The 117,888-nt window shown below is 40.2% G+C and overlaps 6 protein-coding genes across 16 annotated transcripts; 5 read left to right on the forward strand and 1 right to left on the reverse strand.

Annotated features, from left to right (window-relative positions):
* The first annotated feature begins 1,164 nt into the window (after positions 1-1,164).
* adam23b (ADAM metallopeptidase domain 23b) lies at positions 1,165-24,198 on the forward strand. 5 transcript variants are annotated; one of them, XR_014907858.1, is made up of 27 exons: positions 1,165-1,371; positions 2,006-2,223; positions 2,668-2,744; positions 5,868-5,931; positions 6,637-6,719; positions 6,869-6,932; positions 8,054-8,126; positions 8,575-8,645; positions 8,822-8,887; positions 9,080-9,148; positions 10,938-11,104; positions 11,277-11,361; positions 11,456-11,543; positions 12,650-12,701; positions 13,500-13,599; positions 13,679-13,750; positions 13,843-13,929; positions 14,021-14,101; positions 14,218-14,268; positions 14,350-14,413; positions 14,504-14,609; positions 16,606-16,725; positions 16,982-17,150; positions 18,738-18,849; positions 20,134-20,224; positions 20,994-21,191; positions 22,349-24,198. XR_014907858.1 is itself a non-coding variant. In XM_085383883.1 (26 exons), exons 1-26 carry the CDS (start codon positions 1,296-1,298, stop codon positions 22,392-22,394), a joined length of 2,352 nt encoding a protein of 783 aa, XP_085240009.1. In that variant the 5' UTR covers positions 1,165-1,295; the 3' UTR covers positions 22,395-24,198. The 5 variants fall into 5 exon arrangements, 4 of the variants coding, with proteins under 4 accessions (XP_085240009.1, XP_085240008.1, XP_085240010.1 ...); XM_085383883.1 differs by lacking the exons at positions 20,134-20,224; positions 20,994-21,191 and adding an exon at positions 19,229-19,319; XM_085383882.1 differs by lacking the exon at positions 20,994-21,191.
* Positions 24,199-29,099: 4,901 nt separating this feature from the next.
* LOC146651104 (protein FAM237A-like) lies at positions 29,100-31,260 on the forward strand. Of its 2 annotated transcripts, none has more exons than XM_085383501.1 (2): positions 29,100-29,466; positions 30,877-31,260. In XM_085383501.1, the coding sequence occupies exons 1-2, from the start codon at positions 29,100-29,102 to the stop codon at positions 30,978-30,980; spliced, it is 471 nt and encodes a 156-aa protein (XP_085239627.1). In that variant the 3' UTR covers positions 30,981-31,260. The 2 variants fall into 2 exon arrangements, 1 of the variants encoding a protein (XP_085239627.1); XR_014907829.1 differs by lacking the exon at positions 29,100-29,466 and adding an exon at positions 29,722-29,832 and having other exon boundaries at positions 30,877-30,994.
* Positions 31,261-32,073: 813 nt separating this feature from the next.
* casp10 (caspase 10, apoptosis-related cysteine peptidase) lies at positions 32,074-37,743 on the forward strand. The gene is made up of 8 exons (XM_085383886.1): positions 32,074-32,474; positions 33,254-33,531; positions 33,647-33,752; positions 33,958-34,093; positions 35,885-35,979; positions 36,203-36,320; positions 36,398-36,896; positions 37,012-37,743. The coding sequence occupies exons 2-8, from the start codon at positions 33,257-33,259 to the stop codon at positions 37,187-37,189; spliced, it is 1,407 nt and encodes a 468-aa protein (XP_085240012.1). The 5' UTR covers positions 32,074-32,474; positions 33,254-33,256; the 3' UTR covers positions 37,190-37,743.
* Positions 37,744-41,064: 3,321 nt separating this feature from the next.
* On the forward strand, positions 41,065-61,399 carry prkra (protein kinase, interferon-inducible double stranded RNA dependent activator). The gene is made up of 8 exons (XM_085384780.1): positions 41,065-41,291; positions 43,612-43,787; positions 44,282-44,363; positions 45,932-46,010; positions 46,109-46,226; positions 46,309-46,403; positions 46,501-46,663; positions 60,913-61,399. The coding sequence occupies exons 1-8, from the start codon at positions 41,254-41,256 to the stop codon at positions 61,062-61,064; spliced, it is 903 nt and encodes a 300-aa protein (XP_085240906.1). The 5' UTR covers positions 41,065-41,253; the 3' UTR covers positions 61,065-61,399.
* Positions 61,400-64,583: 3,184 nt separating this feature from the next.
* osbpl6 (oxysterol binding protein-like 6) lies at positions 64,584-109,321 on the reverse strand. Of its 5 annotated transcripts, none has more exons than XM_085384080.1 (23): positions 109,018-109,321; positions 98,863-99,111; positions 86,251-86,373; positions 85,865-85,918; positions 84,793-84,906; positions 84,537-84,707; positions 82,642-82,783; positions 82,370-82,473; positions 81,842-81,934; positions 78,686-78,854; positions 77,908-78,038; positions 75,063-75,170; positions 74,527-74,658; positions 73,640-73,727; positions 72,018-72,271; positions 71,631-71,768; positions 70,109-70,172; positions 69,828-69,906; positions 69,176-69,320; positions 68,786-68,930; positions 68,556-68,682; positions 68,258-68,380; positions 64,584-66,253 (listed from the first exon to the last, which is right to left on the reverse strand). In XM_085384080.1, the coding sequence occupies exons 2-23, from the start codon at positions 99,010-99,012 to the stop codon at positions 66,142-66,144; spliced, it is 2,766 nt and encodes a 921-aa protein (XP_085240206.1). In that variant the 5' UTR covers positions 99,013-99,111; positions 109,018-109,321; the 3' UTR covers positions 64,584-66,141. The 5 variants fall into 5 exon arrangements, with proteins under 5 accessions (XP_085240206.1, XP_085240207.1, XP_085240205.1 ...); XM_085384081.1 differs by having other exon boundaries at positions 75,096-75,170; positions 82,642-82,786; XM_085384079.1 differs by having other exon boundaries at positions 82,642-82,786.
* A 6,204-nt stretch (positions 109,322-115,525) lies between these two features.
* On the forward strand, positions 115,526-117,046 carry LOC146651108 (cytochrome c-b). Of its 2 annotated transcripts, none has more exons than XM_085385310.1 (3): positions 115,526-115,659; positions 116,205-116,378; positions 116,479-117,046. In XM_085385310.1, the coding sequence occupies exons 2-3, from the start codon at positions 116,207-116,209 to the stop codon at positions 116,622-116,624; spliced, it is 318 nt and encodes a 105-aa protein (XP_085241436.1). In that variant the 5' UTR covers positions 115,526-115,659; positions 116,205-116,206; the 3' UTR covers positions 116,625-117,046. The 2 variants fall into 2 exon arrangements, with proteins under 2 accessions (XP_085241436.1, XP_085241437.1); XM_085385311.1 differs by having other exon boundaries at positions 115,532-115,673.
* The last annotated feature ends 842 nt before the right edge of the window (positions 117,047-117,888 follow it).

Raw genomic sequence — 117,888 nt, forward strand, 5'->3', positions numbered from 1 at the left:
ACAAACCATTTACTGTTTTATAACATCTTATATTACAGTCCCTGGTTAGTTAATTGTTACCCTAGTTATACACTAATTAGGATTAATAAAGTGTTAATTACATAAAAATTATTACACATGGGTTTATAGAGTGTTAAAGTATAACATACAAACAACTAAATTACACCTATATTGTCCACATTAAACATTTACTGAGATTCATTTGTTTCTTTTTTTAAAAATTAGACAAATTCAAGTGTGTCCTATTAATGAGGCTTTGTTCTTATTATATGTCTGCCCTCACAAAAACAAAGATACCAGATTAGGCAGTTAAAACATATCATCAGCTTAAAATGTTATGCAGTATTTCACTCATATGAGCGTAATAACTAATTAAGTACAACTATGGCTGCATACAGTAATTTTATGTCGAATGGGTGGATAAATTTGCTCTAGCCCTTGGGCGAAAATGTGCTTTTAGACCCCAGTTGTGAATGAGCACACACTATGGGGGGAGGGGGGGGGGGGCAGCTTTATTATGCACCACAGAGTCCCAAATTACTGGAATACTACCTGGCCCCGGGTTTTCTGCGCATCCGCACAGCTCAGGTAAAACATTCAGGAAAATGCACCATGTGAGTTATCATAAAAACTACCACTTTAAGGATGTTAGAACTAGGTTTTGACTCAAGGCACCTTTACACAACAGATAAAAGTTACATATTGAATAATACTGATAATTATTAAAGAGCAATTACAGCACACGGTCTGGTTTACGCTGCTGATAATACATGGAGCCGTTTCAGAAGATTATGGTGCTGCTGAATGGTCCCAGTACTTTCTCTCCCAGCAGACACAGTTTGACATTTTCTTTAATTAGAAAACCACAGAAACCAAACTTGAAAGTCGAACGATTATTCTATACTGGTATTGTTTACAGTGGCAAGTGCCTACATAATGTAACTACTATGTTATTATAGTATATTATATTATATTATATCAGTGGTAGTGTCCTTTCTCACTTGGTTGTGTCTGTGGTGAGAAAGGGCATTTGAGCTCATCAAGGAGGAGCAGCAACCTGCTGGTAGACTTCCAGTAGCTGCCTCCTGGCCACCGCCTTCTTTCAGCCCCCCACCCCTCCTCTCTCCGCTTCTTCCTCCTCCTCCTCTTCCGCTACTGCAGCAGTAAAACCCGGTGTCTCCTGCATCCATGAAGAGATCCCCCCTCCACGGCACCTCCCCCGCCACGATGGGCCGCGAGCAATTAACTGCGTTGATGTGTTGATATTGAGATATTTCAGTTATCAAATATGAATCATGCATTTGATATTTCTGGCCACTTTGCTCGTCAGCATCCTTTTGCCTTGGCTTCATCCATCACTAGCTTCACTCGGTAGGTACTGCCACAGCCTGCTGGCTTTTTTGTCACTTTAATGTGATCGCGTACGCTTACCACTCTGTGCTTTGTGCTGAAATATTGTTTGGTGATGTGCTTTGGATCTATAACAGCGTTCCTCGGAAGCCACCGGGAATTATTGTATTTAATACGCTGCGTCTTTAGCGTGATGCTGCATGAGGGCAGACTACAGCATCTCAGCATCTTTTGTTCAGCTAGTAAAAACACAATGATCACTGTTATGGATATTTACTACGCTTGAATTAAGTCTAACACACAGGCTCTGTGTTTGTTCAAGTGCGTGATATTATCCAGGCTGTTAAATGAGAACAGTATTTATCTGGTGCAGTTTTTACTTTGGCAATAACCGTATCAAAAGTGGTTTTTATTTAAATGAGGCAGTTTATGGTCTGTGTTCCAAATCAGTGTAATTGGTGGTGGCTATTAGTTTTTGAGTATACTGCTGCATGTAATCACTGCAGATGAACTGTGTCATAAAATTGGCATAAAGCTAAAGCCACTTGCCTCAGTGTAACAATTGTGTTTAATGAATTAAAGATGATACCTTTGTGCATATCTGTAGTTTTAAAAAACATATATATGTATCTGTGCTGTAAAAAATCCCTTGCAGAGGTTCAAGGAGTAGAGGACAAGGTTGAGAGGGACGCAGTGTCGGCTCTGCTGAAGCAACAGGCAACTGCAGCACCCACCACAGACAACACAACACACCATGCAGTAGAGCATGTGATCACCTACCCCTCTCGGTTGATCTACTACCTAAACGAGGACTCTGAGAGTACCTACCATGACCTGAACACCCATGCTAAGAACCAAGCTTCAGAGGGCCAGGTATGTGGAAGAGGGGTGGATGAAGATGATTAGTGCTTGCATAGCCTTGATTGTGCAAAAAGTTTGCAAGATGTGTGGTCAAAGGTTGTAGTACATAATAATGCGTTGTTTGGTCTGATCCCAGTATTTCATGTCAGTTTGCTGTAGAGAATCAGTCAAAGCTAAGATAATAGTCAAAATAGACCCACTTAGCATAGTTTACGTGTTTCTTTAGCAACTGGAGTGATGCCAAAGCAAGTGTGCTGAAAGAAGCACTTCTTCCCGTCAACCCACTGTACATTAACATCCGTCATTGATACAGCACATCTGTTCTTTGTGCATTGTGCTGTACACGAAGTTGAAGGCAGACCCTGGAGGATTTTGGCTCAGTGAGACGCTGCTATAATCTTATTTGTTTTGCAAGCTACCATTATCTGCAGTGACTACTCTTTTTCTCTTCTACAGGCAGTCCACCTAGCCCAAGTTAGTTTCCAGTTAGAGGCATTTGGCTCCAGATTTGTTCTAGATCTGTCTCTTAACAAGTAAGTTCTCCTAATCTAATTTAACCACAGCAATTTATTTCACTTAAATTGGTTAGTGTTATTGATTGTGGGCTTTTTTTTCTGTGAAACTCAGAGATGTGTAAGGATTTTGTTTATCTCCCTGTCCTTGTTTTTTCCCCAAAATCTCACCACCAGACTGACTGAGTACTAATCAAGCATGAGACAAAGACGCATCACAGCCCTTTATGGGAAATGACACCAGATGATAAGAACATGTAAAAGAGTATTTGTTCTCAAGGTCATCTCAACAAAAATGACTAAATAGATGAAAACAATAGAATTTCAGTATCTTGTATCATGCTGGCCTTGTGACCAGCATCCATATAGCCTATCATAGACACTCTTCACGCTATAATACGTGGTGCTGTATAGAATACAATTAAGATAACTCTTATTTCCTGTTTTAAATCCTTTACTAATTTAAATATAAATCTGCTTGTTGCAGATTTTGGTGTACCATAATAATAATAAATATAATGAAATTGTTGTCATCAGAAAGATACAAAATATAAAGACCAGTGTAGGACTCAAAGAGAACATGCATAAGTGCACTACACTTGTATTTCTATCATGACAGCACAGAGCAGACGTTCAGTGAACTGAAAGTCGACTCGGACTATGATACGAAGCGATGAACCACGTCGAGTAGCTGACTCTTGTTTGTAAATGATATGTATAATGTGTCAGAACAGAGCTTAATGCAGCATCAATTGAAGATAATGTAATCAGGGAAACTGTGGGTCAGCACGTTGGTTGCTAAGTGCTAAGAGCGACATCAGCTCAGCAGCCAGACTAGTTTTATATGAAGGATTTTGGATAACCAACATCTCTATATTTAATGAGGATTTAATAAGCTTGCATCAAAATGAGGATGGAGACGGCTGCTCTGTGTTCTGCATCTATTGATTCACTCCCTGTATAAAGAAGCCTGGCGTACATGTGAAAAATTCCTGTAGGACGTAGTTACTTTTATGTTTTCTTATCATGTGGTTGGATATTCAGCTTGTGCCTGTGGCTTGCTGAGATCACAGAGGATGTGCCATAAACTTAAGATCCTGTAAACACGCTTTGAAATTACTTTACACAGTTGTTACTTCAGCTATAATGAAGGAAATGTTGGAGCTTTGGCTTCATAGTGGTTTGCGTATCATGTGAGTGCCCACGTCAAGGCTGATAAAGACTTGTAGGCAGTGCAGCAGTATGGAGCAATTAGTATTTATTTTATTGCCCAAATGTACAAGTTCAGAAATCTTCTGCAGTCTGCGGTTTTGGAGATCACATATCGGCGCTGGGATATCTTCAGAGTGTCTGTCACTGCTATCTTCGTTTTAAGTTGAACATTTCCCGTGAGGTTTAGCTGAAATGAAAAATACATCGCTTCTTGTATCGCATGCATCATGTCAAATGACAGAAAAGCCTGTCACTCCGTTCAGGAATCACCACATAGTACAACAGGAAAATCTCAGCAGCAGTGAAGAGGCCTGCACGTGTGACCTTGATTCCCAGCTGTTTGCTTGTAGGTTCTCGACTAGATGCTTTTTTTGTGCAAGAATAGGGGTTTGAATTCTGCTTAGTGTTGTAGCTGCAGCAGCACTGATCTAAATATAGATAGGTCTGCACCCTGCTAGTGGGTGCTGCTTTATCTGCTCACCTCTTACCGTACCTGGAATTGTAAGCAACTAAAAAGATGATTTACAGAAACTAATACAAGTCTTACTTTTAAAGAATCTGGATGTTTTTGAAATGCGTTAGTTAAATCGTCAGTGGCCACAATGGCGACTTTGTCTGGGAGATTTTCTTCCTTTGCCGTCTTTCTGAATACTTAATAGCATCTCCATATATTAAGCATCAGAGCAGATTATTGCCTTGCATGAACAGCATGAGTGTGTCATGTGCTGCTACAGGATTTTAGAGTTACATTTGATCTGGCGCCAGACGTGAGAACCTCCTGCAGCTCTTTGGTCCCTTCTCTCTCCTTTACCTCTTTGTGCCTTTCATGTGCTGCTGCCTCTCCTGCTGCATTGTGGCGCTCCGTCTCCTGTGAACCAAGAGACCTTGGGGCAGAACTCCCTCCTCATGGTCTCCACGCGCAACCGTGGCGCATAGACATTTAAACAGACACACATCAAGATGCTCACGCTCCGGCGCTTTACCTTTCCACACTCAGTTTTGTTACCAGCCAGCCAGAGAGCCAACCACACACTTATGCACACACAGCCGTTCAAACACCGATACACTCTGGTGTGGCCCACTCTTCTCATCTGTCAAGCTATAAATAGCCCTTCACTCAGGAATCTCTCAGAGACTGCTCGCGCCTTGGCTCTCCTCTCGTAATGGTGCACTTCCTGTTCACATGCTCCAACGCATCACTCAAAAAAAATGGTCACACTGCTGGTGTCACAATACAGAGCCACTATTTCCATCCTTTTTTTTTCTTGCTGCAGCACAGCTATATGTTCAGAGAGGAGGGATGTTTCCGTTTTGCAAGGTTACTCAGAAAAAAAAAAAGCGCCATTGTGGCAGAAATTATCTCTTGAAGTCAGCTAGCAGACCGAGCGTGTGAGGGACGCTGACTCAGGGAGCTGCTGAGAGAACTGTTGTGTTCAAGGTGAGGTTGAGGCCTTAGGATAATTTATCGCATTAGGCTTTTCCGTTCAGTTTGATTTGGGCAAATCTGATGCAGAAGCAGGTAGCTTCATATGATATAATTTGCTTCTGTTCTGTTCTCAGGGTGCTTTTGAGAGATTTTTTATCAAATCCAGTTTTATTTTGTGCATCTTCTGCCGGGCTAGTTAGTCATCCCCAGGTTACCTGCATAGTAATTTTTCCTGAGGGCAGACAACATTTAACATCTCCACTGCACTTTTGAGATGCCAGGGGAGTGTTTGTGCAGCCAAATGCGGGCCCGGCGGTGATGACTGTTCGTGTTTAAACGCCAACCAAAGCACTGCTCTCTCACCACTAGTTTAAAACCACAATATGTGAGTCAGAGAAAGCAAAACGAGACAGACAGACTCCTGCATGTTTTTTTCACTGCATCACCTCCTTTTACTCCTCCTGGCAACTCCTCCTGTTACTAACTGCAGTCTCTGTTTTCTTCAGTGACTTGCTGTCTTCAGATTATGTTGAGATCCACTATGAAGGAGAGAAACCTGTTATATCAAAGGTAATGTTTAAGTAGACACATTTCTCAGTTATTTTGCTGTGGTGGGCCATGTGTATGCTGCTTTGACCTTGCACAGAAATAGATAGATAGATAGATAGATAGATAGATAGATAGATAGATAGATAGATAGATAGATAGATAGATAGATAGATAGATAGATAGATAGATAGATAGATAGATAGATGAGGATATAAGCTAGTGAGATGGAAATGAGAGCTGTTTTCTCCTGCTGCTGATTCAGGCAGAGAGCTGGGTTGGGCATGCTGTAGCTGAATCAGCAGGGTTTTGCTCCCCTGCAGCCTCCTGCTGGAGCTCTGGTCACATGATGAGGGAGAGAAAGCACTCTGCAGTATCAGTGCAGGATGGGATGGGTGAAGTGTGTGTGAGGGAGAGGAAAAGAGAGAGACAGAGGGAAACAGGGTCCTGCGCTCACCCGGGGTCTGAGGGCTGAGTCACAAACAGTGTCGGCACCCACCTTGCAGTGTATTAACTTCCCCTTTTAACAAGCATAGATTGAGCCCCCCTGCAGGAGTGAGCTGCAAATAAGCCAAAACTGACATCTGTGACACAAGCTGTTACCCTTTTAGGACTGCTGGAAAATTCAAACACACTGACAGCTTTACACAGCGCCACGACGGTGTACACACAACTCTGTGCATTATGCTAGCGCTGATGCTGCCTTAGTACTGTGTCTTCTTCTCTCAGGGCGGTGAGCACTGTTACTACCACGGCCAGGTGAGAGGGAACGATAACTCCCATGCAGCCTTATCTACCTGTAACGGTTTGCAGTAAGTGAACATCAGATTTTTTATTTTTTTTTGTGAAATCCTCGCCGCGCTCAGAATATCTCTGGATGTACTCATCTCTGCTGCTTAGCTCCTATTGACTCGGTATTGACTGGTGTGTCTCTCCCTTTTATTCTCCCTCTGCCTGGCAGTGGGATGTTTGACGATGGAGTCCATGTGTATCTAATTGAGCCCTTACAACAGAATCATTCAAGTGTAAGTTATTCCTTTAGCAGACACGCACACTGCGATCAAACAAACATCCTCGCCTTGGATGGAAACACATGTTTTATGCTGTTACTCCTTTTTGTTCTCAGGCAAGGATATCCTACCAGGATCATCCTGTTTTCAAAGGAAACGGCCATTTCCTACATGGGATTAACATGACCTTATGTTTTTTTTACATATGGCTATAGCAAAAGACAAATAATCTGCATTTTTATTGTATGTTAATCATCATAATTCCTATTTGTCAAGCCATAGTAGAAAGCTGGTTAAGGTTAGGGTGGTTTTCTAGTCCTGAATGACTATTCAGTGATGGCTCTGGCCCACACCAGTTCTTCCTGTTATGGTAAATGGCCTGTATTTGTATAGCGCTTTACTTAGTCCCTAAGGACCCTAAAGCGCTTCACACTACATTCAGTCATCCACCCATTCACACACACATTCACACACTAGTGATGGTAAGCTACATTGTAGCCACAGCTGCCCTGGGGCGCACTGACAGAGGCGAGGCTGCCGGACACTGGTGCCACCGGGCCCTCTGACCAATAGTCATAATTATATCATAGTTATAGAGAAAGAGGAACTTTAGGTGCTAATGGGAATCTGTGGCCAAAAAAATCACGAGTGCTGGGATGTTTAGCGATTGCCAGCACTTTCTTCTTGTTGTAATAATCTGTCGGACATGCTTTTGATTGCGCAGTATCTGTTTTCTAGCATTGACGGTCTACATGTTTGTGCACTGCTAGAAATGTTCCTTTTCCTGCTACTACAAGTGGATTTGACTGCATTGCTGGTGGGAAAAATAGTTTCCCCCCCTTTACATGCAAACATAAGTGCTCTTGTTCTTTATAAAACTGGAACACCTCGTGCTCTTGAAATCAGCAACTCAAGAGTACTCACTCTGATACATAACAGCAGCTAAACGTCAGAAAGGATGTGCAGCAGGCATTCAGCGCCAAACATTTTAATTTGTGTAATTATTTAGTCCTGCATTTACTTTTGTAAATCCTTGATAAATTATGTGTTTAAACTTATTTTTTTCATTTGCTCTACCTGCTTGTACAAGTCACCCTCCCTTTTTTTTCACCGATTTGTTTGCCTGACTCCTACAGGATACAGCTGCTAGGCCTCACAAACTAAGAAGAGCAGCCTCTTCTTTGTGGGATGATGATTCAGTGGAGCAGGGTAAGGTTTCGATGCTTGTCATTAACCTTTTCACATAACTGTCTTTATCAGTCCTTCCCCTCTGACCAGCACCACACCTCTTGTGACTTCCTAAACCTGACATTATCATCCCTGTCTTCAGACACAAAGCAAGGACAGGAAGGTCCAGATAGGCTGTCACCCCAGAAGAGACCTTTAAAACAAACTGGATTGGATTTTAGTGTTATAGTTGCCAAATGGACCAAATGTATATCACTTTCCTTGGATCACAAGCACTTGCCTCGCTGCCGTTTTGCCAAGTTCCCTGTCTTCACTCGTCTTTTTGCATTTCATAGGAAATTTTGAGACACGCTGTGGAAATTTCTGGGAAAATGTCACATGCATAACTGATTTCTTTCAAAACAAGGCTACAGGGATGTAAACACTTGAGTCTGTAGAGGTGTCACTCTTTCCTTGTGCTTATTTGCAGAGGAAGAGGAGGAGCAGCTCTTCTCCGAGCTGGATGAACTGTCCTGGCTGAGGCGCAGGAAAAAGCGAGCAGTAAGTCTCTGATCTCACCTCTCTCTGAAGTAATGCAATGACTTTAGTGCACTCACCCCGGCTGCGTTTCACAGTTTACAATAAAAACACCCACAGACGTTTACAAGGTTAGACCTGTGGTGATACTCCAAATTATACACTTGAAGCTGCCTGGTCATTGTTGTTTTGTTTTGCAGATGCCTCGCAGCGTATTTGAGGAGATGAAGTATTTAGAAGTCATGATTGTCAGTGACCACAGTATGGTGCGTAAAAATCTCTCCTTTTTTCCTCATTTGATGCTATGTGGCTGGTATTTTATCATGGACAAAAGGATACTCTTTAATATTCCAGACCTGGGCCGACTCCCTCCCAGAAGAGGGAGCAGCAAGCGCCACCGAACGTTACACACTGTAAATCACTGTGTGCTATTTTTCCCTCCCCCTTTCTGTTTGCAGTTTAAACGACACAGGAACAAGCAGCACACGAGGAACTTTGCCAAGTCAGTAGTTAATCTTGTGGATAGTGTGAGTAAGCTTTTTACTTATCCTTTGAGCAAACTGGAGTGTGTGCTTTTTTTGGAAACCTCTTTTAGAATATCATCTGTAGAAGACCTACTAGAAGTCCGGCAACGTCTCCTACTGTACTTAATAACAGTTGACTTTTAATGTTTTGCCATCAGCAGGTCTAACTTCACTCAGCTACTATTATCACCAAATCAGCACCAACATACTGACAGTCTAGCCCAGGGGTGTCGAACTCCAGGCCTCAAGGGCCGGTGTCCTGCAGGTTTTAGATCTCACCCTGGGTCAACACAACTGAATCACATGACTAGTTCATTACCAGGCCTCTGGAGAACTTCCAGACATGTTGAGGAGGTAATTTAGACATTTAAATCAGCTGTGTTGGATCAACGGCACATCTGAAACCTGCAGGGCACCGGCCCTCGAGGTCTGGAGTTCGACACCTGCGGTCTAGCACATGACTTCTCTGGCATCACAAGCTGGATAAGATTTGATTTTGTTCAGTGCTCACTATCTGCAAAATGTTTAACATTTCATTCACCCTCGTGTCTAATTTGCATTTGATGCTTAAACTACAATGGTAAACCTTGTCACAGGACCGTCACAGGACTAAAATGCACAACTCCAGGCAGACAAAATAATGCAAAGCAAACCTTTTATTTTGTTGACGTCGTAGATCAATAACTAAAACAAGGAAACCACAGAGAACCGGGGTAAACAGCAAGCACACATCCAGGGAAGACAAAGACTAATTGGAAGAAAGGCAGTATACAGTCACTAGACACTTTGTTAGGTACAGCTGTTCAATAGCTGCTCATTAGCCCAACCATTGAATTGGCCAATTACATGGCAGCAACTCAGTGTATGGAGGCATGTAGAGGTGTCAAGATGACCTGCGGAAACTTACATTGACTGTCAGAATGGGGAAACGGGTTATTTAAGTGACAGTGCTGCTAAAACTTTGGCACGTTTGGGATGCAATGGAAGAGTCACATCATTATTGTGCAGCTGACAAATCTGCAACAACTGAGGGAGGCTGTCACATCAATATGGACCAGATTTGCTGAGGAATGTTTCCAGCATCTAGTTGAATCTATGCCCGGAGAATTAAACATTTAAATGCAGTTTGTAGTGAGTGTATATAAACAACCTGAGGGCAAACTGGGAGCAGGAGAGAAATGAAACATGGGTGACGGTACAAGATAATCACAGGGGAGGAAGTAAAAGTCAAAGCAAGACACAAGAGACAACTGACAGAGTAAAACAGGAAATAACTCAAAAGATAAATACTAAACACAGACAAGAAACTCACTCTGGTTAGTCTTGAGCTACAATACCTCAAGACAGCAACTGGAATACAAGGAAGCATAAAAAAAGTACACATTTGACTAGAACAGGCTTCTGTTTTCATTTTATCTAAGCGTAAAAAACATATCTTCAGTAATACTGCAAAGGATCAAATCAGGAATCCAAAACTCATCATGCCACAGATAAGAATCAAAACTTCAAACACTAGAATAACAGAGAAAGCAAAACAGACACCCAAACTCAGATAGATAACTAAGAATTCAAAACTCCAAAAATAACGGGCAAACATCATGGCTAAACATCAGTGTTATCCTTGTCTGTCTGTGTTCTTTGTATGTGTGTAAACACTCCCCTGTATTCCTCCCCGCTCCCATTATTCTACATCCGTCCTCCGCTTCCTTTGCTGTCGCTCTCTGCCTCTATCTCACACGTTTTGTTGTGTTTTTTTTCCTTTACTGCTTCCATTCATTGCTTCCGACGGCAGATCTTCAAAGAGCAACTCCATACACGTGTGGTGCTTGTTGCTGTGGAGATTTGGACAGACAGGGATCACATCCCCATAAGTGTGAAGCCGCTGGAACTGCTGCGTGATTTCTCCAAGTACCGGCAGCAAAGCATCAAGCACCATGCCGATTCTGTGCAGCTACTCTCGTAAGTTCACCCTTCGGGGGCTGAACAGATCGTTTGGGGTGGTCTCTGGTTTTGCTCTGATGGAAGTACGCTTTGTTTGCCTGCCTGTAACTAAAGCAGCACTGCTGTGTTCTTACCTGCTTTGTGCTATTTATATCTTCCGTCTTATTCTTCATCTCCATCATTCTTGCAGAAACGCCACCTTCCACTACCGCAGAAGCAGCACTGCGTACTTTGGAGGCATGTGTTCTGTGAGCCGTGGAGTAGGCGTCAATGAGGTCAGATTTACTGTCACACATCCAGCATTGCTCTGTGGACGTATCGCAGTGTGATTATGCGGTGAATAATATGTTGTCACTGTTGTGCCAACAGTACGGCACCACCTCGTCCATGGTAGTGTCTCTTTCCCAGAGCCTGGCACAGAACCTGGGCATCCAGTGGGATCCGGCATCCAAGAGAAGTAAACATGAAACACTTTTTCTTAACACACAGCTGCTATAAGCACGATAGGCATGGCAGGCTAAAGTCACAAAGTTCATGGCACATAGTAAATAACAGTTTTTATGTAGCGGTCTCAAAAATGCACCTGTCAGTTATGATACATTTGGTGTTTTATTGAAGACCCTGTGATCCCTACACTGGTTTCAGATGCCTCTCTAACATTATCCAGCTTTGCTTGAATTAAGGTCAGGATGGGAACATTTTTCACTCTTAAAACAGACATACACACAAAACTGAAATGCTTTTGCTGCACGGCTAAAGTTGTTTGTAAAGTAGAGAAAATGTTTTGAAGGCAGGTGTTTAAATGCACTTTATTTAAGACTGCTAACTGGATGTAACCTCACATCTGGAAATTGGAGAAGTAGCAGAAATGTAGGTGTTTTTCTTTCTCGAAATTGTATTTTTAGTACTTTGAGCACCACAAATACTTCTGCTCTCAACTCTTTAGGTCTAAGAAGGAAGTGTTTTGTGTTAAGTGAACTTTCACATTTCACTATTCTGTTACTATTGGCATTTAACTGTTTAAATACAGGATACAATGCATTTTTTTGAAAGTCTTGACTGATATTTTAGATGTCATTCACAGGCCTCCTCTAAAACAAAAAGTCTCTTTGCAACCCTGTTGCCAGAAGTCACCGTCGGTGGACTAACTGTATTTGAGAAAAGTAGACCAGAAAATGTCCGTTTGAGAAAGAATTTATGCCATCAGATTTGAGATCGCCATGCTTAATGAGGCAGCTGCCAGGTTAGAAACTACAAGCTGGAAAAAATGCTAACCATCAGCAAAAGTCTATTTGTGGCCCCAAAGCTGCCAAGGAGAATGTCAGTGTAAAATAAAGTGAAAGGATTCTTCATTATTCAGCAGAAAGCTGGATATCAGGAGTTAAATCCACGGATTAAGACTGCTTTTCTTTGAAATTACAAAAAAAAAAAATAATTATGCTAACATGCTTACTTTGTCTACTCTAAGTCTTTATTTAAAATGAAAGTTGTGGATGCTATCTTTTCTTACTCTGTCCGTTCCTCTTTCTCTGGTGTTTCTACACTTTCTGCCCTGTTTTGCAGAGGAATGCGGCTGTACTAGCCAGTGGGCTGGCTGCATAATGGAGGATACTGGGTAAGATCCAACATACCCCCGAGAAACACGCATACACAGTCATTCATTCACATGGCGGAGCAATTACAAATGCTCGTTTGTGTGCACTCAGTAATGTAGTAATCAGTACTCGTTCAGCTTTTTTCCTTGTTGCTTGTTATTAACTAACTCTGAGCGACTGTTTAATACAGTTACACAGTTTTTAACCACCTAGTCAGTCAGTACACAAGTAAGAAAATGAATAAGTTGCACCTACTGTAATTTCGGCATGCTGTTTTGTGAATAATAAGCAACTCTTTTAGCTAAAGTAGGATTGGGTATATAAAAGGTAGCTGTAGTCACCAGGGTGTCCCCCATTGGTTAGTTATGTTCCTAGAGAGGATTTTGCCGTCACCATCTTGTTGTTTTGAAACTGGACAGGATGAGCAAAAGTGGCTCTGACTCAAAAACTGAGGGACAAAGCATGCTGTTACGATAGTGACTTGTCAGTGACCAGAAGCATACCCAGCTTTATCATTCTACACGCCTCTATTTGACACCACAATTTAAATCATGTTGTATTCAATTTAACTTGAAACTTGCAACTGAGAACATAAACACACTTCCATTGGTCAAAATTTCAGGTTATTATTTCAAGATTTTAAACTTAGTGATACGTTTTAGTCAGTAAGCTGAAATTTTGAGATATCTAATGAAAATTGACTTTTGGGAAATTTGCATGCATTCAGATTACTTGAAGTCAACATTTTAGGCATATTTTTTTGACTGTATCCTGTTTGGTTGGACAAACTTATAAATATCATTGTCTTCTCTCTGCAGAGTCCAACACCCACAAAAATTCTCCAAATGCAGCATCTCAGACTACAAGGAGTTCCTCCTGAAAGGTGGAGGTTCTTGTTTGTTCAACAGGCCAACCAAGGTTAGTCGCCCCTTCTCTCAACATGTCAAACTTTTACGCACACGTGCTCCTTTTACACCGTCTTGTCCTCTCCTGACAGCTGTTCGAGGCAGCAAATTGTGGGAATGGATTTGTAGAACTGGGAGAGGAGTGCGACTGCGGACTGAGAACAGTGAGGGTCTTTTTACTTCACCACGTCACGCACGCCCATTTGTCATCTTCTCTTTGTTCAGATGCTTGAAGCTCGTTTCCCTTTGTTTTCAGGACTGCCAAAAGGAATGCTGCAAGAAGTGCTCCCTCGCCAATGGGGCACACTGCAGCGATGGACCATGCTGCAATAAAACATGCTTGGTACAAGCTTGGTTCTTTCTTTTTAAAGCTCTGAAAAACTAGTAGTTGATTTCTGAAATCCAACGCTGTTTTATTCTCCTTTTCTTGCCAGTTCTACCCACGAGGTTACAGCTGCCGCTATGCTGTGAACGACTGTGACATCTCAGAGACCTGCTCTGGGGACTCGGGACAGGTTGAGCTTATGGTTTATTTAGCTTTAAATAGCTTTAATTAGTTCGGTTTTTTTGCACGTTGAACACAAATTTGGCTGTTAAAAAAGAAAGGTTGTTCTCTTTGTGATTTTTACAGTGCCCGCCAAACCTTCATAAACAAGATGGTTACATCTGCCAGGTAAACCAGGTAAGAAATGGGTATTTACAAAAATATAAATGCCAACGTGTGCTCAAAGTTTTCTGATTTTTTATTAATCTCTATCTAAAGGGTCGCTGTTACAGTGGAGAGTGTAAGACCAGAGAGAACCAGTGTAAATACATCTGGGGATCAAGTAAGGTTTAATGCTTCTCGGGTTAATTTGAGCACGGGTTCTGCACAAGGAGAGGCAGCGTGCAGCTCATCGCCCCTCTTTTTGTTTTAGAGGCTGGAGGCTCGGAGAAGTTCTGCTATGAGAAGCTGAACACGGAGGGGACAGAGAAGGGCAACTGTGGAAAAGATGGAGAAAAATGGATCCAGTGTAGCAAACAGTGAGCACAAAATAATAACACTGTCGCACATTCATTGAATAATAAAGTGCCTGAAAGCATATTTTGAACTTTTCTAAACTGATCGGCCAACATTTACACCCATTTTGTGCACCAAGCAGCCAGCTGTGCATAGGTGAGAAAGTTTTACTGTCAAGATCCTTTAGGATCCCCAAATTTTTGTTGTGGTATTCCAAAGATATATTGTACAAGTTAATCCTGTTATGTGGAATTTCAGCATCAGGTTTCTCAGTTGTTGTTGTTTTACAGCCATCCAACAGAGGGCGCCAAAGGACCCTGTTTAAAATGGATAATTGCCATCAAATGCCAGGAATGTATTTTTACCAATCAGATCAATTACTAAAAACAGATTCCAGGGAAACCACCTCAGCACACATGTCTTCAGTCTTCCTGGCTTTTCTCTTTAACTGGGATGTGGTGGTAAAAGTCAAGTCAGTTTACACTGCCCAGCCAAAAAAAGCTGAAGCCTGAAATATTTAACTGGACTGCCTTTAGCTTCGATGACAGCACGCATTTGCAGTGGCATCGTTTCAAAAAGCTCATGCAGTTTCACAATATGTATTCTCGTCCAGAGTGGCATTCATTTTTTAACAAGACTGATGTCGGCGGAATCAGAACGTCTTCTCCGGCACATTCCTAATAAGGCAGTATTCCCAATAACAGTTAAAGTCAGTTAAGTCTGGGTTGGCCAACCCACATGTGAAAATGATGTCTCATGCTCCTTGAACCATTTATTCATAGTCCGAGCGTGATAAATCGTAGCATTGCTATCTTGGAACATGAATGTGCTATCAGGGAAGAAAAACATCCACTATGGAAAAACCCGGTTATTCAGTATATTCAGGTAGTCAGCTGACCTTATTTTAGGCCACATGACACTGTAGAACCAACTGAAGCAGCCGGAGATTGTAAAATTGCCTCTGCAGGCTTGTACACTAGGCGCTCGGCATGATGGGTCCATCATTTCATCCACCTCTTTTTATGACCTCGTTCCTCCTTCCAGGTTTTACACAATGACATTTCTTTTTTTGTTTTAGTTTTTCTTTGCTGGAGATAACAGAAGGCTTAAAACTTTCCTTTTTGCGTATAGTTAAGGCTGGATCAGGTGATTCTGAACCATTCCTTGGGTATGCTGCAGTAATCTTAGACTGCTGGGAGAGTCCCATGTCCTTCACTCACTTTCTTTTTCAGTTTCCATGTGTTTATAGAAGGATATTGCATTTAATTATTAGTAATTCATTTTAAATTCTAGCTCTCCCATAGTGTGCCTTTTGTCCTAACTCCCTCTGCTCTCACTTTCCCCTCACACCCATGGCATGGATCCAAGTCGCCCACGCATTCTTGTGGGCCTACTTGTGGTTTCTACTGGAGGTTTCTTCCCGTTAAAAGGGATTTTTTCCTTCCAACTGTCACCAAGTGCTTGCTCATAGGGTGTTGTCTCATTGTTGGGGTTTCTCTGTAGTTCTGTGGGGTCTCTAACAATATAAAGGTGACAGTAGAACAGACCAATAACCTTCTGAAACAAACTAAAATCTTTTCCACAATCACGGGAAATGTTTTGTGATGTGGTTGTTTGTTCACTGCATCAGTTAGGGTTAATTAAATGACATGTTGCCAGCTGCATTAAGTAATCACTGCAGTAATTATCCAATGAAAGGCTTATACTTAATAGCTTAGTTAAATCCAGGTGGCGACTTCTTTTTGGCCAGGCAGTGTATTTGTAAAACATGTTTAAAGGTAAGCAGTGTGACTTTAAAATTGCACTTAATATTAAAGACCAAACATTGACTGTAACAGATCAAATGAAAGTTATCAGTACGAGGTTTCAGATCTTTACAGATGTCGCTTTGAACCAAACTAATAGAGCTTTTTGGTGCATTTTGGTAATTGGTGGTGCAGAGGTGAACATTACATTGTTAGACAGGTGGAAGAGTGTTATCTGTACACATTTTTGGTTGCTTATCTCTCTCTTTTACAGTGACGTGTTCTGTGGTTTCCTTTTGTGTACCAATGTCGGGCGTGTCCCTCGCATTGGAAGCATGAAAGGTGACAGTACCCCCACCTCCTTCAACCACCAAGGGAACGTCATACAGTGCACGTAAACACATTTACTTTAATATAATGCCTGGGGCCTGGGGGCTCTTTACCCATGTGGGAAATAAATAGAAAAACTCTGTAGTAAATTTGGGGGATTTTTTGTGTCGCAATGGGCCATTTTCTCATAAAACGCAAGCTGTTACTAGAAGTTTTTCTATTTCTTTCTAAAATGGGTGCCTACAGGCAGTGTTTCTTCTGTAGCTTTATTTTTTGGGAGACTTCAACACTCCTCACCTCTACTCCATCCTTCTCCTCAGGGGTGCCCACGTCCTTTTGGATGATGAAACTGATTTAGGCTACGTGGAGGATGGGACTCCCTGTGGGCCGTCAATGATGTGCCTTGACCGCAAGTGTCTGCCCATCCAGTCACTTAACATGAGCACCTGCCCCATTGGACCTAACGGACATGTGTGCTCGGGCCATGGGGTGAGTATTTGTACGCACTTACCTACACCTACTCTTTGCTCACTGGCAAATTGAGAGGGTGTTCACTCATTTTTAGAAGATTAGCAAGCATGGACTGCGTGTAGTATTTGTTTGTAAGGGCTGCAGAACGTTTCCAACACCTTTGATGAAAAGGGTGCTTACTGAGTCATGGATAAAGGCTGTTTATGCTCTAACTTAGAGTTTCTGTTCAGCAAACACCAGTATTTGCTCTTTGTTTATTAAATCTCACTCTGGAGGGATGAGGAGAAGTAAGGAGGCTCATTGCATTTCAAATGCCCAGGGTTGTTGATTTTCTTTTTCTCAGTAGAAAAAGTCAAACAAAAGCCTCAAGCTTAAGGGAAATATGCAACTGGCAATCCTTTATTCAGGTGTCAACACAAACTGGAAACTGGGGAAAACCTCTACCCTTTTATGGAAATGTCAAATACCTCTTATACCAGTAAGCCAAACTTGCTTTATTTAGATTTTTTTAAGAAGAAGTTGCAGAATATTTAAATAATATGTATTTAAATAAAAATAAATAAAATACTTCTCTTCATCCATCTATCCATTTTCTTAACAGCTTATGCAATTCAGGGTCATTCAGGGTTGTACTCGAGTCTATCCCAGCTGTCGTTTCAAACTCTAAATGTGCTTCCTTTCTGAGTGGCCCGGCATGTGCAGCATCATTTCTCAGCTGATGTGGTAGAAATTGCCACAATTAAAAATATGTAAATACATAATAATCAAAAATCGTAATCTTTTCTGCAGGAAATACAATGCTTTATATTTCCTGAATTAAATGCAACTCAAATTGTTTTTGAAAATATTATTTTGATGATAAAATAAACACACAGACACAAAACAATAATAATAGCTTGATTTGCTCTATACTGCATTGAGACGTGCATCTTCCCAGAAATGTAACTTCCTATGGTTACAATATGTGATTATGATTCCAATAATAGCATTTTGCTATTAATTACTAATGCAGTAGTTACTATTTTTCCAAATTCAAAATGTTCCATGTAGCCATTGTTCAGTATTTATTATCTTAGAGTCCAACATGATTGGATGAGTTTCACTTGAGACGATGAAGTAATGCAGACACACCAGTGCACAAGTATAAATGCAAAGCGTTAACTAACTGCAGCGTTAGGTTCTTCAGGGATTTAGTTCAGCACTATAAATGAAGCTTAAGATGTTTCTTAAAGAAGTTTTTTTCCCAAGCGAGTTCTCCTCAGGGGGCTATAGCTGCCTGGGAAATTACACGTCGGTTGATTGATTTTCTTCAAGAGTCCCAGTAAGCCAGTCAGCCGAAAACCAGCTTGCCTAAATTAAATACATTTTTTACACCATCCTGCACTTTTCTCGCTGTGATGCTTTTCTGTGATGCTCACACCAGCTTGGATTACTGGAGCTGAATAAAACATAGCTATTGTGTTTTTTTCTATCATACGTCAAAACCTATGCCAGATTTTTTTGTATAATGTTGGGGAAAAATGGAAGAGAAAAAGTTCCTTGAGGGGAATTTAAAAAAAACTCCATCTTTCATTCTGTTTACCTCTGTATGTCTGCTGTGCACAGGTATGCAACAATGAAGCCACATGCACCTGTGACACCACCTGGGCCGGGACAGACTGTAGCATGCCTGACCCGCCTAAAGAGCCCGATGTCACTCCAGAAGAAGAACCCAAGGGTCGGTTTCCAACCTTTCTACTCCCGCCATCCGCCATCCAAAAATGAATATATCCACCCTTTTTTAATTTAGCCCAGATTCACATTGATCGTATGTTTAATGTAAATGTTATTACAGTGTCGCTCTCAGATGCACTGCTAGATCTGAGTCAGTCGCACATTCCTGAGTTTCACAGGTCTACTGGGGAACATAAAGGCTTTGATTGTAGGAGAATGTAAAAGCAGTGTAAGATTTGTTTGCTCTGATTCTGAAGATGATGCTTTGACCACAGGGGGAGGGGCTTACGGGGCAGTGGTCACTTCATCCATGACTCTGAAGCAGAAGCCTGCTATTTGTTTTTGACAGGGTGGTAATAATGCTCCTTTTCCCCTCTGCACAGTGAGCGTGGCCACTAACAGGCTGATAGGGGCAGTAGCAGGGACCATTCTGGCCCTGGGGGTGATTTTTGGAGGCACAGGGTGGGGAATAGAGTAAGCATCTTTAACCCTTTCACAGCTCTTCCTCTCATAGTGGTGCCTCAGTGTGCGGGCGGTCTCGTGAGCCGGCCTGAGCCCGTGTGTGCGTCCCGGTGGCTTTGTGTTTTCTTGTGTGTTGGTGATGACCATATAATTGTCATGTGATTGGATGTTTTCAGTGTCGTGTGATTGATTGATGGATCTCCCCTCCCTCCCTCCCTCCTTCCTCTCCTTCTCCTGTCACTTCCTGTCGTTCCCCATTACTACAAGCCTCTTTCTTCATCCCCTCTCTTCCCTCCCTACTTCCTCTCCTTTCTCTTATTCTTAGTCGTTATGTGGTTGCTCCTGTGATCCTCTCCTTTCTGGGGCATGTGGGGCATTTAGATGAAAACAGTCCTGAGAAGTGTCCAGTTAGTGACCTGGCTTGTCAGTCAGTGGTAGGCTGTGTGGTGACTGGGACCCCTAAAAACATTTTGTACTGCTCACACTGCAGATCACACCTACATGTCACCTGTAAACCTTTACAGTGATGGATACCCAGGGTCTACACAACCTTAACAGACAAACCACTGATAATCGCTACCTCAACTGACACCAGATAAACTTAAATATTTCCAGGGCGTTTGCTTGATTACATTCTCTTTATAACACTAAAAGGGGGTTGAAAAGCATGCAAAAAAATGCATTCTCAAACTCAGTCATTTTATTGTAATAGTATACTTATGGTATGTTTTCTGTTCCATGTGAAATCATCATTGTATAGCTAAATGTTATTAATACAGTAAATGAGTATAGGAACTCATGTCTTTTTCCCCATAACCCTTTACAGGTCCTAGTGCCACCAATCTAATAATAGGCTCCATCGCCGGAGCCATCCTTGTGGCTGCCATAGTGCTGGGGGGGACTGGATGGGGCTTTAAGTAAGCAACACGCCGCATGCCTCTCCTGCTCTAACTCTAGCATCCCTGCTGCTTCTAGACACCAGGGTTTGAGCTCCTGCTACAGAATACAGCATCCCGGGGTGGACATGTTACACTTACTACACTTAGGCTCACACTGACGAGGAGACATGCAGAACACATATGGGTGTGGAAGGCGTTCAGGTGTTTGATACTGTATGAGTAAATTTGACTTTGGGAAACGCTGGGGGTGTCTGTGCATCTGTAGCAGAACCTCAAACTGATTAGACGGGCAGAGTTCAATGTTTGACATGCATTTCATAGTAAAGTACAGAGGGGACAGAATACTTTATAACAGCTAAGTGGTTAAAAAAGTTTGTTTGTACTTGTATTACAGAAATTACTCCCCTTTAAAATCTTAAACTAGACCATTCAGTGTCACTCTATGGCTAGGAAATCTACCCACCGCTGATTAGCCTGCTGTCTTGAGCAACAGGGGTGTTACGCATCCTAATCTAAACAGACCTAAGGACTAAATAATAAATATGGTCCTACAGCCACTAAAGCATGCCAGATAGCATCATGGTTGTCACTAAAACAGCAAAAAAAAACAAAAAAAGAGAAAGAAAATAGAATAAGAAACCAAACATTTCTGCATGTTGACTTGTTGATTTGGAGGAGGTCAGTTCATTGCACAAAGGCTGAGACAAACCCTGAGCAATTTGGTCCGAGGGTTGTCGTGCTCTCATCACTTCCATGATGTTTTTTTCTCACTCCGTCGCTCCTTGAGGCCGAGGTTTTAAATGGAGTTATGAGAACAACACACACAGACACAGAGAGAGAGAGAAGCCAGGACCTTTTTGTTGTCTGCAGCCTTTGTGCCATGGCTGGCCACACCCACCTGGATGGCTGAGCTCCGCCATAGAGCAGAGCAGGACTCTCGGACCCGCCCACACCAGCTGCCATTGCTGCCTGCTTCGCAGACCCGGTACAGACACGGCGCATTGCACTGCATGAACCACGCACAGCAATAGTGCCACCTTCAACTGGCCGACTATTGGAACAGGTGCATGACAGAGTGATAGAAGCCCCACAGCAAGCCACAGTACGGGGAGGTTATGCATCACTCCTGTTGTTGTACTCATTGTTGTCCCACTGTTGTGGTAGTAGTTACTGTTGCTGCTGCCGCCGCTGTGATCGTTATTTCTGTGCTCGTCTCCTCTTTCCTCCTCTCCGCTGTAGAGTACACGTTATGTTAGCTCTTTCCTCCCAGATGGTTGTTTTGAGTGGAACTAATGTGTTTCCCATCAATATCGGTAATGACACGTGTCTCCTACACTTCACCTTGTAAACTGATGTTGCACGAAGGAGCCGATCAGCACATCTGCAAGAAGGCAACAGAGTATATTTATATTCGTAACACCTTAAAAATTATGTAATATGGCTTAGACTTGATTGTTCTTTGATTTCAAAAATTAAACATATTTATTTATTTCAGATCTGGCCAGTACTACAAAAACTGTAAAGCAGATGTCATGTTTTCTCATCGCTGACACTGTAGACCTCAGGTTTGTGACTGTAAATACCTCTGACTGTCTCTTTGCAGTCAAGGCTGAGCGGGCCAACATGGACCAGCCTGTCCTCACTCCAGTGTCCTCGGCGTTTGATCCTGAAGCCCTCAAAAAGTGCACATTTGGAACATTTTCATCAGGCACACTTACACTGTGTCTAAAATCCCATACTATGTATCACTTAAACAGTAGGATTTAAGCCTTAGGATACATTCCAGTGCCTTTGCTGAAATTTTATTAACAGCAGAGTGAAAGCATGTATTTAAACACTCAAGTTCAAGAGTTATCAATGTTAGATTTCAGCTCACTGTCCCGCTTACCCAAAATAGTATGTACCTCGCATGCTATTGGATACATACTGAGAATGTGTTATACCAAACAATCCTCACGTACTACTACTACTACTACTACTAAAAAGTACGTAAGTATGGGATTTTGCTCACAGCCTTACATAATAAACTGCAACTAACAGCATTTCCTTAAGAGAGCGTGGTTGCTTGTCCAGGTTGCACTAGCTCCGTTGCATATATAATTATAGCAGATGCTGACTTCTTTTTCTTATCTCCTCATCAAGAAATGTGAAGAAACGGCGGTATGACCCCAATGCCACAGCCATTTAACCCAAGGAGAAGATGGCAATCACACAGGGACTGCTCCAAGGCTTCCTTAGTTGGCTACCTGACAGCTGGACTGCACTTACTGCTGCTGATTCTTTGGCATTACATTTACTTGAAAAAGACATAGTGGACATTTTAACAAATTTCCATCGTAGTGACATTATAAATGCAGCCTTTTTCAACTACACCTCACCCACGCCCATCCACCCTGATCTCCAGAGTGACAGAGCTCCTCTTTCCATCCTTTAGTGCCAGTGCACAGGCGTTCAGGCGGAATCCACACCACTCTCTCACCTGGCATGAATAAAATCGAAACAAAACCTGCTGCTTGCTGGCCCGCCCGACCCCCACCCAACCCGCCCGCGCCCGGCATGAAGAGCCCTCTCTGCGGGGCTCTGCATGGCTACCAAAGCTATGAATATACTGCAAAAATAAAAAAGAAGAAAAAAGAAAACACAGAAAGAGGAGAAAAAAAGCGCAGGAGAGAGCCTCATTAAAAACCAAACCCAGTGACAAGCCTGTTGAAGCTCCTGTTTAAGCAGAACTTCATGTGAGGACCTATAAGGGCAATGCAGGCCATGTAGTGATGTAGTGAATGCGCACACACACACATACACACATGCACACACCACTGTACATATTTAAGGAGTTCAGGGTTGGAATTGACAGCATATTTTCCAAGGACATCAAATGCTTTTGTTTTTTATCTTAACATCTTGTATAGCGGGTGTTTTTGGTAATGTTATTAAAATAAAAAACAAACAAACTGAGACTAGGATTTGGGCCAAAATGGTTAGAGAAGAAAATCTAAAGTCAGATTTGAGGACAGAGAGAGAAAGCTGTGGTGTCGAGGAGAAGCGCGTCATTTCCGGAGAGATTCAGACTGTGATCCGATTTAGCCCCCTGTTTTTGAAGTATCTTCAACACTGACTCAAAAGCCAAAGAACCAATCACCCGAACATGTGGATGTTGTTGCACACGGAGCACTTTCCCCTCTGTCTGCAGCCAGTGGTGCCTCTCATGCTGAGGGCATGAAGTCTGTCCATGCAGGCGCTCACGTGTCCGGCCAGGTCTCACTTAACAGTCCTCATCAACACCCACTATACTGGCTTAAGCCTTTTTGCTCTCATAAACTCTTAGTGGAAATCAAGTTCAGCTCTACAGGTAATGCTGCATGCAAATCACTATAGTGGGCTTATAATTCTATATGGGAGTCCCCAAAATCTGCAAGGAAAATATGCTACAAAAGATAGGTGCATGTCAACAATAAAAAACATTTAACTTTTATTTACTATGCAAAGAAAGATATTGCACAAAAGTATGGGTAATAGTGATATCGGTGTAGACATGGTTTTACAAAAGGAAAAAAAAAAAACAACCGCTGCTAATCAGCTAATCTTTTGTATTTGCCCACTCCTATGTCTCCTTTCATTTCGCTTCAGTGTACTCAAACTGTGGATGGACAAGTAAAGAAATCATCAAAATAACTGAATTAGTATTTCAGAGGATAAGAGAGAGAGCACCCTTTTACATTTGTGGAACTGAAAATCATTTTTGTGTGTTTTTCATCCAGACAGATATTTTTAATCACACACACTTATACACACACACACACACTCTGTATGGTGCCTGTACATATCGAGGCCTGAACAGTTTCCTTGTGCAGGGCTATCATTTCCAGTCCAGCTGATTGTCGGTGTATTCCAGGTGCTGCCATAGCACTGGCATCGTTGTAATCCTCCATGTTAATCATTGTCTGGTGTCCCTCTCTCACTGCATTATGTACAGTTGGACTGATTAATAAACTACGGACAAATTTTATCCAAGCGTTTGTCTTCTTTTCTTTTAAATCAGGGGTCCCCAATCCCAGTCCACGAGGGCCGGTGTGTCCCTGCAGGTTTTAGATGTGTCCTTGATCCATCACAGCTGATTTGAATGGATAAATTACCTTCTAAACATGTCTTGAAGTTCTCCAGAGGCCTACTAATGAACTAATCATGTGATTCGGGTGTGTTGACCCAGGGTGAGATCTAAAACCTGCAGGGACACCGGCCCTCGTGGACTGGGATTGGGGACCCCTGTTTTAAATCCTCAATGAACTGCTAGCAGCTCCTGATTGTGTGATTGGTGTTATTTAAGAGCAACTTTGAGGAGGTGGAACAAACCATTTGAAATGCGGGGGGGGACTATGGGGTCAATAACTAACACCAATGCAAAGAAACTCCATTCTGCCCCATGCTGTCACTGTCATGGCACTGGATCCGTGAACTAGTGTTCATGTGTTTTGGGATTTTTCTAACATTCCTTGATTTTGTGTCATTCATGGTTTTGGTTCTCGTATTGTGTGGACTTGTATTATATTTATAGATTCTAGGCTTTAGCTTTCTGTCACTGTGCTTTCGCTGTGTTGCACGTTTTTTCTTCGTCCTCGTCTCAGTATTTGTCTTGCTCCCTGTTTTATTTTGATAGTCCTGCATTAGTGCATTCAGTTTGTTTCCTCCCTATCTCGTTATGTCAAATTAGGTCCAGCTGTGTTTCCCTCCTGTTGCACATTCCCTCATTACAGCCTGCGTATGTTTGTGTTAGGGTCCCTTTGTTCATCATCGTCGTCAGGTCGTCTGTTTGTCATGCGTCAAGCTCAGGTAGACGTGAATCTGTTTTTTATTAATCTGGGAAGGACTTTGACAGGAAACTCAAGTGACAAAAGTGATTAATACAAAACAATGCAGACCTACTGTAACATGAGCCTGTCATCAACCATAAAGTGTATTTTTTTTCTTTCTCTCAAATCTCTTTATTTGGTTTTCCAGTGTTCTTTATCATAAAGGCAACTAAGATTCAAATATAAATGATTACATATATACAATAAGAATTAAAGTAAAAACAAAACAAAAACAACAACAACAACAACAAAAGAACGTTGGACAGAGGATGCTATTTATCGAACTACCAATGAGGCTCAGTGATCATTTATATCTGTACAGTATTGAAGAGATCTATAAAAGGTTGCCAGGTTGAATGGAATTCCTCCAACCTCCCCTTTAGTAGGAGTTTAATTCTTTCCAGCTGCAAGTGTCTCAATACATCTTGTGTTAACGCTGATGTGGTAGGAGGCACCTTTTGTTTCCAATTTAGTAGAATCAAACGGCGTGCCAGCAGCATCACAAAACGTATCACATTATTTTGGGTGGCTGATAGGTCTACAACAACCGGCTTCACTCCAAATAAAGCACAGATTGGGTCTGGCTTAAGTTTTTTTTAAAAAGAATTTTAGACAAGATATGAAAGACATTATTCCAATATGTTGCTATACAGGAACAATTCCAAAACATATGCGCCAGTGAAGCAGGTTGCTGTTTACATCTTTCGCAGGACGAGTTTACATTGGGGAACATTTTTGACAGTTTCAACTTTGATACATGGAGTCTATGTAGCACTTTAAACTGTAAGAGTCCATGACGAATGCAAACAGAGGAAGAGTGTACATTTTCCTGGGCTTTTGTCCATTGATTGTCTGGAATTCTCGTACCAAGGTCACACTGCCAGGCCTCTCTCAGATAGTCAAGTGTGATAATTCCATCCAGTTGTGACAATGCGTTGTGAATTTTTGTTATTAGTCCTTTCTTGAGTGGATCAAACTGAAATAAGTTATCTAAGGCAGAGTCTGGGGGCCGATCTGGAAAAGATGGAAAAAGCCTCCCTACAAAGCTTCCGATCTGTAAGTATTTGAAAAAGTCATTACTGTGCAAGTCAAATTTTTCTTGCAGTTGCCGGAATGTGGGAAAAACCTTGTTGATGAATAAATCCTTTACTGAGTGCAGTCCCTTGTGGTTCCATTAGAGAAATGAAATATTTGAAAGTGAGTGAACTAGAGTCTGAATCTTGGGATTTTTGTGCCTGGATCCATATTGCTGGGAGACCACACCGTCCCCTTGAGGGACCCCGGTGTGTATACCATAATGTCGAACATGTAGTCACTCAAATGTTCCCTGCCGGTTTGTAGAAGTATTCATGATTCACGTAATTTCTCATAATGATGATGATTTTCACTCCGCTGCATCTCTTCCTGTGTAGAAGTATCCTAACAATACATTTCTTGTATGAATATGAAAATGGTATTTGTTTAAAAGTTATAATTTAGCCTTTGCAGTAAAACTGTTGTAAAGTCTACTTCTTTACATCATGAAAAGGATGAATGAGTAAGAAACCCACCCAGGACATTTCGTGTTGGCTTCTCACTGTGAAAGTAATTGCATTTGAGATCAGGTATGCTTGTGACATTTCAGTAAAAGCATAGAAACGTAACTCGTTCACCACTCTTGATGACTGGTCTTCAAGTTTTTCACAGTTGGCAGAAGCTGCAAAGTTTCTGAGATCTGGTTGCTCATGTTTTCTTCTTAGTTTGAACTAAACTTGTGCAGTAAGCAAAATATATTAAATCTTTGAAGTGTGGTCAGTCTGCAGCAGGTGGACAGGAAGTAAACTGCAACTTCCCCTGAACATTCTTGTACTAAAATTGCTTGGTTTTTAAAAAACTAACATTAGACAGTTAACTCAAGTATTATGATGAGTTAGTAGCTTCTGTCTCCACATAACCAGCATCAGGGTGCAGAATCATTATAAATGTCCTTTCCGTTACAGTACATGCGCATTAAACATCAATAACCTCCCACTGAATTATAATATCTTGCCTTTTTAAATTGCATTTCAGCAGTTTCCTTTTGTAGTTCTTACACATTTTGTATATACAGCAACAGTCATCAGCCAAATAACCACATTACTATGTAACTATGCAATAAACGATAGCAAATATTTCTAAATTAAGCTCCCATGCTTCCCTGAATGTGATCAAGAGAATTGATAATTTCAGAATTGTTTAATATTAAACTGCCACTGTTCATCTGCAGAAATGATGCTTAGAAAAAAGGTGATTGATAATTGTGACAAGCGTTAGACTAACGCTGCACGCAAAGGAGGGAGGCACTAACGTCACTTAAGACCAACCTGATATTTACCAAACCCACATCAACGCTTAAGCTGGGCTGGCTACCAAGGCTTTAAGTGGTAAGTACAATATTTTATTTAACAATAATTTTTTTAGGTTTGGATTTTTAGGCAGAGCAAGACCTTTCTAGGCCTAGTGTTTGGATTTGGAGAGCTGATCTTTAAAACTGAATAGGGAAAAATATAATGGGAGCTAATAAGGCTTTAGTTTCAGTTATCGCATCTTAAATATTACAGAAAAAGGTTCTCGTAATGCCTCCATCACAAGCGGCATGAACGTGGCATTTAAAGTGTGGATTTTTTTTTTAATCATATGTATCACCTTAAGTTATACTTCACTAAAGCTATTCTGTACTTGTTTTTCTGGATAAATGATTATTGTTAAAAATATCTAAAACGGCTAATCTGTCTTTGTGTAATACTTTTAAAAAACTTTTTTTTTCTTTACTGAAGCCACAAACTAGATTGGATTTTCTTTAGTAACCTTTTTTCCACTCCGTATACATGCATATCACTCAACAGACAATTATTCTAAAGCTAATTGATTAATAAACATAAAGCTTTATTTAATTCCTTCTAAAAAATGTATGTAAATTTTTTTTTTTAAAGTCTTGTTTCTACACATTTATATTTTATTGCTTACTGTAGTTAGAATATTATGTAAAAATGTATGGGATCACTCAAACGAGGAGTTATTAACATTTTCAGTATTTTGTGTCATATCAAAGTATGAGTCGATTGAGGAAAAGTACTGGGGTACACAAAGTTAGTTGCACCAATGATACATTTTGAAAGAAAATCTCAACCAGATTTCTGCTTCTTGAGTATTAAAAGCACTTCTTAGTTAGGTCCTGTCAGTGCTGTTTTACAAAAATTAAAATTCATTCTCCAATAGTTTGGCAGCAAACGACTCCTCTGCCCATGAGTCTACCTAAATCTAAAGCTTCAGCACTACTGACTTTATTTTCTAGGAAACACACTGGTTTTCAGGCCGTGCTTTCTCTAAACAAAATTTCAGTATGACATGCAACAGCTGCAGGTGTTCGTCCTCACAGGTTCCAGCATGCTACTGAATAAAGGTGAGACTTCACTAGTGTGTCAACTGCACTGCTCTCTAAACTTCCTCTTCCCCTGCAGCTGAGCTAAAAGCAGACTGTCATCACAATTCGCTTAATTATTCATTCCTTTTATTTTAAAAGAGCCAGCTGCAGTTTTTCTTCTGATGCCAAAGATTTGAAAGCGACAAAGAATGCAAGCCATAGTGAAAACTTTAGCAAAGACTGGAAATGAACCAAGTTTAATATTAAGAAATGTCAATAAACATGACAAGCGTTCGTCTAACACTGCATAAAAAGGAGGGAAGCGTTGGCGTCAGTTAAGACCAAACATATTTATTAAACCCCCATCAACACTTATTGATAAAGCTGGGCTGAATACCAAGGCTTTAAGTACAATATTGTAATGGTTTCCAGTTTTTTCTTTTGTTTTTAATTTATTTAAAGATCCGAGGAGTGTAAAATGAATAATAAACCCAAAAAGTACGTTTTTATTTGCCAGAAAAACAAATGGTCAAAGTAAAGCTTGAACACTTGCAAATGTAGCATATTCAAATATGCTGTGCGAAAGTGTTTATGACTGCTCTTAATATTTTAAATATGCAAAACCTCCAATCTAATACAAAAGCTGCTCTGTGCTCTTTTGCAGATGGTCCTGGTGCTAAATAACATGGGCATAGCCACAGTGTTCATACTGACCTGTATGTGCGCCGTGCCACTGCAAGGTCAGAAGCCAGGTCAGGTGGACCCCCTGAAGGCCCATCGGGGCAATCCGCAATGCTGGGAGGCGTCCTCGGCTCTGCTGCTGGAGATGCGCTCTCCGAGGATTGCTGACACAGTGCCTGCCTTCTGGGACCTCATGGAGTCACTCAGGGCTTCAAACAACAGCAAACACACTGCACTGTTCTGGGACCTGGCCCAAGTCTTCTGGGACATCTATCTAAATTGCATTGTGTCCAGGAGTCATGGGCTGGGCCGTCGACACATAACTGCTGTCCAGTCCCTCATTACTGACAGTGAGTACTCAACCACACACTTCTCCTTGCAAAGACAAATAAGTAGGATCATTTAGTTTCTTTACAATAAAAGAAAAATTAATATTAAATTGTATTTATACTGGAGAATTGAAGATTAAAGTCCACGACTCACCTGCAGTTATCAAATGTAGTTTTTCATTCCTTAAAATGCTCCTCATGCATTTATAATTGATTAGGTGTGGCTGTACACCTTCATTCAGTAAATGTCGACGTATGAATTCTGTCAAACCTCTTCTCCCCTGCATCAGTGAGACTCGCTTACATGTTCTCTTAATAGATGATGGGGGAGACAACTGTGGTACAGACAACCAGAGCTTTGTTGTTGAGCAGGAGAAAACCACACAGGTAATCGGAAGCTTCACAGTGGGGATGCTGACTGTAATAACATCCACAGCGTCTGGAACCTGTTGGATAGCAGCTCTGCTGTGTTGAAGTCTGTTTCACTGTGACTCTTCCTTCACACAAGGTGTCTTTTTCTACTTAAAGTTGTCATACACCGACAGCACAGGGTGAAACTTAAAGGGAGAAATGAACATTAGATTTCTACCCTGGAAAGAGCTGAGTAAGTGTCCTCTCACAGAGAACAGGTCACTAACAATGAGGTGGTGGTGGTGCCAGCTGGGATGGCAAGAAACCTGGGAATCATCCTAGGGGGAAGTGTCTTGGGTAGGGTTGCCAACTCCCTGAAAAATAAATAAGGGACACCTCATGGCCAGGGCTGGGCAACCCGATTGTCTTCACCCTTCCCAGTGTGGGGAATTTTTTAGCTCTTGTTTTTGTGTGAAATTATTTTTTTAACCATTTGACAAAGTGCGTCCCTTTTTCAGCTCAATACTTTTGTTTCTAAATATGGAAAAATCCAGTTTTTCAAGGGACGGTTAGCAACCCTAGTCTTGGGACATAACAATCGTTGCTAATCCCGATTAATTTCTCCTTTATAAAAATCAACTGGATTTATCCTTTCCTAACCATCTGGGCATCTTTATACCTTGTTGCAGCTCCTGCATCTGACTGTAGCTGGGATTCAACCTTTGCAAAGCTTTACACACCCATTCCCTACTCGGTTCACTACAACGGCTCCCTGTGGCTGCCTGGTCTCTGCTTTCCTCTCTTTTTAGCTTTCTGGTCAGTCACAGGACCCCATTATCACTCTTCTCACTGCAGGCTTTTCTCTGTTGTTTCATTTTAGCTGTTTAGTGAAGCGTCAAATGTGGAGCCAAAGTGCCATAGTTACTGCATCTCTTGCACTGAAAGCTTTAAACCAATGCTTTTTGACTTAAATGTCTATTTTTTTTTAATGCAATTGACTTTTGATACAAGCATCTACTGCCCCATGAATTTTGTAACATGCTTAGCATTTTTTCTGTCTTTTTTTCCCCCTTCCTTCAGAATCCTTCAGATTCAACCGCTCAGGAGCAAAGTCCCACGCGTGGCTCCATGTGAGAGTGAGACGTAGAGGGCAAATCAAGACCCTGAAGACAGAGCCAAAATAAAACGCACAACTACTAGAAAAGATTAAGGATAATTCAAAGTAGATAGCTTTTTATAAACATTCTTTCCCAGAAGAAAAACTCGATTTTTCTTAAAGTGACTTTTACTTATAGGATCTGGTTTATGTAAACATGAATGGAGGTGAGACCTCATTACTTTTAGGACACTGAGCTTTGTTATCCAACACTTCAAAGCGAAAAAAATTTGGCAACATAAAATTTTACCCCACACCCTTTTAATGACTACAGCTTGTTTTTATCAATCTCAAATCATGCCGCTATGATTATGCAGTTTTAATTTTTAATTATTATTAAAATTATTATTTTGAATTAAGATTTGAATCTTGTCTGATGTACTGTTCATATCAAGAGTTGTGATTTTGTTATAATGTTTGGGCTGTCTTTTCATCAGAATAGTAGTGCCCGATTGTTCATTTTAGGCAGAAATGCTTTTTCACTGCTGTGAGCTGTAATTCCCTGAATGTCAAAATAAATCAGTCAGCAAATAAAACCTGGCTGTCAGACTCTAACTTCACAAGAAATGCGATTTGATCTACATTTAAGCAGAATTTCCTCCAAACTCAAACTGCTCACTAATTTGATCTGAGGTTTTTCTGCCAGGTGAAATGGAGGACATGTAGAATATAAGCAGCTGGAACATGGGAGTGAGAATGTTTCTGCCATTAGACAACTAGTTTGGGTTTGAAGAGAGCCACTGTTTTAGAGTTGTCTTAAGGACCAAGTAAACACAACACATCTGAATCATCGTATGTCTGAGTCTTATTATGTGTAATTGGATTACTGGAGGCCTAAATTGAGTATGCCTGTAAAGTGCTTTGGGTGAGCTTCTGTAACAAAAAATGGACTTCAAAACTACATTTTTCCAGAGAATTCATTAGGAAATGAACGATGAAAGCAACACAGATTTGTCTTTTATGGGTATAAAAGAAATCCTGTTAGCAGACACAAGGCAGAGTTTGATGTTTCAGTGATCATAATATTTTGAAAGTAAACAGGAGTGAGCACTTTTCTTTTATTAGTCTACAGACTTTATAGTTACTCAATCTAGATTTATTATTAACCTGCCTCGTCGGGGACTTGCCCAGACATGACTCCAGGCTTACGCAGAGGTGATTCCCGATCGAGGCCACGTGCGTCACACAGGTAGTTGTTGACATAATGGCAGGTTGGAGTACACATCCCACTGAGTGAAAACAGGTTGCTATATTTTCACCTTTACATTTAAGTGATCCGCACAGTAACTAGCTTGTCGATGCGGCAGACTCTCTTTCACTTTCGATTCCTGCTTACTCGCCTGGACTTACTTTAACTACTGAAAAGTTGCTCTACGAAGTCTGTGACGTTCTCGATGGCGAGTTAAACCATTTTTCAGCAGCCACCGACAACATGAAGTACGCTTGAAGTATGTGGACATAAACAACCAGTATCGTCGTCGTCGTCGTCCTTCAGACAAGCTGTCAACGCGTGTCCATACAGGTACCTCTGCACGAGATGGTGTTTGAGCACAGATGGCTACCATGGGTTACCTTTAAGTGTGCTGAAGTTATGCAATGTATTTTCCGGGACATAAGACTAACTGAAAAATGAGAATACAGTAAACTCTGCGTGTTACCATGTTATTCAATAAGGTTAAAACGACATGACATGATGGCATCACACAGTTGCTGCAGGTTTCTCAGCTTCACACCGATGATATGGATCTCCACTTCCACCACCTCTCAAAGGTGCTCTGTTGGATTAAGATGTCTGTGGAGGGCTTTTCAGTGCAACGAGTTCATTGTCATGTTCAGGAAACCACCTTGAGATGATTTGATGTTTGTGACATGGTGTAATATCCCGCTGGACGCAACCATCAGAGGATAGATATACTGGGGTCATAAAGGGGTGGCTGGACATGGTCAGCTGGAATTATGAGGCGCAGTTGGTAGTAAGGGGCAGCTTTCGTTGAGTTATAGATACATCAATTTTGTATTCTAGACATCAAATAAGATATTCTAGACATGCTATAATAATAATAATAATAATAATAACGGAGAAAACGTACAACATCAAGACAGCCCTATTTATTTGCCTTTTCGTAAGAGACGTAAAATCATCTAGAATGCAAAAAAGTATTATTGAAATGACTATTTTTGAGTCATTTCTCCAAGGAGCAATTTGCATGATGTGACCACTTTGCATAGTTAAACAACAGACCTAGGCTACATATTTAAATTTCTGGTTTCTGAAAGTCTTGTACTTTGTTTTAAATACAGGAAATGGAATTCCAAAATTTGTTGCTAAAGGTGGGTAAGGCACTGTCTAAAGATGAAGTGAAAGCCTTGGTCTTTCTTTGCACTGACCTCCTGGACCAAAAGCCAAACAAGGTGGAAACGGCCAGTGAGCTCTTCTCCTGCCTGATGAAACAAGACCATCTCTCACCTGAGAACCCACAGCTCCTGACCGAGCTTCTGGTCACTACTGAACATCATGCCCTGATCCGGGATCTCTGTCTCGCTCCACATACAACAACGAGCTTTATTTCTCCCTACAGGTATGCCGTTCATGTTTCGCTTCGTACTGTTTTGTTTTTCTGATTTAGGTTTACATTGAAAAATAAATTTTAATCTGTAAAGCTATTTCTATCAAATGTTTTTCTGTAATTCCAGGAAGCTTCTTTACAGCCTCTCTGAAGAAATTACTGATGGTGATCTGAGAGAAGTGAAGTTCTTGTTAAACACGATGATCCCACGTAGAAAACTGGGGGAACATATTGTAAGTGCGCCTTCAGAAATGTGGTAAATGTAGCCCATAATATTTCATTCTAGTCCTTCTTTATAACAATGTGTTATGTATGTGTACTTGTTACCCGTAGCATCGCCTGCCATACGTTGTCACATTTTCCTTTGAACAAACCTGCAGAACTTCCGCACATACACTTCATTTTTCCATCAGTGCAAAGACCTTGTGTCATTTTCAGACTACACTGGAAGTCTTCTTGGAGATGGAGCGCATGGACCACCTTAGCGAAAGTAATCTAAACACCCTGGAGACCATAGTGAGGGAGGTGTGTCCCATGCTGAATGCTAAGATCAACCAGTTTAAAAAACGGCGAGGTAAGCTATTCACAAAACGTCTCTTGCTGAATGTAATTTCAGTTTCATTTGATTTTATTTTTGAGTCTATTTGCCATTCTGGTTACTTTTTTTGTAAGTAAAGATGGAAAAGAAACAAAGTTCTATTCTTTTCTATTTTAATTATGCTGAGGTAATTAGATTACTTTTCTGTTGGGACAAAAACACAGGTCCTCTAATCTGTGGGATTCCACAAGGTTCAATTCTAGGTCCATTGTTATTCTACAACTCACAACAAGAGTTGCCTCACGGCGCTTTGTATTGTAAGGTAAACATCCTACATAATAAGGAAATGAACGTAAACGATCACATCACACAACCTCGTATGAGCAGCACATGGTGATGGCAGGAAGGAAAAAGTTATTTTTAACGTCTGAATTAAGAAACCTCCAGCAGAAGCTCAGAGAGGGGCGGCTGTCTGATGCCAACAGGGTGAGGGGAGGAAGATGGACCAAAACACTAACCCTGGAATAAATGATTAAATGCAGCTGTAATATTTTATTCTTCACTGTAACATCTTATTTCTCACAGTGTTCATTTGCAGACAGAGGCTTTCAGTTTGTGACACCAAGACTCTGGAGCAGTTTACCACTTCAGCTACGTTTCTCTCTGCGACTCTGAAGAGTCAAAACCTTCTGTTGAAATTTTCCTGTTTAGCCAGGCCTTCTGTTGACATTCTCTTTTTATTAATATTATTATCTTATTTCATTATTTTTGTTCTGTTCTGACAGGTTGCTTTTTCAGGTTGTTTGTTTTTTCCATTCTATTAACTGTTGTACAGTGCTTTATGACTTTATGCCTGTGAAAAGACATAAGTAAAGTTTATGTAACCATAGCCTTAAAGCAGGGCAGGCATGCACTTTGACCATTTGCTTTAAATAGAGGGTGCTGTGTCTTATCTTCACTTCACTTTACAGTCACATTCCATCTTATTAATGGTTCTGTTTTTTGTTTATGTTTTTACTAGAGCGAAGCTAGGACTCTGTTTGCTCTGATCCTTATCAGGGCAATTGTCGATCTTTAGTGGGGAGGGGCCCATTTGGAAAACCAGCTAACTGTAAAAGTCATATTTCCTTTTGCATTCCATTTAGATGCTTGGATAGCCATATCTGGTTCGAAGCGGGCTTCAAATTTGTCTTAAGCTTACAGTTTGAAACACTACTATTATGGGTTGTTTTTTTGTTTTTTTTAAGTCTATCAAAATTTACTTAGGTTATTTTTGTATCACTATTGCATACGAATACAAGCAAAGTCATTTAATACTCTAAATCAGTTTGTTAGAATCATTAGCTTCAGTCAGGAATTAGTCAAAGATTTGTTTTGAAATCATTTTTAATGATCTTTGAATTTGACTTTCCTGCATTCCTCTTATGGGGAGATAAAAAAAAAAAAAAAAGAGCGTCAGTCACATAAACAGTGTCTCTCTTCCACAGCATGTCTTTGGTATCTTCATCCCCTCACCCACAACTGGTTGCGGCAGATGGCCGCCCCTCCCTGAGCCTAAATCTGCTGGAGGTTTTTTCCTGTTAAAAGGGAGTTTTTCCTTCCCTGTCGCAAAACCTTTTACCTTAGAATATAAAGGGCCTTGAGGCAACTGTTGTTTTGACATAGCACTGTATAAATTAAACTGAATCGAATGGGTTAAGCACTGAGACGAGCAGTCGTGATTCAAACAATAGCTAAACTCTTGTTTAGCTTTTTGTGAAATAATACCAGACGTTTAAAACCTTGAAATATAATTGTTCCCCCCGCAATTATTGCCCTTCTTTGCAGTCACCTGTCCTGTTATGACAACTGATGCTATATCAACTCAAAAAAAGGAGTCCGTCACCATGCCGATATCGCCATCTACAAACACACAAGATGAGGTGTGTGTATTTTTTTTCTTATATATGTGACATGCTTAAATCGTAATCACTGGTTACGGCCCTGGCACTACATTTAATTTGAGCTGGAGCCCTCCAGGCGGATCATTCTTCCCTTTGTATACTTAGTTTTCATTCCAGAGTTTAACTTGTGGATCAAATAGAAGTTTACAAGTAATGCACTGAATCATGTCTTCCCTGTAATCTGTGTCATTTATCTCTGTAGGGCTTGGGAACATATCCCATGACATCTGAAAAGAGGGGCATCTGTTTAATTGTTAACAACGATAACTTCAGTAAGTCCAGCCAACTAAGGAAACGGGAAGGAACTGAAGTGGATCAAAGTAAGCAAATTTTGGCAGTCAATATACGCTTCATGTTTGTGGTCCTGCATCATCCTTAGATCGTCTGTTTCTTCCAGAATGTCTGCAGAGTGTGTTTCAGTGGCTCGGCTTTAAAGTGGAGAGCCACCATGACTGTGACACGAACCAGATGCTCTCTGTGTTCAAGGAGCTTGGCAAAAGAGACCACAGTCGGTTTGACTGCGTAGTGTGCTGTGTTCTGAGTCATGGTGTGGAAGGCAGCGTGTACGGTGTGGATGGATCCACTGTCAAGATCAGTGATTTGACGGACCTTTTCAATGGATTAAATTGCCCGTCTTTAGTGGGCAAGCCCAAGCTGTTTTTCATCCAGGCCTGCCAGGGAGACAACGAGCAGCAAGCTGTCTTCATTGAATCTGATAGCTCTGCATACAGCTTTCATTGGACTGATGCTATAAAGGCTAAACAGGGTATCCCAAATAGTGCAGATTTCCTGCTGGGAATGGCCACAGTTCCTTTTCATGTTTCCTTCAGAGAGAGAACCAATGGCACCTGGTTTATTCAGTCTTTGTGCCAAAACCTTGTTCAGATGGTGCCCAGGTTAGTGAACCAAAATATCAAATATAATAAAAAAAAAATTTTTTTTAAAATGAAGAAGAATGCTTTTTTACAAAAATGCTGTACATTAGCTCACCCTGTGTCTTATTTTTCCTAGGGAGTTTGATCTCATGTCAATCCTGACAAAAGTGAATGCAGATGTTAGCAAGAAGAGTGATCGGTATGGTCAAAGAAAGCAGATGCCTCAGCCAGCCTTCTCACTCAGGAAGAAGGTGGTGTTTCCGGTTCCCAACGTCCCTACTCCATCTATTCACAAAGCATCGTCAAATTCTTGATTTTTACGTTACTTCAGAGCTGTGGATGCAGATCAAGAATTAAATGCAACAATTTGTTGAAATGCAGAAGTTTTCTATCAAAATATTTTTAATGCAGTTTTGTGTAGAATATTTTGAATTTTAGTCCTCTGTGATCAGGATTAATGTTCTTAATAAATGTGGCTCTCAATAACCTCACCAGGTCTCCGTGGTAACATATACTACTTATGCTAACATGCTCTTGATCAGGATGTTTTTAAGAGTTAAATGTTAATTCTGCTGTTAGTGTTGGATTATAACAACATTCTCTAAGTGCCATAGAGCTTATCCATTGATGCTAATGAATGAAGCCTTGCAGTGGAGTCTGCAATTGGATGTCATGTCTGTTGGCAGCCAGTCTGCTGGCACAGCTCCATATGGAGCCGTGCCAGAATTGATTGAAATGTAACCAGAGTAATTAATATTGTTCATTCTTTAAAAAACAAGCAAACAAACTTTACCCCGTTTTGTTACTTTCTTAATTAACTGTTGTAAGTGAAAAGTGAATCAAGGAATACTGCATTACATCAAAATACAGAATCTACTAAAAAATACTTCTCAGTTTCTTTATAAAAATGTTTTGTCAACAAGCACTGTAATTCTAACGCACACCCATCCTTACAAGACAAAAACGCAGTGAAGGTTAAAGACTTGCCTTACACAAGAAACTTTGTAACGTCAGCCTCCTTAGTGATCCATCCACCTCGTGACAGTGAGTCACAGCTGCCTTTCCCGCAATCATTAACGCTTTAGATGTGTACTGTGTATATTTTGTAGTCAGTAATGTGTTAAGATTTAAAAGGAACCTTTTGACATTTAGCCTCGTTTGACTTTGTCTAATAATCGGGAGTCCAAATCTCTACAACAAAAATTGCAACAATTAAAAGTAAAATGTGACAAAGCTACGCCTACAGAATGTGTGACTCAGAGCGAAAGGCCTCACTCTGTTCCTGTACCTGCTCTGACAGGCTGCCTAAACGTTCGTCCTATCGCTGCAACACCTCAGCACGCAAGTATTTTCCACATACTGATAATCTGTTGAAACCATATTTCCATGTAACAACCAGTCACACTTGTCAATCAACCGCCTTCTCCTTTTACTGCATTGTTTGTTGCTTCTCCCTCCAAATGCTCGACTTCTTGCAGAAGTTTTTTGCTATGAAAAATATTACAGGTAACATTACCATGGCAACATAGAGCTCATAGACATTTACTAAATAAGAGTTCCTCTTTCGCAGTTTAGACAGACTTCACTCGCTTGTTTTGTCTCCAAATGGCTTCAACATATGACAGAGATTTATGTGTATTGCAACAATTTTCACTCACTAATGGAGTGATCAGCACACCAACTTTAACTCTGAGTCTTGTTTATCGAACCAGACTGCAGCGGGAGACACTGAACCATATACTGAAAGTGCCAAAAACATGAGAACATTCTTAGCATTCAGTAATTTCCTTTGTTGAGCTGAGCAGCTCACGTGCTGAAAGTAATAGTAGATGTTTAGGTCTGACAGGGATTGCCAGTGCAACTTCTACAGAGACGTGACCAGGGAACACACTGAGAAAGTTGCTATGTGAGTGCATGATTTTTATTTTTTTTAATTGTTTTTGGGGGGTAAAAGGATAAGTCAAAACTTTGGTGGCTGAATTACAACAAAATATAACAAAGTCTGCCCCTCCAAAAATTAATTTTCAGGGAACAGCAGAAAGGAGGAGCACAAAGACAAACAAGGCAAAACATAAACTATGACACAACCCGAAGAATGACTTTCGTACTAGTCATGGCTGTGGGGTTTTTTGTAGGTTTGATTTGACTTTCCTGTTGTTATTGACCATGTCTGAGCTGCAGAAACCCTGCACTTGAACCTCTGTCTCCACCTTCAGGTCGACTCCATACAAGTCCCTTGAACTGCTTCTCTGATTTGCTTGTGTCCGACTGACAGACACCCAGATCAGTCTCCCTGCCCTGCACTGCCTTTAGGATGTCAGGTGTGTATTATATGAGTTTATGGTAAAATTAAATGTAACTATGAATTTGCATAACTTTTCAGCCCACACTGGAGCTCTTTCTGGATGGACAGAGTGTTTGAATGACAGCAATTTAAGCAAGTTGTAGACTATAACTGAAATAGTGTGTCCCCTGCTCATTGAAATGGTCAGCCAGTTTAAAGTACTGCAGGGTAAAAGTTATAAAAGGACTTAAAATACAAAAGCAAATGGGTTTAATCTGGTTCCTAACTACTTACCAACCCCCTGACATTAAAAAAGCTGCCTGCTTTAGTAAGTCAGCAAGAAGTACATCTATAGAGGCAAGCTGGTGAGTTGAGGTCAGGATCGAATGAAATTCAACCATAGCTAACAGTGTGGCCTGACCAACTTTGGCTTCTACAGGCAATTTCATGTGTTTCAGTGGTGAATCAAAATGCGCCCTAATTTCCAAACCCTTGTCCCTCGTTGGTGTTTCACATCCACAATGCACAATGAAGATTTACAGCATTCAGTTATATAAAACCACAATACACTATGCATACAAAATTACATTAAATACATATATGAGAAAAATATGGTCTAAGAAATATACACCAATGAATATAATTTCCAAAATTATGAATAATTGTGGAATTAGCCTTTGTTCCGATTTTCCAAATGTGGCATTTTACTGTGTGCTTTATTTAATTTTAGAATTTGCAAGTTGTAAAAGGTAATAAAGTGAACCCAGCTAAACTGATCTAACAAATATCAGCCTAACATTATTAGGAAAACAGTAGACAGTCATATCAGTCTTACACAACCTTAAGCTTAAAGCTTTAAGCTCAGTTGTCTTAAAGCTTTGGGTGTTTGGTATGTTTCCTTACTTTGGGCTCTTTCATGAGATTTCTCTTGGTTTAAATATAATAACTCAATTTCTCTATGACCGTCCTTTTGTAGAACCACTTGATTGCTTTGCACAACCTGCTTTCAGTTGAGATTCACTTCAGACAAATTTCCCAACATTTTCCTTTAGAATTCGGAGGCGTAGCATGTAATTCATTGCTCTTTCAGTGATGGTGAGCTGTCCTGGCCCGTATGCAGAAAAACAGACCCAAACAATGACAGCATCACCACCATGTTTCACGAATGGGATGAGGTTGTCTGGAATGCATTTCCTTATCCACCCAAACCACTTGTTATTTACCCCAGTAAATGTAATTTAAGGATTCATCTACTAAACACTGCTCAAACAGCCTTCTGGAGTACCCACATGGAAAGCAGGATTGTTCTTTTGAACTGGCTTTTTTCATGCAGAACAATATCAACGAACAATAAAATAAACATCAAATGAAAAACTAAAACAAAAAAACAGCAACTGGGAAATTACAGTGCTACCATTGCAACTTCATTAGATTTAATTGCATCATACTCTTACTGTGGGGACAGACCATAACCACCTCTACTCTATAGCCAGGCTTTAACCAGCAGAAAATGTTATCATTTAGATTCTCAATCTATGATACCTAGTTTCCTGTTGTTTTGATTTATTTATTTATTGCTGTTTAAACAAGCCTTCCTGTTCTTTGTGTTCTTTTTGTCAATGCCAGCTATTATTATATTATTGTTATTATTATCATTATTATTATTATTATGTAGTAGTAGCAGTAGTAGAAATAGTAACTGTAAATTTAAAGATACAACGGTTTTTTTTGTTTTACAATTTAATCTAGATTTTTTTTTATTTAAAAAAAATGATTTAAAACATGTTTTGCGGGGACACTGTCCCGTCCAGTTGAATAGGTAGGACTCACCGGTAGGTGGCAGTAAACGCTTTAGCTCACACATTCTGACGTGCGTTTGACCCGCGTTGATCCGGATGTTGATATAATGTTAAACTGGCGATTGTTTCCCCGGCGAAAGTACAGTGAGGAGTTGCTAGCGTTGACAGGCCACTTAATGTCCATCACAGAATCATTGCTAGATGTCCAGAAAAATATCTCATCGTCGTGTTTAAAAGTTGTTTTGGCCGGAACAGAGTCTGTAATCAGACCTGTGAGGAACCGTGAGCTGCAAACATGTCTCAATCACCAGCAGTGAAAAGCGAGGATGCGAGGTCAGTGTTTTATTGATAGTAGTTATGTGATTCGAGGTAACGGTGCACAATCAACCAAACCGCTTGCATATCTAGTTTGTGTCAAATAATAATGTAGTTAAATTAAAGTGCATATTATGGTATATTAGCTAGAAGCTACAGCTGAAGTCGTGCCAAGTATTTGGTCTTAAGTTGTATTTACGTGTTGCTTCTTTCACTAATCTTTTAAATAAATGGCGTTAAATAATAAAAAAAATGTCTGCACTGATTCACCACAGCTATCCGCTCTGTATGAAAAGGAGACATCATCATCAGAGAGAAAGAGGTGGTAGCCAAATATCCTAGAGCTGTAATCAATGGGAATTCAGTCATAACAAAGATGGTGGTGGAGGTACAACTTCCAGGGTTAAAAACGTGGGGCGATGATGCTGATGGTAGAGATGATGAATGATACCTTTTGCCTTCAGTGCTCCCTCATTCAACAAGGTGGTGAATGAGATTGTTGCTCCATACTGACATGACAGCATCGCACAGTCAGTTGCTGCCGGTTTGTTGGCTGCACGCCCATGATGTGAATCTCCATAGGCCCAATACCCTCCTTACAGTCTACAAACAAAGAGACTGACACTCACAGTTTTAAATGTATATAGTCTGAAAAGCTGCTTTGGTAATTTATGTGGCACATTGGGGAAACCTCTGCTGTACATAGTGTGTGCAAGCAGAGAAAAAGAGAGCTTTTAATTTAATTTAATTCAATTTAATTTTAATTGTAATTTTTAGCAATGCGTGTCAGAATCATCATCATCTTCTTTTAGCTGCTCCCTTAAAGGGTCTCCACAGCTCATCTCCTGCCACCTGCCACAGCAACCATCTGTACGTCCTCTTTCACTACCTCTATGAGTCTTCTCCGATTGAGCTTGACTGATATAGGATGCCAATATTTGGTGATTTAAAAAAAGTCAACAACAATATACTGGACAACATAATTGGGTTTTTTTTCTTTCAGACTCAAGACATGAACAGATTTCTCTAACATTTGTTAAGTGTTGGTATTTATTTGTTATTTATTGTTCTTACTAGGATAATATGACAATTCACTTTTAATAGAAAGTTTTTTTGCTGCATCAAGTCATGGATTACTTGTTTTTGCTCTTCAAGATTGCTTGGTTCCACTGTTTGTTGTATTTGGGGTTTTTGTGTTGCCAACACAACAAAGTGAAGGTGAAAGCTGCAAAACTCTGTAACATCAACACTCATACTATAGTTGAAAGATGTTTCTACTGTCTGTTCTTTACTCTTTTATTTATTAATTAAAATTTTCATTTATTAGCTGTTTGTAAAAGCCAATAAATGGCTATTTTCTGATACACTGTATGCAAATAGCTAATACCGGCTGATATATCAGTCCGGCTCTAATATGGAAAATGAAGTGGCATGTCACAGGAATTACAATAGTGTAGTCTGAGACATAATAGATGCAATTAAAACTTTAATAGGCTCACTAGACTGCATTACTCAGAAAGGAACTGCTCCATTTAATTTACCATCCTCACTGTTAAATACTTTTCCTGTACATTTTCTGGGGTGGCTGTAGCTCAGGTGGCAGAGCGGATCAGCCACTAACCAGAAGGTCGGTGGTCGATCCCAGGCTGCATGCCAAATATCCTTGGACAAGATACTAACCTCATGTTGCTCTCTGATGCATCCATCGAAGTGTGAATGTGTATGTATGTTAGATACTTAGCACTTAAGCTTAGAAGTTCTTGTGTGAATGGGTGATTGGTTGAATGAATTAGCTGTATAAAGCGCTTTGAGTGCTTTTTGAGTGCTCGGACAGAGTAGAAAAGCGATACATAAGAACCAGTCATTTACAAACTAAGACAGTATAAAGGAGTTCCTGTTCTTGTCAGTCGATAATGTCTCAGATGATCTGTGTCGCTGCCATGGTTATGGAACAGTGAAGAAATTGCAAAAAGTTCTTTGATTAAACTGTTATTTCATTGATTAATCATTTAGTTCATTATTTAGAGAAATTTTCAAGGCAAACTGGTAGAAAGTTGACTTATTCTGGCCTCTAAAATTCTGTTCATTAACAATTTTGTATTGACAGCCTTTTGTTGTTTGTTTTAAGACAAAAATTAGATATAATTACATTTTTGGTACTAGGGCTGATAAAACTGGGAAAACATGGACGTTTTCACTTTTTCCTTTATTTTATAAGCAGTTTAAGTGCACAATCAGTCATCCTGTTGTCATTTGTTATTCTGTCATTCAAATTTAATGAGTCAGTTATTACAGTCATAGCTCATAATTTGTCTGTCCTTGTGTTGACTACGTGCAGCTTGGATACAAACGAATCACAGAAAAGCAACTCGGGGAAAACACCGATACAGATCCTGCATGAATATGGCACGAAAAGCGGAAACCTTCCTGTGTACGTGATGGAGAGGGCTGAAGGAGAGGCTCACCAGCCCAGCTTTGTCTTCAGCGTGACAGTCGGTGACGTAAGCGGCATAGGTAGGCTACGCTGTCACCCCTGCTGTGCTGATAGCTGGCTGTCACCGAATGAGGGCTTTTATTTGAATTGAAAATTGCACCGTGGTAATTCAGAGAGAGTGCCTCAGGCTGCAATATGTTCTTTGTCACTTTGTTGAATTTCTCTTCTGTTGCTGAAGCAAAGTGTTTAAATTTACCCTCTATATCCCTTGTTTTTTAACAAAGATATCACACTTCAGGCATAGAAAAGTGCAGGTCCAGAGAAAAAGGGTGAGAAGCAGTTGGAATGCTCTTCATGTTGAGGTGATGAGAAATGACTTAGTGTCTGTATTTAACATCTGTCACCAAGCCTATGCTTTAGGGGAAAAAGGCTTCAAAGTTGAAGTCTTTTTGTTCTTCCCACTAGCCTCTCACACTTTACATTTGATTAGGATACTGTGGCTTTCAGTTAGGTTTATTATTATTGCTGTTTTGATATTGTATAACACAGGCAACTGATTGGTCTTTTTTTTCAGGTCAAGGGCCGAGTAAAAAGGCTGCTAAACACCAGGCTGCAGAGGCTGCTCTAAAAGCTATGAACATAGATGCTGGAGTCATGTAAGTAGAGTGTAATCATTTAAATTACTGGTTGGAAATAAAAGTTGTACTCCTCAGAGGTTCGCAAATAATGAATATTTACCTCTTTGAATAGCAAGCGGACTTTGTGCTGCCAAATAAAGTTGGCAACAGCAAAGCTACGATAATTTATGTTCATTTTCTGGGTAAATCGTCAAGGCTATAATTAGATTAATGAGCAATGAAAAAAATGAATTGCATCCCAAATTAGTTTCAGTCAAAACCATGCCAGTGTTGTGGAACTTTAACAACTCAATCTGTCTGCATTTTGAATCATTTTGGACATTTTATAGACTTCACACTGGCTGTTATAGCATAAAACACAAATGTTTAAGAATATGACAGGAATCTTTTACTATTTTCATTTGTTTAAACACTGAAGTCAAAACAGTAATTGGAATTATAGAAATAATGCTGGTTATGTTGTTATAGTGACATCTGTCAAAGGATTGGTTATAGTGTTGTGGAAAAGCCATGACTATACACTCCTTGTGTATAGATTACTATCAAGGAGTCAGACTTTCCTGAATTCTTTAAGATGGTTTTAAGCAATAGTTCCTCAGTCTTTCTGAAGGTCATTCAGAGTTATTTGTTTTTTTAAACATTGGCTGCTCTTTCACTCAGTTCAGTCCTTGTATGTCATCATCACTTTCAGAAGATTCTTGTTTTTTAAGCCACCTAACACTGACCTATCAATCATTCAAGCAATAAAAAGCTACATAACTCAAAAAATAAACCATTTTTGTGGCTACACTTAACAGATAACATAGCAAAGGACCAATTTTGGATGATTCCAAAAAACCTATTAGCTAAAAACTTCGAGTATCTCAGATTGGTGTGCAGTGTGTCCTTATAAAATTTGAGGAAACTTAAGGTTGGAAAAAACAAACAAACATATGAACAATATTTGGTTTAAATTGTCATCACTATGTATAGAGAAGGCCACGACAGAGGCATGGTGAGTGTCTACAGCCATCAGAAAGATACAGTGGGGATTCTGTCATGGCTTGGAGCTGCATTTCAGCCAGTGGTGTTGGGGATCTTGTCAACTATCAGATTTTGATCCACCCAGCAGTACCATCTGAATGGGCATCGGTTTGGCAACCACTTTATTATTTTAGCAATTACAATAATACATCTGGCAGCAACACTCAAAGAAGAGCTCTGAGTATCTGTCAGAAATCTTTTACTATTCCTGAAGACTACTTATAGAAATGACAAGAAAGCTTGACAAGAGTTTAGGCTGTGCTGGAGAAAGATGCGTTAAAGGTGATCATACCAAATATTGACTGTCAAGCTTCTTAGAATGATGTGAACTCTGTTATTGCCTTGTACGTTTTGTATGTCAATGCCTGGTTGTACATTTGTTGTACCAATTTACTATTTTCCTAGAAAAATGAGGGTTAACTCAAGACTTTTAGCACAGCTCTGTATTTATGCTGCAGGAGGGAAGTCAGCCTGAGAAATCTTAGATTAAATCTTGTGCTTGTAACTTGTAGCGCCTACTAAATACTATGACACTCTTGTGATTTCTCTTTAATTCCAAGCAGGAATGTTCCTGGGACGTCTGACAGTAATGGTGTGGCAGCAGAGACAAACAATCATCCTAACTCTGTGGGGTTACTCCAGGTGTGCCAGCCATGGCTGTGTTTATGCAAGAACATTTCTTCCATATGTATGAAATGAACTGTGTTTCCCTCATGATCTTTTCTTATCGTTCACATTAGGAGTTAGCATTACAAAGAGGATGGCATCTTCCTGAATACACAGTTTTAACAGAGGCTGGTCCACCACATAAGAGAGAGTTCACGGTTATTTGTCGATTGGAGTCCTTGTCAGAGAAGGGTGCGATTATTTTTCACGTTCAAAGAAAAATTTCTAAGATTTTGCTCGTTTGTCCTAACTTTCTATCTTTTTTTCTCGACAGGTGTAGGAAATTCAAAAAAAGCTGCAAAAAAAGTGGCTGCAGAGAAAATTGTGGCAAAGCTTCAGAGTCTATCAGGCTGTTCTGAAATCACATGGGTATGTCGGATCTTTCTTGGCTCATTTGTGTGACGTCTACAGGCAACTTCAACATTTCAGGCAATTTCTTTTGTGTTGTGATGTTTTTACTTTTCAGGGTCCTAAACCAAGTGTGCGATTTGAAAACTTAAGGAACTCGATGGCAGAGAAGATATCTTTACTGAGGAGAAACCCGCTGAGCATTCCCAACACAGACTACATTCAGATGATGTTGGACCTTTCCAATGAACAAGGCTTTGAGGTCACATACTTTGATATTGGTAAGAAAACAAACTGCATTTGTATTTTTCTGTTAGCAATACTGGTGCCTTCCACTCAGATTATGTGGTTCCCAGCTTCCCTCACTCACATCAGATTCAAAGAAAAACTCCCGTCGCCCTAATCATAGAACGCATTTAACGTCTTGATTAAATACTCAACTTTCATCCCTTTTTAAAATAATAAAACTGGGTCATCTATGCAGTTGTGCTTTCCCAAATGAGGCCATGTACCGCTCCAGTGGTTAATACTGAGAAATCTTCAGAGTAGTGGGGCACTTGTGAGGGTGTTAGAAAAAACAACAAAAAAAACCCCAGATGTGAGGTTGACGAAAGACATTTTCCATACATTACGTTACACCTGGGATCGGATCGGATGCCTTTTGCCTTCACAATTGCCATAATTCTTCATGGCATACATCCAACAGGGTGCTTCAAACATTCATCTAAGATTTTGGTCAATGCTGGCGTGACAGCGTCACACAGTTGCTGCAGATTTGTTGGCTGCACACCCATGATGTGAATTTCCTGTTCCACCACAGTCAAAGACACTCTATTTAATTCAGATCTGGTGCCTGTGGAGTTCATCTGAGTACAGTGACCTCGTTGTCATGCTCAAGAAACCAGTTTGAGATAGTTGGAGCTTTGTCCTGCTTCATGTGCTGCCCTATTATCTTTATGCAGTGGCAGATCACAACAATAGTCAACTCAAGGCAGTTTATATTGAAATGGAAAAAACAACAATCCCTTTTAAGCAAACACTTGGTGACGGCAGAGAGAGAGAAACTTTCTTATGCCAACTATTCACAGTTAGTGTGAGACAGAAGAAAAGAGTGAAGCAGAAAGAGCATAGGTGACTGAACAGTGAGGCTGGTGTCAATAAGACTTGAATTATCTGCTCTTCCCAGAGTTTGTACGGGTGCTTGAAATCCGTGAAAGTTCTTGAATTTTAGTATTGTCTTTTCAAGGTTTGAAACATGCTTGAAGCCGTATTTCATTCACTACAAATAACTATATGACCGAATAGTTTTCTTATCAGGTAGAGAAATAAAACGAGTTGCAAAGTGTAAAAGCAAAATTTCTCCACCTGGGCTGCCATGCACCACTGTGTGACCCCGCCCCTCCGCCGAACAGTCGGGGATGAATGCACTAACTTGCTGTTTTAATGAGTGTTTGATAGAAAACGACACTGGTGGACTTTGGACTCTTGAGTCACATGACAGGTGAGTCCTCAGGGGCGTAATTTCCAGGGGGGTTATGACCCCTCCCAATAATCAGACCTAACCAACAAAATTATGAATTATCTTGCATGAATAGGCGGTTGATTTCTTTACTCCAGTTATTACCAGCAAAATAGTTGCATGTTTAATCATCTGGGAATTTGCCCAGATTTATTTATTTATTTATTTAGACAGAGATCTTGACCACACAAATGTTCAGCACAAAGTTACACCAATGTGAGTCCTAGTAAATAATTTTCGAGTATGTGTACATATCACGTGCTATTATTATTAGAGCAGGGCGATATGGCCAAAAATATTTATCACGATATATATTTGAAAATTTGCGATAACGATATAACTGACGATATAATTGATGCGAGACAAAATACAACTCCACAACATTACTAGCGCAAAAAGACAACCTTCCATTTATTTTCACGTAAACAAGAAGCTGGTTTTTATGTACATTAAAGCTTTATAAAAATGTAACAGTGCAAATGCAAATTCCTTGCTGAAAGTTTAACCCAAAGGCATTTCCAGTAGAAATGGGCTGACATATCCTGAGCATAACCATGTATAATATCCACTGAAGTTAAAAAGAGGTGCTTTGCAACATTAAACTGCAGTGTGCAGTACGCATTTTTCGGACCATAAGTTGCACGGGATTATAAGGCACATTAAGCGAAACAAAGCAGTCAGATAAATCAAACTTTATTAAACTCATTCTTCTTGCTTCCTCCACTTCTGTACCATTGATTCATTAATGTTGAATTCTCTGGCAGCTGAGCTATTCCCATGTTGTTGCAGTATATTAATGACTAACCTCGTATTGTGGATGGATTATCTCAGTTGTTCTCCTGACTGAAGTTTGGTCCGTTTACAGCATCCTGCCATGCGATTGCATTTGTCTCTAACCATGAGGAACCTTCACGTTAACTTTTATAAGTGGAAAAGTGTTAGTGTTCCTCCTCCAGCTTCACTGTTTATGTTATGCTAACATAGCTGTGTCGCTAGCGATCACGTAGCACATCATTATATATCAGCTAGCCCAACTTCAGTAACCCTAAAAACGTCACTGCTGTTTAGTTTCCTGTCTTCATTTATGTTGGAAGTGATAGCAGAGCTGTACGTTTGAATTTTTTCAGAAATCTCTCAGTCAGAACATGCTATATCATGCTTAGGTAACTAGCGAAACTAGCGAGCTAACTTCCGCTAGCTTCCTGCTAACTTCTAACTCCGTTAAATGTAATAACTTTTGTTTTCATGGATGCCTGGAAGTTAAACTTTATAGTTACACTTGGTAAAGCAGCAATGCTGATCGTTTTATTAAAGATCAAAGAATTTAGACAGTTTTCAACTCTCAGTGATGCTGCAGGGTTGTTTGACCTGAAGTCAAATATACGGAGTTTGGGACCCAGATTACTCCCAGATTTAAGAGCATCTTAGTCCGACAAATACGACAATAACAACGGCCGCTTGCATGTTCTGCAAAAAAATGTGCTTTGTTGTGTATCTGATGGACAAACACCAAACCAGTTCCACATCACGGAAGTTGCACCATTTTTACAAACCAACAATCGGTCATGTGCGTATGAAAACAAAGGCACTGCGCATGCGCGTTTTACTCCCATTCTATCGCGATATTTCATTTTCCTATCGTTGCCTAACATTATACCGGTATTACCGTGAACGGTATAATATGGCCCAGCCCTAATAATTATTATTATTATTTTGCTAGCTATCAAACGTACTGGAGAAATGATTGAAATGCACTGAGTGTGATGCAGTACGGCAGCGCTATTATAGCAGTTAGTTATGGCATGGTGATTTATGGAATATGCTGTAAACTTAGCTAACATTATTTAGCAGTAGCAGTAACGTGAGTTACTTCACTCAAGTAAAAGCTTTAAACGTTAGTCTGATACTTAACTAGACAACTTATGGCATAAGGAAATAATGGTAATAAGAGGGACTGATCCATATGGACACAAAGAATAGCCACTTTTTTGTGCTGCCGAAGTTCCGAGGCTTTCATTCAAAATCTTGAGCACCTACACATTAAACAACTTAAAAAATATAAATGACTTCAAGCTCACATTGACACCTGTGGGACACTATCAGCCACTGAGACAACAGACAAATTTGAGTGTTTTAATATATGAATATTTCACACATTAAGGCTGCCTGTTTATTTAAGGGAGATGAACAATACATTATAATTTTACATAATCATATCACAGATGATAGACTAAAAAAATAGATTTGAGGTAGATGCTTGTGCATTCTTAAAGTCTTATATGTTGAACTGAATTGAGTATGTCATCTGTTCAAAGGCTCTCCCAGTCAGTGCTGTTCTCCATGCCTGTCTTACTGTACATGATGTTATCAGCACAAACACTTTAAAGGTGATCATTTATGACTTTAACAATAATACAGACAGCAATGTAGTCCAATATCTCACAGTTAGTTTTATTGGGAATTAACTTTAACCTGTTTGGCCTTCAGGGGTTTTCTGAGCTTTCTGCTCGAAAATGAAATGACCAAAATAAGTGTATTTCTCTGCCATTACAGAATGAGGTAAACAATATTTGTATCAAAATAAAGGATATGGATATGGATATTACCTGTCCACAGATTCATGGTGCAGTAACTGCTCTTTTAACTGTCTGGTGTCTTTGCTTTGTTTGGTGTTTGTAGACATGGTTTACATGAGTTTTTAGCTGAGATTCAGAGGTTTTTGTGGACACTACTCATGTCAGCACTTATATTTCTGACCTCGTGTTATAATCGATTAAACGTGGTCTCCTCCCTTTTGCCCCCATTTTTGATGTTGTGGGCGCAAATGATCAGGCGTGACATTCTCATAATAAATCAGAGAAGATACTGCAAATAATTAATCCTGCATTTGTGTGATTGAAATGTGTGTGCAGTGACACTGTTTTAAAGATTTGGCCTAAATAATTCTGGAGCGAATGAGCCTAAACATGATGACCTGACTAATGACACCATATCACCTGTGACACTCACACACGCACGTATGACTTTGCCAGTTTCAGCTGAAACAATTTCAGTGTTTCAAACCATGTTCCAGAGTTTTTAGTTCACCGTTCATGAGGTTTCAAGAAGAAAATGAAAGACAGATCTGAATGTTTGAAAGTGTTTTGGAAAAACTCTGTAAAGAATAGATGAACAATACTCAAAGGATAAATTCAACTGTTTTATTTTGTTAGATAAGTTGAAAAAAAAGTTAAACAAGCAAGTAAATAACGAAACAAGGTAAAATGAAGTAAGAGCAAAAAGTTAACAAGTAAATAACGAAACAAGGTTAAATGAGGTAAGAGCAAAAAGTTAACAAGTAAATAAAGAAACAAGGTAGAGGTGAGAAAACCCCAACAATCCCCTCTGAGCAAGCACTAGGCGACAGTGGGGAGGAAAAACTGCCTTTAAACGGGCAGAAACCTCCGGCAGAACCAGGCTCAGGAGGGGGCAGTCAACTGCCGGGACTGGTTGGGGGGTGAACAGAGGTGGAGCAAGACGAGGCTACATCAGTTGAAGAAGCAGTATTGTCCCTCTACCGGAAAAAGCTGAAGAATCTTTTCTTCTTTTTCATGGACTTTTCCACGAGCGCCTTTTTGTCCAGGATGAGGGTTCTCAACTCATCGATGGTTTCTGTGTTTTGCCTCTCTAGTTTCTTGCATGTTTGTTCCACCTGTTCTAATGTTGCTTGTGTTTCTTTAAGCTTTTCTTTGAGGTCTTTGGATGTTGCCTCCTGTGTCAGCTTTGCCTTCTGCAGGTCTGCATTTCTCACTTGATCTTCTTTGTGCAGGCCTTCTAGCTGCTCATTTCTTTTCTGGATATCGCGGAGCGTACACTGCAGGTCCTCATGCGTTTTGTCTTGTTTTTGCTTTTGGGCCTGCATTTCTGTGTTTTCCCGCTTCAAGTTGTTGAATTCCAACAATATCCCCTTAATGAGCTCTGAGTTGTTTTTGGCCATGTGATCAATCTTTTTCTGCATGTGTGAGCATCGTTTTTCTAGTGTTTCCTTTTCTCCCTCCAGCTCACTTGTTTTGACCTTCAGTTCATCACAGAATCCTTGCAACTTTTGATTTTTACTCTCAAAGTCCTTGATAATGCACTTTTCTTCTGGCAGTCTTTCTTTCTGTTGCTCTTTCTCTTGAAGGAGGTCTTTATTTTGGACCAATGTTTGTTCCAACTCTGCCTTCACCATTCTGTACTTTTCCTGCATGCCTTGGAGCTCGCGCTGCAGGTCTTTTTGCTTTGTGTCCTGTTGTTCCTTCTGTTGGAGGACTTCTTTATTTTTTTCTTCAGCTTCATCAAGCTTTCTTTGGAGCAGGTGATTCATTTGGTCCATGTATTGCAGATCCCACTCCATTTTATCAATCGTCGCTTTCCTGCCTTGAAGCTGCTCGGACATTTCTTTAACTTCAGCGCTCTTTTTCTTGTTTTCTTTGATGAGGGATACAATCTGCTCTCTGGCTTGAGCAAACTTGATCCCCCAGCCCTCATTAATAATGTTGATGTCGGGCTGGCGCTGTAGTGTTTCTTCCAGGTGTTTGTTTTGTGCTTCCATCTGTAAGCACTTCTTCTCCAGGTGACGTTTTTCTTCTTCAATTTGTCGAATTTTGTTCTGGAGATGGTTGTTTTCATTCCTACTCTCCTGTAATGCCCTTTGGATGGATAAGAGGCCATTTGGAGAAATTGGCCGGCCACGCGTGGAAGGAGAGGCGGCGAAATCTTTTTGTCTTGGTTGCCGTAATCTTGGATACATGTTGGCGTTTGTATCCGATGACTCTGAGAGGTTTCCAAATTTTTCTGTAGTGAACGTTTGAAGGCTGCAAACACAAAGGCTGCGAAGAAACGAACTGAAAATTGCTGTTTCTCACCCCTATTTATAGAAAAACTTCAAAGGATCCTTGTGACATCCTTGTGACATCCTTGTGACATCATCACTCCTAAGCCTATCAGATTGTCACATGACATTTTGGAATGTGGAATGGGGATATGTTTTTTTTTAAACAGTTTTCAAATGTAACTTAATATTTAAGTGTTTCTTACTTGACCCGCTTAGTCGATTAAAAAGTTAATTGCCACGAACACCCCTAATGTTATATAACAGACCACAGAAAAAAGACAGGTTTTTTTCTACGTGACAGAGCTATAATAAATGTTTTGTTTTTTTTAATTATCCTACTTTTTCTAAAAGGGAACATTATTTAAAGAATATGTATTTAATTAAAAACTCTGTATTCATCTAAAGGGTATACCAAGAAGGGTAAGCTTCCTGCTTGAAAAGGAAATGACCAAAATAAATGTATTTCTCTGCAATTACAAACTCTGTGTAAACAGTCTTGATGTCAAAATAAAGCTAACACTGGTGAGATGTCATCAGAGCTGTAAATATTACTGCAGATGTTACTATGTCAAAGTTACTGTGACTCAAACATAGAAAAAAAGATTTTTATTTCCCTCACCTAATTTTTAAAAGTATTTTATAGCATATAACACGTTTGAAAATATGCTTCGGTTCACATTTAACTCCAGAAAATCATAAATCAAAATATGGATATTACCTGTCCACAGATTCATGGTGCAGTAACTGCTCTTTTAACTGTCTGGTGTCTTTGCTTTGTTTGGTGTTTGTAGACATGGTTTACATGAGTTTTTAGCTGAGCTTCAGAGGTTTCTGTGGACACTACTCATGTCAGCACTTATATTTCTGACCTCGTGTTATAATCGATTAAACGTGGTCTCCTCCCTTTTGCCCCCATTTTTGATGTTGTGGGCGCAAATGATCAGGCGTGACATTCTCATAATAAATCAGAGAAGATACTGCAAAGAATTAATCCTGCATTTGTGTGATTGAAATGTGTGTGCAGTGACACTGTTTTAAAGATTTGGCCTAAATAATTCTGGAGTGAATGAGCCTAAACATGATGACCGGACTAGTGACACCATATCACCTGTGACACTCATACACGCACGTATGACTTTGCCAGTTTCAGCTGAAACAATTTCAGTGTTTCAAACCATGTTCCAGAGTTTTTAGTTCACCGTTCATGAGGTTTCAAGAAGAAAATGAAAGACAGATCTGAATGTTTGAAAGTGTTTTGGAAAAACTCTGTAAAGATTAGATGAACAATACTCAAAGGATAAATTCAACTGTTTTATTTTGTTAGATAAGTTGAAAAAAAAGTTAAACAAGCAAGTAAATAACGAAACAAGGTAAAACGAAGTAAGTTCAAAAAGTTAACAAGTAAATAACGAAACAAGGTTAAATGAGGTAAGTTCAAAAAGTTAACAAGTAAATAACGAAACAAGGTTAAATGAGGTAAGAGCAAAAAGTTAACAAGTAAATAACGAAACAAGGTTAAATGAGGTAAGTTCAAAAAGTTAACAAGTAAATAACGAAACAAGGTTAAATGAAGTAAGAGCAAAAAGTTAACAAGTAAATAACGAAACAAGGTTAAATGAGGTAAGAGCAAAAAGTTAACAAGTAAATAAAGAAACAAGGTAGAGGTGAGAAAACCCCAACAATCCCCTCTGAGCAAGCACTAGGCGACAGTGGGGAGGAAAAACTGCCTTTAAACGGGCAGAAACCTCCGGCAGAACCAGGCTCAGGAGGGGGCAGTCAACTGCCGGGACTGGTTGGGGGGTGAACAGAGGTGGAGCAAGACGAGGCTACATCAGTTGAAGAAGCAGTATTGTCCCTCTACCGGAAAAAGCTGAAGAATCTTTTCTTCTTTTTCATGGACTTTTCCACGAGCGCCTTTTTGTCCAGGATGAGGGTTCTCAACTCATCGATGGTTTCTGTGTTTTGCCTCTCTAGTTTCTTGCATGTTTGTTCCACCTGTTCTAATGTTGCTTGTGTTTCTTTAAGCTTTTCTTTGAGGTCTTTGGATGTTGCCTCCTGTGTCAGCTTTGCCTTCTGCAGGTCTGCATTTCTCACTTGATCTTCTTTGTGCAGGCCTTCTAGCTGCTCATTTCTTTTCTGGATATCGCGGAGCGTACACTGCAGGTCCTCATGCGTTTTGTCTTGTTTTTGCTTTTGGGCCTGCATTTCTGTGTTTTCCCGCTTCAAGTTGTTGAATTCCAACAATATCCCCTTAATGAGCTCTGAGTTGTTTTTGGCCATGTGATCAATCTTTTTCTGCATGTGTGAGCATCGTTTTTCTAGTGTTTCCTTTTCTCCCTCCAGCTCACTTGTTTTGACCTTCAGTTCATCACAGAATCCTTGCAACTTTTGATTTTTACTCTCAAAGTCCTTGATAATGCACTTTTCTTCTGGCAGTCTTTCTTTCTGTTGCTCTTTCTCTTGAAGGAGGTCTTTATTTTGGACCAATGTTTGTTCCAACTCTGCCTTCACCATTCTGTACTTTTCCTGCATGCCTTGGAGCTCGCGCTGCAGGTCTTTTTGCTTTGTGTCCTGTTGTTCCTTCTGTTGGAGGACTTCTTTATTTTTTTCTTCAGCTTCATCAAGCTTTCTTTGGAGCAGGTGATTCATTTGGTCCATGTATTGCAGATCCCACTCCATTTTATCAATCGTCGCTTTCCTGCCTTGAAGCTGCTCGGACATTTCTTTAACTTCAGCGCTCTTTTTCTTGTTTTCTTTGATGAGGGATACAATCTGCTCTCTGGCTTGAGCAAACTTGATCCCCCAGCCCTCATTAATAATGTTGATGTCGGGCTGGCGCTGTAGTGTTTCTTCCAGGTGTTTGTTTTGTGCTTCCATCTGTAAGCACTTCTTCTCCAGGTGACGTTTTTCTTCTTCAATTTGTCGAATTTTGTTCTGGAGATGGTTGTTTTCATTCCTACTCTCCTGTAATGCCCTTTGGATGGATAAGAGGCCATTTGGAGAAATTGGCCGGCCACGCGTGGAAGGAGAGGCGGCGAAATCTTTTTGTCTTGGTTGCCGTAATCTTGGATACATGTTGGCGTTTGTATCCGATGACTCTGAGAGGTTTCCAAATTTTTCTGTAGTGAACGTTTGAAGGCTGCAAACACAAAGGCTGCGAAGAAACGAACTGAAAATTGCTGTTTCTCACCCCTATTTATAGAAAAACTTCAAAGGATCCTTGTGACATCCTTGTGACATCCTTGTGACATCATCACTCCTAAGCCTATCAGATTGTCACATGACATTTTGGAATGTGGAATGGGGATATGTTTTTTTTTAAACAGTTTTCAAATGTAACTTAATATTTAAGTGTTTCTTACTTGACCCGCTTAGTCGATTAAAAAGTTAATTGCCACGAACACCCCTAATGTTATATAACAGACCACAGAAAAAAGACAGGTTTTTTTCTACGTGACAGAGCTATAATAAATGTTTTGTTTTTTTTAATTATCCTACTTTTTCTAAAAGGGAACATTATTTAAAGAATATGTATTTAATTAAAAACTCTGTATTCATCTAAAGGGTATACCAAGAAGGGTAAGCTTCCTGCTTGAAAAGGAAATGACCAAAATAAATGTATTTCTCTGCAATTACAAACTCTGTGTAAACAGTCTTGATGTCAAAATAAAGCTAACACTGGTGAGATGTCATCAGAGCTGTAAATATTACTGCAGATGTTACTATGTCAAAGTTACTGTGACTCAAACATAGAAAAAAAGATTTTTATTTCCCTCACCTAATTTTTAAAAGTATTTTATAGCATATAACACGTTTGAAAATATGCTTCGGTTCACATTTAACTCCAGAAAATCATAAATCAAAATATGGATATTACCTGTCCACAGATTCATGGTGCAGTAACTGCTCTTTTAACTGTCTGGTGTCTTTGCTTTGTTTGGTGTTTGTAGACATGGTTTACATGAGTTTTTAGCTGAGCTTCAGAGGTTTCTGTGGACACTACTCATGTCAGCACTTATATTTCTGACCTCGTGTTATAATCGATTAAACGTGGTCTCCTCCCTTTTGCCCCCATTTTTGATGTTGTGGGCGCAAATGATCAGGCGTGACATTCTCATAATAAATCAGAGAAGATACTGCAAAGAATTAATCCTGCATTTGTGTGATTGAAATGTGTGTGCAGTGACACTGTTTTAAAGATTTGGCCTAAATAATTCTGGAGTGAATGAGCCTAAACATGATGACCGGACTAGTGACACCATATCACCTGTGACACTCATACACGCACGTATGACTTTGCCAGTTTCAGCTGAAACAATTTCAGTGTTTCAAACCATGTTCCAGAGTTTTTAGTTCACCGTTCATGAGGTTTCAAGAAGAAAATGAAAGACAGATCTGAATGTTTGAAAGTGTTTTGGAAAAACTCTGTAAAGATTAGATGAACAATACTCAAAGGATAAATTCAACTGTTTTATTTTGTTAGATAAGTTGAAAAAAAAGTTAAACAAGCAAGTAAATAACGAAACAAGGTAAAACGAAGTAAGTTCAAAAAGTTAACAAGTAAATAACGAAACAAGGTTAAATGAGGTAAGTTCAAAAAGTTAACAAGTAAATAACGAAACAAGGTTAAATGAGGTAAGAGCAAAAAGTTAACAAGTAAATAACGAAACAAGGTTAAATGAGGTAAGTTCAAAAAGTTAACAAGTAAATAACGAAACAAGGTTAAATGAAGTAAGAGCAAAAAGTTAACAAGTAAATAACGAAACAAGGTTAAATGAGGTAAGAGCAAAAAGTTAACAAGTAAATAAAGAAACAAGGTAGAGGTGAGAAAACCCCAACAATCCCCTCTGAGCAAGCACTAGGCGACAGTGGGGAGGAAAAACTGCCTTTAAACGGGCAGAAACCTCCGGCAGAACCAGGCTCAGGAGGGGGCAGTCAACTGCCGGGACTGGTTGGGGGGGTGAACAGAGGTGGAGCAAGACGAGGCTACATCAGTTGAAGAAGCAGTATTGTCCCTCTACCGGAAAAAGCTGAAGAATCTTTTCTTCTTTTTCATGGACTTTTCCACGAGCGCCTTTTTGTCCAGGATGAGGGTTCTCAACTCATCGATGGTTTCTGTGTTTTGCCTCTCTAGTTTCTTGCATGTTTGTTCCACCTGTTCTAATGTTGCTTGTGTTTCTTTAAGCTTTTCTTTGAGGTCTTTGGATGTTGCCTCCTGTGTCAGCTTTGCCTTCTGCAGGTCTGCATTTCTCACTTGATCTTCTTTGTGCAGGCCTTCTAGCTGCTCATTTCTTTTCTGGATATCGCGGAGCGTACACTGCAGGTCTTCATGCGTTTTGTCTTGTTTTTGCTTTTGGGCCTGCATTTCTGTGTTTTCCCGCTTCAAGTTGTTGAATTCCAACAATATCCCCTTAATGAGCTCTGAGTTGTTTTTGGCCATGTGATCAATCTTTTTCTGCATGTGTGAGCATCGTTTTTCTAGTGTTTCCTTTTCTCCCTCCAGCTCACTTGTTTTGACCTTCAGTTCATCACAGAATCCTTGCAACTTTTGATTTTTACTCTCAAAGTCCTTGATAATGCACTTTTCTTCTGGCAGTCTTTCTTTCTGTTGCTCTTTCTCTTGAAGGAGGTCTTTATTTTGGACAAATGTTTGTTCCAACTCTGCCTTCACCATTCTGTACTTTTCCTGCATGCCTTGGAGCTCGCGCTGCAGGTCTTTTTGCTTTGTGTCCTGTTGTTCCTTCTGTTGGAGGACTTCTTTATTTTTTTCTTCAGCTTCATCAAGCTTTCTTTGGAGCAGGTGATTCATTTGGTCCATGTATTGCAGATCCCACTCCATTTTAGCAATCGTCGCTTTCCTGCCTTGAAGCTGCTCGGACATTTCTTTAACTTCAGCGCTCTTTTTCTTGTTTTCTTTGATGAGGGATACAATCTGCTCTCTGGCTTGAGCAAACTTGATCCCCCAGCCCTCATTAATAATGTTGATGTCGGGCTGGCGCTGTAGTGTTTCTTCCAGGTGTTTGTTTTGTGCTTCCATCTGTAAGCACTTCTTCTCCAGGTGACGTTTTTCTTCTTCAATTTGTCGAATTTTGTTCTGGAGATGGTTGTTTTCATTCCTACTCTCCTGTAATGCCCTTTGGATGGATAAGAGGCCATTTGGAGAAATTGGCCGGCCACGCGTGGAAGGAGAGGCGGCGAAATCTTTTTGTCTTGGTTGCCGTAATCTTGGATACATGTTGGCGTTTGTATCCGATGACTCTGAGAGGTTTCCAAATTTTTCTGTAGTGAACGTTTGAAGGCTGCAAACACAAAGGCTGCGAAGAAACGAACTGAAAATTGCTGTTTCTCACCCCTATTTATAGAAAAACTTCAAAGGATCCTTGTGACATCCTTGTGACATCATCACTCCTAAGCCAATCAGATTGTCACATGACATTTTGGAATGTGGAATGGGGATATGTTTTTTTTTAAACCGTTTTCAAATCTAACTTAATATTTCTTAAGTGACCTGTTTAGTTGATTAAGAAATTTATTGCCACAAACGTCCCTAATGTTAAACAAGAGACAACAGAAAAAAAGACAGTTTTTTCCTATGTAACAGAGCTATAATAATTTTTTTTAATAATTATCCTACTTTTTATAAAAGGGAACATTATTTAAAGAATATGTAGTTAATTAAAAAAACTCTCTGTTCATCTAAAGGGTATAACAAGAAGGGTGAGCTTTCTGCTCGACAATGAAATGACCAAAATAAATGTATTTCTCTGCAATTAGAAACTGTGTAAACAGTCTTTGTATCAAAATAAAGCGAACGCTTGTGAGATGTCATTAGAGACGTGAATATTACTGCAGATGTTACTGTCAAAGTTGCTGTGACTCAAACATAGAAACATTTGATTTTTTTATTTGGGTGCTTAACTAGTTAAAAAAAAAGCATCTGTCTCCTATTTTTGCGTCACATAGTAAAGAAGCATCAATATCTGATTAGAAGACTTATTAATTTGGACATGCTGTTTATTATTGTGGTGTTTGCTGCAGTTTTCTTGTTTTGTGGGGTTGTTTTTTTTCAAGTGGAGATGAATATCTCTGACAAGTTGATTTGTTCACATTTGCAAATCTAAATTTTTAAGAGAAATTTGGTTTTTGAGTTTGTAGACAATGTAAATATAAGGCAACCATTTCCTTCTTCAGTATTTGTCTGTGGTGCATTTTTCTCTGTTTTAACAAAAGGGGAACAAAGGACATTTAAGTCCTCGTAAAATGATTTGTTTTAATTTTAAATTTTTGCTAAAACACATTTACCTGTTCACAACTGCGATTAAATAATTGTAATTTGGCATCTTATTTTTTTTTTTAAGTGTTTTACTATGTTTTTTGTTTTTTTTAGTAAAACAATGAATTTTAAAATAATAACAACAATAATCATGATGAATATTATCATTAATTATTATTATCATTATATAATTTAATACATGAACCTTACACTGGGTTGTATTTTCAAACAGTAATGAATGAATTATCAGTCTCCTGTGAGCAAACATTTGGCGACAGTGCTGAGGAAGAACTCCCTATTAACAGGAAGAGACGTCCTGCAGAAGCATGCTCAGGGAGTGGCTGCTATCTGTCATGACAGGGTGGGGGGTGAGGGGGAAAGAGAAGAGGAAATAGGAGCATAGAGAACAAGAAAGTAAACAAAAGGCCAAAAATTGTGCACACATCCTCTGTGTCTACCAAGATTGCTAATTGTGATGGAACCTACCTGGTAAAATGCCTGTAGAGTCGTAAAACAGGTCATCTACTAATCTGAAGGTTGGTAGTTCGATCCAGCCTGCATGCCAAAGTATGCTTTAGCAAGGTACTGAAGCCCAGGTTGCTCTCCAATGCATTTGTTGGCATGTATATGTTAGAAAGCACTAAGACGTGGAAAAAGTGCTTGTATAAATGTGTGTGAATGGGTGAACCAGGCCTGTTGTAATACTTTTAGTGCTCAAGTTGAGTTTCTACGTTCAGAAAAAGAGAAACAAGGGTTACTCCCAGTAGGAGTCCAAGGGGGGGAAGAGTTAAATTCAATTCTGTAGTATAATGGAAACCATTATCCACAGCTTGTGGCTGTAAAATATGTGTTGCAAGATGTTAACTATTCAACTGTTTTGCAGATGAGCTCACAGTGAACGGGCAGTATCAGTGCCTGGCAGAGCTGTCCACCACCCCTGTCACCGTGTGCCACGGCACAGGCATTTCCTGTAGCAACGCCCACAACGACGCAGCCCACAGCGCACTACAGTACATCAAGGCCTCCATCAAATAAACAACGGCGCCGCCAGCAGTCGCTGCACCCACAGTGTCACATACATCAGCTGATGCCCAGTCTGCGATTGCCCGGGTATATTTTTGTAATCATGCACATGGCAAAGTAGACTCAACTGCGCAGTAACCCGAAAAAGCATCAGCTTTATTTTTCACCTCTATTTATACTCGCGAGCAAACTGTAAAAGAATCGAGCGGAAGTGTGGTTGTTTTTATGTTTTTATTTTAAATGTCCCAAAGTATGTGATGAAAAGTGGAAGAATATTACAAACGATTTTCTTTGTATCTTTTTACACACAGTGTGAGTGCAGTCAGTGGTTTGAATGTCTAGTTTTTCCATACATTTTGTCTAGTGTGACATATGGACAGAAAGACAGGCCATGTTTTTATTTCTTATTAGTATTTATTTTGTCCTACTTCCACTCATCCATCGCTCTTTATCAGTTTGACTCGGAATAGAAAAGATGATTGCTGGTCTGTTGCAGTGTGCCTCTGTATAGCTATAGAAGTAAAACCTGCTCTATATTTAATAGATTTACTGACTGGTGTTCTCTGCTGTATGAACTTACTGTTGGTAGAGAAAAATGGCAGCAACAACAAGTGTTCAGATCCAGTAAATAAATGAAATAACATTAAATAAATGTTAATGAGTGTTGGCGTGTGTTAATGGCCGTGCAATAGAGCCTACTGAGAGAATAAATTGCTGTGGCGCCTTCAGGAGCCGGCTGTTGTGTTATTGATTGAAATGCGTCCCGTGGGAGATGACCGCTGGACAGCCATTTATTCATCAGCCAGCCCGTTGTTAAGTATTGGTACAAAGCTAATTACATCAGAGTGAATTCATGGGTGCTTTCTACTTAATTTGTGTTGTTTTATAACAAAAAAGTGGCCCAAAGAAAAGTCAAATACAGTAATTTATTTATTTGAATTTGGTTTTTTTACTCTAAAGAGTGATATTTGCACTCACTGGCCACTCTATTAGGTACAGAGACCCATCTCTCCCTGTGACTGGCATCAGCTGCTTTCATAGAAGAAAAATGACAACAGTGAAAGTTAAACCTGAAAGCAATGAGTAAAACAACACTATTATCCATATGCATTCAACAGACACTTTATTAGGTACACCTTCCTGGTACTGGGTTGGAACATCCTAATTTTTCATTTCATAGATTCAACAAGGTGCCTCACAGATTTTGTTTTATAGTTACATGACAGCATCTCACAGGCCCTGCAGATTTGTTGGACACACGTCCAGGATGGGAATCTTCTGTTGGACCACCTCCCAAAGATGCTCTATTAGATTGTCGTCTACTGTAAATACAGTAAAATAATTGTCATGACACATCCTGCTGGAAGCAACCATTAGAAGATGGGTGCATTATGGGTCATACAGGGATGCACGTGGTTGGCAAAAATACTCAGGCAGGCTGTGGCATTTTAAAAATGCTCAGCTGGTACTAAGGCGTCCAAAGTGTGCCAAGAAAGTATCTCGCACATCATTACACCACCACTACCCTGAACCTGTGATACAAGATAAAATGAAGCCATGTATCTGTGTTATTTCTGTGAAATTCTGACCCTACTATCTGAATGTTGCACCAGAAATTGAAACTCATCAGACCAAGTGGCAGTTTTTTTAATCTTCCATCATTGAACTCTGGTAACACATGTGAATTGATGTGAAGATCCTGTCAGGAGTCCTACAAGGTGTGGTCTTCTGCTGATGCAGCCTTTGATGTGTTGTGTGTTCAGAGATGCTCCCCTGCATACATTGGCTGTTGTTATTTAAGTTACTGTTGCTTTCCTGTCAGCTTGAAGTAATCTGGTCACTCTCTCGTCTGGCAACAAGGCAGTCACTGGACATTTTCACCTTTCAAACCATTCTCTGTCGTTTGGGTAAATCCCAATAGATCAGCACTTTCTGAAGTTGCCAGACTAGCCTGTCATACATATTCAAAGTCACTTAAATCACCCTTCCTCGCCATTCTGTTGCTCTGGTTGAACCTCAGCAGGTCAACTTGATCATGTCTATATGTCTAAATGTACTAAGTCACTGCTGTGTGATTGGATGATTTGATATTTGTGTTGCTGTGCAGATTAACAGGAGCACCTAGCAAAGAAGTCCTTGTCATTGGGTTCTCTGTTGCTTGTGTGTTTGTGTTTTTTTCCCCAGCAACTTAAAACATAGGTACTAGCCTTAAAAAATAGTGGATATCACTACTGCGTCATATGTGTTTCTATGCTTACCAAGGTGTGCTGTGGGAGCTCCAATTTCTGTTATTAAAGAAAACCAGGGGTGTCAAACATAAGGCCCGGGAGCCAGAATCGGACCATTGGACAGCTTATGAAAATGAAACATAAATATCAGAGTACAAGAACACTTACCTTTTTAAAAAACACAAACCACAGAACTTCATCCCTTGAGTTTTGCAGTTTTATTAGAACAAGCACTATGTAGCAGCAGTGTACAGTGTTCATGGAAAGATATGTACTTTGTTAAAATTGCACTTTAGAAGGTACCCATCAGGAAATAGATTTGATCCAAACTGAGCTGACATAGTGCTTCATGATACATGTCAGTCGACAAAAAAAAAAGTGTCCAATTCAGAAACCATAAACCTTTTTTTATAAGGCATCTGCAAGACTCATTGGCAAGCTCTAGACATGCAGGTAGAAAATGGATGAAGAAAGCTGGAGGATTTTCTCTCTTTTTTTTCTCCACTACATTCTGACTCTGTGATACCAAACACTACACAAAGCACTGGCCCTACCTCCACAGCTACTGATGTAGGAGGGAAAAGAAATCAGCTGCTGCAGTAGTGCCCCCACTTTTTTTTCCTCCCCCCCCCTAAATGTGCTGCATTTATTGTGATCACCAAAAATGAATCAGTTACATGTTGGGGTAGCAGAGCAGTGCAGAACACTTTTAGACACTGCAAGCGTTATACAGTTAAAACTTTTCTACTCCTCTAATGTCAAAGAAATTTCCCTTAATGTATTCCGTCCTCGGCTAAATGCTCAGTGTACTTAATCATCTGTAGGCAGGCGGACTATGGAGAATGTGCGGCGTTTGACTTGTGAATGGCATACCTTCTTCTTGGCTCGGGTATTCTCATCTGTTGTGTGTTTGTGAGGCATTGATAAATGCATTAAGGCACAGCAAGTGAAACCGACGCTGCTGAGTTGTAGCATTAAGTTCGTGATCAGGGAAAAATAAAACTATATCCACGCGTATCTTGTTGTTTTTTATCTTTTAAACTACATGGATGCAAAGCAGTTCTAACTTTTTGGTTTGTTAATCTACGGTGTGATCAGTGCACACATGATGGATTTGCCTTAAACAGTTTTCGCTCTACATATTTATATTCACCTTTCCCCTCCTCGCCCTGCAGCTGTGAACAAAGAGATTCAGCTTTAAGAACTATTCGCGTGTGTTCGGGTTGATTTTAAAGGCGCCCCCTTTTATTTTTTTCTTTAGCTGTAAAACAAAAAAAGAGGAGACTAGGCAAGATTTTAAAGCTAAACTTCAACCTGGTGCTTTGAAGAAGCCCACAGCATAGCAGTAAATTCTCTGGGGAATCAGACACATTGAGACGTTTTAATGTTTTTACAGTATCCATCTGAAAATCTGGCTTCTTTCATTTTTACAGGACGACCTGTAGGTGTCTCTGGTGTTTCATAATGAACTACGACTGCATGCGGTTTGGTGATTGAGTCACGGCGAGATTAAATCATTCCTTAATCAATTAATGATAAGATAAATTATAGATGGTTTGAGTAATATATCAAGAAAAATACCAAATATCTGCTGGTAACAGATTTATAAATGAATACAGTTAGTACTTTTTTTGCTCTATATCTTTGTAAATGATTCTTTTTGGTTGTTAATCAGAATAAAGATGATTTAAAAAAAATCTCTTTGGGTTTTTTGTAAACTGTAACAAGACTCTGATGGAAAATTACTCATTTATTAATTCAAAATAATTACATCTTCAAGCTGCGGCTGTTTTATGGAAATATGTGACTCTGCTATTCACGTTTCGTTAATAAATGAAGTACTACAAAAATCCCAAGGATCTGAGAGAACGCTGCAACCTGTACAAATCTTTTCTTATACTCGTGACTCGGACGTGTACGCGCCCATTATTTGAATGAAACTCTCACATTCGGGAACAGAGTGGAGAGAGTTATGTATGCATTTATGTAACTGTGTGATTCACACGAGTTGGTTTTGTGTAAGAATGATTATTATTAGACACTGGGGCTGCTGAGGTGAAGATCGTCCTTCCATTTGCACTGTGTCACGACAGATCAGTGTTGACAGTCCACAGGGCCGAAACGCCTCGCGTTTAAATCACACCTCACCTCCCAGCACATGTTCAGCTCAGTTACTCATTAAAACGGCGTTTGTAGAGCCCCGTACTTCCTCCACAGCGGTCGACATTAATTTCAAATGAGTTGTTTCCCGGGAGAGAGTGCTGCCATCCGACAGAGTCGACAGTATTAAAAGGCAAAAATAAATAAAATCTGCCAATTCACATAATTCTCTTTCACTAAATTCTGAGTCCGAGATATTTTTTTATAAAAATACCTATTTTTTTTTCTACAATAACTGATGATATAGTAAATACGGCTTTGTACCAGTGAAAGCTGCTCTCTACACATGCAATGTTATCATAGGTAATCTGTAGGTAATCAAAATGTCTACTTCATAGACTAGTCTACCCAAACTGCTGTTGGAAATTAAATGGCTTCAACTTAAAGGCGCCTAATCGTGTGACTTGTACAGGTGTCTTTTTAAGGCAAGGACATACTGGGAAGTCAACAGAGCTGAGGAAACATCTACATAGGCGCGGTGAGACCCAGCTTCGACAAGCACAATGAAGGTGATCCTAGGGTATGTTTCCATGGATGGGTGACCCTCCACAGGGTCGCTGGGCGTCGGGCCTTCCCTCAGCTCAGCAGTCATTCGTATCCATGCACAAAGATGTTTCATCATCGTCGCGTTTCTCTTAACACCTTATTGTGCGTAGGTAACAGCCTCCTCGTCTGTGATGATGGAAACACAGATCCATGTGCTACCATAGAGTCACTGTAGATTCCATGTTAATGAAGCCGGGGTTTTTGCGGAGCTCCCAGTACATGTTGTTGGAGACCCATCTCTCCCTGTGATTGGCATCAACCACTTTCCTGGAAGGACAAAGACAAAAGTGGAAGTTGTAAACCTAAAGGCAATGGGGAGAAATACACTATTCCCTACATACACTCAGCAGACACTTTATTAGATACACCACCCTCTAATACTGGGTTGGATCCTCCTTTGAGTTCAGAAATGTCTGAAGTCTTCATAGCACAGATTCAACACGGTGCTGAAAACATTCCTCAAGATTTTGGTTCATATTGACACGACAGCATTGCACAGTTGCAACATCCATGTTGACAATCTCCACCTAACAATTTCCACCACATCCTAAAGGTGCTCTTCTGGATTGAGATGTGGTGACTGTGGCTATTTGAGCTCAGTGAACTCATTGTCAAGTTCAGAAAAACCAGTCAGAAGATGAGTACACTGTGGATATAAAGTTATACACATGCTAAGCAACAATATCAGGTAGTCTTTAAACAATACTGAGTTGGTATCAAAGGGTCAAACACACCATTACACCACCACCAGCCTGAAATGCTGATACAAGGGAAGATGGATCCATGTTTTTGTATTGTTCATGTTAAGAAGACCACAGAAGGTACCACAGCTGTCAGCTAAGAGCTCACCAAAAGTATACATCTGTACAATCAGAACACTGAAAATGTAATTTGTCTCGATTTCTGCTGTGACATTCAGATAGCAGGGACAAAATCTGCCATAAACCACATGAAAGCATGGATCTATCCTGCCTTGCATCAGTAGTTCAGGCTGGTGGTGTAATATTGTGGGGGATATTTTCCCGATAAACTTTGGGTCCCCTTAGAACGAGCTGAACATCATGTAAAAACTACAACCTACCTGAGTATTGTTGCTTATCATGTCCATCCCTTTATGACCACAGTGTACCCATCTTTTGATGGTTGCTTGCAGCAGGATAACACACCATGTCACAAAGCTCAAATCATCTCAAACTGGTTTTCTGAACTCAACAGTGAGTTCACTGTAAATGGGCTCCACAGCCACCAGACCTCATTCCAACAAAGCACCTTTGGGATGCAGTGAAATTGGAACTATTATATCAATATGGACGAAAATCTCTGAGGAAGTGTATCCTTTCACCGGGAGATTTATAGACTAATTTGAATTGAAGTGTTGTCGTGTTCACATTTTTGTAGTTGTACAACCCATTTTATAACACAATGCCAGTTAAAATAAGAATGACAATACATAATAATAAACATACATAATTTTTTAAAACAATGCATTTTAACCCAGATTTTCATGTTCATCTATAAATCTCCCTACAGACACCAAATTGTGCTTCATTTGATTATTTGCAAAGAATGTGAATAATGTTAATGTTGAGTTTTCCATGCAAACGTTGAGCTGCTAAACATCCTAAAAATGGGAAAAATGCTGACACAGCCGCAGTCACATCCTCTCTTACAAATATTGATCAAATTATTGCAATAGAGGAGCAAATGAATGCGTCTGTACAACATTTGATTGTTCTATTGCACTTGGTTACAAAATGTTCTCACATGTAATCGCATGGCAACACAATGCCATGTGATTACAACACAACACAGACAAAGACTAGTACTTGTAGACTGCCCATAACTACGTGGTTATCTACACTCCGGTTCTTTCTCATCTTGTGTAACACGGCTTCTCTCCACTTCTGATGTCAGGAATTACTGCCTAATAAGGTGATGTGTCTGGCTTAATGTTTTGATCAGCTACCTCAGGAGAATAAGACAAGGTCTTGCTAGTGAGCAAGAGCTCCCCAATCAAATCAGCTTCATAGCAGCTTCTTCTCTTTTTACCCGTATTCTTCCAAAATATGAGATCTTTTTCATTCTAATGTACTTAATCAGTCCAGATATTTTCCTCATTTCAACACTGAGATGTGTGTAGTAGGCTGTCTGAATGGAGCCAATCAAAGCCAATGAAAGACAAAACCGAACATGAAACGAAATAAAAAAACAAAGCGACGCATTCTACAAGGTGAATAATGCACATCTGGCTGCTGCTTTGTGCATCCTTACTTAAAGAAGCGTGGCTCGTGTTTGATGTTGTTCTCATCGTTCCACTTCCTCCTGACCCTCTGCATGTCCTCAATACGCTGCTTCTCTGATGACGCCATTTCCAAGTTACCTTCTTCCAGATACCTAAATGAAAGGATGAGAATTTGTAAACATGAGGAGAAAAACTACTACCAGCAGACTGACTTCAATGAAATTGCAGCCAGACCGGAAGAAATCAGTCACACTTTTTTTACTCAGTTGCTGCAAAAATATGCAGCGTTAGCAGCTCGTAGTGCCAGGTGCAGATGTGATGTTGTACCTTTGATCAGGTCTGAATCTGGCATCCGTCCGCGGCAAGGCATCTTTTAACTCAGGACAAAGCTCATTTAGTTCAATGGCAAACCTGGTGAAGCCGTAGTAAAGCTCATAGTCTGTGGGCATGGAGCCTGGGGAGGAAAGCCAACAAAGTCCCCTTTTAGCTTTAAAGCTTTGTACAGCTAGTCCTGAGTGAAGTCCCGCTGTGAGAGTGAAGCGAGAACTGATTCTTACCTGGCCTCCAGATGCATTTAGCAGAAGGTGGGACACCACAATAAACACCCTCGTGCCATTTTCCAAAAAGCCTGTGGATCACTTTTCCTTCCTGATCCATCACAAATCCTTGAACTTCATTCACATTTGAACTCCAGTAGTTTCCCTAAAAAACATAAACTTCACTGTTAGCTTTTTCAAGTTATATATAAAACTAAACCAGCCTAGAGCATTAGAGGGAAACCCCAAACGGTTCATTATAAACATCTGGAAAATTGTGAGGAGGAAGAACTCCCTTTTAACAGGAAGAGACTTCTCATTCAGGAAGAGGCAGCCATTGCCATACAACTGGTTGAGGAGAAGACAACAAAGAAGCAAGAAGCTACCCAAATCATCTCAATTATTTTTCACCTTGACAAAGGTAAGTTTGCAGAGGCAAGCACTGCTCTTTATGTTTCTGATGGTAATCTCCCCGTAGTGTTCAATCCACCGCCGTCCACTGAGGATGTTGTGTACACAGGTGGTAACTTTATTCCATTCGTATTGATCACCAAACCTAGAAAGCCACAATAAAAACAGCTTCAGGTACTGCAGGTGTAAAAAGGCTAGATTATTAAAGTAGGTGATACAGCTATGTTCATTTTCTGTGTAACCTCAGTGCTTTTCGACTTCTGTGAGGTTGTCACTTTAATCATACCCCAAAGAGGTTATTATTTGTGGGTTGATCCATACAGTAGATTCTTGTGATAAATCCAATCAAGCCAATCAAAACAAATCTGGCTTTAGAGCAAGGGGAGCTTAAATGATTAACTCTGAGGATGCTGGATTTTTCTGGGGCTCTTAGGTGTTTTTAACAGCTTTGACAGAACTAATAAAGTTTTTGTTGTTAATTTCTGTTGATTTAACACAAGCCTGCATTTCTCAGTCATCATTAAAATCTCGATATTTCCATGAAGGCAATTAAAAGCAGAAACCTGGCGATTAACATAATGAAGCATTAAAACCAACCAAACTCTGCGCCTTCATGTTCAATTACCATGCACACCAGCTGGGTGAAGGTTACCTGGGTATCATGAGATTTACACTCCCGATTGGTAAAATTTCCATTGATTTTCCCCAGAACTTGTTTTTCCATCTCACATCTGGAAAGAAAAACAACAAAAATATCCCATTAAAATAATTTTTTTTTAAAACATTTTGTCTAAAATCATACCAAATAACATTTATGTTTACTCTGTACAATTTCCGCTGGTTATTAAAAAGGCTAATTGAGTCCTGCTGGCTGGTCTACACTAAGCCATATCATGTGAGGAAAATCCCTAACTAATTAGACAGGTAACATACCTTGCCAGAAGGTGAAGTTCTTAGACTCACAGTGGCAGGCGGAGACGGGAGGGTGGTGGCTCACCTTCGAGAAAAGATCAAATAAAAAAAAGAGTCTGGCAGCTGTCGTTTAGATAGCACATCATATACAGCCACTACTCTTAATTACACATTTATTGTGACGATTTTAATTTTGTCTATAATATTCGTTTGACAGTTTTGGTTCACAGAAATTGTGATTTTTTTTTTCACTGTAAATTTATTCTGAATGCTGAACTTGCACTCTCCTGCTAGACACTGGAATTACTTACGCCTGGTGTCTGGGAATATTTTCCCCAGGGAAATCAAAAGACCAAGCATGAAACTCCCTGATCTTGCAGGAAGCCCAACAGCTTATATCTTTCTGTGTCAGGTTGGTGATGAACCCTTGTATTTACAGATTTAACTCTGAGACTTTGAGGAAAGATCTTCCAGTGTAATGTTTGAGAGCCCACACACACATGTGTTTGGACTGTGCGAAAGAGGCCAGACTATCTGGACAGAACCCATGCATGCACACGCAGAAATGCTACAGTGTTGTGTTAGTCCTGTGTTGGACGGGCAACCTGCTCAGTCTCACACCTCTGACAGCTGGGATAACCTCCCAGCTGTCCCAGTGTTGAAATACATTGAACTGAAGTGTAACCCACTGATTTTCCGTCGTTATTAAAGTAGTTCAGCCAACAACAGAATTATGATTTATGCTTAATTTCAGTTTGATTATTGTAATGGATTGTAATCGGTATCGATAAGAAGCCTTCTCATAAGAAGCAAGAAAACTGGTTATATTACACCAGTCTTAATGACTACACTGGATGCCCATTTCTTTTAGAACTGATATTAAGATTTTACTTATTACTGTTAAGGCCCTTCGTGTCCTGGCCCCAGAATATATACTGAAACTGTTGTTCCTGTATGCAAACCAGTGCACAGCCTCAGATCCTTGGGCAGAAACTGTTTACTGTTCCCATCGCACGCTTAAAGACAAAAGACGGTTGCCGTTCGGAGAGCAGCGCTTGCCTCATATTTGTCACAAGACATTTTGATGTTATTTTGATGTTGCACTTGAGTCTTATTTTAATTCATATATATAAACATTCTTTAAAATAATTTCCTTCCATTTCTTTTACTCTGTGTTTCTTAGAAGCACTTTGCAACACTGCTTCAGTTTTCAGCTAATCTAACCTCTGGAGCAAACATGTGACAGCAGGTATAGAAACTCAACCTGATTTCTTTTTTTTAATATCTCCTACTATGTTTCGTCTTCTTCCAGATAAGAGCACAGTGAAGCACTGGGCTTTCTTGCAAATTAGATAAAACCGAGTTCTTTGAGGCGAGGCACAGACCTTGCGGTTAAACCGAAGCACTCCAAGGAAAGCTCCACCGAGCTTTTTAGACCTCTCCAACATAATGAGACCTCCTCAGGAAAAAAATGAGCTACTCTATAAATTCCTTCTTATTGCTTAAAATTGACTCATTTTGAACTGTGTGAGCAGGTGCTTACCTGCTCAGAGAAAAAACAGAAGCCCTTGTCTTCCCGAATACATTCGTAAGTCTCTCCGAGTAGCGGGTTGAATGGCTTGCTACCTGCTCTGTAGTAAGTGGATGAGTAGCCTGAGACAGCAAAAGCAGCGACGAGAACCTGAACGAGAGTCATAAGAGCATAAACACAGAGTGGATTTACAGGCTCCTCATAACAGGCTTTGTCACGAATAAGCTAAACAACAGAATCTGTCATTCAAATGTTATCCAAAGGACAGGAGGCAGCACATCACAGGCATATATGTTAGCTTGTGGCTTGCAGTGTGACATCACACATTAATGAATTAATGAATCACCACACTGGAAACTGATTAACAGTTCATTTCATAAGCTCCGGCGACTTCTTTACCATGCGCTCAAAAGGATCCTCGGTCTCAGCAGCCTTATCCAGCAGCTCGCTGTACTCCAGCTCTTCACACATGCGCTGCAGGGTGTTGAGGGGCTCGTTGAGCTCCACAGGCATGGACACTTTGGACAGGTCTTTGCCGATGTTGTTTCGCAAGATGTTCCAGAGGTTGATGTTGCTGGTGTCAGGACAGGGTGCCGACAAGCAGCTGCGCCGCCCATTACGAAAGGCGCTGCCAGCAAAGTCTCCGTTGGCCACTGAAAAAAAGATAAATAATGAAAAAAAGGAATCATTATTACAACATCCATCTGGTGTAATTATCTGCAACAGGCTATGCTAGTCCTAGAAACGCCTAATTAAGTATAATTATAACAAAGAATTTAAAAAAAAGCATTTTTTGGTCGTGTTGCAAGTCTTTGTGTAAAATGCAGCAGGATGTTTTTTTTTTATATTCTAGGAAAAAACTTTTCTTATTTTTTCTTAGTTTGTTTAATATATGCCGACTTTGTAATTTAAGTAGTGAGGACATGGTATTAGTTCAGGTTTAGCTGCAACATCAAATACACTGAAACGACTCTTGTACTTCACCAGTAGTTGTGCTGTTACAGTGATAGACGGTCATATTACACAAAGTCTGAAACAATGATGTCAGTGAATGTACAAGTAATCCTTGTGAGCCAAAAGCTCAGGGTTAAGATTCTTATAAACATTTGGTTTCAAGCTGCTTTTTCCTCTTTTGGATCCGGGCAATGTCAAAGACGCGATCGTCTCAGGCACATAGCTCTGGCTGCGAGAACACAAACGCACCCACCTGCCTGCTAAAAACCACCGATTTATGAGGAGCAGCCAATCAGAAGAAAGTTGACTAAAACGGTTTGATATAGATACTTGTGAACTTGACCCAGCGTAAGGTAAACAAGGTTTACTCTTCGCTGTGAATCATGCAAAGTAGTCGTGTCCAACATTAAAAATATGGGGTCATAAATTAGGACAATAGGTCATCTTTAATTTAGCTTTTAAGCAATATTTTTTCCCTGTAATGAATAAAGAAATCTCTGTATGTATGTTTGTTGATTTTAAAGAAGTTTAAAAGAATAGTGGTCACATCATTGGATTCCTTCCTAGATTTACATATATAGATGCTGATACAGTGTGTTCAGGTAGTGTCATAAGCTCTTACACTCAATTTGTAACCCTGCAGATGATGTCACGCTCCTCTGTGACCTAGATAACGTAGATTATAAATAAATCTCCACCGACTGTGACATCTACCTTTGCTAATCCTGAAGTTCTGGTGACAGTGGACGCTTTACTGGAAGATAACTACTCACCATGAGAAAATAACACCAATTCTAGCTCATTTCCAAAACTTTCAGACTAGCGGGAACCTGAGTAGTTTTTTTCCCCCTTTCTGTTGCCCTTGGCAACATAGCAAAGTCAACTGCTTTTGCAGCACTGATAAATGAATTTGCAAAGTGTGTGTCTTTGCGTGGGAATGTGACGTTATTGTAGAAGCAGCACGGCTGACGGACTGAGTGGGATCTCCCCCTCCTTTATTAATTTCTCATGTCCTTTTGTTCTGGTACAAACAACGGTTGCTCGTGACGGCGCAGAATTGGACCTACTTTGTCTGGAGACGTTATCAGTCACGCTGGCGTTGTCCTCGGAAATGTTATCGCTCACATCACTGACATATGACTCATCGTCTGAACCCTGTGAGGGGAACAGGTACACAGGGGAGTGAGGCAGTGCAGTAGTACAACACGAACAGATCAGAACAGCCTCACACTCACACACACGCGTGCACTGCAGTTTGCCATTGGCTAACAAACTGCAGCAGCATGCCGGCTATCTGTCCCACTGCAGTAATCATGAGTCAAGACACTGCAGTATTCATACTTTATATATAGCAAACAAAATAAGGTCACATTTGAAAGGGCCATGTTGTAACCACTTTGGGTGAAAGCTGCTTTTCCAGTTTATGTGACAAAAAAAAGAGCGAAAAGGCTTGCCGTTAGAGCTACAGGCCAGGGGGATGATGAATTTCCACGCTCAGTAATCCTTCAGCATGGCTCAATGCATGCCTGGGGAGCTACAATGCTTGATGGGTCTTCAGGGGCCATACGCAGTATATTTGGAGCAGAATGTTCACAGCCGTTAAAAAGGGAAGGAGGCAGAAATGGTTGATTTGAGTGATGGACCGAACATCCTCCTCCACTTGATGCTTTTTAACAAAGCATAAAGTGGAAGAGGATCATTTTGATTCTTAGGCATGACTCGGGGATTAGGCCTCGGGCAGATGCGAAGGAGCCCTCCTGTGTTTACGTTTCTTTTACACTCCATCTCTGCTCTTCGTGACTTTTGCATTAATTACTGACTAAATCTGTCTCCACACACACACAGGCATCACGCTGATGTTTTTCACTGACTTTACAGCAGCAGTATAGTTTAACCTTACTAAATCCACATCCATCACCACATCCACTCCGCTTCTTCATCCGCCCCGCTGTACCTCGTTCTCTGACGAGCTGGCTGACAGAAGCACTTCCTGGGCATCAAAAAACTCAGAGACAGATTCTGACATGGAGAGTCGGCTCTCATTAGAGGCCTGCTGAGTCAGAGGGATCCCCATCTGTTCCCCGGCCTGCAGGCAAACACAAGCAAATGCAGGAGGCGTTCACTATTTCTTGCTATGATGACAGGTTGAAGAACCAAAACTGACCTGAACGAAGACAAACAGAACCAGAAGACAACACAGTGCTCATATTGCAGCATGTGTCTCCTTGCCAAAAGGCAACCTCCCATCCGTTTCTAATTAGTCAGTTTTTCCATTAACCTTGATGTCAGGTCCTGCATAGAATAATGATTTCTGAAGCTCACCTGCCAGGCTGTACTGGAAAGGCCATCAGTCTATACGAGCGAGAATCAATAAGCCAACTGACAAATGCAGGAAGCAAATACATCGACTACCTGGCGAGCCTCCGAAGCTGTAGCTTTATCAATATCAGGGTAAGCAATGAGATTTGTCAGTGATAGACAGTGAGCTACCTCATCAGGTGTGGAGATGATGTTCACACTCACAACTTGCTCAGTCAGGACAGACTCAGAGTGGATGCGGTTGAGTCGAGTTCGAAGTTCTGCATTTTGCGACAGGGCCTGAAGAATAAAAAATGCTTTCTGACATTCAAATCTCACACGAAACTTTGAAGTAAAAAAAGATAAAAAGAATTGGCTCAGTCCTTCATAAAGAAAACAATTATTTGCATCCTGCTTTTTCTGTAAAAAAAAAGAACAATTTGACTGATTATTTTCTTGTTTTGCCACAGATTTTAAAAAGTCACAAGATTTTAAAAAGTTTTCTTTAAAGTTAGAATATCTATAAAAAGCATTTACTGTGACCAAGAGCATATGCATGCTTCAAAGGGGCGAAAATATGTCAATGATAGGTTTTGACTGGGATTTGCATCCCAGTATCTCAGGTGAACGTTCTGTGCTTAACAACTTTGCAGCAATATTCAGCTCTACAATCACTTGACACTTTTTTAGACACACTTTGCTAGTGCTAGATTTGAAACCAGTGGGCCTTTAGAAGTGCCTTAATTCTTCATAAAACCACGTACTAAAAGTATGCCTCAGAGATTGTAGTCCATATCAAGAGCTTGTACATCCATGATGAGAATCACCCGTTTTCACTACATCCCAAAGGTGCTATATTGGACTGACATCAGGTCACTGCGGAGGCCATTTGAGTGCACTCTGTTGTCCGATTTTGATGAGCCACCTGTGAAATGAAGCCTCGGTTTCCTGTTTTTAGCTGAGAGAAGTGGTCTCCTGCTGCTCCAGTCCATCTTCTTACAAGTTTGATGTATCTGTCTGACTCTTTACATGAACAAGGAATTTTCACCTAATGAACTCAATGGGTATTTTCTGTTTTTTGGACCATATTCTGTAAACCCTAAAGATGATTGTTTGGGGAAATCCCAGTAGATCATCAGTTTCTGAAAATTCCAACAACCATGCCATGTTCATAGTCACAAAATCATCTTTCTTCCCTATTCGAATGCTCAGTTTGAACTTCAGCAGGTAATCCCAATGATGTCTACTGCCATGGTGGTTGGTTAGATTTGTGTTAAGTTAAGTTGCACCAAAGTGGCCAGGTAGTGTGTTTTGTTTACTTTACCTGGTCATGACCAGTGTCCAGTGATGGTTCACTCACCACAGGTTTAATTCATTATTCACATACTCATACATGAAGGGCAGGCCAATATTAACTCCTGAGGTCCAAATGTTGTCAGTTTGTCTTGTTCTCTTACTTGTTCTCATGACTATATTTAGAGATTTTTACAACTGAAGAGGGCAGTTTATAGTTGTGATAAATCCACTGTGAAGCAGCAGAAGAGGAGAGGAGTCACAGCGACTAGCTGGTGGACAGAGTGAAGTATTTAGCTGATTAAGAGCCACACAATAGCCTCAAAGCCTTATGGGGACAAAAAGAGAGGAAGTATTAGACTCTCGTTCATCAGGTGGCCAAAAATGTAATTAAGTTAATGCAATGCTGTTCCTTTCTGCAGATGTTTGATCAAAACTTAAAAAAAAGAAATAGAAAATGTAGGTTTAGGTATAAACGTACCTACTGTATGCCAAAGGAAATATTAAATACATAAAACTAAGATGGCAATAACACTCACTTATATCCTGCGGGGATTACAGTAGCTGACATCAGCAGCTGTAACTATAGCAACCACAACTCCTGATTATCAACCTCCCACAGAGCTCTGCCACCAAACCTGACCTCCATCCTGCGACAAGCGTGTCACACAAGAATCCAATTAGGAACGAAACGGAGATAAAACAGCGAGTGAAACATTTCACTGAAATGATGTCAACTGTTAGCAGAGGAACAGTCCAATTAAATCGCGGTGGTAGAGAGACAGCCCTGAGGAGAAGAGTTAATGAACTGCACTGCACATTTCTCCCGCTCACCAATTAATGTGGGAAAAGATGATTGGACGTTCACGGCTGACTTGCCTGGGCTCTCATCTCCACACATCATTTTTCTTTTTAACTGTGATGTTGATACAGCGTCACAGTTTGCATTTGTAGCACGAAAACAGATTGGCAAAGACTAAATAGAAGGAGAAGAGAGACATCACCACCAAAGATTACATCGGCAACATGTCCTCCAGCCTCCTCTGGTGATACGCTGTAGATAGACTGGTGGCAAATACTGAGGCTTTCATTAAAACATGCAGGTGCTCTAAATGGTCTCCAGCCAGTTTCAGCTGCCAGATTTATGACTTCCTGACTTCTCACAGTGGCGCTAATCGAGTAAAGCTAAGTCGCCGTAGAGAAAAACTCTGTCAAGATGGCCGAAAGCAGGTGAGACCAAACTAGAGGGAGCTTTAATAACACATTATTAAAACTACATAATGATGATAGTACTTATAGACACTGTCACTGCAGTGCAGCAAACACTAGATTAATCCTGCATTTTGCCTTTTAGCTGTATTTTTTCATATCTGGTTACACAGACATTGTGCAACATATTAATAATAACAGAACTGTTCTTCCATAACAGCATCACGATCATATTGTTAGATTAACATCAGCATCTGGCTTAAAGAAAATCTTGCCACAGGAGCCATTTTATTATTGTCTCTAGACTTTTGGTGAGAAAGCTGTAACACTGAATTTGTAACTGAGATGTTTTTTCAAAAAGATGACTGGCTCATATTTTACTCAGCTGTTGTAAAGCAGATCACTGACTTCTGCGTGTTACAGAATTCTCTCATTGATTTCTATTCAGCGTCCTTTCTGTGCCATATCTCCTCCTTGCATGTCTCTGGGATCGTATCATGGGTTACTCTGATTCCCACTGAAGGGAGCTCATTACCTGTGACAGAGACTTCCTGAGAGAGTTGATCTGGGCCGACTGGTCTGGCTGCTCCTGATCAGACAGAATCTGTTTGATCTTTTCCTTCTCTATGGCCACAGTGTTGAAGGCCGACTTCAGCAGCGAGTGGACTGCAGAGAGACAGGATCAAAGAAAAGCAGTAACTTAGAAACCCGCGCACCGGTTCAAAGGCATCGCTAGCTCCTCTGTCGCTATTCGCCAATGCTCTCTCTATGTAAGAATCAGTCACACAGTGGTACCAAGAATGAGACATAACATGCACCATGTGCTGGTTTACTGGTTTCTAAGCCACTTCATGGACTAGAACCAGATCATTTCACTAAAGTGCTGCCCCCTTACTTCGCCCTTCATATCTTTCAGATCTGCTGAGCTATCGCTGCTGTCCATCCCACACACTGACTTTAAAACCATGATTGTGCATTTTTCGGTTGCTGGCCCTAAACTGTGGAACAGTTTGTCATTAACAATTAGATTTCCCTTCTCCTGCAAGGAATTTAAAACCAGTATAAAGACCGGTCTCTTTTCCTTAGCCCTTCACTTGCTATAAACCACATTTATTGTCTTTATTTGCTTGTGCAGTACTGTTCTCTCTGTCTGTCTCTCTCTTCATATACAGTGGCTTCCAAAAGTATTCGGCCCCCTTGAACTGTTCCACATTTTGTCACATTACAGCCACAAACACGAAGATCATTTAATGATGATCAGCAGCTACAGTATGAGAATAAAGTCCACCTTGTCCTACATGCTGCGTTCGTACCTTTCTGGGCAATAATGCAGAACTCCTCTTGAAGTTTAATGTAGTCGCTGGCACACTCTACACTGTCTGTCAAGCGGGAGACAGGGGGCTGAAAGTCCACCAGCTCGGCACACAGGTTAGGGTTGGATGAGTGGAGGCGGACAGGGGACATACTGGCAGACAGAGGAACCTGGAGAGAGAGACAATCACAGAGGCTGACTGTCAGTCACCCGTGTGGCACAACAGTGCTCTTCTTTTTGTGTCTTGCAGCCAAAACAATCTCTAAGAACCACAGAACTAAATCTGACAAGACCAAACATTATTCTGATAAATTTCCAGTTCACTCTTTATCTGAAGGGCCTTTAAGCACTGGACCTCTGACAAGAGCTTTAACCAGGCATTAGCAGCTAAAAATGGCTAAACAGCATAAGAGCATGTAGCTAATTAGCATATCACCAGATAATAAAGGTTAATGAAGTTATTGCTCTGTTAACACCGACGCAGTTAGTGTGTTACTTTCCTGGTTTATCTGTATTCTGTTCATGCACAGAGTTTGTGTCACATCCACGCCTCTGTTAGCATGTGGACGTTTGTGTTGAGAATTTGGTCCCCGGTTTGACACGAGATGCCAACATGCCACAATGAGGATTCTTTTTAAAATTACTTTCCTAAAAACGACACTGAAGGAAATGCTTCCATAGTCTTCTCTCAGAGTAACAATCTTTTATTCATGAAATCTATAGGTGTCTAAGAGCCCAGGTTTCCCTGGGAACAACATCTTACCAGGATAGGCCATGCTGGAGAATGTAATGCTCTAGATAACAGATCAACAGGTATGAAATCACCTCCCACAGACCAGTGAAATCTCTGGAAAATGGGCCAGCATTCCTGGAAGTGCTTTCTGACCACTGCATATCTTTATCTTTACCGGAAGATGTCACTTTGCTGCTTACAGCAATTTCGTTTTTCTATAAGCATTAATATAGCCTATGATCCTAAAAGAGAACACCGATTGTATTTTCTGACCTTATCTCAAATTTACACACAGAGTTAGGCCTACATTTGAATTCTGTTTATGCATTTTCTCAATTAAGACTGTCTCACATACACTTTGCCTCACATAAATATACATTTCATGGAATAACAATTGTAATCCATCAGATTCTCCCCCGTCTTAATGACACAGCACTGATAGTGTTGTTAATTTACACTGTCAGCGCTTTCCTTCTTGGCTTCAAACAGGCTAAACTTTATTAATATAATAGATCTTTTCCACTCTTACTCACTAAAGCACTTATACATACCACGGGTTTGCCTGCACAGGCTGTGGTACTTTCACTCTGTATTATGTCATTAATGTCTTTGTATTTTTTCAGCATCACAGTTTTATCTTCCTTTGTAAAAATCAGCAGTATCACTGTTCATGTTTGTGGCCATGTGAAAATGCTCGCAGCTAGATTCATAAACCTTAAGATGATTTATCGAGTTCATAACCATCTTCATAGCCTGATTGCAGATGTTAGCGTGAGTGAAAATATTCTGGGTCCGTTGAAATTGCTTTAGCGTGGAGCCATGGTGAAACAAAAAATGCATTCAATGAGCAGTAATGACATTTTACTACTAATGGGATTAATAAAAGTTTATGACTGGTTTAACAAAGTGCATAAAGTTGCATGGACACACATTCAGTTTTGCACAAACTGATATATCGTGCAAAATTAAGATATATTAGCAAAATCAGGCCGAGCCGCACGACAATAACAAGTGGAGCTGCAGACTAGGGCTGGGTATCGTCACTGATTTCTAGAATCGATTCAATTCCGATTCACAAGGTCCCGAATCGATTCGATCCACGATTCGATTTAATTCGATTTAATTCGATTCGATTCGATTTAAATCTGGGAAATTTTGACAGTCAGAAATATTATAATTCAGATCAGTACATTTACATATTTTTGTATCAATAAAAAGGAAGCTGACACACGCAAGACTTTATCACAGGTGTGAGCGTCACAGCAGATGCCTTTGTGTCAAAGTAGCTGAAGATAAAACACAGAAAAACATGAAGGTGATTTTCCTGGCCTGGGATTTTATAAAATATTCTGCAGTACATCAAAAACGAAAGAAAACCATTAATCAACATATGAACATTACCTCTGAAGTTACAGCGGTTTTATTAGAGACACAGCGTTTTGCATTTTGAATAATTTTAAAACGTTTAAATTTGTTCAGTATTGAACAGCAGAAATGAGGTTTTCTTTTCGGAAGAATGTAAAAGGGAAAAAAACAGCGGCTGACAGCGCTGTAAACAACAGTAGACTTGTGCGTAACAAGCAAGCGAATAATGAAGAAAGGGAAACTGTTCTTGAAGTACAGAGAGAGAGAGAGAGAGAGAGCTGTGCATCGCGGTGGAAGCAAAACAGTAAAAGTCAGAGTGAATACATGACGATGTTTATGTGAAGCGTTTGGATCTTCTTTTGCTGCTGGTTCGGTCAATATTGTTTGGAGAGAGATCAAACTAACAGCTTTAGAATCGGCTCATAAAGGGCGTGCACACAAAGCGCAGACCCGCCGACAGATCAGAGTCAGCGAGCTGTCGGCTTTCAGCCCCGACCGTGAGAAAGGCGACATCTAACTGATTCTGATCCGCGGGTCGCGCTGTGTGTTTAAGTCTATGTGCAGAATCCGTGTACCTGCTCTCATTTACTGTCTTAACTGTTTGGTGGTTCTTGAAATTTTGTGAGATGTCACCAGAGATTCTGGCATTTCGGGCAAAATAAATTTATATTAAAAAAATCGATTCAGGATTTTAATGAATCGATTTTACGTTATCCAAGCCAGAATCGATTTTAATCGATGAATCGATTATAAAAACCCACCCCTACTGCAGACTAAAGAACAAAAAAGAGAAAAACGAGCAACAATAGAAGAGGCCGAAACAAAATTGTTGGCTTCTGTGTCGTAAGCTTGTCCACACTTCCAATTTGCTCGACAACAATTTGATTACACATGCACGTATCAAAGCCAGACCTCTCAGTTACCCCACAATTTACACTTATTATGTTATAAGTAAAAACTTGAATAATGCTTTGCTTAGAGACTTAGAGATTTTCTCACAGTGACATATGCATCTGTGTGTGTGTGTGTGTGTTTGTGTAGACGTCTGAAGACAGGTACCTGAAGCTGGAATTTTGCATCTTTGCCGACACTTTTTGTTCTCCATCTTCTGTTCAAGCGCTTTTCTTTCTTTGATAACTCAACGCAATTGGTCTTTTGGGCACACGTGGGTCAGAGCATGAAAAATGTGGTTAATAAGACAAACACATCACAAAAAACAAACCAAAAAACCAGAAAGTTACCACAGACATAGATCAGTGAAATGACACTGATGGGTTACATGCAAAAAAAAAAGGGAATGTATGGTATTAAAAATGCATTTCAGCCAAAAATCACCAAACAAAAAGCTCCACGATATAAAACAAACACAATAAATTAACAGATACTGATCAGTCAGAAAAGCAGCAGGTGTCCTGTGAGTATCGCTGGATCTCGTCTGTCTAGACGGGCAGGTACTGAAGGTGACTGCAGAGGTCGCACCGTCGTCACTGCCTCAGCTAGCCTGAGTTTACAATGCAGGATTGCACTAAATTGTTTCCCCTTGCTCTCTGCTGTATGTGTGTGTATTTATGTGTGTGTTTGTTTTACCTGCATATCTGTGAAGTTGGGCGCTGACTGTGTCCTTTGTAGAATCTCCAGACTCTGCAATAACCGGCTCAGCTCGGTCAGGTTGGACTGGCAGCGTGCGAGCTCTGAAAATAAAATTTACACGCGCGGTCACGATCTCATTCAGCCTTATGTGTCACGAAATGGTCACCAAATCATCTCTCCCGGATTTATTGCCGTGCCAAAGGCTTGATTTAATCCACTCCTCTTGTGAAATCAGATTTGTTAGAAGCGTAGGGAAAGTGTGCACTTACCCTCTGCACACTTGTCCATTTCCTCTGACTCCTGCAGCCATGCCACCACCTTACTCTGTCCGTTACTGTAGGATGCAGGCAGGCTGCTGGTGCTGCTGTTACTGGGGGCTGCTGGCTGCCATGGCAAGCTGCTCGGTTTGGTCTGCTGTGGTGACACAATAACAGAGCCTAAAATATCATTTCGGAAACTACTGTAGTGGTCAATCAGGCACCGATGATACCTATAGATATACAAGAAGCACTCATGTCATTAAAGAAAGGATACTGTGGATTAGGGTTCCAGCTAATGTATGAAATGTTCTTCTGATCAATGTAATCTTGTCTGCAACAGACAAAAGAGGAAGAAATGAGAACCAATATAATTACATCAATCAGATTTTTTTTTCCTTTGGTGCATCACTGAAATCAAATCAAATCGGAAGATTGTTACAATATATACAATGATTTTTGACAGTGAAGGCAAGAAAGTCTGTCTTGCTTGTACATAGTTGAAAGTTTTGGTCTAGATTTGCAATTTCAGTGACGCTGGGTTAGGGTTACGCAACCTGTGTGTGACAGCTGCGGTGAATCTGTTCAGCAGCCAAAAGTAAAGGACTGCACGCTGTCAGCAGCTCACAGCTAATATGAATGCTCACATGGAAAAAAATATGCTGTTATGAACAGAAACTGCACGCTTCTTATTTGTACAGCACCTTGCCTATCTTCCTTCCGAGTCTTTGAAGCAGTAGTTAATTTTGACTCTAGGACCAGAGTCTCTCATTTAAGCTGTTCTTCTGGGAGAGCTCATCAGGCCGCAGCCAGATGCTCGAAATCCAAATCCTACTGATCACCTCTAATGGCCTCCGTGTGGCATGGAGCATCACTCCCAGGAGAAGCTGCAGCGAATGAATCTTCGCATTTACGCACACTTCAAGCACACCTGCAGGGACCGAGGCTAACGCCTAACTGGAAACAGCCGAGAAAAGCAAGCCTTCTTGTCTTAATGGGCAAGATTTAGTTACCTGTCTCATCAACTTTACTACATTAGGCAGATATTATTTAGCTATTATTCAGGGGAAACGTCTGGGTGAGGCGAAGCAAGTTTTCAGGTCCAACTTCGTACAACAATGGCATCCATAAATAAAACTGCTGACTTGTCAGGTGTGGTTGACGACAACAGTCATGTGTGAGCATTATGTCTGTCATTACTGTGAATGTTCCGCGAACTTTACTTCCTCTCTCTCACAGATGATGTTTTTGGTGCGTTATCCCAGTTTCCAATAAAGACAAAACTAGGAGATCTCTCACTAACCGTGATGCTCTTCTTGAATAAGTAATTGCAGACTCTGAGAGGGAGAACAAAATGTCTTTTTTTCTGAGGTAGAAAAATGTTCTGATTTCTTTGTGTAGAGCATCAGTCAGGCATTTCTTATTTATTTGCTTTCAATACTACTTTCATATTATATGTGAGAACTAGAAAATAAACTAGAAGAGAGACCAGGAGCCTTGTTCAGAGTTAAGGATCACCTGAAGTTCATTCATTCACTTTACATCCTGTTTGCTGTGTAAAAACCACAATATACTGCTTTACAGGGGCTTGTGCGATGGATCCTTTCTTGAAAACTGTTAACTGCACTGGCTACCTCTCAGACAGTCCCAGACAAGAATTAGTCAAAGAAATTGAGCTTTTAAGAGGATTTAAGAGCTTTAAGCTATTTTGCCTTTAGCATTATTGGTGTTTGACCAAACAAGAAAGCACTAAGCAAGACTAAAATGTCTGCTTATGTCAAGCATCACAACGTAAATGAGTCTACATACACAGATAATTACTCAAAAGTTATTTTAATCAGAAATTCTGGCCAATTTTAGACCAAAGAAAGAGCACAAATAGTGCCATAAGGAAGAAGAGAGCTCACCTTGACTTCATTTACCACAGCTGGCGTGGGCTGGGGGGAATCCATGGCCGCCGAAGGAGGAAATGTTCTCATGGTGGCATCCCGGGGAGACCGCACAATCTCGTTCTGCCGATAAAGCCGGTGATGACGCAACTTTGACACCCAGGCATCAAATATGTCTTGAGATTTGACCTAAAGACGAGGGGAAGAATAAGCCTCGACCTCTGTCACCACCTGACTGCTTGTATCAGTGATGGATTATTATCATCAGTGTTACCTTCAAGTGATAGATATGCTCTTCAGTGTCCAGGTCGATGCGACGGGCCCTCTTCTTGATAGACATAACTGAGAGGCCGACGTCGATGCTGCCATGAAGTTTCCCTTTTTGGATCTAAAGACAATGACAGAGTTATGTATGTATATATATCTCCACATATTTGTAATTCATACTATTTTTTTACTGTAAAAATATCACAATGTAACAATAATCAATTAACAATACCAGCCAGAGAAGACTGATTTGATTCTTGTTTGGCTGAGTGACTTGAAGAAAAGTCTTCGACTGCAGGAAGCTTTGAATATATTTAACATTTTATTTTCAGATTAGCAGGTTACCAGTGCTCTTCTTACAGTGGACCTACTATACTCATTTCCAGCTCCATGTCATATGGCCTTGGTGCTGCTGCTCAGATCATCTACTCATCTACTTTCTGAGACAAACCAATCAATTTCTTCTAATTGGGCTCCTCAAGCAAACAGAAGGTTTGAACAGCAGGTGGGCGGGGCTTCTGTGCTCAAAGCCAGCTATAATGTTGGTTTTAAATAAAACTGTCTGAATCATTTGGCTGAGCATTTGGCTCACAGAGATTATCTGCACATTTAGTGCAATGACTTCATTATTTGTAACTTTGGCCATGTTTAAAATGAGCATTGATCACTGTTTAGCTAACAGAGATCTATACACACTACCCTTTTAGTGGCTTTAATCAAGAAAAGTGGGAAACTAGCAAAGACACTGACCCTTTGTTGAGAATGTAATGATCATTTAAGAAGTCAGCGAATGGGTCTGTACTGTCTAGTTAGCAGTATTTAAACACTTTTAACTAGAAGGGCTCATGTACCACTGATGCCAATAACTCCAGAATGTGCAGGACTCACTGGTTTCCTTCCAGTGATGGAAAGTTTGCCAAAGAAGTTTTTGCTTTTCTGCAGAGTGACCCAGCTTGCTGAAACACAGTGAACATTGTGACCCATGTCGCTGATGTTTCTGCTGATTCATTGCCAAGCAAAACTGATGTCAGCCCAGTCTGCCCCGCTTCTGCCCGTAGGTTACAGTCAGGGTTACTTACATCAATGGGGGACTTGGAGTACTTCAGGATACCATTGTCCAGAACAAAAAAACGCTGTAGAGGAAACAAGCACAAAAATAAATGACAGGAGGGGCATAAACTGAATACAAATCCTGCTGGATCTGTTAACGTTGCAGATTCTATGCAAATGCAAAGTCTATTTTTTATCCTTGTTTAATCAACTCTCTAATAGTTCATGCAAATATTTTGTGGATTCATTCTGAAGGAAGAGAAGATAAAGGAGGGTTTATGAAAAAGGGAATTTTTTTTCAAATAATGACACTTTATTGAACAGGAAACCTGTTAACAACCAGATAGAGGCTGTATGTGAAAATGTTTGTCCCACATCAATAGCTTTTGTGTCTCACTTTACCCATGAATCTTACCTTGTGCCAGCCTTTCAAGGGCCATTTCCGCTTCTTCAACATAAACCCCTCGTGTTTATCAGGCCTCTGGACGTTGCTCTGACCAATTTTCAGCCCCTCGATTATCTCCCAGCTGTCTGCCTCCTAGAAAAGAAATGAAAATATGCAGCTGTGTCAGAATTAATCCACTTATTCCTCCAGAATAAGAAGGAAAATCCGGACGCGCTCTCTGTATAATACAAAGATAAGATGCAGCTGTCGTGTGATTGTTTTCATGGTGAAAGCAGCAGGAATATATGCAACATTTCTCTATTCCCCCCCCCCGTGCCACACATTTAAAGAAAGACTGCCCCATTGAAATTCCTCCTGCTCTCTCAGCATTTCCACTCCATTAGCCTTCTCCTGACTGTGCTCTTCCTGCTCCTAGTGGGTCAGTAAATCAAAGTGACGCCTCTGGAGTAGAGGGACAGCAGGGTCAGGCAGGGACAGGTAAGACATCCTCCTGTCATACAGGTTTTAAAGGCAGAAAAATGCACAACAGAGTGACAAACATGTCTACTACCTCACATAACCCATTTTGGAAGTTATTTTGTTTAGAAACTTTTGATATTCTTATAAGTTATTTAAACGGGCATTCCCCTACTTTATCCTATAATTGTTTTTGTTTCCACTTAGCAGAGCTGCCAAACCACAATCAGTTCATCTTGGTAGTGTTTTATTGTGCTCTTTAACCCCCAAGTAGTAATCTGTCAGTCAAACTTTGGGGTGAAATACACAGTTTAACCCTCTTAACATCCATCAGGCCACCAGTGAGCAGTCTGGGCTTGTTGTTGGAGTCAGATTTTGCTCAGCATCCATCTCCTTTTAATCAAATGGAAAAGCTTTTAAGAGTAAAACTGGAATGCTACACTGTATGAGAGTTCACTCGAAGGGTAATATCTTCAGGTATAGTCTCTCTCTTTCTACTAAAGCAAATGTTAATTCTAACCCAACCTTAGTCAGGTTGCCGGTGACCTGTTTAATGATACGAAATGAACAGAGCATGTGTTTATTTAACAATAAAGCATATCGCTAAATAAATGATACAACATAGCCACTGAAAATGATTTTGGCAATGTGTGTGGGGAATGATTTGATAATGAGCCGTGTGATGGTTAACGCCTGGTTAAAGGGTGTTTTTCCGGTAATGCTCTAATGTTTAAAGTTTGTGTCTTTGTCCTTTCTTCCTCCCCTCACCCCCAACCGGTCAAGGCGGCTGGCCGGCCCTCCCTGAAATGGGTTCTGTCAGAAGTTTCTTCCTGTTAAAAGGGAGATTTTCCTTCCTAATGTTGCCAAAGCGCTTACCTTACAATTGAAGGTGCCTTAAAGGAAACTGTTGGTGGAATCTGCCACTATATGAATAAAATTGAATAAAAAAATGTAATTGAAATTGACTATTAGATAAAGATGAAAGTGAAATGACAACATATTGGTGCTCATTTTCAGTTTATGGTCCTGTTAGACCTTGATTATGGCCTAAAAATCAAACAACTCTAAAAGTTGGAGCATGTTTGATACTTAGGTTGAGAAGCCTTCTGCCTTAAGTAAACATGGCATTGGCTGAATGAAGGTAATGTATGTGAGGTTGCTTGCTAAGGTTGCCAGGCAACCATCTGACATCCATCTAAATAAATAAATAATAATGTGGAACACATTCATTGTAACGATCAGTGAAGTAGGTCAGAGTTTTCATTTCATACTTAAATCAGTAGCAGCAGAGCCTTTAAGGCAAACCCCACTTTAAAATTCACAAGCATCTCTGGCAACTTAACTAATAGCCGGTGGCTTCACGCTGCATGATGTGATGCTGCAACCTTGTGCATGACAACACCTGACCTTGGACATTTAACACAAGGAGGCAACAGCTTGTTTAATCTAATAACCAGGTGAACAGATCTGTCTGGTAATGAGGTCATCTTGCTCCACTGAGGGCAGCTGCTCGCCCGAGTGGCCCTGTGAAATTGGGGTAGAGGAAAAGCTCAACTTTGTTAGCAAAATGTACCTCGCTGCGCAAAGGAGTCATATCTTAAGAGGTAGCACTGTACCTATTACACTACGAGAAAATAGATCATCTGAGCTGCGTGATGATGGTAAAAATGCTACACACAAACTTACTAGGTTTTATCTGAGGCAGCTTCAAATCAGTAGCATGCAAAATAAAGCCTGCGCCCTGTCCGGGCTGTACCCCGCCTCTTGTCCTATGACAGCTGGGATAGGCTCCAGCCCCCCCCACCCCCGCGACCCTGATAAGGATAAGCAGGATAGATGGACAGATAGATGGATAGAGCTGCAAATGCTGCAATACATCTGTTTTCTTTACAAAGAACCCAAACTATCAGGGATATAAATAAATAAATTCCTAACAACCATATGTTAAAAGCCACAGACTCCAAGGCTGGGAGACATACTGAATTAATTAAAGTTTTAAGGTCATGGGTGTTCATACAGAGCCTCGCAGTCACCCTCTGATGATGGAATACACATCACTCTGAGCCAGGTGCCATTCCATAGTATGCCTTTCCACTGGACAGGTCTGTATGTTTGCTTTTGGCAATTAAGAAAAAGCTTGAGTACTGGTAGCCACAGCTGCTGAAGAAGATCAAAATGTAGTCCTGTTAAACTCAGTGTCATAGAGATGATTTGACTTTGCCAAAGTAGAACAGACTACCATGCTGTGTAAATCAAAACCTAAAAAATCTTCTAAAAATATATATCAATGGTAATTTAGATACTGCTATATAACAGATAGACATAGAAGTAAAGTTATTTTTCTGTCATCAGCAGTAGGGACGATTAACATTTGCCGATCCAATCTTTATTACACTACTAGTGACATTTATATACACATTTTTTTGTCAGTTATTCGACGTCATTGTCCTAGCAGCCCACCTCTCATCAGTGTGTCCTGAATGCAAGGCAGGCTTGGGGGTATTATGAGGGAGCCTTGTCTGTGAGACCCTCGCTGGATTTGAACTCTCAACCTATTGTTCCAAAGAGAGCAGTGTTGCCATTACACCATCCAGCTGCATGTCCCAGAGACAGGAACAGCAAAGATACTGCGCATCAGCCTGGAGCTCACAGGCCTCTGATGGAGGACCTAAGCTTGAAGGACAAACAAAGAGCACCTGCAGGGTGAGTGGGGAATTATTATTTTATATAAATAAATGTTATTTAGGGGGGTAATAAAGTTTGGACTTCATGTAGACAAAAAGAAATGCAGTAAAATTATGAATCACCCCTAACCCTGACAAAATGAATAAATAAATAAATAAAACTCAAAATGTACTTTTTTTATATATATATTCTCATCCAGGCTTATATGGACAGTACTGCTACAGTGAGAGAAATTGCTTTTGTAATTTCACCCGGAGAATAGAGCTGAATTAACCCAAAGTGATTTCCTGTACTCTGCTTACATGTATTGATCTTCCTGCAGAATAATTTAAAGCTGAATGAGCTCTTGGTGAGTGTACCCATTTAATGAAGGATCTTGTGGCAGAATCAGCGAGAGGCTGTCTGCTTTTCTATGTCCGGATTTAGAAGAGTTTGCTCCTTGATCCAAAACATCTGAATAGCTTTTCATATCTCCCTTGATACTCGAGTCTATATCAGTGTAATAAAATCATGAGATACCAATATATTTTAAAAAAAAAAACTATGTTGAGTAGTCGAAAGAAACTTCTACAATCCTGATCATCACCTAAGTCAATCTAACAGCCTAGTTGTGTCAGTTTCATAGGCCAAGTTTTCTGGGATCCACCACCTGCAGTGACACTCAGCAGTGTAGCAAAGCAGACCTTTTAATACTGCAATGAATCAAACTATTACAGTTAAGGTCTCTCTGAGCAGGAGAAAGGACAAACACTCCTTGGGGACGCCTTACACTAAATCAGCACTGTAAATATCAGCGGCCACAATAACAGCCCACCTCAGATGGCCACTTTCTCTTGCACGTCTGCCTCTCTCTGCCTCTTGATTTGATGCTGCTGTACATTTAGAGCCTGTCACCGTTTTTAAGTTGCTGTACTACACAGACCAGACGCAACGCAAGTGTATTCAAGTCGTATTAAAATGTGATGACAATAAAACAGAAAGTTCTAACAAAAAAGAAGCGATAATAACATAAAATAAAAAAATAAAGGCCAGAAAACTGGCATTTGGTCTTTTCGTCTCGTCCATTAATTAATAAATCGTATCTCAAGATTGCTGTTAAGTAGTTTTACGTTAACAAGTCGGTTATGAGATTCATGAGATTTCAGGTTCACAACAACAGTCTCCTCAAGGCGCTTTATAGGGCTGTTCGATATAACGATACAGATCGGATGACGATATAAGCTAACGTTTGTTTTGTGGTGTAGTAAAATAAACAGTTTACAGCAACATTTTTTCATCGTTTTGATGGCCACTGTAGTGCTATATTAATTTCTTAAAGTTCTCTCTTTCTCTTATATTTAATATAACAACACTACAGACAGACAAGCGCCTGTTTATAGGTGTTGTCATTAGCAACAGTGCCGGTAAAACCGTAGCGTCGCGTGGCTCCGCTGTCCGCTTGTTTGTTTTTCACATAACACTTTCACAATAAAGCTCAAGATCCTGTTGAGACTTTTCAAAATAAACTGAATCACGTGAAAGAGTATGCAGAGAGTTTACGGATGAGAATATGAGATTTTGGTCATATCGCACAGCCCTAGCGCTTTATATTGTAAGGTAAACCCCTTACAGCAATACAGAGAAAACCCCAACAATTAGATACCCGCCAATGTCAAAGCACTTGGCGACAGTGGGAAGGAAAACCCCCCTTTTGACAGGAAGAAACATCCAGCAGAACCAGGCTCAGGGAGAAGCAGTCATGTGATCTTACAAAAACATTTTCAAGACCTTTGTAATAGTACAGCTGCAACAATAAGTGGATTAACTGGTTAGTTCAACAGAAAATCAGTCTACACTGGCCACTTCTACAAACACCTGTTCAACTACTCAACACAAATATCTAATTATCCAATCACATGGCAGAAAGTCCATGCATTTTGGCATGTAGACATAGTCAAGATGACCTGCTGAAGTTCAAACTGAGCATCAGAAAAAAGGTGATTTAGTTGCTGAGCTCTTGAGATTTTTCCAAAAAACCTTCTCTAGGATTTATAGAGAATGGCCCGAAAAACAGAAAATACCCATTGAGCGGCACTTCTCTGGCTGAAAATGCCTTGTTAATGTCAGAAGTCAGAGGAGAATTGCCAGACTGCTTAGAGCTGATAGGAAAGGCAACAGCACCTCACATAACAACTCGTCACAACCAAAATATGCAGAAGAGCATCTCTGAAAGCAAAATACCCCAAGGCAGATGGGCTACAGCGCTGGAAGACCAGGCTCACCAAAATAAAACAACTATGAAATAAGATATAATAAAATTAAAATAGAATTAAAGGGGAATAATTTAGGGGGTTAAAGGTGGGGTCGTCTTAAGCTACATGAGTGGAGGTAGGTAGGTGAGGTAAGAGATAGCAGGTGAAGGTAGAGAAGTGTTAAAGAATACTGAATCCACAAAAATTAATTTAAAATACATCTTTTCCTGTATAATAAGGTACTGAAACTGTAATCTTTACGTTATAAACTCAGCTACCAAAGCTGCGCTGAAAGATTATATTTTAGCAGCTAAAAACCACAGAAGACCTGTCGCGAGGATGGATTTCACCGCAGCGTTCGTCTGAGCAGTAAACGGTGGAGTAGGCGAGCAGACTGCTACATGGATGGGACGTTAACACCCTGAGAGAAGCGCGGTGTCATGCACTGTGTAAACACCACCGCAGATTCAGTTACAGCCTTAAAGTCTGCATGTGTCCCCTGTTAGCCTGCAGGTGAAATACTGCAGCTGCTTCTGTAAAACACATGCACGTACGGACATAACCGAGGATGAGTACTGGAACTCCATACGGTTTATTTACTGAACTTTTAAAGCTTACGCTTCACATGTATTTGACAAAGTAAATCCAACGCCAACCATTTGGACTAGAGATTTTCTTTTCTTGTTTGACACAAGAAATATTTCTATTTCATTCTTGTACTTATTTCGTTACATTTATGTTTAAGCCTCAGTCATTTAGCCAACTTGACTTAAGCGCCTATGCTTTGTTTTTAACCATCAAAGTGTACCATTGCTTTGATCTATTTCTCACAGGGATTTAATACAGTGCATTATATGCAAGGGCTCCTTTTTGTGGCTTCATAGTATTGTGGTTTACACATTTACCTAACAAGTGGTTCAGTCCCGGGAGGAAAAACAAATCTCTTAGGGGTTGCATCCGGCAGGGCATCCGGCGTCAATATTTGCCTAATCAAAACATGAAGGACTATCCACTGTAGCTTTCTACAGCCATGGGATCCTTTGTGACAAGACTATAAAGTTATGTCTGCCATGTTCAGAGTCTCAGAAGCAAGTAACAACCTACCATCCTTTTAAAAATAATGATTGTCTTTAACATTTGGATGAAAATCCCAATCTTAAAATGACTCCCAGCTCTCTCGAGACCACCGAATTATGTTTCCTTTGTTTTTCACTGCAGCCAAGTTGCTTGCTTGCTTGTTGCTGCTTGTTTGTGCATCTTTCTGCCTTAAGTTTTGTATTTAATAACTAGAAAAGCATGAAAAGCTCTAATGGGCTGAGATCAGGTGACAGGCTTGTCCACAGAAAAATACCCCAATTCTTTGCGTTGAGAAACTCCCATCAGCCTTTAAGCAAATAATCCAGTAGTCAGTGGATGTCTGCTATGTCACATGAATTTAGATAAATATTAAAAATTGTAGTGTGCCAAGCTGAAACATTTTTTTTAAAAAGAGGTCTTTGCGTGGATAAATAAAAGCTAAACATAATAACCAGGTAAAAACTAAATATATAATGGCATCAGCTAGTTTTCTGCCCAAATAACAGACTATAAAAGGGATCAGTGGGGTTAATATCCTGGAGAAAAATATGCAAAAACTTGACATATTGAGTGGAAGCGGCCATGACTCAGTGTTAATCTAAGGCAGGGCTGCCCAATCCCAGTCCTCGAGAGCTACTATCCTGCAGCTTTTAGATGCATCCCTACTCCAACACAGCTGAATCAAATGGTTTGATTACCTCTTCAGCATGCCATCGTGTTTGGCAAAGGCCTGATAACAAGCCATTCATTTGATTTGGGTGTGTGGGAACAAGGATGCATCTAAAAGCTGCAGGACGGTAGCTCTCGAGGACCGGGATTGGGCACCCCTGATCTAAGGTAAACCACTTCAGTGTCTTAATTTCAGTTCTCTTTTCTGAAGTGGATTTGTCACAATGATCTCACACAACAAAAACACCTGGTGACTGAAAACCACTTTGAAAAGAGAGACATCTTCAGACGAGGGAGCAGATTGTGATTTCTGGCCATTACCATAAAAACACAACTGATCTCATCACTGATTTCCCCGCTCTCATAAATCTCAGCCAGCTTCCATCAAAGGGACCTTTCCTAAATATTTTTCAAACACATACAGTAGTGTGATTTCCACCCAGATTATCTCTAAGTTAAAATGTCTTATCGAACAGGAAATGACAGGCAACAAGAGGATTAACTGATAGTTGCAGCAACACGTTGAGTTGTTCATTTATCTTCATCTACACAGAATCGCGTGTATTTTTGTGTGCGTGAGTCGGTGCCAGCGAGCGCTTGCTGCAGGTGCTGCTTCTAATTGCTCTCATGAGGGCTTCCAGAGTGAACAGGATTCGTCAGCAGTGAGAGAAGTGACATGTATTGATTTGAAAATGGGGGCAGGATCCCATTAAGGCTTTCCCCAAACAAAGTGCCCCCACTCTCATTTATCCACAAACGCTGAGGCCCGGCCAAGCTAGCTAAGGTCTTAAGATCTGCGGTCCAAGGGAAGATGTGCTGTACTGACTCTTCTCAAAGCAAACTGCCTGCACAGAAAACACTAATACTGCTATCACGAATGCAATGAAAGCGCCGGTATAACTTTACATAACATCAGCACAGACGTGTTTTGATGTTGGAAACAACCTCGCAGTTAAATCAGTTAATAATCTGTTTAAGATGTGATCATCACACAATCATCCACACATCAGGGGGGCTGGGTGATTTGAGTGAAAGCCAGAATAGCCACTCAAAGGACCTTATGAAAGAAGTACCTGCAGTGCTCAGAAAACTAGATGAAGTCCACCTGCAGAGAGAGCATGGGAAAAATCAGAAGCGACTCCTGCGCCGCTGCAGCGGTGCAAGCCAGAAAACTGCCCCCTTTTCCTTCCTCCATGATACTTGGAGAATATAGGCAGATTTTTTAATATCTGGCACAGCGCAACACAAACCACAAAAATGCCGTGGGAAAGATTTCCCTCTTCTTTGTGGCCTAATTTTAAATTTATTTTGCTGATTTAGTCTGTGTGAATTTTCCTGTAGGCACTTATTTTATTTTTTTTTGAGAAGCGCTAAATGAATAACGTTCATCACTAGTTAGCTGTTATCAGTTGTAATAGAAGAAAAGAATGACGACGTGCTTGTAAACGTATGAATTAAAGGGAAACAAAGTGGGCTCATTTTTGTGAAATGATCTCAATATACATCTGACAGTAGTAAAAAAGGAACAGATGATGATTATAAAATCTGCCATTTCTCATCAGAGATGATAAGAGCATCCCGAAGCCTGCTGCAATATTTTTATCCTCACTTAGGATTGCCTTCGGCAGTCACAGAGAGTTACTCTTGTCCAAGAGTGGAAGGATGGAACTGGGCCTTACCCTGTGGAGCCTGTGAAGACACTTTTGTGTTTAACTGTGATTTACAAAGTCTTGTGTCATGTACAACCTATGGCATTTATAAATCTCATATTTAAACTATAGAAAGTCTGCACTGGGTCTTCACAATGCTGCTATTAAGTAATTATTTTCTGAGTGACTTTATCAGAATTTCATTTCACGCTTCTTTACAACATTACTGTAGTTCATTTAGGTTTGTAGGTATTTGTTTTTGCACAGCTCTCTTAAGGTCACCTCTTTGTTTTCAGCCATTCTGCTATAGATTGCTGCTGTGCTTAGGATCAGTGTTCTGTTGCACCACCCAATTAAAGCTATGCTTTAGCTGTCAGATAAATTAGCTTACATTTGACTGTACAAAACCTTGGCATATATAGGAGTTTAAGGTTGAATCAATGAGTGCAAGCTGCACAGATCCTGGGGCTGCAAAACCAGCACAAACCACTACTTTTCCTCCATTGTGCTTGACAGTTGATATATATATAAGGTGTTTCAGCTGATATAGTGTGTTTTAGCCAAGTGTACTGCTGTGCATTATGCCCAAATATCTCCACTTTTGTCTCATCTGTGCAAATGACATTGTTTCAGAAGTCTTGTAGTTCAGATGCAACTTTGCAAACCTATGTTCTGCTGCCATGTTCTTTTCAGAAAGAAGGTGCTTTCTTCTAACAACAAGCCATATTTGTTTATTCTTTTTCTAATTGTACTTTCATGAACGTTAACATTTAGCATGCTAACTAAGACCTGTAGAGTCTGAAATGTAGCGCTTGGGTTTTTTGCAGTTTATTTGAGCTTTGCAAGGTTGAATTGGGTTGAATTTGCTTGGACGTCTACTCCTGGGAAGAATGCCCCTGACCAACAAACTGACAAAAACTTTTTAAGGTGTTTTGCAGGTGCTCAAACTGGCTGATGATCAGTTAATCAAGTGCATGTGATCAGCAGCACCTGGCAGCTTCTTAACCTCTGACTCTCTGTGGAAGTACTAAGGTTGTACCTAGCTTTTTACAGGACTTGGTATGGCTTATATGCCAGTTTCAGGGATGTCAAATTTGAACGTGAATCTTTTTAAGTAAAAATTATTTTCAGGCAGGCGCAAGCAAAAAGCAAAATGCTTAACCGTGACAGCTACAACAATCAAAAAATTTGTTAATAAAATATTTCTCCTTTCACCTTTTTTCAAAAGCGAGTAGGTAACATTAAAGAAACAGTGAACAGAGAGTTTGTAAGGGTTGAGTGTCTGCTTCATCAAGCAGCACGCCTTCGACTGTGCTTTTCTAACAGGCCCCATTTCTCAAACCAGCTCCGTTTTCTCTTCCGAGAGCCATCTCCTGAAGACACAAAGCTCCACACAGCTCACCAGAGTGTGCCACATGTTCACTGGAGCACCAAGCCTCCGCCTGTCCCTCATGAAATATTCATCACGCAGTGCCGACGGAAAAGCTGTGTAGTCAGAGATTCCAGTTTCGGTGTCCTGTTTCTGCACAGCCACAGTGACACAGCAGCTCAACGAGGTAAGGTGGGTTATGGGCTTCAGGTGGCTTACGACAGGGGTTCATTTTAAGCAGCTCTCATGTGAGCTGTGAAATTAGAGTCCTTTTTTTTTTTTTTTACTGATATGAGTGACAAATGAACCTGAGCCCTTGACAACTACAGAGAGGGGCTCTTTGCTCGCTTGATTAGGGTCCTCTTACATCCTTAAAAGAAGTCTAGCAAAGTCACCTAATGATTTGTTTTCTAATGCTTTACCCTACTGTATGTCTCTGCATGGTTACTATTTACTAACAAGGAAATTAAACTTAATCATCAGATCAAAGGTAGAGATTTTCTTGGCTGATCCCAGTTTCCAGTTGTTTTCTATGTGTGACCCGCTGATGCTGACTGCAATTTTTTTGTTTGTTTGTTTTTACCAGAAATAATTGACTTCATTGACAACAACATTTCCTCCAAACTGCAGTAAGTTACAGAATCGTCTCTCATAGAAACAACTGAAAATAAAGGTACAAATAATTAAGTGAAAATGTGCTGCTGTACACCCAACCCTTTATCTGTCATATTTTACTGCGCCAAACAAAAGCATGTGCAATGGATTTATAAAACAAAACGAATCGACAACATCACCCCCCCTCTTGTTTTCCCTCGATAATTTTCCTCGTAGCTCCATTGATCCTTTGCTCATACCGAGGCTCCCAGTTTGCTGCTGGCTCTGAGCTCTGGTAATGTTTCCCTTTTCCTGTTAGCTTCTTTAAAATGTTCAACAGACTCAAGGTGATTTAAGTGTCTGAGAAGGTTTGTTGTTAGCAGTGTTTCTGTAATGGTCCCCCTCCCGTTCATATTGCCGAACTTTAAGTCTTCACTCACAGCGAAGAACTTCCATGCTAATGGCATGTTAGCGTACGGCTGCAACTGTGTGTATTTGCCTATGCTACTGTGCTCGTGTTCCACATGTATGAAACATAATCATAATCAGACATACATGTGGCCGATCGACCGCTCACCAGTCCGCGTAACGAACACTGAAAATCAGCCAACTTTTGGATCTTAATAAATTATAATCACTACCAAAGAAGAGTTTTCCCCAAGCTTTAAGTCATCTTTGGTTAATTAATCAGTTAAACATAAGCGCTGATCTTTAAACTGTACACAGACAGGGATTCAGCCTATAGCATTTAGCTACTCAAGCCAAGATCGCTGATTTTCTTCAAGTGGGTTACAAAACCTGATTAATTATATGAAGCGTTTGGCTGTAAGACCACTGAAGGGGTTTCTACGACAGAGTATTAGGGCCACATTATTGATCCTTTTGAGAAAGTCTAAATTTTGAGATTAAAGTCAAAAATGTATTTCAAGAAAGAAGTCAAAATGTGGAGCTTATCGCTGTTGTTTCAAGACAGACTGCGACGTTTGCTACACCCGCTACAAAATGCATTGTTAAGATGATGTTAGTGAAACAAATGATCAGCCGTCTTGTGATACAACAAACATCCTCGTGTGACCAAATGCAACTTTCTGCACCATCTATTCAACGTCCTTATACTTATCACCACAATATGTTTACGTTCTATAAGAGAAATAATTTCCTATCTTGTTACTTAAACTGATTCAGAAGTACGATTTCAGTAACTCAGAGGTTAGAGGAAGCTTGGCAGTTTGTCTTGAAACAACTGTAATCTCCACATTTCGACTTTTTTCTCAAAACAATCAACAATATATATTTTTCTTAATGTGGCCCTAACACTCCTTCGTTGGTTTCTGATATGCTAGGATGCTACATATTTCACATGCTGTTGTTGACAGAGGTTAAGATTAACTTGACTAAAAATTCTTCATCTACCCAGCCATCTGTCAGCACTTGTATTTATGGAGGTTTCATGTTTACATGGAGCCTCCCCTGCTGATCTCGTTGCAATGCGAGTTTATACACTTGGCTTTATTTTAAATGAAAAAAAGGGAAACAAAACAAAGCAAAAACATCCTGTTTCTGCACATCTTCAAGTCACGAACAGTTTAACATGACATGCCTAACTTCTCTGTATGATGGCAGTTGATATTAATTATGTCAGTGCATTATAATAGCTTTGATTGTTCTTGCTACAAAAGCTAAAACTGCTGAATGAATATTTCATGATTCATCATTCCCTCATAGCTCTTCTTTCTTGCATAAACAGTCACACTGATAGAAGACTGCAGCACTCCAAACTAATGTTGCCTCCTGCCTTTTCCACCTCCGCTAAAGCTGCATTCATTCAAAGTCCTGCCATCCCTGGAATCTATTTGTAGATGGATTCTTCTGCCCGTGGCCTGAAAATTACCTGCCGGCTGTCGCGCTGGGAGGAGGAAGAGGAGGAGGTGCTCTTGTGGACTGGCGTCGAGATCTTGTTCACCGGCGTAGAGCTCCTCTCCTCAGAGCTCATGGTGCGGCTGTGGGGGCCTCGCTGTTGATAGTGTTGGTGGTGAGACATTGTGGGCACCGTGCGGCTCTGTGGACCTCCCTCTGCACTAGGCCCCGCAGATCTGGGGCATCCTCTGACACTTCCTCGTGATCACTGCTTGCTGTTCATCTGAAACACAAGAGTGAGGAAGTTACACTAGCACATGCACTTCAGCTTCCTCATTGCACCACACCTCGGTTGCTTATAGCAGGCAGTAAATCACACGGCCTGTGACTAAAATTAGCATCTTGGCTTCTCTGAGGCTTTCGAAAAATATCCTCCATCATTTTCAGTATGTAAATTTCACTCAGTGATATTCAGTTGAGACACCCGGAGCTCTTCTTTGAAGCATGAGATTCTTCTCATTACAAGAGCATTACTGAATAAGCCTTTCATTATGTTGGCTATGAGACCAGCGCCACTCAGGATTACTCCTTTATTATTCACTGTATCATCTGAAAGCCAAACTCAACTTATATATGAGGACTGCAACTAATGACATTCCTACTTCATGTTAATTAATGAGATAATCAATTGTCACAAATCCAAAGATATATAAACTGACTGTTTCAATTTTAACTAGGGACTGGCCACAATAATGGTCTAATATATAAATAGTCAGCGCTAACTGATGTTGGCATAGCAGCAAATGTGATGTCATTTACTGATGTCACTCGCCAATACAGTTACATTTATAACTTGCTGGACAAAGACATCAATTACTCTGGTTTTCCCTCTGTACACCTCCACAGTGGATTTCAGGGGCTCAAAATGAAGCAATTCAGAATTCTTTTAAATATGGGATTAAAATCCTCTGCAGTCAATGACTGCCTGAAATCCATAACCCACAGATATCACCAAATGCTGTGTTTACTCCCTTGACATGCTTTGTCAGGACCTTTGCTTCAGCCACTGGTCATTATTTTTTGGTTCATTATACTGAATCTGAGAAGAGATTCATTCAGCCCTTTCAATCAGCAGTCACATCATGAATAAACACTGGTGGCACGGTTCTACTGGAAGCCATACATGCCTGTGCAATAATATTACCTCCACCATAACAGATCATGTGGAATGCTTTCTCTCCTCTTTCCATCATTCTAGTACAACTTGAGTTGGATGTTGTTAAGTTATTTGTAATAACCATGGAAATAATTCTGTTATCATGCACTTTAGTTTCTGTGCTCTTTCAGACCTGTCGGTGTTGCTGAGCTCGTCAGTTCATTCATTCTTTTTGCAAATGCACCTGATTGTTGATTTGGCCACTCCTAAAGTTTTTGCTGTCTCTCTGATTAGTATATTTAGTTTGCTTCTGGATATGATGACATCCCTCATGTCCACTGATACCCCTTCGGACCTTATATTTGAAACTACAATGAAAAGTTACAAGTCAGTTTATTTATACAGAACTTCTAACATTTAAACACAACAGACATTGACCAAAATTCTGTCATGGTCTGTGCGCAGGCAGGCAGGAAAAGGACCCCAGAGCTGGACTCATGGAGGCAAAAATAAACTCAAAAAGAACCTCAGCTTTATTGTTGGTAAAATACAAAACTGAAAAGACACGTGAACGGAACACACAGGCAGGAATGGCAGGACAACGAGGACTGAAGGACACACACTATAAATACACAAGCAGGACGGGAGAATGAGGAACAGCTGGAACCAATTGGGCAAAATAAGACCAGGTGAGCAAAACAGAATACACCAACACGAGACAGACCTTCAAAGTAAAACAGGAAATCCACAGACTTAACTCAGAGGCACTGGACAAAACTTATATTAAACACAAGAAATCACAAATTACAATAACAATACACAAAACACTGGGTCACTGACGCAGAACCGTGACAAATTCAACACTTTTAATCAACTTCAGATATGTCTGCTTTATTTGTCATCAAATAACAAAACTGACTGATGAGCATTTTTGTCTCCTCATCTGGAAACAAACTGTCCAATTATTTATTAACCACCAAAAATGTGGAATTGTGTTTAGAAATGGCTGGAATTCCTAAACAGTTAATGACAAAAATTTTGTAAAACTCCCTAAATGAAAGCTGAACGTCTGGACTTAAGCAAACAACAGCTGTTGTTTTAAAATCTGCTGTGCTGGTGTACAGAGCCAAAACTAGAACAATTGTATATTTGCCCAATAAATTATGGACCTAAATGTATTTATCTGTTTATTTATCTTTTTGTCACATTGCTATCGGATGGGCTAAATCAGGGGTGTCAAACTCAAATACACAGTGGGCCAAAATTCAAAACTGGAACAAAGTCGCGGGCTAACGTTAATATTTATTGAAATATATTTATTCCTCCAGATATAAGAATGAATCTTTTCTTATGGACTCAAACACGTCTTGCTGAAAAACTGAATATGGAACAAGCAAAGCTTAATACTAAACAATATATATATTAGCTGTATAATACCAGTAGGCCAGCTCTGATAGTAATTTGGTATGGCTTCGCGGGCCAAATGTAAGTAGGCTGCGGGCCAAATTTGACAGAGTTTGACACCTATGGGCTAAATGTTCAAAAAGGTCATTTATTTTTGTATTTTTGTAACGAGTATTTTTTTTTTGTTACTATGGAGACCAAACAGGAACTAAAACAGTATGAAAAAAAGAAAATATTGGTATGTTGGTCAGAATTTCACAACTGGTGGATCGTTATTCTAACCTATAGGGACAAACTATATATTTGTACTTCCTTAGACTGAACTCTGTTTAAATTTAGGAATTGTGGCAACTACCACTTTTAACTGTCAACTACAACCACTGCCTCCCCTCCACAAGACTGAGATCATCCCATAAGACTGTGACATAAATCCTTAAACATCTAATTACAAATATCATAATGATTGAATTTAGAAGAGGACATCAAATCAATACAGGAAAACATCTGCTCTATCTGCATTGTTACAAACCAGTTAAAACTGTATAAACCCTCATAAACACACAAACAAGCAAGAGAACACTGTCCAGTGAGGTAACCTTTAAAACATCAGACAGTGAAGGCGGAGAAAGATTTATATTGGATTCAAAATGTCTGGTTAACCTTATGTTCAGGTAGCAGCAGGGTGTACTCATTTTCATCATTAGTCATGGCACTGTGTTGCGCCACGCTGACACCCATAATACTGCCTGCAGTGCTGCTCTGTAATTGTCTGAGCTCTCTGGAGGTCCCACTGTTAAAACATACATCGATCGCAAGACAGTAGAAAACAAACACTGTTCAGCTGAGAAACTGAGACACTTGACACCGACGATGTTATTGGACTTTTACAAGGGCAAATATCTCTTTTTATCAAGCGCCTCAGTGTTGACGATGTGGCTTTTGGACCTCGAGAGTAGAGCAGGGCGATATGACCAAAAATATTTATCACGATATACATTTGAAAATTTGCGATAACGATATAACTGACGATATAATTGAGACGAGACAAAATACTTTACAACTCCTCAACTTTATTAGTGCAAAAAACCATCAATGTATTTTCACTGAAACAAGCAGCTGTTTTTATGTGCATTAAAGTTATATAAAAACGTAACAGTGCAAACTCCTCGCTGACAGTTTAACCAAAAGGCATTTCCAGTGGAAACTGGCCGACATATCCTCAGCATAACCATGTATAACATCCACAACACTTAAAAAGAGCTTATACACACACAATACGGTAACATTATGTTGAAGCACAGCACGTATCACTCCGCGAGGCTCCGCCTACGATAGCCGTAACGCTCCCACAATCCATCAAGCGGTGCGGCTTCGTAGCTCAGCAAAGTCGTACTGAAACATCTGACAGATTTTCGGGCGCCGTGCACATAAAATCGTTTCGAGGTCAGTAAACACAACCAGAGTTCATACATAAGGCACACGGGATTATAAGGGGCTCTGTCGACTTTCAGAAAAATCAAAGGATTGATTTTAAGTGCGCCGTATTTTCCAAACAACACGGTAATAACGACGGCCCGCTAGCATGCTCTACCAAAAATAGTGCTTTGTTGTGTATCTGACGGACGAAAGCTAAACCAGTTCCACACCAGTGAAGCTGCAGCATTTTTACAAACCAGTTCAGGTTCATGGTTTCATTCAACGATCCACTTTCGCTCTTCTCATTCTGCGTCGCCGCCATGCTTTTTCCGCCATGTGCATATGTAAACATGGGCACTGCGCATGCGCGTTTTACCCATATTCTATCGCCATGTTTCATTTTCCTATCGTTGCCCAACATTGCACCGGTATTACTGTGAACGGTACGATATAGCCCAGCCCTACTCGAGAGGTTGCCAAATTTACGCAAAGCAAACAGCGGTAATGTGGCCTGTTTATTTATTATCTAATTTAGCTAGATCAACCTATTAAATGCTGAAGACCTTATTAAATAATCAAAATAGACAGATGATGCTCATATCTAGTAAATCAGGCGAGACTAAAACATTTATATTGTAGGATAATCTTAAACACACAGCATTAGAGTAAAACCTTAAAAAATTGATTATTAAAATCTACAAAACTAAAATATCTCTCATTAATAATGAAATGAAAACCAAATAAACAAAACTGGTTATACAAAAAAAACTTTACCAATAACAAAGACTCCTCTGAAAACTGTGTGTAAATGCAGGGTTATCAATTCCTGCCACAGCCAGTGACACAGTGTCACGGCACAGTCAGCATGGTGCTCATAGATACTGTATTCAACTCTGGAGCAACCTGTGGTTTTTAACTGCCGGATGTTTCTGCTAGGCTCTCCCTTGAGCCAAGGAAATGCAGACTCTACAGAGGAGCTCTGCACGATCACAAGCAAGCATGCAGCATACTCACACACTGTAATCTATAATTCAGATCCTTTAACAACGTCATCATCCTGCACTCTCTTAAGCCAGCCAAGGCTCTAAGCTACAGTACACGGCACTAAATCCATCCAGATAGCGTATTCCACTTACATCTATTTAACAGATCTAATCCCCTTGACCTAATTAGAAAGCAAAAGTGATGAGCACATTGAGTGTAAGTTTAACAGTTTTATATTGTTGCTAGTCTGCGAGCATGCAGGCTCTAGTTTGTTAGCATTTGCAGTAACAATTGCTGACCTTGAAGCAAAAGTCAAGTGAAAGCATGCAACCGAGCTTTCATTTCATTTGTTTCACTTCAGCAGAAGATATAGTTTCAACACTGACTACATGAATTCAATGTTCTGTTTATTAAAGCCAAACAAAAACAAACAAAAGAAGAGTCGGCATTTACGTACTGAATCGGATCATTCTTGGTAAGCCCGTTGCTCAGAGACACAACAAGCAGGTTTGGGGCTTTAACCGAAGCTTTCAGTTCACAAGAAAATGCAGGTGCCAGCATCATAAATGTCTGTTTGACTTAGACGGACGGCAGCGTTGCGCCACACAAAGCCAGTCATCGTGCTGGGGAACGTCCGATGAGTCATGAGCTTATTGTTCTAAATCCAGTCACTGTGATTATGGTGCAGCTCTAAGCAGACAGGACGAACACCTCTGAAGCACCTGGTCAAGATCTCTGCAAAGTCAAACCAAACACTATAGCATCTTTATAAATGTGCAGTTCTGTTTGGTGTATTTATGTAGATAAACTACAAAGATGCTCCAAGAAGAAGCCAATGTAATCTTATATAAACTCCTTCCTATTTATTGGTTTCATCTTCCTTGTTTTCATTTATTGTTTTTACGGCCCTGATGGCTTATATTCTGTGTAATGATGGATGATGGATGAGCATCTGCTTCCGCTGTGCTTCAGCGTTTCCCATTTAAAGCAATAAAACTGAATAGAAGTGAGCTGAGTGAGACCGCAATAAAAACTATACTGTTCTATGTACTTCACTCAAACACTGCACACTATATGCCAAAGGGAAAAGGCTCCTTGTTTTTGTTTTTTTTTATAATTACAAAAGAATATGTGCACTCAATTTCCTCCTTAACCTCCCCTTGTGATAGTATGGTTTGAAAGTCTGAAAGTCAGATAATGGACTGTGGTTTCTAAGATTTCCGATCCTAGGAGACAAAGAGGATCCTTCAGTTGTCTTTCAGACATGTAAAGGAACAAAAGAGGCAGTTGTAAGCAGCTGGGAGGGTCTTTCTGTCGACATTTTCTGAATGCCTCAAGTTGAGAAACGTCACCGAACCTTAAAAAATGGAAGGACATTTTGCCGCTGAATGATCCTGTGAAACATCAGAGCGATAGTTCTTCTACCGATGACATGAAGATGTGCTATGAACAGATCCGTAATTTTTATTTACTTCTAGTTTATGTTTATAGACAAATGTATGGCACATGAACCATGCCACAGACCACAGCATTTATACCCAAGGTGGTGTGTAATGTCCATCCGTAGTTTGACCTTTAAAACCTATAGAAAAATCATTATCAGCTACAATCTACAATAATAAATACACACATTAAAGATAAAGACACAAAAACTCTTAATATGATAAGTAAGATGGTTACTAATAATGGAGAATACATATTAAAAACCTTAAACAGTTGTTTATTTATTGCAGGTTTAGCCTTTGGTTAAACCAACAGTTGATTAGGAAAATGGGTAGAGTAGTGCCTTAAAGCAACTGCATGATACTGTTTGTTATGAATACAGATATATGTATGCACCAGTGCCAATATATATTGTTTTATTTAAGTAAACCTGCACTGCATGGTAGCTGGGCAACAGTAATTAAAGATGCATTTTTGTACCTTGTCGTCTGTTCCTCTGTGCTGATGTATTACACACTTATTACACACTTATCTAGAAAAAAAAGAGAAGAAACCCCCAAAACTTGCCTTTTCCCATCTCTCTTGTTTACTCCAAAATGCACTCTATGCTCAGTCACATAAAACTTTTCTCCATCTCATTTCATGCTCCAGGAAGGAAACTGAGTTTCAGGAGAGGGGATTTCACAGTCAAAGGCAATGATGAAAACTTTGAAACAAATTCTATGCGGAAAAAATAATTTAACCTAAGATCAGCGCCATCAACAGGTGCTCATTACCCTCTGGGGACACTTACGACAAGCTGAACAAACAAGCTAAATTAATTATTTGGCATAAAGCAAGCAAGGGTTTAATTTGCCAATACAGGCTACAATACCAGTGTATTTATAACATATATACAACTTACAGAGTGGTCATTACCCTTGCTGACAATGCTGTAAATATTGAGGTGTCAGTTTTGGGTTCAGGACACTCTTACAGCCGGGGATCAAATCAACGATCTTTGACTGTTGGAGGACCTGCTTTACTGCCTGAGCCACACCAATCCCAAGACTTCTGGTACTTGGTTTTCACAGACAGTCTCCATGTCCAAGTACTAAACGGATCAGGCAAGATCGGGGGATTTCACGGTGGCATGACTATCAGCAGATAGGCTGCAGGATTTGTAGTCACTGCTCGGGCAGTTGACAGATACGGCAGCTCAGTAAAGATGTAAAAACCAAGTATCTTGTCTTTTTTATAGTATAACTGAATATTACATACACCAAAAATTTCCCTGGTGGAATATTAAAAGTGTAATTCTGAGGTTCGGGCAGTACAAAGTGACATTTAAGCACTGAGTTCAGTTTTTTCATTCTTTTAATGTTTGAGGCCTGGTGCAAGAAATCTGCTGATGCAGTCACAGCACACAGGATAACAAAGGTTATGTTGAATTGTTCTTCTATAATCTCTCTTACCTTAAGGGAACGAAACACAACAAAAAGAGTGACTAACTGACTCGTTTCAGGAAACCGCAAACTTACAGCACCAGCAATAATAACAACAGTTTCCTTGAGTAACATGCACATTCCTACAGCCTGCAGGGTCTTTCTCCTAGTCAGGGTGGCGAGAACAAAGCCACAGGTCTCCATCAGAGATCAACAAGAGGTCCACAAATTAAGGAGCAGCTATCATCCATTCTGATAGAGGTCAAGCCGAGAAGAGCACTACAGGGCTTTTGAGGGGGAGAAGGCAATCCCACTATCTCGCGCCCTGCTCTGTGAGATCTGAGAAGGATGAAGAAAGCAAACTTGAGCCTAAGACACTCAATATGTCAACCACAGGAAGACCCAGAACTAAACAAACCAGTGAAAACTGGAACACATTTCAAAGTCACTTAAAACTTCACGTTGGCTGCTGTCAACACACTAAACGCAAAGCCACACAGGCGTTAAGGGCGCCGCTCGTCACAAACAGGTAATACGATGAAGAGTGATGGTACCAGCGCCCTAACAGGGGTAGAAGGACATGCTTGTTTGTTTTGTCACCACATTCAAGGAACAGAATATCGCATTATTGATCAGCACGCTATAGCAAAACAAGTCCACTGATACCCTCCACCCCCTCACTGCTGCATATTTAAAGCGAGCCAACAAAGGGAGACTCGTGTTCTTATATTACATTACATTACAGGGTCTTTGAGGACAAGTGGTGTCTGAGTTTACAGCTGACTAATAATGCATGGCGGTCGATATTGAACATTTACCTGCGCATTTAGATGGACGTAGATCTCGTGCGACATCTGGAAGCAATGAGCAGCTAACTAAGTAGTTTTGTCTGATTTGTTACAAATACGTTTTTTAAAAAACAGCCCCAACTGGACAGAGCCGGTTTCTCAACGCTGCATATTACATCACCTGGGTAGACCTGGGTATCACACAGTGCAATAGTCTTAAGAACTACTGTATATAATGTTGTGATTCAGATAAAGTCCCTTTGAGATAACGCAGCATTTAGCTTTAGATGTTTGACTTAAACGCCTCCATAATCCCAGTTCAACAGTATCCCTACAATTTGACACCAAACACCCTATTTCTAGGAAACAAAACAAAGCAAATGAGGTTAATAAGAGAGAATAAACAAGTGGCGTGCTGGTAATTACCAAAAACCCTTCATTAAAGCAAACACAAGGGATGGCCGTGCATGAGTCATCAGACCGTCTGAATACTGCTTTAACTCACCCTCAACTTTCTACTTGCATTTCTCAACTAATTTAACGAGTCAGTCGGTGTAATTACTGTTTTACTTTACGTTAATTGCTTGGCAAAGAAAGGAATAACCAGAACGCAATCCCTCTATCAGTCATTAAGGCATATATGCTCTGCAAGGATATAATGTAAATGGTATGGGGGCACCTTCAGCAGGAAGAGGCGAGCAGTACTGTATATAAAAGAATCAATAATCACCCCCTGTTCAAGAAGGCATGTCAGCCAAAAACTACAGATGCACTGAGATCTCCCAGTCTCCTCTGCTGCTCTTTAATTCATGTGATTGGAGGCTATTTTAAACAGCTGCAAAGTCACTGGCTGACCTTCAGTTGGGGGTAAAAAAGGAGGCTAGATTGTGGAGCCGTCCTGTCATTGGCACCAGAAGTTGGCTAACTCTCAATTAGTTTCATCACTGGCAGCACAATAAGTGGGGTAAAGGAGATTATGAAGGGGGGAGGTCGTGTTGTTAAGTAATGCTCCAGCATGTCATGGAGTTAGTCTAAATGGGACTGGAGCAGTAAGCATGGAGCTCAGTGAAAAAGGTAAAAATGTCAGTGACGCATTACGTCTACATCATCAGCCTTGCTACTTTAATGCTTCATTATGTGTGTGTGTGTGTGTGTGTGTGTGTGTGTGTGTGTGTGTGTGTGTGTGTGTGTGTGTGTGTGTTGTTTTGTTTTTTTTTTGGGGGGGGGGGGCTTCATCACGATGTGGTGATGATGATGTGCTGGAGCCGTGGATAATACCACCATCATCATCATCATCATCATCCCCGTGTGGTAACGACTAGCAGCAGTTAGCTCAGTCAGCAGCGGCTAGGTGGTCATGTCTGACTGGTGATTCACTCAGGATGCAAATACAAAAGGATGAGAGCTGAGGTCTGCGTGTGTGTGTGAGAGAGAGCGGCTGGATGGAGGAAGAAGAGGCTCTACGTCCTAATCCAACACGGCATTGCTGGAGCGCGATAGTTTCCTCTAATGTGAGCTCTAATGTGGCCACTGAGGCTGCTGTGAAAGAGGGACAGAAAAGCTGGTGTCCTTACCCCAGATGTCGTGTGATGACCATGTCTTTACAGTTCTTGGCGCAGGAAACAATTGAGCGGGTCTCCCCTTGACTGGGCAGAGATTCCCAGTTCCTCAGAGACAAGCGGCTTCCATATGTGTCCACATGGGATATAGCTGCTTCTTCGTGTTAACGACTTGTAGACTTGTAGGCTAGAACGTGATGGAAAGTGACATTAAAAAAAGGGGGGGAAAGTGCTGTGTTTGCCTGTTTCTTGAATGCGGGCTGTGATGATGCTCTGCTCCGCTCAGCTGCACTCCGCTCGCTCCTCCCTGCAGCAAGATTGGCTTTGAGCGGGAAGAAATCGCCGGAATGGATCAAATACCGGTGAATGGTGGCTGCGCACAAAACGTGGCCATGGAGTCACACTAAGCTCGGACTCGGAGCAGGGCCGGAGTGTAGACAGACGAGGTGGTGCAAGCATGCAAGCGTGACCCTGTGTGGTTGCAGCTTTATAGCCAATGGGAAGCAAACAGGAATGAATGAGCTTTGGCGTTGGCAAATTAGTAGAGGTGTTTTTGAGCCACAAAAGTCAGTCTGCTGGTATTAAAATTACTGATAGGTGTAAATAATCAAAAATAATTAAAATATTTGAACCTTATTCTTCTCTGCAGTAGGTATTTGTGATTATTTGATACTTCAACTTTGCACTTTAGTACTGTAACACATTTTTGTTGGAGTTATACAATTATATATGTTACATATACTGTAAAAATGGAGGAATAAATATCTATTAGCATATTTAAGCCTACTTTGAAATTCATTATGAGTCTTTGTTTGTCCAAGTAGATTAAGGTAGTCTGAGAAGTAGTCTCAAATTTACTTAAAACATGGTAACTAACTGGATACTTGCTATATATGGCATTATCTTAACTGCCAGTAACACCGTGAGTCATTTTTGATCAGGATGTCTCCTTCAGTGTGCACATCAAACAAGTATAACATGTAGTACTGCTTTCTTTCATTTGCCCAATATCCCCCCATAAATTGAAATATCCTCTACTGGAGTGATGCAGAAAAACCATGTATCATAGTATAACTGAATATTTATTGCATTTAGGCTGGACTATTGTAATTCATTCTTATCAGGTCATTCTAATAGTTCCCTAAAAAGCCTCCAATGCAGCAGCGAGAGTACTAATAGGGAAGAGAAAGTGATCATTATTCTCCAATATTGTCTCCTTTTCATTGGCTCCCTGTTGAATCCAGAAATACATACAAAGTCTTGACCTCAGATTACACCACAGTAATGAAGCACTTTGGTCTCAGACTGCAGGCTTCCCTGTGGTTCCTAGTGTTTAAAAAAGTAGAATGGGAGGCAGAGCCTTCGACTTTCAGGACCGCGTCCTGCAGAACCAGCTCCCAGTTTGGATTCAGGAGACAGGCACCCTCTCTACTTTAAAGATTTGGTTTAAAACTTTCCTTTTTGAAACTCCTGCAGGACTTCATGTGATGCACTAAGCACTTCTCCACTCACACCTTTTCACTCTCCACATACACCACTGCAGTATGAAATTAAAGCCGTTCTCCTCTATCCTTTAGCCTGTGCTTTGTCCTGTTTCCATATGCTCTCGTTTTTCGTTTCTCTTTCCCCTCACGCCCCTAACCAGTTGCAGTGCATGGCTGCCCCTTGCTGAGACCGGTTCTGCTGGAGGTTTCTTCCTGTTAAAAGGGAGTTTTTCATCCCCACTTTTGCAAAACGCTTGCTCACAGGTGGGTCTCTGGATTGTTGCGGTTTTTACAGTATAAAGCACCTTGACGTCACTGTTGCTGTGAATTTGCGCCATATAAATAAACTTGAATTCATTTGGCTCTGACTTGATAGATACACGTAAACGATAGAGGTTAAATGTTTGGCATCGATGACATAAAAAGGGCAAATCATCTGCATTGTATTGAAATGCACTTTTCCAAACTTCTTACTGAAAGTTTAAACACATCTTTATGTTCTTATGTGATTGTCTTTGTCCACCTGTGTACTTCTGTTTTCTATTTTAATGACTGTTAGTTCAGCTGCTTTTCTGTCTGCTGATCATCTTTGGGTTTTCACACTGATGTTTTTCAGCCATATTTCTTGTAAGAATCAAAACGTGGGACATGATCTCAATATGTCGGATGAGGAGGGACAAAGGATAAAAACGCAGTGCAGTTCATCTGGTCACCCTGGCTACAAACAGCAATCAGCCCTCAACCTGTCAACAACAATATGGTTCTTGTTTTGGAATTTTCTTTCTGCAGATTTCTTCATATTTTACTGTTTTGTTTTTTTTCACGTTTGAACGCTACTCTGGAGCTGCAGTTTCAGCACCCCTGGTTTAAGGCATCAAGTCTAGCCTGTGATTGTAGCATTTTGTCTGCCATTTATCTACGTCATTGTTTTTGATGTTCGTCTGAATATCTATGAGTGAAAATGAAAAGTTCAGTATTTCCAGATCTAATGTACCACGACATGGACAGAAAATACTCTATGTGCAATAACTAAACAGGGTATGTGAAATAACAGATGTAAAGACGATAGAAGATAAGACTCATGGTTATAATGTGCACAGAGTTTATCATCTATGATGTACATAGCTTTTTATATACACAAAAATACACTGACTATCCATCAACCAATCAAACTGTGTTTGTAAGTTGATGCAGGCTCAAAGTGCTTCACACATAAAAAAACAAAAAACAAATTGAGAAAAATTAAAAAAGATTCCTTATTAAAAGTATTAATAAACACTTAAAACGTGGATACAACTAGTGTTTAAAATAAAAAAAAATACTAATCAATAATTAAAATTCTGAAAACAGGCATTTCATTTGTAATCTGGATTTTTGTGGCTCTGAATATCTGACCTAAATTAATATTTTTAAAAGCACAACACAAAGACATATTTTGGAAAATGTTTCCAATTTATTTATTGCAAGAACTATTTTCAAGGTATTGTACTCAAACAAAACAGTGCTCCCTGGTGGACAAAGGGTTTTTAAATAACCTGTTATTACCACACATACAGTAACATCATCCGATCTATCATGGCCCAAATAAATTACCAGCTGGCTTTTCATTTTAAAATTGTCACGTTTGCACCTTTATGTTTATTAATCTTTGGCAACACTTGACTGAATAATGCACAGTACATTGAGGGTGAAACTAAAAGCACGTGCACAGTCACAAGATTGAGAATTTATGAAATAAGACATACAAATTGCATTTCTAGAGAGAAAAAGATTCCCTTTTCTAGCCAAATAAATAAATAAATCCCTGAGAGAGGCTAGTAAAGCAAAAGGCCAAGACAAGCATATGCTGCAATCTCCCAGATGGTTTTCTTGATAGCAGGGTCAAAGGTGGATGGACTTTCATTCATTATGTAAACAGAATGATGACTTTAGCAGAGTCCACGTAGCTCTGTCCTATGGATGTTCCAGTTAGCTGCAGATAAAACTGGAAATAACTATGATATATCTGTCAGATAGTGTTGAGTGCCTTGAAAGCCTGTTGGTAGCTTTAGCGTGCTAACAAATCTGCTTCATCTCCTGAGGAACTCAAATTTTAGACAATATATTAATCTTAGGCTATAGATAATATTTTTTCTGGTCACATGGATTTTTTTAAAAGACCAGTGAAAGAAATCGCAGTGATTAAACTTCTGTGGTTATTTGATTCCAACAGCCAGTGGATGTCGGTTCTAATTAGCCTGCATCATTTGTACACGTCACGGTGCAACACTTTGCCACTCATCTTGCTGGTGAAACTAATCCCGAATAAGCCTGCTGCTTCAAATGAAAAAAAAAGAAGCAACTTTGTGTGTTTTGTTTTATTGCTCATTAGCGTTTGGTGCCAGTGTCAGTCACATAGAAGCTTGTACACTCATGGGATTTTTTTCACACTTTTTCTGTGCAGAGCTAAGTTGAGAGGTTTTCTAAGGGGAAATGAAACCTAAACTAATATGCACTGTGCGTGTCTCCTCTGCTATTCTACTAGCAAATGGACCGCCAAACATCCTCTATTCCTGGGTGTTTGACTTTGCATGCATTATTGTCACTTAAGATTAGCAATCACACATGCAGAATAAGAACCATGTGAACCTGAGGGATGCTTGTGCTAATCCCCGTGCTCTACACCCTCTTAACCTGTGCAGCCTTGTAGACCACGACTATTAAGAAATTTGCGGAATTAGTTAATGAACTAATTAGTGAGGGTGATGAGGGAGCAAACAAAAAGAAGAAGATGGTGGAACAAAACAATGACATAATGTGAATACGTGCGACAGAGGTGTAAACGCCTTCTTAATTTAACCCCTTGATACAGTTTATATTTCATGTTTTCAGAGTAAGCCAATAGGTGTCTATGCCAAATTTTGGACCATGGATCTATTTAGAATATATAAATAAGCTGACATTAATAAATGGAATAAAAATCCTCAATTAATGTAGAGAGGTCAGATTAAGAGAGCAAGAGTTGATTTTACTAGGTTTTAAACCACTTGTTTGTGGAGAAAAATGCCAGTTATCACATGTGTTGTTTTACATAAAACATGAACCATTATAGGGCAGTGGTTAGCATTGTGTCTGTGTAGGTTCTCTGTCATCCAGGTCATGGTAATGTATGGAGCTTGGAAAGAAAAATGACCTAGTGGGAGTTGTCCCTTGGTTGGTTAGCACTGTTTCCTCACAGCAAGAAGGTCCTGAGTTCAGGTCTATCATCGGGCTGGGGTCTTATTGTGTTGAGTCTTCATGTTTACATGTTTTGGAAAGACAAAGCGTGAAATGGACACAGTGGAGTGTGGTGTGTTTTGCAAACTTGTTTATTGCAAACTAATCTGTGGATTCAGAGTAGTGGTAGGAAACTTTGCCAGTGGGATTTGCACATGTGGTTCCCACACTCACCGAAATGGCAGCACGGGTGCTTTTATAACCATCATCATAATTATGACCCCTCCCATGATCTCATTTAGCTTCCAGTCATTTGTTTATTTTCAGATTATCTGGTTAAATTGCAGGGGACTGTGCTTGCACGTGCAAATGTCATGCACTTTCAAGCCACACTTTAACCGTACATTCATACAGCACTTTATTCTAACCAGTTAACCTAACATGTCTTTGGACCAACGGGAAGTTGGACTACATGCAGGAAGACTTCACAAGCCTAAGGAGAACATAAAACTGCAGGACAAGCAAATGTTGTGGGAACACGTATCGCGACACTGTCAAGGTCCCCCACTTTCCACAATGCAGGAACTCCAACAACACTTAGGGGAAGAGGGACAACTTTATTGACTGACCAATGCATTTGTGGCTTTCATCAGGGTTATCAGGTACCCCCACCTTCCCATTAAAAACACACAAGGACTGTACAGTTTCAGATTAGAGGATTTTTACTGTTGAATGTCAAATTTGACCCAAATTGTATGTGAGACTTAAGCATTATTTAAGCAGGCAAGTCATTAAGAAAAAAATCTTATTATAAAATATCATTTCCAGTGGCAGCCTAAAAAAGGGAAAACCCTGCTGAGTAGTAAAAAGAAACAAAGCACACTTCCAGAAACATTTCAGCACACCCACTAATTACATAGAATCATAGCAAGCATAACGTGAAAACAAGTATTACATGAATAACTAGCACACGACGTCCAGGAAGCTAGGTAACAGACAACACAACACGAACGCCACACACAAACAATTAAAGATACAAGCAACACAAGAAAAAGCAGCACCATTCCTCTACAATCAGATCAATGACAGTCTCACCAGGCTGGTTTAAACATGTCACGCCTCAACGCCAAGTGCAAATTTCTGGTAAACATCTAGAGGTGGACTGTTGAGATGTAGTCCCCAGCAGCAAATCAGTGCAATTGTGTAATAAGCTGAAACCGCCCCCCACATACCCCCACATTTATTGTCATTCCAACACTTGTACTGACATGAGGTAACAGGAAAGTTTGCACTTTAAGATCCTGGTTAAAAGCCAACAAGAACATGTAAGAGTAATATATATATATATATATATATATATATATATATATATATATATATATATATATATATATATATATATATATATATATATATATATATATACACTTGTATGCAGTATAAAGCTTCGTGGCAGGCATACCATGGTCAAAATACCATGTCAGTATTAAAAAGTGTTTCATTTGAAGGCCTCCTGCGTGAATAGTGTGTGGGAAGTGAAGGCATGTGGGATGGCAAAGAGAGTCCAGTAATTGTGACTCCATAAGGTGACAGTATTCTCCACTTGGTTGCAGCAGCATACAAAAATTGTGCTTTTCAATAACAGATCTGGGCTAGAAAATGCGAAAATAAAAAATAGCAAAACACACAAAGAAAACAAGTAAGTCGGACGTTTATTTATTTATATATTAGTGTGGTATTTTTTTGTTGTTGAACCGATTAATCGGTTAAATGCGAAGATTTAATCTTACTTGCGCTTTCAAAATCCCGTCATGACGTGCACGACGACGCAGGTCAGGTGACTGATGACGTCTCAGGGATACTAAAAGTTTTGTGAGAGGAGGCACGTCCGTGAAACGGGTGTGACAGAACCCGGCAGGGGGATTAAATTCAAGAAGCTGCGAGTCTCTTCATTGTGCGCGGAACGGAAACGTAAACGGTAATTACTGAAATGTGAGGTTTGCTGTTCTCTGTTCTTCGTGCTCACAACTTTTTACGGATTCAAATCCGTCTGCGTCGGTCCTCTAACATGAAACGTGCTCCAGCGCCGATGTCTTTAAAGACGATATTCTAGCTGATTTTTTTCCTTATCTGAGGAGCTGTTTGAGTTTAACACACATTAGATACATTACCTTACATTACAGTCAGTGATATTTAAAAGATGAACTTTGGTATGTTTTATGTAAGGTTGATATATGAAGTTATAGCTACAGGCTTAGCTTGGAATAAGATGTCAAGTGTGAGGTGGTATTGATATTTTTTACTGGAATAATTTGCTTTAAGAGGATAGCAAACGCGCTTTTTTAAACACCTGTCTTTGGTTTCATGATAGGAGCGGTGTAATTTAGCAATACTGTGAGAGCCAGTTTGGTAACGCCCCCAGGGGCATAGTTGCGCAACTAGCACGTGAGCTCCCCCCTGTGGCTGAATTGGTGTATACCGTTATACTGTGATTGTTCTAAGCCTGTATATTCTCCTTGTTAGAAATGACTGGAGACGTTGAAAAGGGCAAGAAGACATTTGTCCAGAAGTGTGCCCAGTGTCACACCGTGGAGAATGGTGGGAAGCATAAGGTTGGACCCAACCTTTGGGGCCTCTTCGGACGCAAAACCGGCCAGGCAGAGGGGTACACTTATACAGATGCCAACAAGAGCAAAGGTGAATACTCTGTGTGCATGCACTCTTTAACCAGCCTTGTAAATCACACAAACTTGATTTTAAGCCTTTCTTTCTCCTGTTGTTGCCTACTTTAAAACAGGGGTTATCTGGAATGAGGAAACCCTGATGGTGTATTTGGAGAACCCCAAGAAATACATTCCAGGAACAAAGATGATCTTCGCTGGCATTAAAAAGAAGACTGAGCGAGCTGACCTTATAGCGTATCTCAAATCGGCAACTTCATAAAGATCTCTGTATCCGTGCACCTTTTTAGCAATCTTTGTGCCTTAACAAACTGTTCAAGATACCAAGACTTGTCTTTTCCCCCCCCAAAAAATAAGGCAAAAGAGCAATCAGTTGTGGTGGCACTGGGATGATAAGTTGTCGCCATTGTCTCAGGTTTACTTGATGTGGACTAAATATCTCCTGGTTTGAACAGGTTTCAGACATAAATTATTAAATAATATACTGTGCATCCATAATGTAGGGACCAAAAAAATGTTTAACTGTCCATTATTTTTTGGGGTGAGTAGGTTGTTGTTTTGTTATCAAGTTATTTGAAGATGTGTCTGTTCTAAGGATGAATGTGCCTTCTCTGGTTTGATTCCTACCTCAGCTGTCTTTTTTGTCATTTCTGAATTTGAATAAAACAACACTAAACATGAGAATTTCTTCACCTTTTTTTTTGCCCGAGATCATAAAATGCTGAGGAGGCAGCATGCCAGGTTTTGATACACTTGATTTGTCAATCAAATAAAGATTAGAGTGGTGTATTTCATTGTCTTATATGCCAGAGGATGTGCAGGATTTCTATCACAAAACTGAATAAACATGACACACTGGGACACTACTTGCAGGATTTGAGTTGTTAGTGGGGAGAGAGAAGCAAATAACTGAAGTGATCTTTAAGAGGCTGTGACTGATATGAAGCTATTTAAGAAAAAAACCTGCTACACTTTGAAAACTGTTCTGAGTTGTTTGACCACATTTTGAGAAAGAAAATACTGGCCAAAAAGACAGAATGCATTTGTAGGGGTCATGTTAAGCAGATAAAGGCATGTCGAAGTTAACCTTGCTTATCAAATCTAGAGGTTTCACGCTTGAATTCAGATTGCTGAACAATGAGGTGCTCATGATAGGAGTCAGATTTGTGCTGGTAGCTGTATCACTGTCCAAGTTGTGGACTACAACTCCCCCTAGTGTTCAAATTACACACCTACTCACAGAGGAACTAGTATAAAGGAATTTGAGTATCTGGCATGCTCACTAGCGATAAAAGTCGCGGTTACATAACTAAATGACACAGACCGCTGCAGACGATGTTTAATATATGCTAAGAATTCCTTCTTTTTTAGTCGACTGTCACTCATTGATTATCACAGAAAAGCCTTTTTTGTGGAATGCATAGAGATCCATTGTATTTGAATCATGTTAAAGAGTTAATTCACCCACATGGGGTTCCTTTGCTTCAGATAAGCCTTACAAAACTGGAGCGGATCCGAAATATTGA

Source organism: Rhamphochromis longiceps, linkage group LG16 (assembly GCF_057381845.1).
Source record: "Rhamphochromis longiceps isolate RC_006_pf linkage group LG16, R_longiceps_female_GT1.1, whole genome shotgun sequence".
Classification (NCBI taxonomy): domain Eukaryota; kingdom Metazoa; phylum Chordata; class Actinopteri; order Cichliformes; family Cichlidae; genus Rhamphochromis; species Rhamphochromis longiceps.

Bases quoted from the DNA above. Each gene is read 5' to 3' on its own strand.
- adam23b (XM_085383883.1), top strand. From the start codon at position 1,296: ATGCATTTGATATTTCTGGCCACTTTGCTCGTCAGCATCCTTTTGCCT. The intron at 6,720-6,868 runs GTAAGTGAACAT...TCTGCCTGGCAG, and splicing joins TCTACCTGTAACGGTTTGCA to TGGGATGTTTGACGATGGAG. The intron at 9,149-10,937 runs GTGAGTAAGCTT...TTCCGACGGCAG, and splicing joins TAGTTAATCTTGTGGATAGT to ATCTTCAAAGAGCAACTCCA.
- LOC146651104 (XM_085383501.1), top strand. From the start codon at position 29,100: ATGGTCCTGGTGCTAAATAACATGGGCATAGCCACAGTGTTCATACTG. The intron at 29,467-30,876 runs GTGAGTACTCAA...CCCTTCCTTCAG, and splicing joins CCAGTCCCTCATTACTGACA to AATCCTTCAGATTCAACCGC.
- casp10 (XM_085383886.1), top strand. From the start codon at position 33,257: ATGGAATTCCAAAATTTGTTGCTAAAGGTGGGTAAGGCACTGTCTAAA. The intron at 33,532-33,646 runs GTATGCCGTTCA...CTGTAATTCCAG, and splicing joins AGCTTTATTTCTCCCTACAG to GAAGCTTCTTTACAGCCTCT. The intron at 36,321-36,397 runs GTAAGCAAATTT...TGTTTCTTCCAG, and splicing joins AGGAACTGAAGTGGATCAAA to AATGTCTGCAGAGTGTGTTT.
- prkra (XM_085384780.1), top strand. From the start codon at position 41,254: ATGTCTCAATCACCAGCAGTGAAAAGCGAGGATGCGAG. The intron at 46,011-46,108 runs GTGTGCCAGCCA...CGTTCACATTAG, and splicing joins ACTCTGTGGGGTTACTCCAG to GAGTTAGCATTACAAAGAGG. The intron at 46,404-46,500 runs GTATGTCGGATC...TTTACTTTTCAG, and splicing joins GCTGTTCTGAAATCACATGG to GGTCCTAAACCAAGTGTGCG.
- osbpl6 (XM_085384079.1), bottom strand. From the start codon at position 99,012: ATGTCTCACCACCAACACTATCAACAGCGAGGCCCCCACAGCCGCACC. The intron at 71,769-72,017 runs GTAAAGAAGTCG...ACTCTCGTTCAG, and splicing joins AGGATCCTTTTGAGCGCATG to GTTCTCGTCGCTGCTTTTGC. The intron at 66,254-68,257 runs GTAAGGATGCAC...TTGTCCTTCCAG, and splicing joins CACGAGCCACGCTTCTTTAA to GAAAGTGGTTGATGCCAATC.
- LOC146651108 (XM_085385310.1), top strand. From the start codon at position 116,207: ATGACTGGAGACGTTGAAAAGGGCAAGAAGACATTTGTCCAGAAGTGT. The intron at 116,379-116,478 runs GTGAATACTCTG...ACTTTAAAACAG, and splicing joins AGATGCCAACAAGAGCAAAG to GGGTTATCTGGAATGAGGAA.